We start from the raw sequence: 144,179 nt of genomic DNA, 5'->3' as shown, positions 1-144,179 counted from the left end.
TTCCCAGAACACTACCAGAAGAAGGGTCTGGTAAACCAGTACTCCTTGTCCTGGTTTACCAGACCCTGGGAAATTGACCCTGGGAAAGTGACCATCATGGTCATTATTTAAAGGATGGAAAAATGCATTCAGCCATATAACAAAATAATTTTAGTGCTTTAAAAAAACAAAAACAAAACCGTAACCACGATCCTGCAAAGTGGTAGAGAGAGATCTGGTCTTCACAGCTGATACTAGACTGCTGCAACTGTCACTGGAAAAGATATACAGTATGAGAAATAATATGTTGGGCAGAGCTGTAGAATCTGCTGAGATACAAGTCAACATTCTTGTAGTATATGCAGCTGAAGCTTACCTTTGTTATGCAGAGGGCTATTTGACTCCTTTGTCTGGCCAAGGAGCTCAGTTCTATCATGTGAAGGAGCCTTAAGAGTCATATGGCTTTGCCATGATGCCTGCCTGTGGCATCGAATTCAGCATGTGCATAGCCCAAGTCATTGGCAAAGGACCTACACATCATAACTGAAAACAATGGCTGCCATAGACTGAATGCTATGAATACAGCCTTGGCCTGGGCTTCTTGCTCTAGGACAAGGAGGTCTCTACCTGATCCTTCCAGTTCCTACAAGCCCAGTTCCTCATTGTTCTCATACATGATTTTTTTTAAAGCCCCAGTTTTCCATGGGCTTGCTCTGTTTTCTCAGTATTAAGATGTGCATACTCAGATTAGCTGAGCTGACCAGGTGAAGTGGAGGGAGCGCAAAGCAAACTTTATGACTTGTTTATTTAACTTTCTATCACATGCCATATAGTTCTGCCTTCCTTCAACCTTTTCACCCTCCCAACGTTAGACATATTCCTGATCTGTGGGGGAAATGTTTGCTTTAAGAAGCTATTTATGAACCCAGAATACTCGCGGTTATAAAGTACATTGCAAAGATGTCTTTCTTGGAAAGATGTTCATGCAGGAGGTAGCACTTCTGCTCTAAGCACTTTTGGATAAAACATCTTGAGCTTTTTCAGTCTAGTGTCAGGCCTGATTTTAGCACTGAAATTATGTTCATTCCCTTGCTGGAAGATCTCTGTCAAGACTGTGCAACTCTGTTGGTTTGCCTTGATTTTGTGCTTGCTTTTGAGACCACTAAGAAGATCCTTGAGGGAAAACTCTGCAGGATAGTGGTACGATTCACACTGATACAAGAGTTACACTTCCATGAGCAGTTTAGGTTTGCAAAGAAAGCATTAGGATAGTATGCTGGAACACATGTTGATGATGGGGAGGAGGAGAAAGTTTGCAGCATTCAATCCTTCATCCCACCTTGCTCCCAAATCAAAAATTTCAAGAGTCCATCCTGATGCTTTTATTTTATATTTTTACTTTGCTTTCTATCTTGAGCAAAGTTGGTCCAGAAATGCAGGTCATAAAAAGATAAATAAATCATTCCTTTATGGTTTTACATGTATACAAAAATGTAAATATATCTTAGGCCATAAATGGTCCAAAATGCAAGCTATTCCTCTTTCTGATCCCACATGCAATCATGAAATGCATCTACATTGCAACCATTTTAACAGTAGGCAAACACATTCATATTGATGCAAAATGTTAATTTGCTGCAAATGTTTTTCATTGTCAATGGCTAAATTTCAATGTTGTTTGAACTGATGTCTGCATACACAATGGATCCTTCCCCTCTCCTTTTCCCTGCAGCAATTCTCATATTCTCCATTCTTTGGGGAGAAGGTCTACAAGGGACAGAAAGACTTAGCCCCTCCCCATTCCACTGACAGAGGTGCAAGGTGGTCTAGCTGGACATAGTCAACTGATTTCATTTTTTTCCTATAGTTTCACAATTATAATACAATTGACTGTACACTGCTCTGAAAGCCTGATAAGATAAAAGGTGGTATTTAAACAAGTCAGATAAATAAATGAGGAGATCTTTATATTTGGCTGTTGTGAAAGTAACATCGGAAGAAGAGTCAAACATACCTATTTGCTTTTATTGAAAAAAAATCATGTTATAAATGCAATAAATGGGGGAGGAGCCTCAAATCCCAAGGCAGAATCAGGTCCTCTGGAATTCTCCAGTGATCACACCCTCTTCTACTCAACACCACCCTTTAGTGGATTTTCAGATTTTCCCTATTCTAAAAATTTAAATTCCTTTCCTAAGAATGAGTTATATGACAGTAGAAGCTAAAATGTGTTAGTAGTATTTAAAGTCCCACACATTTCCCATTAGCCCTGCCCATTGCTGGAATATCATCCTTGTGAGTATGTCTGAAAGAATTCAACTCACCGGCTGAAAAAAAGTTCACCCTTTACATAAACAACTACATAAACACAACACTATATGCATTTAGCTGTAACCCTCCTCCCAAGTTGTCTTCCTTTTCTGTCTAAGGGCAGAAATGATGGGAATGTCCTTAATTAGTCTTGTCTGGAGTACTTTCTCGGGTTATCCCACAGTTCATCATATTTCACAGATCTTTATGGTTTAGAAAGTGGGAGTGAAAAGAAGAAAAGATGGGTACAGTTGTGATGCTTCCCAGTATCACGTTGGGAAGATTTCCTCAACATCTAAATGCCACAACAAACGTGTAGTATGTAGCTTTTCATTCTGTTCCTAAATGTCATTGTCAGGACATATATGCTACTAGCTTTAGCCAGCATTTTCCTCCAACTGTGAATGGGAGGTCCAATGCCACTTAGTTTAGATCATACCTGGAGTAAAAGGTTAAATCCCTCTGCACCTCCCCATGTCCTGGTCCCAATCTGGCTGCCTTTCCCCGTACACTAACCACAAAACACAGAGAAAGGTAGAGCCTGTTACATACAGCACTGATGTTACCTGTCTGTCATGGGTTTGGAGGGAAAGTTCCATCCTATGGGGAGTGGAAGGCGGGACATCAGGAGGAGGGGCTGTACTGTATATATATGTGGAGTTTGTGTGGAGAGTTTAGAAGAAGCTGGAGAAGGAGAGCTGAGAGAAGAAGCTGGTGTGGGAGTCTGTGTGTCAGACAGGGTACTACTGTGTGTCAGTCAGTACCTACCTGATAGGTTCAGGTGTCTGTATGGGTAGCCAGAACTGATAGGTTCAGGGTCTGTGCTTTATTTAAAGGTGTTCTGTGTGAACCAAACTGGTGTATGTATGATTGAGACTAAGCCACGTTACTGTATTTTATTCACTTGATCATTTTATTTTCCCTGTGTGTTATTTAAATAAACCTTATTCCTTTATTTGTTAAAAATCCATCCCTGGTCTGTGTGACTTCTTATAGGGAATGGTTGGTGGCAGCTTTGTGAAACTGTGGCATATCCCGGTAGGTCTGGGGTTGTCACATTGATTGGTGTCCAGCGTCCAGTTGTCCAGTGGTCCAGCAAAGCCTTGGCAAGTGTGCCCAGAGCAAGGGGGGTCTAGTCAGGGACAATCTGAGAGCGCGTAGGTAATCTTCTAGGCTTACCTCACGGGGAGGTAGGCTAGTGGAAGAACGTGTAACCTCAGATTGGTGGGACTAGATTAGGGTGCTCTGAGGCAACCTGTTTTGGCGGGAAAAAGGCTGAGGCAAAGCTGAGTGAAGTAGCAGTGATCTAGCCTGTCTGCTGAGAGGCCTAGCAGAGGGGGGTAGACTCTGGCTGGCAACAGTTGCAAGTTAGTGCTGAAAGAACAGCAGCAATCTATAGAAGGCTGTTCCTGAGGCAAAGGAAAAAAGTGGTCGCTTTATTTTGAGGCTTGACTTTTGAAAGCAGCCTGTTCTGGGGGGGGGATTATGCCCTTGACTCGAAGCCAAATGGCGGAAATGGGTGAAGTGAAAGACCCACAGGTGGACCAAGGTTCTGAGGATGAATTTGGCTCAGTGCAGGATGACAGCACGGGAGAACAGAACCCAGAACTCAAAAGAATGCTCATAGCCCAACAGCATGAACTGAGGGTGAGGGAAATGGAGCAAAAGGAAAGAGAGAAACAAAGGCAATTTGAAATAGAGAGAATGGAAAAAGAAGAAAGAATGGAGAGGGAGAGAGAGAAAATTGCTCTGGAAAAAGAAAGGATGGCGTTTGAGTTAAGAAAATTGGAACTGATGAATCAGAACAATAATAACAATAGAGATTCTGAGGGGGGCCAATTGTCTAAAACTGACCTGAAGAAATTCCCTGTGTACCACAAGGGGGATTGCCCTGAGGTGTTCTTTTCCCTCGTGGAAAGAGCGTTTGTGGACTTCTCAGTAAGGGAAACTGAGAAGATGACCATTATGCGATCTTTAATCAGTGGCAGCCTGGCAGAAGTATATGCAGAGATGCCAGAGGAACTGCTAAAAGACTTCTCTGAGTTTAAAAAACTGGTGTTTGCCAGACATGGGATAAATGCGGAACAGCTGAGGCAAAGATTCAGGTCACTCACCAAGAAACCAGAGCAGACTTTTACCCAAGTGGGGGCCCAACTGGTGAGGCTGCTAGAGAAATGGCTATCTCAGGAGGGGACAGAGACCTTCCAGCAGCTCAAAGACCTGATAGCGCTGGAACAGTTTTATTCAGTCCTGCATGGGGAACTGAAGTTCCAGGTGAGGGAAAGGAAACCTAGATCTGTGGCAGAAGCGGCCAAGATCGCAGATTTTATTTCCCAAATAAGAAAGCCCTTAGGTGAGGGGAAATCTGTAGGTAAACCTAAAGAAACCTACAGCAAGTACTCTCAGGGACCAGGGAGAAACCAGCAAGGGGGAGGGACCCATGGTGAAGGGAAGCCCTCAGACATGAAACAAAGACCTCAGATTTTGGAGGGAAAACCAAAACCAGATGAGAAAGACTCCAAATACAGCAGAAAATGTTATTTCTGTCAAGGAAAGGGCCATCTAATCTCAGAGTGTGAGAAATTAAAGCAGCTAAAAGGAAATGTGCCTCATGATTCGAGTGGAACCAAGCCAAAAGCTGTGTTCTGTGTCCAGAAAGAGCAAAGCTCCTTGTCGCTGAGGGAGCCTGTTGCCATGGCTACTCAATCTGGAACAGTTACATCTGCTGATCAGGCTGAGGAAAATGGTCCTCTTGTGGAGGTCAAGCGCTGCTTACTAGTGAGAACAGATTCTCAGTTGTTTGAAACTGCGGGGGTGGACGTAGGAATACTTGACCATCAGTATAGGGGGCTGAGGGATACTTGTTCCCAGGTGACCCTGTGCCATCCACATATTATTCCTAGGGAGTATATAATCCCGAATGAGAGCATGAAGGTGGCAGGGATTGAGGGACGGGTGATCTCGCTGCCAGTAGCTGAGGTACCTGTGAACTTTCAAGGCTGGAGGGGAGTTTGGCGGCTAGCGATTTCATCGACTCTGCCAGCAGCCGTGCTCGTGGGAAATGACCTGGCTGAACATGTGAAACGGGTGCTAGTGATTACACGTTCACAAGCCACCACGGGGACAGTTCAGGGGGGTACTGATGAGCCCGAGACGGAAGCAGAGGGGAGTTCCGAAGCTGTGGTGGAAACCTTGACCACGGACAGCCGATTTGGCCAAGAGCAAAAGGCAGACGCCACTCTCCAAAAGTGTTTTGAACAGGTGACAGACGCGCAGCTAACACCTGAAACCCCAGTGAGATTTCGAGAGAAAATGGGAATTTTATATAGAGAGACCCTGAGGAATATCTCAAAAGGGGGAGATGGGATCAGAAGTCAGCTAGTGGTACCTGAAAAGTATCACCCCATGATCTTACAAAGGGGGCACTCTGACATGTTTGCTGCGCACTTAGGGGTGAACAAAACACAGCAGAGAATCACACAGAATTTTTACTGGCCTGAAATAGGGAAGCAGATCAAGGAGTTCTGTAAACAATGTGATGTGTGTCAGAGGCAGGGGAATAACCGTGACAGGACCAAAGCAAAGTTGTGCCCTTTGCCTGTGATTGACACTCCGTTCAAATGTATAGGGGTGGATATTGTGGGACCTTTGCCCAAGGCCACAAAGAGGGGGAACAGGTTCATTCTCACCATTGTGGACCATGCCACGAGGTACCCTGAAGCCATTCCCTTGACTAACATTGAAACTAACACAGTGGCAGATGCCTTGGTGGGGTATATGTCCAGGATGGGATTTGCCTCAGAAATAATCACAGATTTGGGCGCATCGTTTACATCGAAGCTCATGAAACGGTTATGGCAAATCTGTGGAATTAAACACAAGGAAACCACTGCCTATCACCCCGAAAGTAATGGGTTAACGGAGAAGTTCAATGGGACTCTGATGCGCATGATTAGGGCTTACTTGGCAGAGAATCCAAACAATTGGGACCAGAAGCTGCAATCCCTTTTGTTTGCTTATCGATCAGTGCCACAAGCCAGTACCGGGTTCAGTCCGTTTGAACTCTTGTTTGGGAGAAGGGTGAAAGGGCCCCTTGATTTAATCAAACAAAATTGGGAGCAGATCACCCAGGATGACCCACAAGACGTTGTGACATATATAGACACCTTGATGAATGACCTAAAGAGAAACCTAGAGCTAGCAGCAGAAAACCTGCAAGCTCAGAAGGTCAGACAGAAAACATGGTATGACCACAAAGCCAGGGAGAGGCACTTTGACCCAGGGGAGGAAGTGCTTTGGCTTAGGCCCTGCAGAGAGAACAAACTGCAGCTCAAATGGGCAGGACCATATAGGGTCATTTCCAAGATGTCAGACCTGAACTACCTTATAGAGCAGGAGGAGAACCAAGCAAGGAGGGTGGTACATGTGAATGCCCTAAAACCCTACTACAGAGGGGAACAGAGGGTTTTATTTGCAATAAAAGCAGCTGAGAGTGAGGAAGCTGAATTACCCTTCTGGGAGGGTAGAGGGGAAGTAAAATACAACCCAGAGGAGGTAAAGATCAGTCCTGCACTCACCCAAGACCAGCAGCAAGAACTAAAAATGCTGCTCATCAAATATCAAAAGGTGTTTTCCAATAAGCCGGGGATAGTGAAGGGAGTGATGCATCGGATCCACACAGGGGATGCACCCCCGCAAGCAGTATCCCCATACCGAGTGACGGGACCCTATAGGGACAAGGTGCGGAAGGAGCTGGACGAGATGCTTAGGGAGAATATAATCGTCCCTTCTTCTAGTCCTTGGTCCTCTCCGATAGTCCTAGTAGACAAGCCTGATGGGAGCATTAGGTTTTGTGTAGATTACAGGAAATTAAACCGCGCAACCACTCCTGATGCCTACCCAATGCCCAGGCTAGACAACCTGATTGAAACCATAGGGGGTTGTCGGTTCATTTCCTCATTGGACCTAGTAAAGGGATATTGGCAATTAAGAATTGATCCCAGGGATCAAGAAAAGACCGCCTTTTGCAGCCCTTTTGGTCTCTATGAGTTTAGAGTCCTGAGCTTTGGTCTCAGAAATGCACCAGCCACATTCCAAAGGCTGATGGACCAGACCTTAGCAGGGCTCAGTGACTTTACTGTGGCCTACATTGACGACATAGGGATCTTCAGCAATACCTGGGAAGATCACCTGAAACACCTGGAGTTAGTGCTGCAGAGGTTAAGTGCAGCAGGGCTAACAGTAAAGGCGAGCAAGTGTCAGCTGGGTAGCCCAGAAATAAAATATTTGGGTCACATGGTAGGGGGAGGAGTGATCAAACCCCTAGAGGCCAAGATAGAAGCAGTTCGTGATTGGCCTAGACCCAACACCAAGAAAAAAGTCAAATCATTTCTTGGGTTGGTGGGCTACTACAGAAAGTTCATCCCGAGGTTTAGCGAGATTGTGGCTCCGCTGACCGATCTGACGAGGAAGAAGACTGATGACCGCATCCCGTGGACCAGCGACTGTGAGGAGGCGTTTCAGAGGTTGAAGGAGGCCCTCATCAACTATCCAGTGCTGCGTGCTCCAGACTTCGACCGGGAGTTCATCATCTACACCGATGCGTCTAACAGCGGGGTAGGAGCAGTTCTTTGCCAGGAGGATGAAAATGGTGACCAGCATCCAGTGTCCTACCTGAGTAGGAAACTCCAGAAAGGTGAGAGACATTTGGCAACCGTGGAGAAGGAGTGCCTGGCCATAGTCTACGCGATCCAGAAGGCCAAGCCTTACATCTGGGGAAGACATTTTATTCTGTGCACTGACCATTCACCACTGCAATGGTTAAAGACAATGAAATCCCACAATAGTAAACTTATGAGGTGGGCTTTAAACCTGCAAGACTATGACTTTGAAGTGAAGGTGGTCAGAGGGTCAGTGAACTGTGTTGCTGACGCCTTGTCAAGAAGACCCGAAGAATGAAGACGGTGGAAGGAACCTGGACTATGTATATATTTTGATGACCAAAGGTTAAATGTACTTGTTTATTACACATGTTTGGTTTGTATGAATAAAGGTAACTTGATGTATTGTAAATGGTAAATGTTTAAATGCTTAATTGATATGTTTATCCTAAAGTAAGTATGGTATTATACGTTATTGTATAACTGTTTTTGTATGTTTTGGATCCAGGTTGTTTTTTGGAGAAAAGCACTTTAGCTTTCCCCCTACAAAACAACTTATAAAGAGGGGAGGTGTTACATACAGCACTGATGTTACCTGTCTGTCATGGGTTTGGAGGGAAAGTTCCATCCTATGGGGAGTGGAAGGCGGGACATCAGGAGGAGGGGCTGTACTGTATATATATGTGGAGTTTGTGTGGAGAGTTTAGAAGAAGCTGGAGAAGGAGAGCTGAGAGAAGAAGCTGGTGTGGGAGTCTGTGTGTCAGACAGGGTACTACTGTGTGTCAGTCAGTACCTACCTGATAGGTTCAGGTGTCTGTATGGGTAGCCAGAACTGATAGGTTCAGGGTCTGTGCTTTATTTAAAGGTGTTCTGTGTGAACCAAACTGGTGTATGTATGATTGAGACTAAGCCACGTTACTGTATTTTATTCACTTGATCATTTTATTTTCCCTGTGTGTTATTTAAATAAACCTTATTCCTTTATTTGTTAAAAATCCATCCCTGGTCTGTGTGACTTCTTATAGGGAATGGTTGGTGGCAGCTTTGTGAAACTGTGGCATATCCCGGTAGGTCTGGGGTTGTCACAGAGCCAAACAACGTAAATAACATTGCACCTACTTTGGCCTTCATGGACCCTGTTTTGACTCGGTTTTCTATTGGCAGACTTAAATTGATATAAACATTTACATTCTGTCCTTGTAATGTTTATGCATTATTCAGGGCACTACAACAAGCACAGCCACGATTTTGTAGTAAAATAACAATACATAAAACAAGCAATGAAATTAAACCTAGAAGCAGGCTCAGCAGGTAAAACAAGGTCACCAGAGAACAGTCGTTTACCTGGAAAGCAAAAGCCTGCAATAATTAAAAAAAAAAGCTTCACAAGCTGAAGAAGCAAGAGAAAGAGGCATCTGAATTTTAAATGGAAAAGAACTATATCCTATTATGGAATACTTCTCATCTCTCACCTCCATCATGAACAGAACAGAGAGAAAAACATCTCTACTAGAATTCACTATTTGAGAGAATGATTTCTATTTTAAAGCTGTTCTTGTATAATACCAAGATCAGTTCTTCAGTAATAACAACTGAGGAAGTTCTTTACGGTGTAATGTCAATGATCATTGGTTGTACGAGTGGCATGTATTTCAGCTCTCCAAAGAGAAAGAGAACAATCATTCCTAATAGTAAATAGTCCTCATCTTGTGCTTAAGGAAGAAGCAGCGGCAAAGGACAAAGCTGCAAGAGAAAGATGCTCTTCAGTTTCTGTAAAATGGTGGGAATGAAAGATAGTTTAATTACAGGCTTGGAACCTAACCTGAGCTGAAAAATGTATACCATCAAACAGTATTTTCACATGTAAGTACATTAACTTTCTTGTGCAATATTTCTTTAGAACGTAAGCCTAGAAGTTAACAGCAGCAAGTGGGGTCTGCCTTGTCTTCTCAGAGGCCCCAAAAATCCAAGGCCAGTTTAATTAAAGTCTGTGCTGCTTTCGCTGAAATCCAGTAGTAATCACAACTAGAATAGGCCCATTGAATCAATGGGAATTATATGCATGTTGATTCATCAAATCCCCACTGATTCAGTGCATCTACTCTAATTGCAAATTAATAACTAGATTTCAGCTTTTTAAGTCTAAAGCTCCTTGCTCCAAAATAATGCTATAAATAATGTCAGTTTAAAATATCAGTATTTAGTACTGTTTTCCATAGAGACTGTTTTTCCCTCTTTCGTAGGCTAATATTTTTATGTACAAATTAAAAATATTTTATGTAAAGCCCAGCTTGTATTCTTTTCCCCCAGACCAAACTCTGATTAATAGGTTTCTTTTCTCTTTCTACACGAGATACACTGTAACCAGAGAAGGCCAGTTCTTCGAAACAAACTACATGCAGTGAATAAATAAACCATTCACCTGCTCCTCTGTTCTTTAACAATCACGGTGGGACACCTAAACAACATAATTCTGTCTACATAATTCAGGGCAGGAACCCTGCTGTCAGGGAAGGCCCCTTTTGACTAAGAAGCTATATTCAAATGGAGTGCAGTGCTTCTCCCTCATGACGCAACACACCTGGCAACATTTCCTTTTGGCCTGCCAACCAGCATAGACTACTTGGAAAGGAGCACAAGTTCATCATTGCCTTTGACAAAGAATGTAAGTGTTTAGTTGCTGAAAGGACAGGCAACCAAACCTTAACAAGAGATAGCAACATACTTGGGAACCCCAAGTTACACAGAAGAGGGGGGAAATGAAAAGGGATTCTAAAAAACAATGAGTTAATAGTTAGGGATGGCAAAACAGCAAACAGAATAATTCGAAACCAGCCACACAGTAATTTTAAGTGAGTTCTAAACTCGAGGGATGTGGTGGCACAGTGGGCTAAACCGCAGAAGCCTGTGCTGCAGGGTCAGAAGACCAGCAGTCGTAAGATCGAATCCACACAATGGAGTGAGTGCCCGTCGCTTGTCCCAGCTCCTGCCAACCTAGCGGTTCAAAAGCATGTAAATGTGAATCGATAAATAGGGACCACCTCAGTGGGAAGGTAACAGTGTTCCGTGTCTAAGTCGCACTGGCCACATGACCATGGAAACTGTCTATGGACAAATGCTGGCTCTACGGCTTGGAAACAGGGATGAGCACTGCCCCCTAGAGTCAAACATGACTGGACAAAAATTGTCAAGGGGAACCTTTCGTCGTCGTTTAGTCGTGTCCGACTCTTCGTGACCCCATGGACCAGAGCACGCCAGGCCCTCCTATCTTCTACTGCCTCCCGGAGTTGTGTCAAATTCATGTTGGTTGCTTCGCAGACACTGTCCAGCCATCTCATCATCGGTCGTCCCCTTCTCCTCTTGCCATCACACTTTCCCAACATCAGGGTCTTTTCCAGGGAGTCTTTTCTTCTCATTAGATGGCCAAAGTACTGGAGCCTCAGCTTCAGGATCTGTCCTTCCAGTGAGCACTCAGGGTTGATTTCCTTTAGAATTGATAGGTTTGTTCTCCTTGCAGTCCAGGGGATTTTCAAGAGTCTCCTCCAGCACCACAATTCAAAGGCATCAATTCTTCGGCGGTCTGCTTTCTTTATGGTCCAGCTCTCACTTCCATACATCACGACAGGAAAAACCATAGCTTTGACTATTCGGACTTTTGTTGGCAAGGGGATGTCTCTGCTTTTTAAGATGCTGTCAAGATTTGTCATCGCTTTCCTCCCAAGAATCAGGCGTCTTTTAATTTCGTGGCTGCTGTCTCCATCTGCAGTGATCATGGAGCCCAGGAAAATAAAATCTGTCACTGCCTCCATATCTTCCCCTTCTATTTCCCAGGAGGTGATGGGACCAGTGGCCATGATCTTAGTTTTTCTGATGTTGAGTTTCAGACCGTTTTTTGCACTCTCCTCTTTCACTCTCATTACAAGGTTCTTTAATTCCTCCTCACTTTCTGCCATCAGAGTGGTGTCATCTGCATATCGGAGGTTGTTGATATTTCTTCCGGCAATCTTAATTCCGGCTTGGGATTCCTCCAGTCCAGCCTTCCGCATGATGTATTCTGCATATAAGTTGAATAAGCTGGGGGACAATATACAGCCTTGTCGTACTCCTTTCCCAATTTTCAACCAATCAGTTGTTCCATATCCAGTTCTAACTGTTGCTTCCTGTCCCACATATAGGTTTCTCAGTAGATAGATAAGGTGGTCAGGCACTCCCATTTCTTTAAGAACTTGCCATAGTTTGTTGTGGTCCACACAGTCAAAGGCTTTTGCATAGTCAATGAAGCAGAAGTAGATATTTTTCTGGAACTCTCTGGCTTTCTCCATAATCCAGCGCAAGTTAGAAATTTGGTCTCGAGTGCCTCTGCCTCTTCGGAATCCAGCTTGTACTTCTGGGAGTTCTCGGTCCACATACTGCTGAAGCCTATCTTGGAGGATTTTGAGCATAACCTTGCTAGCGTGTGAAATGAGTGCAATTGTGCGGTAGTTGGAGCATTCTTTGGCACTGCCTTTCTTTGGGATTGGGATGTAGACTGATCTTTTCCAATCCTCTGGCCACTGTTGGGTTTTCCAAGCTTGCTGGCATATTGAATGTAGCACCTTAACAGCATCATCTTTCAAGATTTTAAATAGTTCAACTGGAATGCCATCACCTCCACTGGCCTTGTTGTTAGCCAGGCTTTCTAAGGCCCACTTGACTTCACTCTCCAGGATGTCTGGCTCAAGGTCAGCAACTACATTGTCTGGGTTGTCCGGGATATCCAAATCTTTCTGATATAATTCCTCTGTGTATTCTTGCCACCTCTTCTTGATGTCTTCTGCTTCTGTTAGGTCCCTCCCATTTTTGTCCTTCATCATGTCCATCTTTGCGCGAAATGTTCCTCTAATATCTCCAATTTTCCTGAACAGATCTCTGGTTTTTCCTTTTCTGTTATTTTCCTCTATTTCTTTGCATTGTTCATTTAAGAAGGCCCTCTTGTCTCTGCTTGCTATTCTTTGGAAGTCTGCATTCAACTTTCTGTAACTTTCCCTATCTCCCTTGTATTTTGCTTCCCTTCTCCTCTCTGCTATTTCCAAGGCCTCGTTGGACAGCCATTTTGCTTTCTTGCATTTCCTTTTCTTTGGGATGGTTTTTGTTGCTGCCTCCTGGACAATGTTACGAGCCTCTGTCCAAAATTCTTCAGGCACTCTGTCCACCAAATCTAGTTCCTTAAATCTGTTCTTTACTTCCACTGTGTACTCATAGGGGATTTGGTTTAGATTATACCTGAGTGGCCCAGTGGTTTTTCCTACTCTCTTCAGTCTAAGCTTGAATTTTGCTATGAGAAGCTGATGATCCAAGCCGCAGTCAGCTCCAGGTCTTGTTTTTGCTGACTGTATAGAGCTTCTCCATCTTTGGCTGCAGAGAATATAATCGATCTGATTTCGATAGTGCCCATCTGGTGATTTCCATGTGTAGAGTCGCCTCTTGTGTTGTTGGAAAAGAGTGTTTGTGATGACCAACTTATTGTCTTGACAAAACTCTATTAGCCTTTGCCCTGCTTCGTTTTGAACTCCAAGGCCAAACTTCCCTGTTGTTCCTTTTATCTCTTGGCTCCCTACTTTAGCATTCCAGTCCCCTAGGATGAGAAGAACATCTTTCTTTGGAGTCAGTTCTAGAAGGTGTTGTAAATCTTCATAAAACTGTTCAATTTCAGTCTCCTCAGCAGTGGTGGTTGGTGCATAAACTTGGATTATTGTGATGTTGAAAGGTCTGCCTTGGATTCGTATTGACATCATTCTATCATTTTTGAGATTGTATCCCATTAGAGCTTTTCCCACTCTTTTGTTGACTATGAGGGCCACTCCATTCCTTCTACGGGATTATTGCCCACAATAGTAGATATGATAATCATCTGAGCTGAATTCGCCCATTCCTGTCCATTTTAGGACAGGAATGGGCCTTTACCTTTACCTAAACTACTGGAATGAAAACTTCCTCAGAGATCCTTAAGCTGCTTGTCTATATTCCATCATCCTATCTCTCCGGGTATCATTTAATGCACTAGTTCCCAAACTGAGAGGCAGTGAAGAGGGACAGGGTCACGGATGCCCTCTAGGCATTGAGCTCTGACCAGGAACCTAAGGTTCCCACTCAGTGGCTACCCAGACAACCCCACCTGTACCAGTCAGTGGTGAATGGGCAAACAATGGCCTCAGTGTTTGGCCCATGCTGAGACACCAGAACTGAGGCCACAGTGGTTCTATTAGTCCACTGTTGATGGGGGGTTCCTAGGTAATTGGTAGGAACTGGTCTATCTCTGGTGGAAGAGAGATATAAAGGGGGCTTTGCCACCAGGGAAGGCAGAAACACAGAAGGAATAAAAAGGGAGACGTAGAAGAAAAGCAGACTCCCAGGGAAGGGCAGTCATCTGTCCCAGAAGTCAGAGGTGTCCCCAGGGAAAAGAAGGAAACAGAAGTCCTAATCGCAGATGGAAAAATAGCTATCCTGGTGTCAGAAAGGGTGATAGGCAACACAGAGCAGTGGGGGGGGGAGGAAGAAACTCTTCTGATGGAGAGAGAGGTGTCAGAGGGGCAACTGACTTTCTTACCCAGGAAGTTGAGATCTAACCTGGGAAGACTCAGACAATGGAAAGGCTGTGAGGAGATACTGGACTCTCAGGAGACTAGGACTGAGGAGAAGTTCAAGTATAGTGGTCTGGCAACTATTGAGCCAAGAAGTCTGTAGAGTAGGAGGTCCCAGGTGACTGGGTCTACATCTACAAGGAGGAACCCCTGGCAGGGGATCTGGGTCCAGTTTGGGTCCCCAAAGGAGAGGCCTCCAAAACAAACGCAGGCCGCCGCCACCTCATCATCTTCCTATTAAGGAGAGAGGGAGCGAAAAGAAAAGAGGAAACAGGAAGAAGGGTGGGTCCAATCTGCCCTCAGACAGATGCTGGCAGAGAAGAAGACTTCACAACCGTTAACCTTAAGAAGTGAGGAGATCCAACATATGCTGGAGGGAGAATACCACCCCTCACTCCAGGAAACAACCTTGGGATAAAAGGGCCTTGGGAGATGAAATGAACCAACCAATCAAGGTGGGAGCTCAGTGAAGAGAACTGAGCCCCCCCCCCCCCAGCACCCTGAGAGATTGGTGCCCTCCAAGTGAATAAAACTAGGGAATTGCAGACTATCGGAGAGAGAACAAGACTAAGGTTGGAACTGGGAATAGTAATGCTGCATATAGTTATTTGTTACCTTTTTCCCAGATTACCTTTCAGCAATCAGTCCTGTTGTATGGATTCAGAGACAGAAGGCAGAAACCCAACCAAAGCCACTGGGGCCATAAAGGTGAGCAACTAAGCAGCGCTAAGTCAGAAAGCATACCAAACACACACACTCTGGGGCATCTTCTAGAAGTTTGCCCTCAAACTGGGCCAGAAACTGTCAATGAATCTATGAATCTGACCTCATGATCTTTTAGATCAGTTCTTGTTATATTCAGCCAGACGCAGCACATTCAAACATGATTTACCACTACTATGTATCTTTCCCAGGAATGGGCAGGATCCTGTAGGGTCTTACACTCTCCCCCCCCCCCCCGATACACACACCCCAAAGCATCCTAACATTTCTAAGAGGTTTGCTTTCAAGTTCCTCTGAGGCTGCTGTATATTGATTTCTGATCTGCCGATGGAAACCCAAGCTTGTAATTCAATCTGCAAGTACAACTGACTATGCCACTGTGTGATCCTGCACAGCCTCCTGTTCCAAGTCATCAGTAAACTGTTCAGAGCTCTAGTGGTTTCCACAATTGCTTCATGCGATTAACATTTGCTTGTAATTGTATAACACAGGAGACAACAGCTGTTCCTCCATTCTGACTGGATCAGTTTTGAGTTCCAAATCTTGGCAGTTGGTGTCTCAGTCATGCAGATGTGATATAGTGTCTTCCACAACTAATTTAGCTCAAATTCCTTCAACCACAAACAGTGACAACCTTTATAGGGCCACTCCAAAATTATACACTCTTTCCAACTGTTTGAGACATGTTATGTTAAATGTTATGTTCAATCTATCCCTCTGCAAAATCATCAGAGCTACAAAAAAAAAATGGCAATTTTTAAGGAATCTATTGTGCTAATATTTAACAGATACTTAGGGCTTTGGTTTAAGTTTGTATCTCTTATATAATACCAATCAGTGCTTTTAGAATTTTGATTGACTGTGCCTGGCGATTTTTGAATAACCACCACCACCACCACCTAGAACTGCAGACCTGGAACGGATCCTGTGCATCCTCAAGTCTAGCCCCTGACAAGGAGGCACAGAAGGGAATCAAACTCCAGATACCTAAACCACAGAGCTATTCAGCAATTTAAGAAGACAGCCAATTCACAAGATTGGGAAGTTAAACACTTCCTCTGCTCCAAGGAGGGGAGTTTTTTTTTTTTTTAAGAAAACCTACTATGACAGTGCTGATGCACTGCATCACTAAAAGAAAAAAGAAAAATTGAGATCCTCTAAGTAGGAAGAGATAGGAGGGTTTTGTTTTTCTTTTCTTTGACTTTTCACCACATCAAGGCTTACAGTGAAAAGTTAATCCTTTCACCAGAGCAACTTAATGAAGACTTTGTGGATTAGAAAACAAACTACTACACAGAGAACACACCATCCTGTTTACTTTCACAGCTATAAACAGTGAAGGTGAGAGTTAACCATCTTGTAGAGATGCTATGCACGTCCTTGCCCCAAGAACCTGCTTGAACCCACCACTGAGTACCAGCCACTCCATGGAACAGAGAGAGGATGGGGGAAAAAATAAAAAAATGAATCAGCTTAGAAAAAATATAAGAACATTGAAATCTTCCTCCCAGAAGTAGAAGACAAGAGGGAGCAAGAAAAAAGTCCCCCCTTCTTATAACCTTTTAACAGGAGCCACACCAAATAGGGGTGCTCGAGATGCATATACCATTTGGATGCAAAGATTCCACAAATAGCATTCTGGGCCTCTGTCTGATCCCCAAATGCCCTGTTTGGCCTTTCACAGCCTGGTTCAAACGAGACAGTGTACCCAAGCCCATATACAGCATTCAAGGTGCCAGGATATTGGGACCGGCAGCCCTTTTTCTAACATGACTGTGAGTGAAATCTGAAACCTACCTCTTGTGAGCTGTTTCTGCAGCTCACATTTGGGGACTTAAAGCAACATGGTCCACACATCCAGCCATGATTTTTGAAATTTTTGTGTTTCTTCTGCATCAGCCCTCATTTGGTAATGGCCAGGCTGATGAAGACTCCAGCAGAGTTGAAAGCTAGCTTATGTCTGTCATTTTTCAGTGATCTGATAAAAGTACCACTCACACTTGTTTTTGGATTGTGTGCAAAGACCACACAGTTTGTCTTTTCTCTTGTTCTTGGATTATGGAAGATGTTCTTTCCATTTGGCTTCCTTTTCTCTTTTAACAACATGGCTTAAGATGTTAAGCATGCCACCCAGAATAGACCTTTGGTTTAGATGGAAATTTAATAAAAAATAAATGTTTTAAAAATGTCCCCCTTTGAGTATTCTACCTGTTAAAATAATCTCAGATTTGTTTCACTGTGTTATCACTTTGTACTAGAAGTTTGCAGATTTGTGATTTTGCTGCCTAGGAAATTCTGGGAGATATACTTGAAAAATCTGCAGTTGTCTTTTGTTTCTATGTCACCATTGGCAGGAGTTGTAGACCCGAATATGTGAAAATGCTAGTGGTCCACACCTCACATACATGTGCATGTCATCTTGCTGCCGGGTCTATCTAAAATGTTTTGTTGCATGGATGCCCCATTCCCATAACCAGCCACCTGAGGCAGGAAATCTCACAAATGCCTCTCTAGCTCCCTGACAGTAAACATGCAATAATAATAATCTCATGTTTTAAAAAATCTGTAACAATATTATCCTTTCATTGTATTCAAAATCAGTTGCCTGAGGAGGTAGCCTCTGTTGGTCTAATGGTAGGCTGCTAAGAACTCCTCTTCAAGCGTGGCAACTGCACATTTATCGTAGTTGTCCACAATCTGATCCCTTGTGCTGATAGACACTTTTAAGTCCACCTTGTCCTCTCTGAGCTTGAGTCTGAACCCACAACTGGAGCCAGAAAATAACATCTGACAGACTGCTCACTCCCATCCCCAGGTGTGCCTGGGGGTGTATGTGTGAAGACAGTTCCCCATGTTTTAATGCAAAGTTAAACCATGCCTGCAGCACTCTGAAAATAAACTGAAAAATCAATTTATTTCTCACAATACAGTATAGCAATTTGGGAGAGAGGATAGGCTAGGGGAGAGGGAAAATGTTCTCATTAAAAAGCTGGATGTTTTGCTAAATGATTGCCACCCCGGTGAGCTGTGTGACCCGTAGATCTTGAACGATAGTCTTATACTGCCCTCTATTGAGAGAATATCTTTGCCAAGCAGTAAAAATGTATCCATTGTAGTACAGGGCAAGAAAGAAACAGAGCATACAACTCTGCATGTTCATATTCCAAGATTTCTAGGCACTAGGTGTGGCATTTCAGCATGTTCAGTTTCTAAAAACTAAAAAAAAAAAAAACGGGCATGTTTAGCCCCGAGAAATAAATAAACAAACAAACAAACAAACAAACAAACAAACAGATTCATAGTGGAACAAGTTGTCATTCTTTTCTATAATTTCCTGGAAATATTTATGAATTCTCAAGCATACCTTATTCTGCAACTGAGCAAAGCTAACCCTCTTATGCCCCTCTCCTCTTATGTAGATCATATGGTATGCTTTCAAATAAATGTCTGACCAAGGCTAATTGCACTCTTTCTCTCTCAAATACACAGAGTCCAGTACTACTGAACTCTTTGCAAAAATGGGGGGGGGGGTAGTTTTTTTGGATGGCAGACCAACAATGGAGAAAAGTAGTTCAAATTTTTCTGCAATTGTTCTGGCTCACACTCAGAAAGGCTGAGAATGTGAACTGATAAACAGCCAATGAGGCTTACCTGGTGACTCCTTCATCGTTCTTTCAGTACAGCACAATATATAAAGATAACCATCCATCTATTCCCCAGTTTTGAATTCTACCACTGTATGTATGTATGTATGTATGTATGTATGTATGTATGTATGTATGTATGTATGTATGTATGTATGTATGTATGTATGTATGTATGTATGTATGTATGTATGTATGTATGTATGTATGTATGTATGTATGTGAAACATTTTTACTACACCTTTCTCCTTGAAAAGGATCCAAGGCGGCTTACAATATTGAAATACAGTATTTAAAGTTGAAAACAATTAGTATACAATTGTGGTTAAGATCATTAAAAAGAATACTTAAGAAAACTAAGAACAATGAGCGTAAAGAGTCATCTTACATAATTATGTAAGGCAATATTAAATATATATTTTAAATGCCACTTCAAGAAGTGGAAAATGCAAACATGGAAAACAGAAATAGTACTAAAAATCCAATTAAAGCAGTAATGCATAACAATCCATCTAAAACAATCACACAACACGTAGCTAGTTACTGGGGGAAGGCTTGCCTAAAGAGAAAGGTCTTTGCCTGCTTCCTGTCTTCATCTCTTTGTAATTTATTTATTCATTTGGACTGTTTATCATTGTAATCCTTGGTACTGCCTTTTATTATTTTTGGCTGCCCTGGAAGTATTTAAATGTATTAAATGGTGGCAGAGGAATAAATAGGAAAAACAAAAACCGATACAGTGGTTCTGCAGTGGCTGTGATGTTCTGGAACAGTATGTTTAATGAAATACTAGCTGGCTAAGCATCCATGCATGCTCATGCTGGAAGCACGGTGGGTGCTTGCCAGAATGGAGCTCTTCGTACAGATCCCGCCTCAACTACTTCTTGAGCATCAACGAATCAAGTCAGACATGATGCCCTTGCCCAATTAATTATGTCAGCCCACCTTCTGTTTGCTGAACAACAATCAGGCCTGTACAGTATATGAGCAGGAAAATGTGCAGAATTTTCTTTGAGCGTCTATATTAGTCGTAGCTGGCATATAGTAGTTTGCTTCAGGAACAACCAATATTCTTCTAACAACCAGTGCTCACCCTAATGCTTAGAAACAAGTCCTATTAAAGTTTTCTTCCATCCAGGCCTAGGTTGTTTGTACATAAAACTGTGCTTCATATTCTAGCTCTAAAATTTTTTTAAAGAACTGGCTACACTTGATGATTTTTAAAAAGCCAGACATTTAAAATCATGGATCAACCTTCATTTTCAACAAAAATATTCAGCAAAAACAACAAAGATTTTTATCATCATCATCATTTTCACATCATCTTTCCACTACAGGCAGTGCTCACAGACAACATACAACATAATAAAAAAAGAGAGGGGGGAAATAAATTCAATTATAGAATCAATAAACTCTAAAACCAAATACAGTAACAAAGAGAGAGAGAGAGAGAGAGAGAGAGAGAGAGAGAGAGAGAGAGAGAGAGAGATTAAGTCTGCAGGTAAAATCATCACAATAAACAATCTCATAAAATAATTTTAAAAGATGCCTCTTCACACCCTTCCTAAAAGCAGCATGAGTGGAATCTCATTGTAGATCTGAGAGTGCATTCCACAGTCTGGGGGCTATGCAAGAAGCTTGAGTCCCCCAGTTTCTCTTACCTGGTGCCCTGTTTGCCGGGTGGTTCTGGTAGCCTATATGTCTGCCTCTTATGGCAGTTTCATTGTTAATAGCAGATCCTCAGTGGGGGAGACTGGTGTTTGGTCCTATTAGAGGCTTGGGATCCTCTCCACTTGGAGATCAAGGACTTACAAGACTCTGCTTGGCTCAGGAGGGTGTCAGAATGCCCACCACGTGTACTGTTGGGTCCTCCTAGTGATCATGTGCCCTGGGGGCATACCAGCTTGGGTTGCTGATACTTGATTACCCATCAAGTGAATGGTATTGGGGGCATCCATTGGCAGGCAGGTCACTTGATGCAGGAGTCCACTCTTCATGCTGTGCCAATACTACAGTATTCTGCTGTAACTAAGCAAAGTTGTGACCTTTTCACTGGTCCATAATTTATGTTTAATAAATGTTTAAATGACCACAATGGTGTGTTTTAATGATCAGGACACACAGGCCAAGGATCCTCTCTCATGGGTCCACAAAAAGTCTTCTCCTATATGCCTGTCGAGATGGCATCTACATCTGTTGGTATCCTTAAGACACCCTCTCCTCAAGACCTTCGCATCCAGACCGAGAGACAGGTGAGCCCTTTTTGGCATCAGATTTTACAGAGTGAAGCTCACTTCTTCAGATGCATCTAAGAACTCTGGATACTTTCTGTGCAAGTTTATATCAAATAAAATTTGTTTATTAGTGATTAGTGTTTCCCAACACTTGTTTTTGCTGCAAGACTAACAAACTGCAACCCTATACAGCCTTAACCTAGGAATAAATCTCACTGAGCTCAGAGTTATTTCTGAATTGGATTGTGTAAGATTAACTAAACTCCCCAAACAATATTTGCAGTATCTCTTTGAACCACTGCTATCCTAGGAAGCCATGTACTCTGCTAAGAACAGAAGACCTGCGCTGGATCTGACCAACTGCCCATCTAGTCCAGCATTCTGTTACAAATTGGGCACCTACATGCTCAGGGAAAGCCCCCTTTCTCTCCTGCCGTTCACATAGATAATGGGGTTGTGTCAGACCTTTGGAGTTGCTGTTGAAGATGCTGAGAACTATGTGCTACCAAGTCAATTCTGATTTATGGTGACTCTTGCCAGGACTTCCTAAGTACAAAGTACTCAGAAATGGTTTACCAGTCCCTTCATCTCCTTGCATTATTTGACTGTGCAGCTTTCCAAGGTCACACAGGCTGGCGCCTCTCTCCAGAAGCACAAAGAGGAATCAAGCTTCCAATCCCTGTACTCCAACTCACTGAGCTATCCACCTAGGTGTTGTTGCATATAGGCAAGGGATAATGATCAGTTCCTTCTGGCCCAGTGATCCCCAACCTTGGATCCCCAGATGTCCCAGAAATCTTGGCCAGCACCGTTAGTGAAAGCTTCGGGAAGTTTTAGTCCAAGAACATCTGGATACCCAAGTTTGCAAACCACTGTTCTAAAGCAATGTACATAGGCATCTACTGTACTTACCTCTTTCATCATTGTTGCTGTTATGTGCTGACAAGATGCTTTCAACTATGAATTCATTCCCTCCAAAAGGTCCTGCCATTTATTGCCCTGCTCAGCGTTTGCAAACTCAAAAGCTTCTTTTATTGAGTCAATCCATCTCATATTTGGTCTTCCTCTTTTTCTGCCACCTTCAATTTTTCCCAGCATTATCATATTTTCTCATGATCCTTTATTTACTTACACTACCAGTCATCACAATCTCACATTTCTTCCAAAAAACATCCCTATGTAGTTAGCGATAATGTGTACAGATAGGTTTTTAAACTTCCCAGAAACGTCCTAAGTGCATTTAGGTTCAGTATTTTACTATTTTTCAAATCATGTTTTATTTGTCTTACTGTAGTAAATAGTTCAGTGGTTCAGTTATTGGAGTTTGATTCCCCACTGTGCCTTCTTGATAGTGGCTAGAGTTGTCTCCTTCCTTGTATTTCTCCCCTCTTTCTGTAGCATAACATCACACAACCACATATTCACACCAGATATTGCCTGGTGTTTTACTCTATAGGCCACAACCACATTCCTTGTGTTATCTGTGTCCCCCCCCCCCCCCGTGTTTGTGTTGCAATAGCACATATATGCCAGCCACTTCCATCTTTGATAAAAACTTCTTTAGACTTGACCTGCTTACAGAGGTAAAGAGATTCATATTACTGGCTCACTATCAGTCCAAATCAAGGTGAAAGAAGGAATATTTTGCCAGTGGTGGGATGGCACCATGTCAGCATTGTGACAAGGCAGCACAGTTGAGCAGAAGCAACACAACATTACCTCTACTTGCAGCAAAACAAATCTAAGTCTGCTGTTAAAAAAGTGGTGTTCTAGACTTATAGATCTACCCTTCCCCACAAGATATTTTCAAGGAAGGAGAAAGAAGAAGATCAGGTTTTTTCAGATAAAGTACTGGGCACTCAGAAGGACACTCACTATGCCATGTTGATACATTGACAAACTACCACCTTCATCCTCTGTAACACCGATGTGCGACTGAAACACCATGTTCTCACTTCAGCAGAAGGACAACATGGTATGGAGGTGTGGAGGGAGGAAAGACTGAATAAACAAGGGCAAGACTCACTCCACTTTTCTATATTTATGATCAATTGGAATCAGTAGCAATAACAAGAATGGAGATCCACCACCCTGGCAGTCAGGAGTTCATGGGAGGCTGGCAGATTGAACAAGAACGACCACCAGAAATAGAAATAAGGACACTAGAGCAGCCATTCTCAGCTTTTTTTTGTCCATGACCATAAACACATCATGAAAGAAATATAGATAGAATCAGGATTTATATACTGCGAAGTCACATAATGAACCTTTATAAGGTGGTTTGTGAAGAATTATTTCCAGTCTGCAGTCCCCTTCAAATTTGCCAGGGCCTCCCATTGCCATCTAGATCTGAGGAAGCTGTTTCGGCTCTAAATTGATGTCTGATGTCAGTAATGGACTGTATGAGGGTGAATAAACTGAAACTTAATCCAGACAAGACAGAAGTGCTCTTGGTAATTCAAAGGCAGATCAAGGAATAGAAATGCAGCCTGTGCTAAATGGGGTTACGCTCCCTCTGAAAACAGATGTGCAGCTTGGGAGTGATCTGCCTATGGTAACAGATGCCCTAGTTACATTCTGGCTGACTAAATGTAAATGCACTCTATGTGGGGCTACCTTTGGAAACTGCTTGGACAGGTCAGCAGGTCCAAAACGTGGTTGCCAGATTGCTAACTGGGGCTGGTCACAGGGATCACATAACCTTGTTACAGCACCTCCACTAGCTGCCGATCCATTTACAGGCACAATCCAAAGTGTTTGTTGTAACCTATAAAGCCCGAAATGGCTTGGGTCCAAGGTATCTCAAAGACTGCATCTCCTTTATGAGCTGGCTTGAGTGCTAAGATAATCAGGAGAAGCATTTTTCTCAGACCTGCCATCTTCACAGATGCATTTGGTGGGGACACAGAAGAGGGCCTTTTCTGTCACTGCTCCCAGACATTGGAACTCTCTTCCACAGGAGGCCAGCCTGACCCCATCTTTGCTGTCCTTCTGCAAGCAGGCAAAGACCTTTCTCTTTAGGCAAGCTTTCCTTCAATGACTGGCTGCCCGAGTGGAGTTTTTAAATGGATGGTTGTATGTTACTACTTTGAATGTGTTTTGGTGTCGCTGTTTGCAATTTTTTAGTGTTGTATTTGTTTAATCCTCTTTAGTATTGCATACTTACTGGTTTCAGCTTCTAATATTGTCTTTTAATGATATATAAACCACCAGGGGTCTTTTTAAGAAAAAAGGTGGAGTAAAACTATTTTAAATAAATAAATAATAAATATGCCCCCATTGAGAATGGCTGTACTAAAGAATCAGGATGGTCTTGCAATGAAGCAAGGTGCTCACATAAGTTCCATCACTGCTCACCTTAGAAAACATCCACCATGAAAACTTAATTTGAGAGAGGGGATGGAGCCCAACAATGGAGGGGGGTAGAGCCAAACAGTGAGACATTCTGCCACAGCTTTACTTTGTACTTTTATATCAATATGAAAAACCACCACTTACTCACAAGATCATTCCAAAGAGTACACTATAATAAGATATGTGTCATTTAGACAGCCCTACCTCAAGAGATATTTTCCTTTGAAAAAATCAACATGCCAGACCATGGTACAGCCTGTTTTGATTCTCCTATTAATAAACAAGGCACCACAGAGCAAAAAATTGAAAATTGGATAGGAGAAAACATAAATACTTTGAATTCACAGAATTTAATGTAATATTCAGTTCTCTGTAAGTTTGTGCAATCCTTTCCTGCATTCTCCCACTTTCACAAAATTACGGCTCAATCGTAAACATATTTATTTAGAATTTACTCCTATGTATTTAAATAAGCCTTGATTTCATATAAATATTCTTAGGACTGAAGTTTCAGTCATGTCTGTCACAGCCACTATATTCTAAAACTCATCTTCCTGTATTAGGAATTGGATAAAACATATTTCCAATTTCCTCAGCAGATAATTTAACAGTAGAAATTTAACACTCAGAAATGAATACCGCATTGGATTCTCATATTTCTCTTTCAAATAATCTGGGAGAACAATTTCAGAGGTTATTGCAATAGCCATCAATACCTTTAACAACATCAGTGTTTGTAATGCAGCATTTATTGGCAGATAAGCAATACCCTGAAATCTTGACAAAATCTATTCTCGCATTTCCAACTGCTATAATCTTCTGACTTGTGGACCATTTTCAATGTATGAAGGAGCTAGAAAACCATTCAAACATTGCCACCATTTTGGAAGTGTGTTTTGAGCTTTTCATGCCAGCTACCGTCAGCTTGCAGGTTTAAAAATAATTCATCCCTCAAACACAGCGGGATGCAAACAGAATAATTTAGCAGACAGTGCTCGTGGCATATACAGTTTTGTGACATCAACCAGACACTGGGGGAGCATGAAGATGTGAGTTTAAATGTTCTGAGACACAAAAACACCCTCTTTGCCATGATCAACAGTAAAATCCTTAAAGTATTTTTCAGTAAAAAGACAATTAGGCTCCAAAGGGGAAATAAAAGGAAATACCAGGAGGTATTTAAAGCTTGAGCCATCCAGAATCTGAATTGTGAGGTTTTAGAATACTCCATCCTGTCTTTTCAACTGCCTCACAGTATTTAATGAGGTGCCTATCCTTTATCACCTTTCCAGTGTGTGAGTTTTGAATACAAACTAGTATATCAGCTTACTTGCCAACTGTGTGCTTGTACATCTCCTGACTGATGCAGGCCTATCTGATTTGATCCGAAGTAGAATCTTATAAGTGAAAGGGAAGTCCGATGCTGCAAAGAAAAATACTGCATAGGAACCTGGAATGTAAGATCTATGAACCTTGGGAAGCTGGTTGTGGTCAAACAGGAGATGGCAAGAATAAACATTGACATCCTGGGTGTCAGTGAACTAAAATGGATGGGAACAGACAAATTCAATTCAGACGATTATCATATCTACTATTGAGGACAGGAATCCCATAGAAGGAATGGAGTAGCCCTCATAGTCAACAAAAGAGTGGGGAAAGCTATACTGGGATATAATCTCAAAAAATGATAGAATGATTTTAATATAAATCCAAAGCAGACCTTTGAACATCACAGTAATCCAGGTTTATGGACCAACCCCCGATGCTGAAGAGGCTGAAACTGACCAATTCTATGAAGACCTACAACACCTTATAGAACTGACACCAAAGAAAGATGTTCATTTCATTCTAGGGGAGTGGAATGCTAAAGTAGGGAGTCAAGAGATAAAAGGAACAACAGGAAAGTTTGGCCTTGGAGTTCAAAACAAAGCAGGCTAATAGAGTTTTGTCAAGAGAACAAGCTGGTCATCACAAACACTCTTTTCCAACAACACAAGAGGCAACTCTACACATGGATATCACCAGATGGGCAATACCAAAATCAGATTGATTATATTCTCTGCAGCCAAAAATGAAGAAGTTATACACAGTCAGCAGAAACAAGACCTGGAGCTGTTTGTAGCTCTGATCATCAGCTTCTCATAGCAAAACTCAAGCTTAAACTGAAGAAAGTAGGAAAAACCACTGGGCTAATCAGGTATAATCTAAACCAAATCCCTTATGAATACACAGTGGAAGTAAAGAACATATTTAAGGAACCAGATTTGGTAGACAGAGTGCCTGAAGAACTATGGATAGAGGTCATAACATTGTACAGGAGGCAGCAACAAAAACCATCCCAAAGAAAAGGAAATGCAAGAAAGCAAAGTGACTGCCCAGTGAGGCCTTATAAATAGCAGAGAAGACAAGGGAAACAAAATGCAAGGGAGATAGGGAAAGTTACAGAAAATTGAATGCAGACTTCCAAAGAATAGCAAGGAGAGACAAGAGGGCCTTCTTAAACGAACAGTGCAAAGAGACAGAGGAAAATAATAGAAAGCGAAAAACCAGAGATCTGTTCTAGAAAATTAGAGATATTAAAATAACATCTTGTGCATAGACATGATAAAGGACAAAAATGGTAGGGACCTCACAGAAGCAGTAACATTTGCTCCCTTCACACACACAGTCTGGTTCGGATACGTGGATGACACCTTCGCAATTTGGAAGCACGGTGAAGAAAAACTGGAACAATTTCTAAACCATCTTAACAGCATCCACCCAAATATACAATTCACCATGGAAAAAGAAAGAGGGCCTACTCCCTTTCTTAGATGTCATGGTCATATGCAAAACTGACCTCCTGTTGGGACACAAGGTCTACAGTAAACCCACCCACACAGACCGGTACCTACACAAAAACTCTAACCACCACCCACAACAAAAAAGAGGCATAATCAAAACACTGGTAGACTGTGCAAATCGGAACTGTGAAGCTCAGTTTCTCAGCACTGAACTCAACCATCTTATTTGGGCCCTACAGGCAAATGGCTACTACAAAAATGAAATCACAAGAGCCATCAAACCAAGAAAAGAACACCAAACTGAAGAAGAAAAACAGCCACTCACAAATAAATATTTCTGCCATACATCAAAGGGGTCATGGACCGCATGGGGAAACTTTTGAAAAAACACAACCTACAAACAGTATTCAGACCCACCACAGAAATACAACAAATGTTACAGTCAGCAAAGGACAAAAGGCACCCCCTCACCATTGCAGGAGTATACCAGATACCTTGCAGTTGTGGCCAGGTATATATTGGAACCACAAAATGCAGCATTCACAGCAGAATCAAAGAACATGAGATACACTGCAGACTAAAACACCCGGAAAAATCAGCAGTAGCTGAACATGCCCTAAAACAATCTTGACATGAAATTCTATTTCAAAATACTGAAGTACTTGACAACACCAGCAAGCATTATGTTAGACTACACAGGGAAGCCACTGAAATCCATAAACACCAGCAGAGCTTCAACAAAAAGAGGAAAAGCTAAAACTTAACAAGGCCTGGCTCCCAGCACTGAAAAATACAGCCTGTAAAGGGTCAACGAACTCTACCCAGCCACAAGGACCAGGGATCATTGCACACAAAAGACCAGCAAAAGATACTCATCAATCACAGTGACAGATAATCTCTCCCCCTTATCACAACAATACATCCACAACAAAAACACGCTGATCACTATTATCACCCTATCTCCTGAAAAGGACAAAAGCTGTTCCCACAGCTATAAATACTCAACTATCCAACAAACAGCAACAGAGCATGGACAGAGTTCCTACTCCTGTTCCTCTGAAAATGCCGGCCACAGGGACTGGCGAAACATCAGGAAGAACAACCTTCAGAACACAGCCAAAGAGCCTGAAAAACCCAAAACAACCATCAGATCTCGGCCGTGAAAGCCTTTGAGAATAAATTGAACAACAAGAATCTTATAGGCTTGTTCCTGCATTTGATGGCTGAGAATATTTCAGTACTCTAGCCTGCAAAGATTTATGCTGGATAAAGGTGAAGATCAATGGGTCCAAAACCATTTTTGTCAGAAGAGAAGAAATTTAACAACCAGTACATACAACTCAAACTGCTCTTTTCTCATGCCTTATCTATTATTTCTACAGTGGCCTCTGTGACACCACATTTTGACCTGAGACTGAGTCTAGCCAGACCACTCTGGGAGCCAAAGTGAGGATGAAATCTGAAAACGGATGATCTGATCATTCTACATTTTGACAAATTATTGATAGCCACCAGCTTCCATGGAGGTGATTTGCACATTTGCTAAACTGACATTCTATAAACCTCCTTCTCCAATGAATGAGTGCAACATCACTAAACATGTGATCTGCACCTGGCACTTACAAAATCGTCACTTTGCTATATTATTTCCAAACATGATTGAATTATCTTACCTCCATCCCACATTCTCTGCAGACAAAAAGCCAGGCTCTTTCTCCAGCATGACATTCTGGCACTCACAAGATGCAAGAGGGGGCAAGCTGCCTGTTCTTCTCCTACAGGGCTTTGTAGAAGTACAGATGAAACTGTAATCCACTTTGGACGATAAGAGTAGACTGCTCTATCTAGAAACTTCAGGTAGCTCCATAAACGCTTGCCAAGACTGCAAAATCCTGTACTCTTGTTTTCGTGAAATCCTCATTGCAAAGCAGCAGTCAGGACCTAATTTTGCTGTCAGGATGGAGCAATTTCACATGTCCACAGCAAAGAGAAACAGATGGCTGTGAGTAGAAGGGAGGGAAGGAAGAGCTGGAAGGGCAAATTGCAAGACTGCGGTGCTTTAAAGAACTGGCTCACCTTTTGTTCATTCCTATTTCACTGAAGTACACAGCCATGAGTCAGGAACAGGCAGGACGTAAGCACACAATGCCTAATGCCTAATAACACATACTGTTTGGTGCAGTTCAGTGGTTCTGGAGCAGGCTGGTAGGGCCCACTGGCCATCCAGCTGTCATGGGCAGCAGTATAAGATGGTGGGAACTGCAGTCCAAAACACTGGGGGATCAAATCTTTCCAACTCCTTCTTTAGAAAGTGGCTTTCCTTGGAAAAATCCCACAGCTTCCACAGGAACGTTTCAAGAAACTCTGGGTATTTTGGCTTTCCTTTTATCATTTAATATGGAAGTGCTCAATTAACAACAAAAAAAACCCTGATACATAAGTAAAGAAAGAAGTTAATCAGTTTTTGATATATTTAGCAGATAGATCATAGGCAATCTGCATAAGTGAGAGGTCCACTCACTGACTACGCCCTGCTCCTTAGCTAGGTCCTGAGTCTCCCACTTCCATTAGAAAGAACTTTTTAAAAAATCAATACATTTCCTAAGGTTTAAGGTGGATTGGAGGAAGATACAATAGAATGGTGGCTGCCGAGCTTGGATCCCCAGATGCTTGCAGGATTACAACTCCCAGAAGCCCTAACATGTTCAAAATACCTCTGGAGAAACTGGGTGTATAGCAGGGTTACCCAAGGCATAGCTATCAAAGCTTAGACACCTAATGAAAATGCATCCACCCTCTTCAGGAATAGCAGCTGTATCAACAGAAGAAAAGTGAAAGCTTGATGGTTCAGAGAGTAGAGGAACTCCTGGAAGACAGCTAATGGGCATCATCAGTAGTAGCAAGTGATACTGGAGAAAGATCTATCACAGACCATGGTAGTGACATTCAAGCTAACTCTTGTTAGTACTGTACAGAAGAGGGCAATGTTAAACCGCGTCTGAATATTTCGTATCTCGAAAACTCTGTGATGAGACAATCTGAAATTAAATAAAGGATGGTACTGGAAGAGTCCCAGGTCAGAAAGCACTCAATCAGCTACTGGAGCAGAGCAAAGGAAAATTATGAAGGACACAATTATTAATGAAGTAATTAGATTAAAGGCAAAAGGGTGTCTAGTGGCTGATGTACAAAGAGGTAAAAGGAAAGTCCAGCATTGCACGGCACATATAATTGGAGCAAGTAATGTGAGAAATATGAATCAAGGGTAACGTGAAACCATAAAGCAAGAAATGGAACATTTGAATATTGCAGTACTTTGTGTGAATGAACTAAAGTGGATTGGAATAGGATGTGTTCACTCAAACAATTCCAAAGTATTTTACTCCTGAAATGACAAACTCAGAAGAAATTGTGTAGTCCTGATACTAAGGCAAGATGCAGAACATGCAGTAAGGGGTTATAATGAGACATCTAATCCAGTGGTCCTCAATCTTTTTTGGTCCACGGACCGTTTGGGGGGGTGAGGGCTCCATGCGAGGACCGGTTGGGGGTGGGGCACCCCCACGCTCATGGGTTGGTGTGTCACACTTGTGGAGGGGCATGCCGTGCTGGTGCTAAACCTTTCCCCCAGCACCCCTCACAGGAGAACAGTGCCCCTTCCTTGCGCGGAAGCCGCCGTGGGGCAGCCTACCCGGGAAGCACCGAGCAAGCAAGACAAGGCAGGATTGCTTCTTCATTTGCTTGCTTGCTTACCCTGCCTTGTCTTGCTTGCTCGCTTTTTGCGCTGGGCGCAACCATCCCGTCCCACACGCAATCCCTCTCAATACCAAAGGGGGGTGTCCACCATAGGTAAGGCTGGTAGACAAGGGCTCTGCTCTCCCCCCCCCCACCGCCCTTGTCTGCCTGTCTCCTCCTTCATCTGCAAGAAGCCAGGACTTGGTGCTACTTGTGGGCGGGGGGCAGCGGCGGTGGCGGGAGAGATGGCAATAGCAGAAGGGGGGGAGAGAGCTGGAGCAACTTTGAAGCTCTTGCCTCCCAGAGGCAGCGCTTCCTCCGCGCGCCCAGCCGGCCTATCTCTGCACCTTCTCTGTTGGACCGGCGGGCAGCTTTTTCCAGGAAACCAAGCTGGGCAGGGCTGTATGTCTTTGTTGAGGCAACGAAAGGAAGGAGAAAGAGGAGGGATCCTTTCCCTGCCCTTCAGGAGCTTCCCTCACACCTGACCTTCCCTACCCCGGGCTCCTTCCGTGCAACTCTGTAAGTCTGCGTGAACAAAAAGGGGGGGATGGTTGATCCATCCATCCTCCTCCTCCACCCCCTCCCTGACTCAACCAGCCCTCCCTTTTTGAGCAGGGCAGGGAGAAGATCTTTTAAGGCGGCTTTTTCTAGGAGAAAAGAGAAAGGGGGCGGAAGACGCTCCGTGGTGGATGATCCTTGGGCTTCTTTCTCCCCTTCCACCGCGCCTTCCTGGGAGGCCCTGGAAGGCGAGCTGCACTCGGGGCAGCAGTGGCAGGGAGGATGCCCTCCCATAACCTCGGACGTTCTGCGGACAAGCCCGGCCTAGCCCACCTTTCCCACCCAGGAAGAGCTGGCCAGGCAGGAAGCAGCAGGATCGCGCATACACTCCCACCCGGCCGCTCACCCTGAGTGGGGTGGTGCTGAGCCCGGTGGCCAGCCATCGGTGCTTCCCGGGTAGCCTGCCCCAGGGTGGCTTCTGTGCAAGGAAGGGGCACTGCTCTCCTGTGAGGGGTGCTGGGGTAAGGTTTAGCACCAGCACGGCATGCCCCTCCACAAGTGCGACACACACCCCGGGTGGGGCGGGGGGCGGATACCCATGTCCACGGCCCAGTTCCAGCAAGCCCACGGACCGGCACCGGGCCACGGACCGGGGTTTGATGACCCCTGATCTAATCAACAACATCTGTCAGACATCCTGTTAAACTTATCAACATAACCATCACTCAAGTCTGAGCTCCAGCTCCAGATGTTGAAGTAGAAAAAACTGAAAAATTTAATGCAAATATCCAGGAGGAAATTAATGACACACTGTGATTGGGTTCTTTTGAAAGTTGTGGCAGTTCCTCTGTTTCAGTGGGAAGAAAGGACGGAGACCTTTTTAAATTTTTCTCAGTTTCAACTTTATTGACTGGTGGTGTTTCAACTGTGACACTTGCCTCCTGCTTTCCTTCACACACACCATAACAGGTTGTGATGATAATCATGGGTGACTAGAATGCAAAAGCAGAAAACCAAAGCAGAAGCAAATACAGTTGGGGGATATGGCCTTTTCAGAATAGAAACAGAAGAATGACTCATAGAATTCTATGAAGCAATCAACCCATTTATTGGAACTACATGCTTTAGTGCAAAATCAAACAGGCAACAGTAAATATATATGACATTTGCCGTGGCCAATATGAAAATGCTCAGACTACATAACTGAAAGTAGCAGATGAAGAACCTGTGTTTTCTATAGCAAAACAAGACCATGAGCAGACTGTGGTACTGCCGTGTTAATGCCAGAAATTACAGCAAGATATTTCTGAAGATGAAAACTAAAAACATACAGTAATTGTGCCAAAATATAATTTAAATAACATTGATGAATTTAAAGTCCATTTAAAGAATAGATTTTCATTTCTAAACTCAGTTGACCATGAGCCAGAAGAATTACTAGAGAAGAAGCCAAAAATTCCTTCAGTCAAAAGAAAGCAAAAGCCTAGATGGACAAAACTCTTAAAATTGTAAAGGATAAATGAGAAGCAAAAGTAAAAGGTATCAAAAAATAAGGTCAGAAGACTTCAGAAACTTGCAAAGAGAGTTTTTCAGAGGTAACAGTAATTTGCCCCATCACCCTCCCAAGCAGCAAGTTCCAATGCCACAAAAATCGCTTTTCTCAGCCGCCTTTTATTCCTGGCAGAAAGTATGTGTGTAAGGGTAAGGGAGTAGCACTAAATCTCAGAGCAACAGATTGTGTGTAGAAGTAGTCTTACTACCCAGAATTGGATAATAAACATCTATTTTCTTCCTGCCCACACTGATACTTGACTACTCTGTACATCCATGATTTCTCCAATTTGGTTCCCCTTCCAGTTTGCAACCCCATTTATTGTGAAACAGCAACCACTTATTCTTCTGTGAGCCTCCTGTAAAGGGCAAAGTCTAATTGATTTATTCAAAAAGCTTCTTCGCAAGCTACATTCACCAAATAAAATGTAAAGCAGTACATTCTGGCTCTCAGTAATCAAAGAAAGATGATAAAAAATGTTTATGGACCATGAACTACACAAATCACTTACAAATCAAATTCTTCGTTCTTGCTTTCTTTTTTTTTTTTTCATACTCCTTTGCTCTAAAGCCCCAAAATTACTTAAACACAAATGCACACAGAAGCAATTTTCTAATAGTGCCTCTATTAACCTCAGGAAAATGATACCCTCTGATTTTAATAGAACTGCTGTTTTTGACTTTTATAGAATAACCTAAGACCAAGTAACTTGATGGATGGATGCTGGGCATATGAACCCATCCAAACTAACACTGGCTTTGAAAGCCCTACTTCACAGAGCTTATGGTAGGTACATGGGAGACATGAGGTATCTTTTCAGTGGTAGTTCTCCATGCATAGAACTACTACTTATCACTAAAGTGGTAAGTTAGGCAGGTCTGGAAGACATTTTGTCTCATCAGCTTAAAGTTGTATAATTATTACTCTTCTTTAATTTAAAGATTTCTAAAATGATGTTTGAGTTAATGTTTTTTCATTATGTTGAACTCCTGTTTCATCTTGTTGAACTCCAGCCAATTAACTATGATTGCAAATCATAGTAAATTGGCTGCTTTTTAAAATATTGGATGCTTTACAATACAATTGTTTTTAGAGATGGGGATATTACCTGGAAGGTAAATGTTCACTCAGCAGTCGTGTGGGGAGACTCATCCTCCTGCCACCTGCCTGGAGTGGCTAGCCCAGCCAGAAGACAGTGGAGCTTTGGGTGCCATTGGCAGGATGAGCAGGACCTTCATCACACCAGGACATGTGAGTGGATGGTCTGGTCCTGGAGACCAGACCCTCATTAAGTCCAGCTTGGATGGGGATATTCGTATTCATAACATTTCTAGTTGTTTTATCTGTTTGATCATACATTGCTTTGAGAGAACTACAATTCTGAAGACCAGTAAACAGAACTTTGAAATAAGCCAAGATTCAAATGTTGTTTCTGTTTTGGAATAAAACTGAAAATGCAGGCAGCAAACATGACCTTGCAGTACAAGATAACTAATTGAAAGGGAAGAAAAACTGAAACTCAAGCATCTGTCAGGCCAGAGAGTCTGATGCCTGAATATCTCTCCAAGAGCCCTATAGAACATTATAGATCTCTATGGAAAAATCAGGTGCCTGTGTTTGTCGCAGCTGGGAGTTATCCCAGGGTTTAATTCCAGAATGAGACCAGATAACTATTTCCAGTCATAGCAAAATGCATCTAAGTGTCAAGGTCTAAGTCTTTTCATTGTTACAGCAATTCCAGGCAACATCAGCTTGCCTATTTCTACAAGCTTTAGTCATCTACATTGCTTCTATGTTCCATAGGCACAAAAATTCATCAATGTTGTTGAAAACATCCAGAAGCCTTATAGCTATGGAAAAATGGTGGGCAGAAATGCTAAAAAACAAAACAAAACTAAAACCTAAACTTAAGTTCCAGGCAAATACTTCAGCCAGATTTCAATCCAAAATACTAGAAATACAAAAAAAAATTTAATTATATTCTAAAAATGTAGGAGCTTATAGTTTTAAAAGGCACAATGAAAAAGAAGAGAATACATCACATAAAATATCATGCTTCTTAAAACGAAGAATATACAAAGTAAAATACTTAGGCTTTAAGCACAGAACATTTTAAAATAACATTCTCAGCCAACCAAGCCCACCACGTGCTGGCATGTGTCAATGAAAGAACGCATGATGTTAATTTTGCCAGATTTGGAAACAAAGCCCACTGCTGCACTGCTATACGCCTGCTGCTCTTTGTCGTCTGGTGCCCAGTATCACTGTTATTGGTATCTGGTGTGTATAGCAAGGCATCTTTTTGTTTATATCTTTGCTTCTCTGTATTTATATTTCTCTCAATTGTTTATATTTCCCTTCATCTGTAAACAACTGAATTTTCCTGGTGTAGTAGGTTACTGATACCTAGAAAAGGTTAAATTGTTTTGTATTTCTTATCGGTTGTTTACATGTTCAATGGCCAGCCGTGAAATAAATTCTTGTGCAAGGCAATGTCATTGTACATTGACCTTGTTTCCAGATTTGCATGGAGAGCTGGCTGATTATTTCACAATGAGTTTTATTAAACTGCTGTTCAAACCTCATTTTAAGGGATAATGCATGTTTTCAGGATTGCATTTTTCTATACATACTCTTAATTTTTTCTTTACATACCATAAAGACACATTTTTACATCTTGACAATTAAGAGTTTTAGAGCACATTTCTGATTAATTCAGATGCTAAAGGCCAACTGAAGCTCGGCTGAATTCAAGCTCCACTCCAGCCTAGGAACACTGGAAATTAGTTAGGAATACACATACCTTGGTAATGATACAAGGTCATCAATTTATAGGGTCACCATAATTCAGAAGCAACTTGAGGACGCATAATAACAATAGCCTTCACCTTGGTTTCTTCATGCTATCCAAATGGTTGTGTGACTTGGCCGGTATGAGGTTTGGAACTGGCAAAATATAACTCCTCCCTCTCTCGAACCTTTCTATGCTCTACTTTAGTATCTTCCACCAGCAGATCTTCAGAGGTCAGCCTACACAGGTGTAAGGGAGTTCTGCAGAAGATGGGTAATTCAACCAATATGGCAGAAGCTTCTGCCTATTCTAAACTCCCCTCCACACCTCGAGCACCTCTGAGCTAGGACTACACTGTTTATATATTATGGGTTCATCTCTGGAACACTTAATGTAAAACAGCCCTAGAAGGGACTCACTAATTGTTGAGTTTGCTTGTGTAAGTCATATCACATATAAAAAAAATGTTACAAAGGTACCCCATTCTAGTATTGAGAAGTTACTAGGGTGTGGCACTTCACCTTTTGCTTGATTTCTGCTGGAAAAAAATTACTGAAAGTTTACTGGCATTTTCCAATATTTAGTTTATTTACAAATATGGACCTTAGTCACAGGGGGAGCTTAAATTGTCCAAAAGATAGGCAGAGATCGCTATATCAACTGCTGGAATTACATCTTTACCATATTCTTAAGAAAATACATGTATTGCTGGTTAGCTGCAAACAGGTGTGGGACTGCTTGCAACACTTTTTAATTTTGTTTTAATCCAATGTTACTGGGCGTGCACACTGTCACCATGGATATACTGGGGGCTAAGCATTACAGTATGCCAATTAATGTGAACATCATGCCTTGCTCCTATTCCCCTTTCAAAATTTGATTTCTCAAATTAAAAGGTGGGAAGAAACGGGCAGGCGATTGGCAGGGGAAAAGGAGTAGTTCTGTACAGCCCGAAACTGTTTTTATCTCTAAAATCCAGAGCAGAAAAGAACTGGATGGGGTGTCATTTGGCATTGCAGTAGGACTCAATGTCATGTGATATGCCAGGAGTCACTATGGAATTGATAGTTTTTCTGAAGTGTGTAGTCTTGGCCAGTCTCAGACCATCACAAAAGCCATCACAAACCCAAACTGCCAATACAGTATCTTGCAAGATCAGCTCTTGGACTCAGAAATGCAACCTGCTTTCATTTCCTTTATACACAATTACACCTTACCCCCCCCCCCGTGCCAGGATGGAGGGGCCACATCTGGATGAATGATTTCCTCTGGCCACAGTTTAATATTTTTAGTGGGGACAGGGGGAAACCTGCTCATGTCTCTGAAAAGTAATTAACCAACTCTTTCATTTCCATGGTAATGTGTCACCTAGCTATTAACCTCCATTCAAGAGTTGTGCAAAATTCAAATGGTTCAATTTGCTGCATTCATATTGCACTTCGTTCACCTGAACAATTTTATAGTTCTGACACCTCCATTCTTTGCATTGCCGAAAAAGTTATTTCCAGAAGAGGAGAGAGAATGTTGTGACCATAAACACTTGAGCAATTGCTACTAGCAAATATTTCTTCTTGGGGTGATCTTCAAGAAAAAAGTTTAAAGGAAGATTAATTTTAATGTATTCGCAAAGGTGAATTAATTTTGGAAAGGAATTCCTTCCTTCCTTCCTTCCTTCCTTCCTTCCTTCCTTCCTTCCTTCCTTCCTTCCTTCCTTCCTTCCTTCCTTCCTTCCTTCCTTCCTTCCTTCCTTCCTTCCTTCCTTCCTTCCTTCCTTCCTTCCTTCCTTCCTTCCTTCCTTCCTTCCTTCCTTCCTTCCTTCCTTCCTTCCTTCCTTCCTTCCTTCCTTCCTTCCTTCCTTCCTTCCTTTCTTTCTTTCTTTCTTTCTTTCTTTCTTTCTTTCTTTCTTTCTTTCTTTCTTTCTTTCTTTCTTTCTTTCTTTCTTTCTTTCTTTCTTTCTTCCTTCCTTCCTTCCTTTCTTTCTTTGGAAGTAGCATATTGCTCATTTCACAAGTTCATACATAAGGTTTAAGCATGTGCTTTTCTTTTCCTTTCTCTCTCTGTCTATCTGGCAATAGAAAATTAAGAGGCTCTATTTTTAGGCTTTTCCCTTAGACATGATATGACAAGCATTGTTCTCAAAATAGCATGCCCTTGGTTTATCAAATTTTAGTTCATTAAAATTGTTTTTTACAGTGCCACTTTGGAATTAGCGGTGTTCCTCCTTTTCCACTAAGAAGCAAAGGGATATGATGTGTATGTAGCATTCTCTACCTATCTCACCTTGAGAAATAAAATATCTCATTGTACAAAATCCAGACACTAATACATTTCTGATGGTTTATCTCCCATGTCTTCCAAACCTAGGTTTTTACATCTTGCCAACAAAATCTTTAATTACATTTCTTTTTGCACATTTCAGGAAATGGTTAAAAAAAAGCTTCAGTATGTTTGTTTTTCAGATTGAATACATCTCAGTGCTTTGGTGCTAAATCAGAGTGTACTCATGTGAACTAATGAATCAGTTATTCCAGAGTGGTTCAAGGGTATCAGGGACATTAAATTAGAAGCATTGGTTTGCTAAATATTCACAAATCTCTCATAATATTATACGCAGCTAAAGTCAGCTATATTGAATTTGTAAAGTTATTAGCACTGTTGTTCTTTCACTTTTTATAATTATACTGGTCCACCTGATGAGTTATAGTTTTACACACTGTATGATCCCACACACTTTTGCTCTGAATTAAGCTATTCTGAATTCCATGGGACTGAGGGTGTGACCACATCAGCAAAGACACAGCAAATGCAATTGGACTGGGATGACCGGTTTTGCATTTTTTTCCCCCCATTGACCACATGGCACAAAGGAAATGTGGCTCAGCCCATAGTCCACCCACCCCACCATCCATTGCTTTTCCCGCCACTGCTCAGGCTTTGATTTTTTATTTTATTTGATCCATTTGCACCTGTTCAGGCACTGTGATTACTTGAACCAAGACAGAAAAATGTGTGCTTTTAGTGGTTGGCACAATGGCATGATGCCTGGGAGAAGAAATAATTATGTTTTCTTTTTAAAAGAAACTTTATGTCAGTGCTGTTATACTAGAGCACTGGATCTTAACCTTGGGTTACTCAGGAGTTTTGGACTGCAACTCCCAGAAGCCTTCACCACCAACTGTGCTGGCTGGGGCTTCTGGGAGTTGCAGTTCAAAAACATCCGAGTAACAAAGGTTAAGAACCACTGTACTAGAGCAGTGGTTCTTAACGTGGGCGATAATGCCCCCCAGGGGGCGATTTCATTTTTTAGGGGGGCGGTAGAACGAAAAGGGGCGGCATGGGGGCGCTGGAGCAGAAGGGGGCAGTAGGGGGGCGCTGGAGCAAGCCCAACCTGTGAAGATGGCTGCAGCCTTTTTACAGTGTGCATGAATATATATTTTCCTACAATTTTAATTTAGTTTCAGACTTTTTGTCTTGAAATTTTTAGTTCCTGCATTTGTTTTTATGCCCTTTTTATATTTCATCTTGCGTCTTAAAATTCACTTGCAACTAAATCATTAAATGTTACTTTTTGGGGGGCATTTCATTTTCTTGGAATTTAATTTTGTTTTCAGGGGTCATTGGATTTAAGTGTCTTAAATAAATAAATAAATAAATAAATAAATAAATAAATAAATAAATAAATAAATAAAAGATATCATCACTGCGGGGAGGGGGGCGATGATAACTTCCTCAATGGCTGAAGGGGGCGTTTCTTTCAAAAAGGTTAAGAACCACTGTACTAGAGCATCTAGACACACACACAATATGGTTATGAGAGAAGGAAACAAGACAAGGAAATTACCCCATGACCATTGTTTACAGCTTATTAGGTAGTTCCCATTACCACGCCTCCTGCGGAGCTACAAAAGATCTATGTTAACAAGCTGCAAACAGGGCTGTCAGTCTACTTCCTCCATTCTCCCTGTGTGGCCAGTTAATGTGAACAGACCTAGGGAAACTCAAATTCCCCAATGCAAATGCACAGGAAGTGAAACTTCAGGCAGGGTAAAAAATCTCGGTCAGGCAGATGCCCAGATAGCAAATCCAGAATGTTAATAAAAACTTGCTCACTGAGGACCACTTCATAAATACTAACCCCCTTTGATTTCTTCCTCATAGAGCTGAATGTATGAAAAGGTTTCAGTGACAAGCACAAAATTTGAGATAATATGAAAGTCTTATCTTCAGGCTTTGATCTCTGATGGCCCATTCATTCACACATGCAGGCATCAAGTGACAGATACATAGATATGAAGTAGTCAAAATTCCCAGAAAGAAAGTAATGGGATATTTTAGGCTGCATGCAAAACTGGTTGTACTAACAATGTAATGCTACAGAAGCAGCAGATTTTAGCAGATGGGGATTCAATATCTAGTGATGGCAGTGCAATGGCATGGTGCTTGCAGGTTCAGAACACCAGGACATTGATTATCAGGGATGAAGATAATGTCTGGCTCCATCCTCATTCCCTCTGGGTTTGGCTGCAAGCCTAGTTCCCCAGCAGCAATATACACCTGGGAGCTACTTTTGTTTGGGTGAGTTAGTCTTGAGTGTCTCTTAGCTTTTACTAAAGACACAGCTGTATCTGATAGAGATGGGAATTGTTATAAAATTAAGCCACCCTGTATCCAGGATGTGCAGCTTCCAAAGGTCTGTGGACCACATATGCCCCACCTCCCATCTTTGAAGGATACGACCACACTCTAGTCTCCAAACCCCAATCGCACATACATTTTTAAGATTTGTGTGTGTGCATGTGGGTGTTTAAATTTAGCTCCCCTTATGGCCAACAGCACCTTATAGGGTTCATGATTGCCAGTCCTCCAACCTTATTTAAGCTTATAACTGGTTTGTTGCTGTTTCAAACACAGGACATGATCAGATAATAGTTATGCACCACAGAGAGTGCATTTGGCCATTTTGGATATTTCTTTTTTAAAAATTGGGAGTTGGAGGGCTGGAGTTCGGCATATCCTTTGCCCATGTCGGTGACAGACTGAGTCAGCTGCCTGCAGTTTTGCACTCTTCCCGGAATGGCTACAGAGACTGTTAGCAGGAGTGCCTGTACTTCCAGACATACCAGACTAACACCCTGTGGGAGTGAGTCTCCTTTACGGTCAGGACAACTGTTTCAGGCAGAGTAGTGGAGAAGATCATACCACAGATAGTTAAAAGGCTTTGATCAATTCCCTGGAGCTTTGACAAAAGCTCATGGAAGGCTTCTGTACTTGTGTTAGGATCAGCCCTCCTAGATGAAATTGTAGGGAAAAGCTTGTCACTTCTTTAAGACAGTAAGGATGAGAACCCTGAACTGCCATTCACGGAAAGCCTTTGAAACTATCTGTCTCAGCACACTCATCCCAGCCGTGAATCACAGGCAAAAAGCAGCACGAGGGGGCCCGAGACTCATTTCCATAGTCCCTGCCAGCTCATCAGTGGCACAGGTATTCATTACCGCCTGTTGGTCCTTCTCCCACTAATTGGGGAAGGGAATGCCAGCAAAAGGTTATCCTCATGGAGTGAGCCCATAAATTATGCAATCTCGCTGTCTGAAATTGACTGACTGGTTGCACACCATATTTCAAAAGTGTCAAACCAAGGCTGCTTTCCCCTTTATTAGAATTACTCATACATTTTTATTTGAAAGAATGGATGCGTAAACCTAGACCAGAGTGGGTTCCCAGCCAAATTAGCGCTTAAGTAACAAGTTATATTGTGCCATCAAATTCAGTCTCACAAGATCATCTTCAGAACTTTCATCTCAAAATGGCTAGCAGTCGAATTAAATACCCCACAATAAGGAGAGGGGTAGGGTGGGAAAAATCTGAAACTGAGATATATTGGCTTGCCTATAAGCATTAAAATGGCAGAGGGAACATTTGAATAAAGTCATAACTTCATTTATAAACCACTATGTTACCCTCCCTCCCTCATGGGCTATCTCAGTTTAGCAACTCCTGCAAGGTTATTATCTAAGCTCTATTTACCCATTTCTAAAAATGCATGCACAAACTAATGGCAACCGAGAGTAACCAGAATTCTGTACCAATAAACCATTTCTAAAATATATTGATACATAATAATATGTCATCAAGTCAATTCAAATTTATGGTGACCCTCTTAGGGCTTTCTAGGTATAAAATGCTCACAAGTGGTTTATTCATCTTACCTTTTGGTAGCATTCTGGGACTTTGCAACTTGCCCAACGCTGTACTGGTAACAGGGTACTTAACCCCGTATGATCTAGGTGAGCTGGCCCCTCTTCTGAGAGGCACTGAGAGGATCTGAAGTCCTGGCCAGGCACTACTACACACCGATCTGCACCAGTTCTACAACCTTTAGGACTCTCCCCCATCTAATTTATTTTTCTGACAGTCTGATTTTGTTGTTCCATTATGATGTTATTGCCACCAACATCTCAGGTCTTGGGTTTTATGTTTGTAATGTGTATGAGCTTTGGGTTTAGGGCTGGATTGTTCTTTTCTCTTCTCATGTTTTATATTATGTATACCATCTGCTATAAGACGTCCAGAGTATTGGCCTGCCACTTGATGGGTGTGGTAGAGGATAAATAAATGAACGAACGAACGAATAAATAAATAAATGATACTTTCCTTATATTACCAAGGAACTCACCCCTACTTTCTCAAAATAGTGCCCTAGCATCTCCATTTTTCCCCCTGTCAGGGCATTGAAGCGGCAGTATATACTTACTGATTGCTCATTCAGTTAGTCAGTAGGTGGGCCTACCTTTCATAATGCATAGCATTGTGCAATAATATTCTCGTGGAACCTTTAAGAACTACCATGAGCCAACTTTCTCAGATGCTTGCATTTCAATTAGAATCATCCAAACTACAAGTTTCAGAGTAAGCCTGAGATGCAACCTTCTGGTCAGATGCAACCATATTCTGGGTTCTATCCTCCTTGACTCATGCTGATACCTAATTAACATAATATTAAGTCACGTGGGAGGACTGAATAGAAAGATTTGTCCTGCAATGTGTGGAAAATGCAGGTTTCAACACCTACACTTGCTGCTGAGTCCGTTCTGATTTATGGCAAACTTTTCCAGGGCTTTCTAGGTATACTCAGAATGCTTTGCCATTCCCTTCTTGTGGAAGTATCCTGGGACTCTGCAGTTTGCCCAAGGCTACATAGGCCAGTTCTTCTTCCAGGAGGCACTTTGGGGAATCAAACTCCCAACCTCTGTCTCTGCAGTCAGATAACTAAGTGGTTTGTTCTGAAGGCTTCTGGGAGCTGCAGACCAAGAACGCCTGAGTTACCCAAAGTTGGGAACCATTGCACTAGATCAGTGACAGCAAACCTTTTTCGGCCCGAGTGCCCAAATTGATGAGAGGACAGAAAAAAAACACCAGCGGGTGGCGGCAGCAGAATCAGAAGTGGTGGCGGAAGGGGGAGTCCTGGGCACAGAAGTGCCTCGAGAACCCACTCCAGATCCACTGCCAGTGCCAGCTGCTGTGGATCCTGGCCCACTGCCTGTCGGGGTGCCAGCACCGTAGCTGCAGGAGCAGCCTTCTCAGGTTTGGCTACAGGGGAGGAGTAGCGATCCAGCGACTTATGGCTCAGGTGCCCACACAGAGGGCTCTGCGTGCCAGCTGTGACACACGTGCCATAGGTTCACCATCGCTGCACTAGACAGATAAAATCCACTTGATTCCCTCTGTGACAGAATCCATTTGAAAACAGTGGCAAAATTCTAACTTCAGAATGAAACTGAGCATGCATGAAATAGCTTTGTAGCAGTTGCTGCAAAGGCTTTAATGAGGCAAGAAATCCTTAATTGCTTTCAAATTGCTGTTCAGAATTTCATCACACCAATAAAGGACTGCCTTCCTTGACAAACACCAGCAATTTCCATCAAAATACCACAGAAATATATATGCATTTATGTCTTAAAGTTGGAATAGAGGAATAATGCGACAACATTCAGAACTTTTTAACTTACTGTATGCTGGGTTTTTTAAAAAAATTAGATCAATTTGAAATGAAGGACAATCATATCCCAATTCAAACAATTAAATTTTGGCTTTTTTTTTTTTTTTTAGAAACCATCATGCCTTCCTTTGATGGACAGGTAAATGGAAAAAAACTCCTGAAAGAATTTCACACAATCCCATCATGATAAAAGCAATTAGCAGCTGGATAAAAGAGGGAGATTTAGAATGCAGGGATGGAAGTTTAACTGCCAAACAAAGTTTAGATAGAAATTAGGCAGGGCTAGGAAGGGAGCCAGCAGGAACTTGGGTAACAAAGAAATGAGTTAGGTGCATATTAAAGAAGTTGGGCAGGGTTTGGCTAGGAAAGTGATTGCAGGTTTGGTCAGACAGGGATAACCCCTGTAGTCTTTCTTCCCAAGCTAAAGTAATGTCTTAGAAAGGACTAGTAATGCCTCCCTAGAGTAGTTCTAGGGAAGATTGGCTTTGTAGTAAGCAATTTGTTGTTTCAAATTCTATGCGGTGTTCATGCTGATATGCTGAAGCTAAATATATGTTCTCAAATTAGTACTTTGTCTTTAAGTAAGCATCAGCGCTCATCATCATCATAGGCATCCTTCAGTCTCGAGAAACTATGTTAACGTGCTCTGTATGGAGGACTTGGAACAGCGCCTAGTGTTTCAATGCTGTATGCGAAGCTGGAGTGTCCTCTCCAGGGCACGAAGCCTGGGTAAAATAATATGAAGGATAGGCTGTTACCCAAGCAAGCAGCAAATCCCCCCTTTCCATGTCACAGAAATAGTCCAATGGAAAGGCAAGCACCAATACAACTGGTTTCAGCAACGTCACAGGAGTTGGTAGAACGACACGAACTGCCTCCGGGACTCCAGCTCCGGATTTTACCTCAGGGTTGACTCCTGAAGCCTTTTGATTGCCACCAAAAAGAGAGGAGAGAGCATCAGCCTAGTCTTGCAGAGGGCATTCCATAGCATGGAAGCAGGATATCTCAAGGACCCCTGGCAATTTATCGGAACCTGCCTTAGCCTTAAGATTTGTCCCAGTTACCTGGTCCAGGGCCTTTTCAGAAATTGTCCCACACTTCTGGAATTCCTCCCCAGGACATCTCTTCCCCATTCCCATTGTTGCTTTTGACTAATCCCTAAAAATATCTTTTTAACTGCTCTTGTCCCCATACACACTGCTCAAGAGTTTTAAAAATATGTTTTTATTTCAGTTATGGAAACTACCTCAGTTTATATTTAATGTAAAAAAAGGTATAAGTAATATTAAACACTTACCTTTTACTCAAAGGACTTGAAGCAGCCTCATTATCTCAAAATACATTTAATGGTGGAAACAGCTACTAATACATTACAATGTATAGCTTATAGTAATAAAATTTTAATATAAATTTATAATTAACACAAATATGATTTAAATTACTTAGTATAATAACATTCAGTTACTGATTTCTAAGGAAAATGCAATCTTCAGCAAATAGTACATTGCAGAATTTGGAACAATTTGATGCAAGACCCTTCCCTCCCAATGATATTAAGCTACTCTACCATAACTGCCTAACACTAAACTTTGTTCCAATATCAAGATCCAAGGAATGAGCACTGCACACTGGTGAGCAAGGATGGTAGAAACATTATAAGTTTTTAAGGTGCCACAAGATTTTTTGTCTTTTTAATTTTTATTCCTTTTTTCTTTTGATTTTGCCTGACATTCTGCAAAGTGCAAGTGCTGTAGCTATCAGATATCTGACTGTTGCCTGTGACCATGTATTCACACTACACCTTTATGGGCATATGCCAGGTTTATCCTCACCCTCCCTTTCCAGTTTGTGCATGCTGTAAGGCTTACCAGCTATCTATTTATATTTGTACATTTAAATTATTTATACTAAATTATATAAATATTAAATAATTTATGTCACCTTTCTCTTTCACTCAAGCAGCAGCATTAAGTGAGGGTAAGATATCATGTCAAGCTTGGAAACACAGCTTTTCTTCCATCCAGGCTAGATTCTGGGAATTTTAATCCCACTAATTAGTTTCTCCATGCGTTGATATAACGTCAATCTCGGACTGATCTCCTAAGGGCAGAAATGGCGACTACGGCAACCCTGCAACAGAATCACACTAAATTTCTACCCAGAGGGATCATGAAGTCCAGCTGTGAGCAGAATTGCAGTTTTACAGGACAATCCTGGGCATTTTTTTCCCCCAGGAAGTCCTGAAGAAAACAATAAGCTGCCTGCAGCCTTGCAAAAGTCCCACTCAATTCTACAAGCCTTACAGCCAAGCGAATATAAGATTATGGCTTTAGTACGTTTAGACACCAGAAACACGCTCCTGAATCCACACGTTTGTCTCCAAAACCGAATCGTTCTAAAAAGCCTCGCCTCCCTCGACTTCCTCCATCTTGCTTTACGGCACAGTTGCGAACCAGCTGTCGTAATCGGAACGCGACCGGAAGCCTGCTGCTGTTCCGTGCTTTACGCCCGAGCCCGGAAGTGGTTGGGAAGGTTTCGTTTAATTCGGGAGTAAATGACGTCTGATCGTTGTTTGTCTTGGGAGCTCGACTAACGAGGAGCTCCCCCGCCACGATCATGGACCGGAAAAAGAAGCCGCTGGACGTGACCGTCGCCTCGGTGAGCAACGAAGGGGAGGCGGGAGGGGAGAAGTGGCCCCCTGGCTCCCGGCCCTGCGCTTTCCATCCCCAAAGGAGTGGGTGGTGGGGAGAGCCTGGAAGTCTCCGGCCTTGGCCCGGCGTGTCGGGGAACTCTGCACTCTGCCTATGCTCAGGGGCAGCTCTAAAATCTGTTATTAACGAACACGGTTTCTAAAGTCTCTTATCGCGTTCGGCCCTACTTTCCCTGTCGCTTTAATCTTGCCAATCGTGAGGGGGAGTTACGAATTTTTAATTGTGAACTTATTGGTCTCAAGGTGTTGGAAGAAGATTTTGAGGTGATGAGAATTTCAGATAACGAGAATTCCTTTTCATTCACGATAGCCCTGCTGACCTTGTGGTTTAGAAACAACAAGGAGTCTTGTGTCACCTTAAAGACTAACATTATTTGATACATCTTTTCCTGGAAGGCAGTCCACTTCATCATGTGGATGCGCACAGAAGTTTATGCTCGATAAAACGTTGTGGTCCTTAAGGTGCCTCTGGACTTTTTGTTTCTTCTGCGTTGCCCTTAGCAATGAGTCGGACAACGAATTGTCTTGGAGCAACATTCTCAGTATTAAACACAATTGTTTTGTAGTTTACAGAAAAGAGGTAACCAGAGACTCTTAAGGTGGGCTAAGATGGCATAGGCAGTTCTTTTAGGGATGTTGTTATTAAATATTCTGTTATGGGGCCTGGCTGCTGGACTCCTCTGACTTCTTTCTCTCTTTTCCTTTGCTGTTCCTGATTTAGCTGGTAGATTTGAAAGCTGAACTTTTCCGGAAACAGGAAGAATTCAAAAAAGAAAAACTTCTGAAAGATGCTGGAGTTCCTATAAAGCCTAAAGTAACAAACAAGGTAGATAACTTGTTATGGTGACTTTTTCCCTATTTCAGTGCTTGTGTCATGGGATTGCAGCCAGTACATTTAGTAGGTTTCTAATATATTAACAGTTATTTACTTGAACAGCTGTTAATAGTGCTGGATAACTGTATCGAGAAATATAACTGGATCAAGATAAGAGAGATAAAAATTGAATGCAACAGAAAATTGGTTAATCTGATGTCAATATACCAAATGTTGTCTCCTGTTTAAATAACAGTTGTGCATTTGCCTGGAGTTGTTTTAATTTTCCCTAGAGTTGGGAGTTACACAGCATGGTCTTAAGTACTTAAAAAGAAGGTCTTATTAGTTCAGTGGGAAATACTCCCTGAGAAATATGATTAATATTGTAGGTAGGCTCAAAAATGTGGTGGTCATAGTGGAATTGGAATGGGCGGAAGCCTCTTTTGCTGTCACAACTGGCCTTTGTTAGCCAACACACACACACACACACACACACACACACACACACACACACACACACACACACACACACACACACACACACACACACACACACACACACACACACACACACACACACACACACACACACACACACACACACACACACACACACACACACACTTTTGACATCACTAGGTTGGGATAGGTTTCTATGGCTAGATAGCATTGTGTTTTTCTTGCTTTAAGAGTAGCTTAAAGGAAATTTACATTCTTAATTCAACAGACCCTTATTCATTGCACATTAGAAAAAACTCATGATCATAACCATTATGTAGGGATAATACATAGTCAAATTACATTTCTGATGGTGTTGTTAAACATCTTTCTGAAAAGAAGGAATAAAAACCAGAGACCACCATAGCTTTTTACTGAGGCTGTTAAACAACATACTTAGGCATTTGTTCCAATTGCCATAAGCTTTGCTGGGATAAGAATTTTGATAAATTGAATGCATCCAGAGGGTTTTATGTTGCCTACTTACATTCAGAAATATCTGGAATGGGAGTTCCTGGAATCAAGATGATGCTTAAGTACTATGAACTGCCCAGAGAAATGCTGCAGTACTAATGGGAGCAATATATTAAATTAAAGTAATAAATAAGTAGTTCTGACAAACAGTTTTGAAGCTGAAATACAGGTTTGCATCTTTTTTTCAAAATATTCAGAAGCCCAGTATTTGGACTAAGCAAAACAAAGGTGTTTCCAATCGAGCTGAGAAAGATGCTGAGCAGAAGATAGAAGAGCAACAAACATTGGATAAATCAAGGTAAGTCTTCAGTTTGAGAAGGAAAAGCCTGAATTTAAATTTTGTTACAGAGTGTATAGGTAAACAAATGCAAAACAGAATCATATAGACTTGATGCAACTTAGGCTTTATTTCAGTCCCCTTGGTCTCTATTTCTGGAATGAGTTATTTTGAATTTTTATAGTATTAGGCTTAAGACAGCACGTGACTATGGATGGTGAGTGCCCTGCTAAAGAGTGGATAATAATTTGTATAATGGGGCAACAATAATTGGCCATTTATGACTTATATCTAATACCTGTTTCTTAGAATTTGATCAGAATGTTGGCACTTCTGTAGTTCAAACTCGGATATATATTTTCTTGTTGAATGACATTCAAACTTTCACTGGTTTGTTCTGCTATCTGCATAAGCAAACTGTGGCTTAATTTATTTAATTCAGATGAAGTGCATTTACAGTGCTTTGCACTTCAGTCATAGTTCTTTCATCTAATTATTCAGTGGCTATTCTTAATAGTTTCTGATTCTCTTGGACAGTGTAAGGCTTTTAAAAAATATATAAATAAAGCTACCTTCGTGTGATTCACCTCACAAATCTTAAAGTAGCCATATGCCAATGACTAAATGGAATGGTGTTTGTGGTCTGATGTGTCCAGAGAGATAGTTGCAATAGAAACTCCAGACCCACAGGGAGACCTACTACCCTTGTGATATGGAAAACAATACTAGTGCCCCCATAGGTTTGTAGAAATGTATTTCATTGAAGAAAGCTTAGACTGTCTTGAAACAGCAATATTGACTGCATGTGTTAGTCCTATGAGATCTTCAATTTTGGGTTGGTGAAAAATTGCCAGAGTCCATTGAGTAACTGATTTTTTTTCTTTTTTAGACAAAAACTGGAAGAGAAAGCACAACTGTATGAGAAGATGACCAAAGGAGACTTTCCAGGTAAACAAAACTGTACTTTGGGGAATGTGTTATTAGATTTTCCTCAAACTAAAGCATTAGCATTATGCAGTCCTATTTTAGACAAAACCCACTGACTCTGAACTTGGTGGGTCTTCTCAGTAACCATCCTTGGGCAATTTTTTAACTCTGTGATGTAGTTGCTGGTACTCCGTTGAGGTGTTTGAATGTTGTTTTATTTTTAGAAGGATACATGTTTTGGGGTTGTTTCACATTGCAAAAATGACATTGAAATATATTTTTATTTTGTTTTTGATAATGCCTTTGAAAAATAGTTGTCTTGGCTTTGCTCTGACTTTGAATTTGAGCTTCCAGGTTTGGATCAATAAGAAAATGTATTGATTGAAGTGAGATTGGCTTACTGAAGTAGGAGCTTAATACAGTGGTGTCTCCGTTTACGGACTTAATCCGTTCCAGAAGAATGGTTGTAACTTGAAATGGTCATAAAACGAAGCACCATTTCCCATTGAAATGCACTGAAACCCCATTAATCCATTCCGGCCCGGCAGGGGGGGGGGGACACCACAAAAAAACCCCCACCACACGGAACGCGATGGGGCTGAAAAAAAATCAACCCCACCCCCCACATAGCAAATCCCATTGGAATGCAGTGGTGCTGAAAGAAAAGGAAAAGCACACACCAACACAGCCAGCCCCATCGGAACACAATGGAGCTGAACCCCTCCCCCAAGAAAACACACACCAGCCCCATCGCGTTCCGATGGGGCTGAAAAAAAATCAACCCCCCCCCCTCCACACACACAGCCAGCCCCGTTGGAACACGATGGGTCTGGAAAAAAAATACCCCTTCATACACATGGAAAACCCTTTGCCCAAACATCCCCAAATTTGCAACAGAATAAGAGTAGACTTTCTGCTACATCCTTGTCAACTTGGTGCTGATCCTGGGTCCAATTTCATAGTTATAATTTTTTGTTTGGGGCATCTCTATGTTTGATTTTACTTGAAGAATTTTTTTTGCTCTTCAGAGCATAATATATGGCTGCACACACCATAATACCTTTCAATATGTGGTTGCTGTTGAAAACTGCTCCATGTCTCTTTGTTTCCTGCCTTCTCATGTCTAGTATACAAAATAGATGACAAAATGTATGTGGTCAGGTTGTAACTTTGCCAGCCCCCACAGGCTTCGTAGGAAGGGAAATCCACCGCCTTATCTTGATTTATTGCTGGAGAAAGGGGCACAGTCTGTTCTGTATCACAGTCTTGCATTCCATCTCCTACTTAAGACATACCTGATTGATTGTTGAATTGGAGGACCAGGACTGCAAGCTGCAGAGCAAAGGACTGAAGAAGTTTGTGACTTTTCACAACTTTTTCTTTCATACAAAACCAACTTGACAGCTGTGCCTGAAGCTGAAGGGAGTGCCTAGTAATTGCTACTGTGCCTATATTGTCTGTACATTGTCGTGTCAAGGACGCTGTTGGCAGCAGTAGCATTGATTGCTGCAATTTTCCATGGACTGCTACCTCAGCTGGGTGCTCTTGATGGCTGTTATTTAAGCATTGATTTTTCTCTCTTAGATGAAGAAACTGAAGATTTGTACCTTGTGGATTTCACCCAGAAGATCATAGACAAACAGAAAGAGATACAGGAACTGGGTGCAAATGAAGCTGCTAGAAAGGCCACAACAGAGAATGGGAAAGAAGAGCAGCTTTCAGAAACAGATATTCCACCGCCTCAGGATCCCAGTGAAGAATGGTTTGTGATGTTAATTGTATTGCTACTGTCCTGTTTGTTGAATAGTCTAAATTATTGGGGCCACACACAAATGCATGTGCATGTGTAAAATATCCCTAATTGATTATTACTGTTCTTTTACACTCTCCCTCTCACTTTCTCTGGCCTATCACAAAATAGTCTTCCAGATGGGTCTGTTTTCTCCAGTAGAGTTTACTGTCTCATGTTAAGGATAATTTACTTGGATAGTTTATCTGCATACAATGTTGCATGAATTACAACTCTGTGTGTGTATTGTTTTTTCAAATACCTTCCAGCTTGTATGTGCAAAAGCAGCTTATCAACCTGCTGAAATCCTGTTCACTCACCTCCCTTTTATTAGGTGCATAAGGACCTGAAGAAATGAATAGTTACCACTTCTCATAGCACGATTCTTGTAAAATGGTATATGTGAGCCCTGTGAGCCCTACTGGCTTCAGTGCCTTCCTCTATTCCCATACTCCGGTGGTTCCTGAACATTTTGGACTCATGGTTCCCTTGATTTACTGACCACTGGCTGAGGCTCCCCTTTCTCAGAGGGCCTATCAGGGGTCTCTCTCCCACCAGGAACAGGATCTTCCCCATAGCCATCCATCCCATCTCCTCCCCCTGTATATCCTTGAGGGCCCACCTCCATCCAGGTCTGAATGCAGGAAACTCATCAAGCCACCAGGCAAGCACTTCCACCAGGGAACCATAGAGATGAGGCAAGGAGAGGCAGACACATCAGTTCCAGTTTCTGTTTGACATAGAGTTATGAACAGCTTCTCTACAGCCTTCATAGCTCTTTTCTGTCCCCTTTTTCCATGGCACCCCATGGAGTTAGAGCACGCAGTTTGTGAACCCCTGCTCTGTGGATGACACTAAAGGTGATTCAACAACAGGGATGGGGAAAACAAATAGAGTTTTCCCCCTCCTGGGGTCCTTTGGGATAGTCCCCTTCACATCCCACAGGTAATTTTTAGAGTCCAAGAGACCTCCAGTTACTGCCATCAGTTCAGTCTCTGCCACAGCTCCCTTCAGTAGGTTGGAGTGTGGTGTCCATCCCCTTGTTGACTGCAACAGGGAGGATTTGTATACCTGCACTGAGAACAGTGATGGATTCCTAAGTGTCAGGTTCTTTTGTTCCATTCCTCAGACACCCATTCTGCCCAGAGACCATCATTCTGGTCTACCAGGGAGCTGGCTATAAAAAATTTCCCAGGCTCAGGGGAAAGGGGAGATAGCCCACCCACTGAGTTGCAGGTGCTGGTGTCTTCCTCTTCCCAGTGCTCACTTCTGTTCCATGTCTTAAAGGTGTTCTGCTAGTGTGCCTGGGACAGTTGTGAGCATGCAAGTTTGTATACTGCAAATGTTTTTCAGGGTGGTCAAAGCATGTCTAATAACCTAGTCATTAAACAACTACTGATGTGTGTGTGTGTTTTTTTTTTTTTTGCATGATAAGTAATTTTACAAGGATTGGAATTTGAGAAAAAGCTAGATATCTCTGAATTGTGTCTTCAACAGCAATAGCCTGTTTCAGGCCATTCGTGTTTTTTCTTTATAAAAACAACAACTTAATGGAAGATAAATTGTTGGCTAATGATTGGGTTTGCATGGTGGGCCCATCAGCTCTGAGATGGCTGTGTCTCCAACATGAATGATTGGGATACTTCACTACCTAAGAATAGTTTGTCAGTCTTTATGGGCTGTGTGTACTCCTAGTTGTCTGGATTTGGAACAGTTTTTATAAAAGAAACTGAAAACATTCTTTTATCAAAGAGATCTTTCATAGCAATTGTGCTCTCCCATTGTCTTCAGCTGTCATTAGAAAAGTGGAATAATTGTGGAAGCAGTGATTAATGTGTCTTGCATTGATTATTGAAACTTATTATGGCAATTTAGTATTTGTTTGAGAAGCCAAAACTACTGATTTTTGCCACTGGGAGCAGACGTTGTGTGCTGCTTTAGTACTGTCCTATTGGATATATTTAATGATTCTCCTTATGCATTATTATGAAAGAAAAGAGCTGCATCAAAATGTTTTAAAATTGACAGACATGATAAATGTTGGCTATTATTCCTTGTTACCTTTTAAAATTTATCCCTGCTAAATCTGTCATTATTCATATTTAGAGTGGGGTTACTAATCAATGGCTGACTGGATAGCTCCGTGAGTTAGGTATCTGGGTGCAGAGCCAGAGTTTGAAAGTTCAGTATCCCACTGTGTCTCTGCAGATAGAGCCAGCCTGTGTGACCTTAGGTAAGCTACACCAGTGGTTCTTAACCTTTGTTACTCAGATGCTTTTGAACTGCAGCTCCCAGAAACCCCAGTCAGGACAGCTGGTGGTGAAGGCTTCTGGGAGTTGCAGTCAAAACCTCCTGAGTAAGCCAAGGTTAAGAACCAGTGAGCTACAGAGTGCCAGGGCACCCCCAGAGGAAGGGAATGGGAAACCACTTTGGAGTATTCTCTACCTGGGAAACCCTAAAAAAGATTGCTATTAAGCCAGAATTGATTTGACAGCACATGTTTGACAGCACATGATGATGATATATATATATCATGAATGATGTCATTCATGATGATATACACACATTTTATTTGTTTGCTTGACCAAGGGGAGAATTTGATATCTCCCTCCGAATGTTTCCTTGGAATGCAATCTGGGTGAAGTCAGGGCGATGTCTGGTAAATATGTAGTTCACTTAAGGCAGGAAAAATGGCTATAACACAAAATTGGTTCATGAGCCCTCTAGCAACAGACGCAACTCTTTTCAGGTTGTCTGTAGCCTTCCAAATGCTGAACAGATGTAAACTCTTTTACCTAAGTACAGAGAATTGAAACCGACTGGCAACCTATTTGAGATCAAAGATTGAGTGCATTCATCAGGACCTTGACTTCTCATTTAACCCAGTAGATTGGATTGAGATGTCCAAGGCACCATCTAGTCAAGATTTATTGGATCAGTTTTAGTTAGTAAGGCCTGAGAAGGTAACAAGGCACTTGTAAAGCTACCATCTCTTTTTAGGTCTTTGCCAGTCTTGGCTACTAAAATCTGCCAAGAATGCAGCAGTAGAATGTGCCAATGTATTCGCGAAGACTTTCACGGCCGGGATCTAATGGTTGTTATGGGTTTTTCGGGCTCTTTGGCCGCGTTCTGAAGGTTGTTCTTCCTAACGTTTCGCCAGTCTCTGGCCGGCATCATCATCAGAGGACACCACAGAGAGCACAGAGTGCTGTCCTCTGAAGGTGCTGGCCACAGAACACCTTCAGAACATAGCCAAAGAGCCCGAAAAACCCACAACAACCAGAATGTGCCAACTATATTATCAGTGCATCTCTTCAAGAAGGCCACATGCCCTCCTGTTTAAATGAAACCTTAAGACCAATTCTTAAGAAAACTAATCTAGCAATAGATGGTCTATACAACTACAGACCCATTGCTAATAATCTGGTTTGGGCCAAGTTAATTGAAAGGGTGGTGGCTGATCAGCTGCAGGTGTTCTTGGAAGAAACTGATAGTTGGATCCATTTCAGTCAAGGTTAGGCTCTGACATGGAACCGAAACAGCATTGTTCGCCCTGCAAGACAATGCCCTAAGGGAGACTGACAGGAGAAGTGTAACCCTGTTGGTCCTCCAGGATCTTTTTGCAACCTTTAATACCATCAACCACAGTATCCTTCAAGGAAGGCTGTTGAATTTAGGAATTTAGGAATCTTCCTGATTCTAGGCCTTCCTTGGTGGTACAGCTTGAGGATGCTGTCACCCTTTGCTGAGGTTCTACAGGGTCCAGCCATCTCTCAAATGCTCATTAACATCTACATGAAGCTGCTGGGAGAAGTCATTTAGAGATTTGGGGTTCACTGTTACCAGTATGTTGATGGTATGCAGGCCTGTTTTTCCTTCACAATATCTGCAAGGGATGCTGTACACTGCCTTGCATTGATAATGGTCTGAACAAGGGCCAATAAAGTGAAACGGAATCCAAATAAGATGGAGATCCTACTGTTAGGAGGATCATTGGACTGGTTAAAGGGAAATTTACCTGGCCACCTAGCCTTGATGGGGTTATACTCCCTCTGAAGAATTCGGTCTGCAGCCTGGAAGTACTTCTGGACTCAGCATTCCCTATGGAGACTCAAATATTAGTTGTGTCCAAGAGTGCCTTCTAATCAACTCCACTTGATTACCCAGTTGTGCCTGGATAAGAAATGCCTAGTAACAGTGGTTCATTCATTGATACTCTCAGAAATAGACTGCTGTACTGCTCTCTGCATGAGGCAGCCCTTGAAAAAAGTGCAGGAACTTCAACAGGTCCAAAATGTGGTGGCCATATTGATTTCTGGGACTAGTAAATTTGAATAATGTATATATCCCCAGTTTTGGCCCACCTGCGTTGGTTCCCTGCCTGTTTCCATGCTCAATTCAAGGTGCTGGTTATGACCTGAGGTTTAGGACCTCAATACATGTCACAATGTGTGTCCCAGAAACAGCTAGCTATTTCACCCACTCCTCTTAATCCTTGCTGCTTAAAGCGGCCTACACCAAGAGAGGCCAAAAATGTGACAACAAGGAATTGGGTCTTCACGGTGGTGGCCCGCAATCTTCAGAACAAACTTCCAATTGAGGTATGCTGGGCTTCTCTCCTGATATTTAGGACATTAGTAAAGTTAGAACTATGTAAAGCTGCCTTCAGTAACTTATCCCTCAGATGCTGTTAATATATATTTTTCTCACATGCTTTTTTCTTGAATCAATTTTAGATCTGAATCGGTGAGCACTGATGTCAGTTACATTGTTTTATGGGGCGTGTGGGATTCTGAGTTTTGTTTGTAAACTGCCCAGAGTAGTGTGTTCACTGAAGAGGCTGTATAGAAATCAAATACTGTATACAACTTTAGTTTTAGTCTGTATAAAATAACTTTTGTTTTGTATTTTAGGGTTGATTATGTGGATTCCTTAGGACGCTCTAGACGTTGCATGAAGAAAGATTTGCCACATTTGCTTCAAATGGATAAAGAGCTTCGGGGGAAGAGGTAATGCTCATTCTAAAGAAAATCATTACTTCTGGACATGTCTATTTTGTTAGAGCAGTGGTGGGGAGTGGGCACCAGATCTATTACTTTTTTTGTGTGATTTTTAATAGCACTAGTCTCAGTAAAGATTGTTTTTTTTTCCAGTAAACGTGTGTGCCTCTTATGTCAGTACATTTGGAGCAACAAGAACTCTTTATGCTACTGTAGACAATGAATTCTACTCAAATCAATGATCTCTGAGCGGCTTAAATTTTATTGGCTGAAATGTCTTTTGTCTTGTTTTCATAACAGAAATGGTAATTCTAGAGTCTTCACAGCACATTATGTCCCTTGGCCCATATCTGACATTTTAGATATGAGTTCAAGAATTAATGTTCATAGAAACAAGGAGAATGTTTTTTGGGGAAGGTGCACAGTGGCTGCCTACATTATGTTTGGAAAATTGCTATAGTTCTTAAAACACATTTGTGCAAGGAAAGAATGGTTATGCTGGCAAAACTTAAAATGTTCAATGTAGGGAAACACTTTTAATGTATTATTTGAAGACCAATTAACTTAGCAATCTTGTGAAAGCTTAATAGTGTGCTAAAGAAATGGCCCTGCACTTACAGAATTGAATTTTAATGTGTCCTAATGAAACTAGCCGAGTTAGATTTTTTCTATTCTTCAATGAAAAGATTTTAAAGCGTTTTGATAAAAGTTATGGACAGAATGTTCTAATAAATAGCACTTGACTTCTTTGCCAAGTCATGAAGCCTTTGATAATTGAACATTGTATGGGAAAAAGCCACAGAAAGTCTCATTGTTGAGTAATTGACACATTGTTTAAACATTTGTAACTTTATAGGAGAAGTGAAGAATTCTAGAATTGTCACTCTCAAGCAAGAAGAAAACACATCTCTCACTTTTCCACTTTTCCCTCTTGTAAACTATTTTCTCCTGGAGTAATGAGTAAAAAATACTTTAGAAAACAAAGTTTTATACTGCTGGTTTGGATGCCGAGATAGCTTGAATTTTATAGGAGAGTTTCCCACTTTTCTCAGGAGCTTTTCAGCCACCATTCTCATTTTGTTCTAGAGGTTCTAGGGACTCCATAGTGACTTTTTCTGACAGGAACAGTTTTAGCGGATAGGAGAGCAAATGAAATAATAAGCTTATTATTCAAGCTTCTGTGTTAGCTGAACTCTGCTTCATCTGTTATAGTGTACAGTAATAGAGTAGGACCTGCATACCCATGGGAGAAATATCCACAGCTTTACTTATCCACAATATAAAAATACTAAAAATATGAAATGAAAAATCGAGAAATATTTATTCCATGATACAATTGCCAGGACTGGCCACTAGAGGGAACCAGAGACTATGCTGTGTAGGCAACTCACTGCCATTTCGCCTAGTCTCCTGCCAGCCAGAGCATTGTGGTTGCCAGCCATCCTTGTCATATCTCAGATAGGCTCCATTGGGATAAAAATTACAGGTCTCCTGCATTTCTTCTGTCCTGATGTTACCATTTTAAAAGAAACTTGAAAGGAGAAGGATTATTGTTTGCATGTTATACACTCACCTTGCGGTAGCCTCTAGATTTTGGGAGCGGGAGGGTGTTTTAATTCATACTTGGATGCTGCTTTAGAAAAGTGACTTTTGCAAGCCCCCAAGTAATGAAGACTTCCTATTCTTTATTGCTGTGTTGACATTTTTTTCTTACTTTTCCCTATTTTTATCCAACTGACAAAAATAAAGGTATGCTTCATAGTTAAATAGCCGGACAATATGTCCTGGGATATGTTTGTAATTACTTATGCAAAACAAAGGCTTTTAGTTACAAAAAATGAATAAACAGAACAAGCCAGACAATTTGTATGTCGTATATGATATCAAAGTAGAACAGCAAATTTGAAACCAATAGGAAAATATCACTTATTAATTTATTTATTCAACTTACATACCCATAGTGCAATGTGCATTCTGGGTGATTTACAGCAAAGCATCCAAAGGAAAAAAAATAAATATAAAGCAATATACAAATATATATTGACAAAGAATAAAATCCATTAATAAATAAAACCACTGAACAAGCTAAACAAATATATAATTCAGCCTGCACATCATTTCCATTTGTTTTCAAAACTTGGGTTTTTTATGACTTCAAAATGTACCAACATTTCATTACTGATATAACTCATTCCTGTTGTCTTATCTAAATATCTAGAAAAACTATATCTAGAAAGTTATAATTGAAGGCTGCTCTACATTTAAGTTGATGACTCAACATAATATCTACCAGAAGTGCTCTAATGTTCTTATATTAGAATTACATTTTTAGATGGGACATACTGTAGTAAATTTGAGTATGTGGGGATTCTTTTAACCACTTGTCATCCTTTGGCTGAAATCCCATTGGTGTAAGTACACCTGTGGAAAGGAGATGATGACATAACATAAAATATGTGTATATAAACTGGGGCCTTTAAATGTTGTCCTGCATTTAATTATGGCTCTTTTTAAGGAAAAAGGCAGAGTAAAAATATCATACATACATACATGCATGCATACATCATTATTGCCATTCCACAAGGATAGCTCTACCAACAGGATTTCAGCCATTGGCTCTTAAGAGGTGCTCTTTCTTTTTCTAATCACACTTTCGTTTGTAATTAGGCAGATGACTGAAGAGAAGACTCTGTTGTCTGATGACATGAAAAGGGAGCTTAAACGTCAGGAGTGGGAAAGAGAGGAAGAAGAAGCCCTAAAGAAACCTATGGGCCCTATACATTATGAGGACATTCGAGAACATGGTGTGCATATTTCCTTTTATACCTATTTATCTTGAGAAATACAGAGTAGAAATGGATTCTGCATACCTTGTTAAATATCATATTGTATATTTCTAGAAGGATGATCATAGTTAAAGAATTACCAATTTGTAATAAAGCATTTAGTAATGAGCAAACAAACTTGACAAGCCCTTTAAACATGTCATATATACTATAATCCCTCTGTAACAGTTTGGTGAAGTTGGGGGGGTGTAGTTAAAATGTTGTGGAGTAAGGGATTATTACATAGACTTAATAGTTGTGAAGGAGAGGTTTCTGCTCTGTTTTACTAGAAACTGACATGAGCCATCACTCCTTTCATAATGATTGAGCGGGGGGGGGGGAGAGACTGAGGAGAACTGCCTTTTCTTGCCTTCGGAGAATGTGTAGGGCGCTTGTTCAATCCTAACCGACTCTGCCCAGCTCTGGGACAGGTTTGTGTCCAAAACCTGGAATGCTGCTGGTAGTCAGGGTAGAGAGCGGTGAGCTAGGGGGAACAGTGGTGTGACTCTATGAGGCAGCTGCCTGTGATTGTGGGGTTGTAATATGTGGTTTCTTACATATTGTAATTCTTTTTCTGCAGAGGCCAGACAACTTGGTGTTGGTTACTTTGCCTTCTCCCGTGATCAAGCTTTGAGAAAAAAACAGATGGAAACTTTAGAAATGCTAAGAGAGCAGGTAGGAAGGTCAGGAGTATGCTTCAGGGTGGATTTTCTCTATTGGGTGTTGTGTAGACTAAAACTGAGGTCGGGAAATAGTCTGGCTGGAACTCAACCGTTCACTTCTCAGTAACAACTCTGACTTTGTGAAAGTTCTCGTGAAAAGAGCATCTGAAGACCCTGAGCTGCAGGTCAACAGCCCATTAAATCAGAAGTAAATAGGATGTTGAGTGAAAAATATAAAATGAGCAGTGACCCTGGGCTTGTGTTATGATTTTATAGCCTTCATCAATATAGATATTAGTTGCTTCAGAAATAAAGTGTCACAGGTGGGACTCGAGTCCATGTAGAAAATTTCCACAAAATTCATAATCCCAATCTAGAAAAAGCCTTATAATGAATAGATTATAAGTTGCAAAAGTTACAAAAGTGAAAAACACTGTATACTTATTAACCAGATGTAATAACAGAACTAAATAATAACATGGAGAATATACCATGTGGCTGTTGTTAGAGCCTACATAGGGAAAACTAATGAACAGCCAAATGCAACTTGGATGTGAGTAAATTTAAGGAAGCAGTGTCTAAATAATGTGAAAGAAGGAGCGCCTAGAGTTCAAAAAGAAGAAAATGAGTAACAGTGAAAAAGAGTGGATTGCCCTTACGTTAACATCCAAAGAAGGATAACTTGTGATATTCTAGCAGAGATTATTAAAAAGAAAAGGGAAAATCTATAAATTAAATGTGTAAGTATCATGGATTTATGTTTATGTGTCTGAAATTGCTCCTTTTTCACAGTAACATGTTTAAGTGAGCTGGCTCTTATACACTGTAGAGCATTAAAAAATATCAGTTTTTCTTCATGATCTCCATCGCTTTACACAACTGGAAATATAAGGAGGATAAGAAAAAGGGTGTAGGTTGGAAACTGTAGAGAAGAGTTATGATAAAATAAAGTAGGTGTTAAAATAAGAAAAATTAATACAGAAGGAAAATGATGTCAGTTCAATGCAGTTCTTTGAGTCAACAGTCGACCAATAGTTTCATGTTATGTGTCTAAAAATCTTAGCCCTTTCAAGAGTACAATGACTAAAATCATTGGAACATATGTTAATTGTAACCAATGTGTCTTATTCATATCATTCTGTTTGCTCAGGATAGAACTAACACTGGAATTTTGCCAAAGCTCTAATACTCGAAGGCTCTAATATCAACTTTGTAGCTCTTTCTAGAGTATGTCTTTATATGGTAAGTTTTTGATGGCTTAAATCCTGTTGTGCTGTTACGCAAAAGGCAACACTTCCTGGAGGTGAATTGTTTCAGGTTAAGAAATTTCTGTAGGCCTTATCAATTCCATGCTGAGTCGTGCAACTCAGTATGTATGCAACAGATAATATCCACTAAGATTTCTTAACCTGAGACAATTCACCGCCAAAAGTTTTGCATAGTTGCAAAACTGGATTTCAGCTGATGTCTCAGAGGAAGATCTCAAACATATGGGAAGGAATGGCAGACAGACTACATAAACACTAAATAGTTGGAGTAGCCATGGGGAGCCCCCCTCAACCCTCTTATAGCAAACTTCTACATGGAGCATTTGGAAAAACTGGCCCTGGCTTCGGCACCCTTCAACCCACAGTCTGGTTCCGATATGTGGATGACACCTTCGCAATTTGGAAGCACGGTGAAGAAAAACTGGAAGAATTTCTAAACCATCTTAACAGCATCCACACAAGTATACAATTCACCATGGAAAAAGAAATAGAGGGCCTACTCCCATTCTTAGATGTCATGGTCATACGCAAAACTGACCTCCGATTGGGAAACAAGGTCTACAGTAAACCCACCCACACAGACCGGTACCTACACAAAAACTCCAACCACCACCCACAGCATAAAATACCGGTAGACTGTGCAAATCGGAACTGTGAAGCTCAGTTCCTCAGCACTGAACTCAACCATCTGAATTGGGCCCTACAGGCGAATGGCTATTCCAAAAATGAAATCACAAGAGCCATCAAACCAAGAAAACAAGACCAAACTGAAGAAGAAAAACAGCCGCCCACAAATAAAGTATTTCTGCCATACATCAAAGTGGTCACGGACCGCATGGGGAAACTTTTGAAGAAACACAACGTACAAACAGTATTCACGCCCACCAGAAAAATACAACAAATGTTACAGTCAGCAAAGGACAGAAGGGACCCCCTCACCACTCCAGGAGTATACTGGATACCTTGCAGTTGTGGCCAGATATATATTGGAACCACAAAATGCAGCATTCACACCAGAATCAAAGAATATGAGAGACAGTGCAGAATAAAACAACCAGAAACATGGGCAGTAGATGAATATGCCCTAAAACAAGCTGGACATTAAATTCTATTTCAGAATGCTGAAATAATGAACAACACCAGCAATCATTACGTTAGACTGCACAGGGAAGCCATTGAAATCCACAAACATCAGCAGAACTTCAACAAAAAGGAAGAAAGTTTGAAGCTCAATAAAACTTGGCTCCCAGCACTGAAAAATACGGCATGCAAAAGGTCAGCGAACTCTACCCAGCCACAAGGATCGGTGATCACTACACACATAAGATCAGCTAAGGACACCCATCAATCACAGTGACAGATAATCTCTCCTCCTTATCACAACAATACACCCACAATAAAAACACACTGATCACCATAATCACCCATCTCCTGAAAAGGACAAAAGTTGATCTCACAGCCATAAATACTCAACTCCCAAACAAACTGCACCAGAGCACAGGGTGCTGTCCTCTGAAGATGCCGGCCACAGAGACTGGCGAAACGTTAGGAAGAAAAACCTCAAGAACATGGCCAAAGAGCTCGAAAAACCCACAACAACCAATAAATAGTTGGCTTAAGCTTGTTGTGAACAGATTTATTCTTGTACAGTGTGAATTTGCCTTCCACACACATCCCTACTCAAATCTGTTTTGGTGCATCCCTAGTCTAGATGCATATGTGGAGTTTTTGAAGAAAAAATCTTAGGTTTTATATGTCAGTGTTGTCTCTTCAGCTGATGGAAAGACACAACTGAATATGTATTCAGCATCTCTGTTTGATATAGCCACGTAATGTTAGAATAGCAACAGAAATGAATTGTATCTCTTTTCTCAGACCACAGATCAGAGAACAAAACGTGAGCATTTAAAGGAGAAGCGTAAAGCCATTCTGGAGGCGAGGCTGTCAAAGCTTAGAGCAAAGATGCGATTAAAAAATGGTGATACCAATGAAAATGGAGGTAATGTCTCTTTAAATATACAGAACAGAATATCTGTAACTATATTTATAAAACTCAAATGGGGAGATGGCTCCAACTATCGGGCTTCGTTTTCTTTATTCAGGCATATAAAGAATGCTGCATGACATCATTTGTTAATCTCAAAACATGCTTAATTTGTCTAGATATTCAGAAGCCTTTGTTACTTCTGTTGTAGTCTGAACACTTCCATCTGTTCCAGACCACTCCCTGTGTTGCTTTCTAAAGCTGGTACATAATTGGATTTGAAAGGGTGGTAACTTCAAAATACGTAGTCAAGTAATACATTTTGTGTAGTCCTCTCACAACCATTGTTACAAAGATGGTGTGTATATTAATGTTCCTTCCTTTTTTGTTTTAGTTTCTGTCTTAACCTACAGCTGTTTTCCTCCAGGGGTGGGGTTTTAACTTCCCAGTGAAAAGGGTTGAACTTTGATTAGATCATCCTTAGCTGTTGATTTTGCCTTCCTATCATGTAATACCTTTATCTCACTGCTTGTGTACAACTTGTTTGCCCATCAAAGCAGAGGAAGAAGCTGTTGAGCCAGTACCCAGTGAGCCCAAACCTGCCAAAGAGCCAAGAGTTTCGACAGAAAGTCGAAAGGTGGAAGTTGTCATTCAGGAAAGAAAAGATACAAAGCCTGGAGTACCTTATGTTCGAGAGTGGGATAAAGGGAAAGGTAAGAATCCAGAATGTGCTTCTGCTCAGCTCAGTTTTTAAGACCACGTCTGAGTTCATCAGACAGAAGTTCTTATTTGTTGGACAGATCACTTCAAATACAGAAATCCTACGTTTCTGGGACCCAAGATTTCTGTAGACATATTGAAGGGGCAGCGAGTTGACCTGACTTAGCAGCAGTCACTAATACTTCATTTGCACCACATCTTTATTATCACAATATGCTTGATGTGGGTCTACCCTTGAAGAAAGTCCAAGGTCTTCAATTGGTACAGTGTGCGGTCACTAGGTTGCTAACTGGTGCACAGTATTGTACGACCTAATACTAAAAGGCCTGTACTGGTTGCCATTTGCTTACTGGGTCCAGCTCAAGGTGTTGGTTTTAACCTTGAAAGCCCTAAACAGCTTGGGGCCTGGGTATCTGAGGAATCACTTGTCCCCTTATGGGCTTGTCTGTATGTTTATTAGAGGTCCTCTTAAAAATACCAGCAGTTTTAGAGGCTTAACTAACAAACATGCGGCTGAGGGTCTTTTTCTGTATGGCTGCTAGACTATAGAATGCACCGTGTGCTGGGTTATGATCTGTTTCTACTCTAACTGATTTTAAGAAGGGAGTAGAAACATATTTTTAAACCAGTCCTATGTTGTTTTATTTATTTATCTATCTATCTATCTATCTATCTATCTATCTATCTATCTATCTATCTATCTATCTATCTATCTATCTATCTATCTATCTATCTATCTATCTATCTATCTATCTATCTATCTATCTATCTATCTATCTATCTATCTATCTACCTACCTACCTACCTACCTACCTACCTACCTACCTACCTATCTACCTATCTACCTATCTATCTATCTATTTTATACCCTGCCTATCTGGTTTAATTTGTATCCTTGCTTATTGTAATGTATTTACATTTTTTATTATTAATTTTATGTTTTTACAGTCAGGCTGGTTTATATTATTATTATTTTTTGCTAAATATGGTTTTATCTCTTTTTTCATTTAAAAAGTTTGTTGAGCCATCTTGAGTACTAACTGCAAATAGAAAGGTGGGGTGTAATTGTAACAGATAAACTATGAAATGAAAATACATTTATCCATTCACCCTGGTACACAGGGGGAAAGTTATTCCGTGTTGTTCCAGCTATTTCTAAATTTCTTATAAGAAGAAATGGGTGATTTAAATAAGAATTTTCTTCTACTTGTTCCACTTTCTGTGGGCCACTAGAGGGCAACACAGATGTGATTACATGTGTTAAGATATATGAAGTTGGGTACTTCAGTGCTGGCTCTGCAGTTTTTGTGGCTTGAGTATCAGGGTGACCAAGTGAAAGCTTCTTCCTAACTTCAGAGATGGCCAGTGGGGAAAGGTTTATTGTTAAAATAAGCTTGAATTCCACAAGTAATGTACTGTGTGAGTTGAATCAAAGAAGAAAAATCTAATTGAGCTTGCTGTCTTCTCCTCCTTGCTCCTAGAATTCACGTTTGGAATGTGGTCAAAGAAGCAGTCCGAACTCAGAAATGAAAGAGATCCAGAATTTGCACCACCTCCCGCTTACTTTGTGGGTCAAAAGAGAGTTTTTAAGAGCAAAGGCCAGAATTGGAACAAGCTTGGATACTCCTGTGAAAGAACAGAACAGAATCCAATAGGGAACGAGCCATCATCCTCAACAGAGACTCTCAGCAGCAGCTCACAAAGCGATCAGTTCCAAACCAGTCAGACCTATGACAGTGGCACCCAAAACCAACCACCGGCTTACCAGAGTTTAGATGATATGCTGTCATACTATAAACAAGTAACATGATCTTTATTGTATTTGCTGTAACAAAGGTCAGTAGTTTACCAATGAATTCAGGGACTCTGTTTTGGGTTCTAACCCTTGGTTTTGGTTACAGCTCAAGAGAAGACATCTTCATGAGAGAGAGATCCCGTGTTTTATAGTATCAGTCTTACTGCAACAACCATTCTATTTCTGTCACTTCTAATATTAAAGGTTTCTGTTTCAAAAGTGACATTATATTTATGCCATTTTTTGTGAATATAATAATAAAAATGCATTGCCCTCACTGTTTGTCTCATCACAGATACTTCAGCTGGGATTCGAGACTCTGGGTGGGTTCCAAGAAATTATTTCCATGATACTCAAGGCCTTGGACATGACTCGTGTTAATTTTTTCTTTCTTATTTATGAAAGAGAGAGCTCCATATACTGTAGGGTGTGTGTTATCAACATGAACAATTAATGAAAAATTTAATTTATTGAAATTTGTGATTAGGTGTGTGCTGAGTCATTTTTTGGGCTGCAAATTCCAGAATTCTCTAAGAATTCCCCAGGCAGAAATCTGGGGGTTGCAGTCAGAAAACAAACATTTACGCACCTCTAGTCTTCATGTGCTCCTCCACCCTGGCTGCCACCAGCAGTGCCTCACCCTCTCTCCAAGAGTCTTTTCAAATGCAGTGTCTGCCAGTCCTGCAGCCTGGCCCCAGTTGTCATTGGCTGCTCCAAAGTGAGGATGGTGGAGAGCTCAGCCCACCCTTTCTGCTTGAGAGTGGCCCATCAGTGGAATGTTTGGTGGTCTTTTCATCCTGTACCCTGCCACAGCTGGCATCTCTCCGTAACTAGCATATAGTAGGTAGATCTCTCTCAGGCAGCTTCCACTTCAACTACAAGAGCATTTGAGGTAAGAATCAAATGGTTTGGGATCTGCCTTTCATGGCATGTATGCCCTCTCAGGTCTAAACAGCACCCCAGGGTGGTGGCAGTAGTAGTCGTCGAAGTGACGGTGGCAATAGTAGCAGCAACACCCAAAAGCTATAAATGTGTAGATTTAGTTTTCTGTGACTGCAGCTCCCGGATTCTGCATGGGGAATTATTGGGAAATTCAAATCTGGGAGTTCCAATCCATTTCTATGAGGTGTTGCCTGGAGATTTTTAGATATTTCAGTCCACAAGTTTGCACAGGTCTGAACATAATTAAGGGTGAAAATTGATTATTTTTTAGTTGTTTAAATGTTTTAGATTAATTTTGTCCAAATTGTCCTTGAGAATACAAAATTAGTTTTCCAGTTTCTTGGATCATATTTTTATGTTTTTGTCTATTGGACAAGCTTATCTCTTCGGTCGAAAAGAAATTTAGAAGTAGTGTCTTGTTGTGTGAGTTATAATACTTAAAAGGTTGCCATGCAGAGGATAGGATCTGTTCTCAATCATACCAGAGTGCAGGACAAGGAAATAATGTGCTCAAGTTACAGGAACCTAGATTTCAGTTTAACATCAGGAAAAATTCCTGTTAGAGCAGTACGACAGGAATTCGACTAGATAGGAGGGGTATAAATACCACAAACAAACTAATACCGCAAGAAGTGAGTGCTCAAACGCTGGAGGCATTCAAGTGAAAATTGGACAACTGTCTGCAGATCTGCTTTTAGTTTCTGCAGGGAGGTGGACTCTTCTAATTCCATGAATCTATGATTCTGTTACCTTTGAAACTAAACTGTTCAATTTCTTTAGTCAGCATTGGTTATTCATAAGGCATTTCAGTACTATAAACTGAATTATGTTAAATGATACTTTCCACTTTGCGTTGATTATCAATTTCTGCCAGTAATGAAGTAAATTATTCATGTGGAGTAGCAGTAACAAACAGTGATTTTAATCTGAATAGAATAATTTGGAATGTTCTCAACTATCTAATCTTGCGTTGTTTAATGCTTGTGTACTTACATTGAGTTATTTTAGTTAAACAAAACAGGTGGGACGCTACAAATATCTTTCCTTTGGGATTTTGTTGTTCGAGCTAACGTAATTCATCAGGAGTATATAAACACATTGTTCTGCTGATACACCATGATCATTGCAGATGACTTACTAGAAAATAAAATTGTGTTTTCTAGCTATAGAACATTACTGTTAAAAAATATTCTTTTTAGGGCCTCTGCTGGTAAAGTCAATACATTTTCTCAAGTGTGTCTCTGAGGCAAATAATGAAAGAGTATGGGAATTCATAAGCTTGCAAATGACTTTGATAGGGTAGCATTAAAAACAAGTATTTCTTCCTTGATTGATTACTACAGCAAATTGGAACCTAAAGCAAATCGGAAACTACAACTACAATTATTCAATACTTCAAGAAGTATTGAGTAAAACATTTTGACAGGACCAACTTTCAGTGTGCTGGATTTTGGGAAAATGAGGGAAGGACAATTCTGTTGATGAACTAAAGCCAGCCAAAGGTAACCTTTACACCTGATCCCTTCTAGTTTCGAAATGTACCAAGGTTACTGTCCAGTAGATGGCAGCAGATGATTTAAATTAGTACGCAGTAAGTGGGGCAGCTTTTCCTAGCCCCTCATTTCCACAGCTGAATTTCTTTCAGAGCAACTGGTTGATGGAACATTTAAATGGAATTGGCTTGTCTATTGTTTTAAAATGTTTGGGCTGAGAGAGAACACATCCGCTAACACTGTGTATATACTCTGATTTGTATCATCTCGGAGTAGTTCATTTTTAATAGAATCTTATGGAGCAGAAGTAGGGAAGCTCTTAACTCACAGGAAAATCATTGGGTGTGTGTGTGTGTCACAGCTGGCCACACTTTTCCCTCTCCCCCAAAAAGGCACTTCGTAGTATATCTGCATGGGATTATATGGTACGTACTGTCCTTGCACCTGCCCATCACTTGCCTATTAATAGTGGTGGCGGAAAGCAACACAGGGAGAATTGCTGAACTCCTGGCGTTGCTGGCTTAATTTTCTGCTATCTTTATATCATTCAGCCTAGATCTCCAGGCTTACGGCTTTAAAAATTAAACTAGGCATAATGTAAGTAGGCAAGGATCCAGCATTATTAAATTGACACTGCCAAGGAATTCAGTTGCATGTCCAGTGCTATTGTCAGAACACACTTTCCTTCTTGCAGGGCTGTGGTGAGCTTTAGCTGGTAGTGGCAGACGCTTGGCAGAAGGGAGCGCCCCTGTTGGGCTAGACCATTCGGCAGCAGTGTTTCTCCAATGTTTGAAACCTCAGTCTTCCACAACCTTTCTAGAAATGCTGAATAAGGGCCTTCTACAAGCAAAGGATATGGTCTATGGCTGAACTCTGCAGCACTTTTCACTTACCATTTGGAACAAATTACGGTAAACCACACCAGACCTGTACTCTGCCTAGCTCAATATTGTCTATGTTAACCCACAGCAGTTCTTGAGGACCTCAGGAAACAGCCTTGTGTTTGCAAAATACGTGCATTACTAACCAGTGATGGTCCCTCTGCATCCCATGATGTTGCTGTACATGTTAACGGTGGTCTCTGTTTCCCACTGTCACTTGATAGCACTTGGGGAACTGCTATGTGTTCCAGAAGGAGCGGAGGGAGCTTCTCAAGCTTATTTTTCCAAATTTCAACAGTAAAATGCACTTAAGAAGCCAAAAGGAGCCTCCAGGTCAATACAGTCCTTCACTATGGGGATTACATTAGAAGGTTCTCTCCTATTGTGACACAGGAACAGTCAGTGTTGTATAGAATGTGCTGCATTGCCCCATCTTCCACTTGCCGATGCTGTAGCTTCAGAGACATCATCCACAGGAAAGTAAGTAATCCAAAGGCTTTTCCAAAGAATGGTACCATTTAGTCTGGATTCTTGATGACATAATTATATATTATCAATTAGAACAACAAAAACAAAACCCACTCTCACTCCAACGCAGACTAAGTGTATAAAACTTGCATGTAGAGTGTACACTGTATGTCTGTATCTAAATAGGCGGCATCTGTGCTGCTTTCTAGCTAGAGGAACAACTCAAAACAATTATTTTCTACAGTGTAGGTAGACTGCTTTTCAGCACGCGGGATTTCTGCTTACTGGGTATGGAGGGGAGTAGTCCTTATGTAGAAGTGGTTCTGATTCTTATCTTGGCAACTTCCATCACTTTTGCTTGTCAGTGGAGGTGATCTCAAGGAGATAACTCATCCAAAGATGTTCTCGTACCCTGGGGTAAATCTGCAAGGTAAGTTAAGCAGTCTGATAGTGACAAGCCCCAAGATCTGATCTTAAGAGCAGAGTGGAACTTGGAACCTGAGTCTCCCTGGCCCTCATGCAGGTCTCTGTGCACTATACCCAGCCACGCTATTTAAGTATTGAATTGACTGGGTATGTATAAGGTTGAAGAACAATAAGCAATAATGTTTGGACAATAACAACAGAAAATGAAATTGAACTGTATTCTTACATGGTTGTTCATTGTGCTTGAATGCAGTAAATTATACTAGGGACATAGAAAACTTTGCTTATCAAACCATTGGTACACCTAAGTCAAGGTGGTCCACATAACACAGACTGGCAGAAGCTCTCCCGGGGATTAGGCAAGTTTCTGCAGTTCTACCTGGAGATACCATGGACTCAACCGAAGATCTTTGGCATATGACGTACTGCTTCTTCATTTTTATTAGGTAGCCATTAATGAAGCAAAGCAATACTTCCCCTCTATTCAGCACTGGTTAGGCCTCAGATTGAGTATTGTATCCAGTTCTGGACACCACACTTCAAGAAGGATGCGGACAAATTAGAACAAGTTTAGAGGACGGCAACAAGAATTATCAGGGGAACTGGAAACCAAACTCTATGAAGAAAGACTTGAAAGAACTGGGCATGTTTAGCCTTGAAAAAAAGACTGAGGGGAGATATAACACTTTTCAAATACTTGAAAAGCTGTCATACAGAGGAGGGTCAGGATCTTAATCTTCCCAGAGTGCCGGATATGCATCAGTGGGCTCAAGTAACGGGAAGCTAGATTTCTATTGAATATTGAGGGGAAATTCCTAACTGATAGAGCAGTATGACAGTAGAACCAATTCGAGAGGAGGTGAGTGCTCAAACACAAGGCACTCCAGAGAAATTTAGACGGCCACCTGGCAGATATCCTTTGATTTGCATTCTTGCATCAGTCGGGGAGTGGACTTGATGGTCATATACACCCCTTCCAACTTCACTATTCTATGATTCTATGAAAGCAAAAGCAAAGTGTGACGCTTATGATCCATAGTGCTTAAAGCCGTCTCAATTCAATCATATAGGCTACATATTGCCTACATATTTCCTTCATATTGGCTACATCTGCACCCCGAAGCTGGGTACTTAATTTACTGACCTCAGAAGGATGGAAGACTGAGTCAATCTTGAGCTGGCTACCTGAATCCGTTGGGATCAAACGCAGGTTGTGAGCAAATATTTTTACTGCAGTTTAACCATTGTGCTATGAGGCTTTCTAATAAAGGAGAGGATGCAGTCTTCTGTAGTGATGGGCATCCCTTCCAGAACCAGGCAGTGTTGTTATTCTCAAGACAGAGAATAAGAGTTAAATTCTACCCCATAGGACTAGGGTGGGAAACGGTGACACTCCAGATGTGTTGAACTACAGCTCCCAGAAGCTCCAGCCTGTATTGCCAATGATAAAGGACTGTGGCAGTTGTAGTCCAAAACATCTGGAGTGCCAAAGGTTCACCACCACTCCTGTAGAATATCTTCTTGAAACACGGATTGAAAAGGAAGGGAGGAATTACTATTGACAGCATCTTGAAAGAGGGAGGAAAGAATAAGATTTCCGGTTTATGAACTTCTGTGTTTTCTGAAAAGATGCACAAGCATGATTTTCTTTGTAGGCTCCATTCATAATATTAAAAGGTCACTTCATGCATCAGTTAAAGTTTGCCAAAATCTTTATCTGTATCAAGTCACCCAATAATAAGCATCAGTTCCCAGTTATGGCAATCTTTTCCAAGGTTTTCCAGGCAGAGACCATTCAGAAGTGGTTTACCTTTCCCTTCTTCTGGGGGCATCCTGGGATTGGGCAAGTTGCCCAAGGCCACGCAGGCTGGCTCTACTCTCAGGAGGCAGAATCAAACTCCCAACCTCCTGTCCTGCAGCCAGATACCTAAACCAATAAGCTATCTAGCCAGGTCAAGTCACTCCATAGGTGCATATTATTGTTCCTGATGTTTGTACAGTGCTGCCCATTGAGTAGAAGATGGGGGGGGGGGGGTTAGTAGGAACCAGTGGCCTTCCAAGACCTGCAGACGTCAGCTCCCAACAACTTCAACAAACATGACCAGTGCTCAGGGGGGATGTGGACTGCAGTCCAGCAACATCTGGAGGATGACAGGTTTCCTACCCGTTGACTAGAAGATGAGCTGGTTGCCTTTGACTTCAGCCTCTTTTCATAAGTTGCTCAAACTTTTATTCCAGCCCCCCCCCCTTTGCTGGTTGTTGTTGCCATCTCCTAGCAGCTGTTAACAATGCAGGGTGTGTTTTTTTTAACAAATCATGACCCAAGGTAGCCCCATAAATTTTGTGCAGCTGTTTGTCTGCTATCCTTTATTCTCAAATTATATGAAAATAACCGATAATGAGTTTTCTTCCAAAGGGGAATATATAAAATAATGTTAGAACACCTGCGAAACATGCACATGAAATGGTGGAAATGGCTGGTTTGTACCGCACCTGAATAAAAGATGAAATAAGTGGATGTTATGATAGAAGAGATGTAAATGTAAGATAGGAGTTTGGGACTGAAAGAGTTGGCATATTGCAAAAGATTTGAGAGAACTTGGGTTCAAATCTCCACTCTGGCATTAAGCTTACTGGACCCTTTCTTTGACCCTTTTGGTTTGCTGTGAGGAGAAAATGCAGTTCAGAGCAATTCCTGACATCCTGATCTTTGTGGAGAAGGGGTGAGAGTGAAAAAAATAATAATTAAAATGTTCATATCTTTAACCTTTGGAGATTGAAAGGGGATTAAAGGAGATTTCTGCTTCCTCACAGAGGCTAATTCCATATTTATTCTGTTTCATCTAACATATGTGCACATAAAAGCATATGATAACCTTTCCTCTGTTTCATTCTTGTATAATATTTTCAAGTTGGGTATAGAAACCAGGACTTTTTCCTCATAGAGCTATGAGGAAATATTCCATTTCCATTACCAAAATATACAAGACAAGTCATGTTACATCAGACCAAAGGCCTGTCTAGTCCAGCATCCTGCTTCATGGCACTCAATCAGATGCCTGGGGGAAGCCTACCAAGAGGACATGTGTAGAGTTAGCACCCTTTTACTCTTATTCTCCAGGAAGGGCCCTTCAAGATGGAAAACGTGTTCCCCTTTAAGTATTGGGTTTTGAACTATCATAACAGAATTTCCCTGATATCAAGGAAACTTCACTTTATCTTGCTTTGTACATTTTTAAAATAGGTTTCCAGACTTCCTGCACCACCTTATATCATGGAAGGAGTTTAGTGGTATGACACTTCATACCTTTATGCCAAGGATAACCCCCCCCCAACCTAGGACGTCTTATGCACAAGAAGGGCTTGGCTTGCCCCCTCCTCAGTGTGGAACACATCTCTTGCTTCTACTACCAGGAGGTATAGATAAAGTTTTGTTTGAATGTATTTTGGCTCTTCTTAATATTGTAATCATGTGTTCTGCTCGGAGCACATGGTGCTACGTGGAAGAGCTATAGTTAAAAGGAAGCTAGAGCTGAGAAGCAGTAAATCATGGACTTGGCTGAAGGCGAAGCTAGTGTTTAGCAGAAGAGTTTGAAGAGGATTCAAACAGGAATCCTGTGCAAAAAAAAAAAAAAACTGCATGGGAGAAAAGACATAAACATTGAAGGAGCAGTTGCAATGACCTGCAAGCTTTGTGACACGTTTACATTTCTGCCTCAAGATGTGAAGCCATTTCCGAAGGGCAGTGTTGTCTAGACTAGGACATTCCTGTTTCTAGCCTCCAGCATTTCTGTATCTAAGTGTGTTATTTAAATAATTCTTCTGTTCAGAATGGTGAGGGACACTTGAATTCCTTGCACGTGGCATTGTGCAAAGCAGGTTATTTCATTTTGATGCTTTAGAAAGTTAACGCAAGCTAAGCGATTCTCAAGATTCTGAACTCTGCCACAGTTTGGGTGTCTGGCTTCAGTTACTCTAGAGAAACTTTCAAACTTATTGAAACAAGGATGTTTTTAAAAAACAAAACACAAACAGACAGCCTTACTTGAATCAAAAAAAAATCCTCTACAAAGCTGCCTTGGGTGAGTAACCACTCCTTAATTAGCCATTCCTCTGTAGGGGGGGGGGGGTACCAGCCTCTAGCCTGCCATAGAACGCTGAACTTACATAAAACTTAGACTGACAGTTTATTAGTTCCAGTTGGAAGTTTACTTTGTAATTAAGAAATTGCTTCAGTTGCTTTTTCTAATTAAATCAAAAGTAATTTATCTGTCACACTTGAAATGCCTATGACTCTTTCTGGACTTCTCATTCATTGGTGACTGCAGGGACAATAAAAAACAAGTAAGGATGTTTGTGCTGGGAAGGTTTAATGCTCTCTAAATGTGTGTTTTCATTTTCATGGTCTTTTCAATTATATATGATCATTCAATTCACATCTTATGCTTAAAGCCTATGAAGTTTGTTTCTCTCTCTAGGCCAGGGGGGCAATCAATTTCTTCTAAAATGAACTTCAAAGGACCTCAGAAGCTGCACTAAATAGGCTTGAAACTCATGAGTCCTGGCTCCGTGTTAGTGGTCTCACAATCTATAAGTATCTCTTCACGAAACTTTAAGGAAGTAGATAATGAGCTTCAGCGTTGGCGATTAAGAGCCTACAGGTTAAACTGTAGCACTGCAGCCAAAACTGCTCATGAGCAGGTTCAATCCCACATAGATGGTTTGAGGTTCACTCAGCTTTCCATCCTTCCAAGGTCAGTAAACTGAGTACCCTGCTCACTGAGGGGCAATGCGTAGCCTGCATAATTAAACTGTAAACTGTCTAGAGAGTGCTTTAAGCATTATAGGGCAGTATATAAGCAGCATGCTTTCTTGTTTTTTTTTTTCCTGCATGCACTTCTTGCTTTTCCTCAATTCTTTCTTCTTCTCAGATGGTCCATTTCATGTTGCAGTCTTCAAAACACAATTTGGAGCTGTGCACTTATATACCTGCTGCCTTAGTGCAGACCCAGAGCTTTCAGGTGTTAGTTGGTCCAGTAAAGTTGTCTTCATTTCTATATAAGCTAGGCTTCAGCAGGACCGAGTACTCCCAGAAGTACAAGCTGGATTTTGAAGGGATAGAGGAACTAGAGACAAAATTGCTAACATGTGCAGGATTAGGGAGAAAGCCAAAGAGTTCCAGAAAAACATCTACTTCTGCTTCATTGACTACACAAAAGCCCTTGACTGTGTGGACCACAGCAAACTATGGCAAGTCCTTAAAGAAATGGGAGTGCCTGACCACCTTATCTGTCTTCTGAAAAACCTATATGTGGGACAGGAAGCAACAGTTACAACTGGATATGGAACAAATGATTGGTTCAAAATTGGGAAAGGAGTACGACAAGGCTGTATATTGTCCCTCTGCTTATTCAACTTAGATGCAGAATACATCATGCAAAAGGCTGGATTGGATGAATCCCAAATGGGATTAAGATTGTCGGAAGAAATATCAACAACCTCCGATATGCAGATGATACCACTCTGATGGCAGAAAGTGATGAGGAACTAAAGAACCTTGTAAGGAGGGTGAAAGAGGAGAGAGCAAAAACTGGTCTGAAGCTTAACATAAAAAAAAACTAAGATCATGGCCACTGGTCCCATCACCTCCTGGCAAATTGAAGGGGAAGATATGGAGGCAGTGACAGATGTTACCTTCTTGGGCTCCATGATCACTGCAGATGGTGACAGCAGCCACAAAATTAAAAGAAGCCTGCTTCTTGGGAAGAAAGTGATGACAAACCTCGACAGCATCTTAGAAAGCAGAGACATCACCTTGCCAACAAAGGTCCGCATAGTCAAAGCTATGGTTTTTCCAGTAGCAATGTACGGAAGTGAGAGCTGGACCATAAAGAAAGCTGATCACCGAAGAATTGATGCTTTAGAATTGTGCTGCTGGAGGAGACTCTTGAGAGTCCCCTGGACTGCAAGGAGAACAAACCTATCCATTTTGAAGGAAATCAACCCTGAGTGCTCACTGAAAGGACAGATCTTCAAGCTGAGGCTCCAATACTTTGGCCATCTCATGAGAAGAGAAGACTCCCTGGAAAAGTCCCTGATCTTATTTGCTGCCCACACTACCCAAAGGCTTACAACAATTTAAATACAATAAAAGATATAAAGATAAAACAATTACATTACCATTAAAATACAGTCATCAGGACCCACAGTTGATATTTTTTTCAATAAAAAAACTGGAACAGGAAGGTTTTGACCTGGTACTGAAATGTCATCAACGTCGGCACCAGACGAATCTCCCTCAGGATGGCGGTCCATAGTTTGGGGGCAGCTGCCACAAAGGACCTCAATACATGACGGAACGCCTTCTCCCACCAAGATCTACCCGAGTTTTAGCCAGGAAAGATGGCTGAGGGGCCTAACACTGAGAGAGGCCCAGAAAGAAAGAACAAGAAACCAGGCCTTCTCGGCAATGGCCCCTTGACTATGGAACATCTTGCCGCCAGTAATTACCCTGGCACCCTCGCTGGGTGTTTTAAAGAGTCATTTAAAGACTCGGCTCTTTAGGCCTTCCTTCCAGTCAACACCTGATTCTCTTTTCTCTTTAGTTCCCCTTTTCCTCCATCTTGAACCTTTAAATTTATTGATTGAATCATGTGATATATTTGATGCTTATAATGATGATTTTATATGGTTATATTTATGATGTTTTATAACTGTAAGTCACCCCAAGTAGACTCTGTCTAGAGGGACGGGGTAGAAGCCAAACAAACAAACAAACAAACAAACAAACAAACAAACAAACAAACAAACAAACAAACAAATGTTGGGAAAGTGTGAGGGCAAGAGGACAACAGGACATCACAGGACAAGATGGTTGTACAATGTCATCGAAGCTATGAATGTGAATCTGACCAAACTCTGGGAGGCAGTGGAAGACAGGAGAGCCTGGTGTGCTCTGGTCCATGGGGTCATGAAGAGTCAGACACGACTTAATGACTCAACAACAACAATTTCCATTGATGCCAATTATAGCTATCACTTTCTCTCCTGTCCCTTGGTTGTTTCACCAATCCAAGGGCACAAGCTACGTGTCTTGTCACTGCAACCAGTTGACCACATCAACATTATGTATCATTAATAATAGAGGTCCAGGCCATGGGTCATTTTAAATAGAATCAAATAGAAGTTGTTTATTATTACAAGTGATGAAGGTACAATCAGGGTCTTTAACTCTTAACCAAACATCCTACCTCACTACTCTCAACTACCCACCCCATCTCTACTCCAAATTCCCAATTCCAAAACCTCCCTGCTCAACTCCCCCTCCTGCAGAGACTCTTATATCTGGTGTCTCCACCTCTCCAGCACTCTCACTGGTACATTGAAACAGTATTAATATTCATGACCTGGGCGGACACCACACTGGCTATCAATAAAGATGACTCTCAGTGTTCCCAAGCGACAAAAAACTAAGCAACATGATGTGAACAAGTTACATGCTGATGCCTTAGCCCTTGCACATTTCCTTTTTCATGAGCAGGTAAACAAATTTGGAAAAGACAGCACTAATATTCCAACTGAACCCAGGATCCTGATTAAGTGGACCTAGCCAAGCCAAGATCATAAATTGTCTTTAAACTGGGGCTGTTCACTTACAAAGTTTCACTTATTTAGATGTGTTTACACAAAATGCTGAACCCAGAAGTTGAACAAGAGCATTTCTTTCTTGTTCTACTGGTTTGCAGTAATGGAGGAGTAAAGTGTTTTTGGTGCTTAAATGGAAGCTACTAGAATTCATAACCAAGTACAGGCTTCTGCATCTATGGGGACCAGGTAACACAGAACTGCTCCTTTGGCATGCCTGTTAAAGATGGGGGATTAATTATATCTTTGAGCCTAGAGTTAGGAAAATTTTGACCAGATATTTTGGATTAGAGCCGCCATCCTGTGCTCAGAAGGGCTGGTAGAAGTTGTAGCACAATACTTTTTGATGGTCAAAATTGTCCATCCCTTCTTACGGTTTTATTGATTCTGGATCAAAGAAATTTGGGCTATAAAGCCTATAGTCTGTGATTTCTCTTGGGAGTATTTTGGTTTATCTCAGGCAACATAAAAGCCAAGAGCTTTTATGAGAAAAGATGTGCTGGGTGTGTTGAAGAGAAAGATGACTGTAAAATGGGGCAGAACCCATCCTAGCACAGTGATATGTCCATGGCTTTAAAAAGGATCAGTACACATGCTCAGGGGTTTAATACACACTTCACTTCTTCAGGCAAGAAAGTAATATAAAGTGGGTTTCTCTTGTTGAAGGAAAGCATCTGGGTCTGGTCAGTACCGAGAAGGAAGTCCTGGGAACCCCTTAAGTGCATCCTTGAGCTACATTGGAGGAAACGCCTGATAGAACTGAAATAAATAAATGAATATGTGTATTAACTCTTACACTTGAATACATACATTAATCACTTGTCAAATGACACAGTCATTGCTAAAAATAGTGACACTGATCCTTCTCTGTCTTTCTTTTCAATATTTTTCTCATTTAGATCTCCACTCATCAATGATAGCCCATTTGATGGGTGCATTGCTGATATGAGTGACCAAAAGGTTGAGCCAAAGGGTGATCAAAAGGCTGAGCAGAAGAGCAGCCCAAAAGGGGACCCAAAGGATAACCAGAAGGGTGAACAGAAGCCTGAGCAAAAGGCTGACCACAAGGCTGAAAAAAGGAAAAACCTTGATTATGAACAAATGAAAGCCCAGGCACCACAGATTTTGGCTGATATGGTACACATGCTTCTCGTGTGGCGGAAAATGGGCTTCAATGTGCCACGAGGTGTCAAGAACATCTTTGAATTCACATGGGACGAACTCATGGTGTTACCACCAAGGAAATCTTTCAGTGGCATATATTGTCCTGTTGTCAAGTTCCTTTCTCCTGACGAGGCTGAAATCTCCTCAGCTGCGACTTCTAGAACTCAAAAAGTGGCCACTACAGTCTCTGCAGCAAAGCCTAATTATGTGTCGCCTTCATTTGAAAATCAACAGATGCTCCTCAGATTCCAAAAACGGTCTGTCCAGCTTTTGTCTGAACTGCTAAAGATGAAGATGAAGATAATGATTGATGCTGTTGCAGGTGAGCTTGCTTGTACGTATGGAGTGAAGGCATCTCCGGAAATAGTTCAAGCAAAACAGCTCATCTTCCTTGGCCAAAGTGAAGTTGTGTAAAACACAAGGCAGCATACGCTTGCAGTGTTCATGCAAGTCTATACAGTGCTTCATACAATCTGGAACTATGGAGAAACAGAGTTTCTGGTGATATGGAGTTTTCTGTATGTTTACTGTGGCATACTTGTGTGAGTGTTGGTATATCACCGCCATTGACAGTAACTGAATCCAGTAGTAAGTTGCAGCTGGAGTAGCAGATTTGGTGAGTCAACTTGAGTCAACTCTAGTTATGACTTACTACTGGATTTCAACCATTGTGTGTGGAATTTGACCCTAGTCACTGTCTGTGCATGAAGGAACAACCTGTGTTATTTCAATAGTTTCTCCTTTGAAGGATTTAGGTTACCTTCAGTTAGAATATGTGTTCAGGTGTATGTGCTTTCCTTTCCTTATGTGCAGTTTCAGTGGGAGAGTTCAAAAGATGGGAAAAGTGATCCTTTTATGGAGCAACAGTTGCAACAACCAGCTATGAATGACAGGCAAAGGGGCGGAGTAACAATACGATATAAAATGTAGAAACAGACACCCATTTCAACAATATAAAGTAAAGGTGCAGTCAATATAGCCATCACTCTGAATTGGCTTTGTGGTCCTTTTTAGTAATGTCAATATCTAGCTAAAATCCAATCCACTACTTGGCATCTTGACATAATCACACTTACTATGTGACTCCTTATTGGCCAAGATTATTTAGGGAAGGCAAAGAAGGTTTATGAACGAACAGCAAAAACAAAACAACTCTAAAACCATTATAGTTGTACAGATGCAGCAACAGGAGCACTAAACATTGGCAGAGAATTTATTTTCAGGGAACACATAGTGTCGTCTGTCTAAAAGAAAAATGGGGAAAGGGGGAAAACAACAGAGAAATTCTTATGGTACTTTAAAAAAATGAATAGATTTGTTTCAATGGAGAAAATCTTGTTTGTGTAACTTTGTGTGGCATATAGCCTGGATCACGGACCAGAAGTGTTATTTAAAGCAGGGGTCCCCAACCCCGGGTCTATGGCCTGGTACCGGTCTGTGGCCTTGGAAGGACTGGGCCGGAGAGACAGATCTCCCACCCCCGCGCATGCATCCACCACACCTGCATTCACGGCCCACCCACCTGCACGGAGGGGTGCTCCACCCATCTGTCCATGCGCGTGAGTGCACCCCACCCATCCATGAGCATGCGCTGCCCATCTGCGTGTGTGCGCAAGTGCACCCCACCCACACGTGAGCACAGCCTGCCCATCTATGCATGCGCACAAGAGTGACCCAAGCATGACCACCAAAAAGCACACACTCCACACATAAACCCCACCCCCATCTGGTCAGCTATTTGGAAAATGTTGGGGACCAGTGGTTTAAAGCAATTACAAGCTACAGGTCCTGCTCTTTTGGGGTTCTGCGGCTCCCTAGAGCTCCCTGTTGCCCTGGGGAAGCCTTTGTAAGGCTCCAGATGATGGGAGAGAGTTTATAATAGTAAAAAAAAATTGCTGCCAGATCTCTGCCAGCCATCCCAATCATAATAATGGTGATCCAGTGGTGATTTTTTTAAACTATGAAATACTCTTCCCCATCCCAAGGTTTCCTTTCCCAGGGCAAAAGAGAGTCCTAGGGAGCCTCAGCACCCAAAAAGAGGGGCATAGGAAGCTTTTAATTAGTTTAAATTAAATGTTACAGCACCCAATCTAGGTTACACCACACAAAATTACACACCAGGATTTTGCCAGTGTGAGCTTTTGTGAATGAAAATTCACTTTCTTAGACACACAACAAAGTGGATTTTGATCCACAAAAACTTGCTCTGAAATCCATTAGTATTTAAGGCATCATAACACTTTGTATTTTTACGTCTGAATATTTGACATAGTTCTACTTTTGAATAATCATTCCATAAAATCTATGTTTCTGATTTCATATTGTTGTTGGTCCATACTGTCAAGTTGGAACTGATTTATAGCAACCTAACAGGGCTTTCCAGGTAAGTGAGATATTTAAGGAGTAGTTTTACCGATTCCACAGCCCCAGTGAGTTTCCATGGCTAAAAGTGGAGATTCAAACCCTGGTCTCCAGAATCCTAGTCTATAACTCTATCCACTACTTACCTTGTGGGACAGTGGTTAAACTGCAGTACTGTAGCCAAAATTGTGCCCACAACTTGGGGTTTAATCCCAGGTAGTCATCTCAAGGTTCACTCAGCCTTCCATCCTTCTGAGTTGGTACCCAGCTTGCTGGGGAAGGGGGGCAATGTGTAACCTGAATAATTAACTTGTAAACTGCCCAGAAAGGGCTTTAAGCACCATGGGGTGGAATATAAGCAGCACACTTTGCTTTTTGTTTCTTTGCACCACACCGAGTATTCAAATTTAGTTTCCCATAATTCCTGACCACAATACTGTCTAGACTTGATGGAAGTTCATGATATCTGGAAGCCACCAGCTTCTCTGTCCTTCTTCTGTCCTAGCCACTAATTCACACAGGGTTGTTGTTTATAAACTGCACCTTAATTGTTTCTAGAAGATGCTGCAATTTGGTTCTAGGGCAAGAGTGGGGACACAGTCACCAGCCTGCTTCTGCTATGTCACGTCTCCCACAGAACTCTATTGGCTTTTCTGTGTTGAAGGGATAAGGTCACCATGTGAACTCTCCATGTATGATCTAGAGCTTTGTAGGTTGGGGGTTCTAAGCTGGACAGAGACCCTACACAAGTCTGACAGCAGGTGCGCTGGTTAGAAGTCTGGACTTGGAAGGTGGAGATCTAGTCCCTGGTGATTCACGAGAGTCAGTGAGTGACCTGAGGCAGGCACCTATTTTACCTCCCAGAGCTTTCATGAGGATAAAGTGAGGGAGAGGCAAGCCAGGAGCTTTGTTACCACCTCATACACACCCATCTTGCCTTGTTTTGGAAGCTAAGCAGGGCTGCAGATGCCGACTGGCCGCAGCCCTCCCGCATTTTAGGAAGGAATTTTCCTGTCCTTTTCTGGTGATACCAACAGAGCACCCTGAAGTCCTCTAGCCTTTTGTGATCTCAGAAACTGAGCAGGATCTTAATACTTGGCTGGGAGGCACTCAGGCAAACTAGAGATCTCTAGCGAGCACTGAGGAGTAACACCTGCCTGAAACCTTGGGGAGCCCCTGTCAATTGGAATCGACTATGTTAGAATCGACGGAACAGTGATCTAACTTTGTTTAAAGTGGCTTTTTAAACATCCTGTCTGTTTCCCAGGCCCAAACGCTGAAGAGACTGCAAGGCGATTCCTGGAAGGCGGTCGACAGCTAAGCCCTCGGACCCGTGAAGAAGCAAAGGAACTCATGAGCAAAGGACCAAGGAGGAAAGGTCAGGGGGGTGGGAGGAAAAACAGTGGTCCTAGATGTCAGGATCTTCTCATGGGAACCTTCTTCTACTGTTTACACTAGTCTTGTCTCCTCTGTATTTCAGGTGGCAGATGTTTCGCAGGGGGCAGGGAGAAGTTCCATCTTTTCTCTGGGGAAATTACCTCCCTGTATACAGAAAAGCAGCATAGCAAGGGGCAAGCAGACATACCTCCTCCCCTGTTGTGCTAATTCTGTTTGTTTGCTTACATCAAGGGTGGCTAACATGACATCAGTGGGGATCTAGTAAGAACTCCATGGTAAATTCCATTGAGTCAATGGGACTACTCTCATTGCAACTTTAGTGAAGGAAGTGACAACTACCACAGGCCCAGTCAACTTGTCAAATCTCAACTGATTCAGTGGACATACTGCAGTGCAACGTACAGTATTGCACTAAGCAATTGCATTTTTGCTACTGTATATTAATGGCAGAATTCCTTTGAAGGCGAATCTTCATCCCAATACTTCACGGGAAAAATTAGGGATGTGCATTTTCTTCAGAGCAAAGTGCAGAAATGGGTAAAATCGGGAATATTTGTGTGGTTCTGAAGTGAGTACAGGCTGGAGAAAGGATCTGGTCATCCACAGGGCAAAGGAACACCACAATGGATCATTGGTGCCCCAGTTAGCATTCTTGGGCTTGAAATGAAGGTCAGTAACTCAAATTGAGGAAAATGGCACTTGAAAGTAATCCAGTAGACTGAACTGCTGGCGCCAAAGGAGAAGGCGAATGACAGCTAAATACCCCAATAGGGTTCACAATGTCCCCCCCCCCCAACCTGGACTTTACAACTCCTGAGGCATTGAGGACAGTTCTGAATGAGCTCATTGTGCAGGATACAGATTCCCTTGCAGCTGCTCCGTCAGCCATTTTGTGGAGCTGGAGGGAGAAGACAAGGAAGAAGAGGTGTCACAGCCCCTTCCTTCCCCCCCCCCCACATGCAGACATATTCTTTTTCATCATTCTCTCGCTCAGTTTGGTTTATTAAACTTTACTGAACTATTATTACACTATTAAGATGTGTGTGTGTGTGTGTGTGTGAGAGAGAGAGAGAGAGAAAGAGAGAGAGAGAGAGATGGTGGAAGATTTGCTGTTCCATGGGCTTTGAGTAAAAATGTCAAACAGTAATCATGTGTGTAGCCTTTGACCCCACCCTAAGCCATGGCCATTTTCTTCCTCATTTGCAGGAATCTTCTTTTAAAAGAGAAAGAGAGAGAGAGAAATCCAGAAACCAAAATAATGTCTTGAACTGGGGATGGTGTGGGTGGGAATGTTTCCTAAAGGCGGGCCAGCTGCATCTTTATGCCCTGTATTTGGATGAAGAGCAGGCTTCCCCACACCCCTAGTAATAACAATATGTGGTTAATATTTGTGAATATATTTTTGTGTCACTTTTCTGGTAATTCATTTCTTAGTCCCCATAGATTTTTTCAATTTGAGTTTCCAGGTAATGTCTTCTACCCTTCCTCCATTTCTCCTTTGTTGCAACAGGGCGTGGTGCAGCCCCAGCTGTTCCAGCAATTCAGATTTCTTCCACCACCCAGCTTGTGCAGCAAATGTCGTTTTCTTGTCTTTGCTTTTCATTAGCATTCAAAGACAGCAAGGCGTCAAAGAGCTCAGGTAACCACAGATTCCAACACAACCAGAATCAAAGGGTGGGGGAATCCCCAACACAGTCACTTTTCACTTAGAACTGATGAGGGACCCCATTTCAAGGTCTGGGTCAGATGATGAGCATAAGGGTGAGGATGAGGGTGAGGAGGGGGACTGCTAGCTGAAGTTTCAAGAAATTGTTATGCTTCCTCACAGGGAGCAAGATAGAGCAGGGAGACAAATATCAGAATAAGCAGGGATGGAAAAGTAAAAAGTGTAGTTTTATTGTGTGTTGTGGCCTGAGCACACATTTCTTCCTCACTCCTAAGTGGTGCCAGGGCTCAGCACAAAGCTGTTTGTATGTGTATTGCATACATAACAATAGTTTAAGAGAAGGCGCATGAAGCATTTCATGCAAACAGGCGTATCCACAATTGCTACATCACAGAATCCACCTCATATGACATCACAGGGGGCATGTCTCTGTGATATCACATAGGCATACCTCGTGTGACATTACAAAGGCATACGTACCTTCTGATCTCAGGTTTTGACTCTGAAATCTTAGATACGAGGTGACTTGGAATTCCCAGTGAGGAGAGACTCCCAGGAACTGCTGATAGCCTCATTTTGGCTGTATTAAACACCAAAACCATGAAGACTTTCAGATGTAGCACACAAGGATCACTAGCCATGATGGTTGGGGAAATTCTAGGAATCATAATCCCAAAAGAATTTACCCAAGCTAAATCTATAAGTATATTGAATCGATTATATTGGAAAAATGAGAAGTATCAATTAATTTTTCTTGAGGTTAGAATAGATTCCAGCAGATTAGGGAGTAAGAAACTCATCTCTTGTGGTGTATTGGATAGAGTCACAATCTAGAATCCAGGAGACTTGGGTTTGAATTTCCCACTCAGCCATATTAACTCACCGGTAGAATACAACTGGACAAACCACTCAGTATTTCTCTTACCTTGAAAAACCCTATTAGGACTGCTATAAATTAGTTCCAAGTTAATGACACATAACATAAGAACAACTCATCTCCAAAAGTTCCCTGTGCAACCTTAAAATAAGCTCCTGAGGGTTAAGGGAGCAACCAGCACTGCAGAGTTTTAAATTTCTGGAAAAGGGCTTTTTGCTATGCAGTAGAAGTACAGAGACCCACAGAGGAGAAGAGCAAAAAGTTTCCCAGATAATCTATCCCTTTTGCATTAACTGACACTAAAAGTCTCAATAACTCACTCTGAAACATTTGTAGGAAAAATAATACAAAAAAAAATCTTTGCTTACAATTCCTTGAAGTTACAGACTTCTGTATGCTGCTTTCTTTACTGCACACATACTTGACAACTAATTTAACAGATCAACAGCAAACAAACAACAGCCACCAACAGATGAAAGAGAGGGAAAACAACACTCAGCAGAGAGGCATAGTTCTCTTTGAAATCAAAGACTGGAAGGAACGATTGGTTAGTGCTTAATAGACAATCAGCCCATCCCAAAGAAGTCCCTCTCAGTCAAATAAACTACAGGCAGCATGCAAGGTTGCAAATAAAACATCAACACCCAGAATAGATTTGGAGGTACAGGAAGATTGGAGGAGCAGGAGGTGAAATCCCCACTGCATCAAAAGATGTCAGACAACGTTGTTTAATGCCCAGTTTAATACGTGTGGACTGAACTAAGCAAAATGTCAAGACAGTTATTTTGTGTGCTTCATCAGGATATCTTTTATATCTCTTATTATCTTGTTAGAACTGGGGCAATTAATAGAAATGTCAGGTGGCATTTGCAATTGGTTGTTGTGTGATTCTGGAGTGGTGTGCATGTCAAATTGTAGTCTTTCTAGAGGAAAAAGTGATGGAACCAAGACTATCATACTTTGGGCACATTGTGTGAGGACAAGCCTCACTAGAAAAAACAATGATGCTAGGAAAAGCTGAAGACAGCAGGAAGAGAAGATCAAATATAAAATGGATTGATGTAGTAAAGAGAGCCACAGCCTTGAGTTTGTCATGGCTACTAGAGTTGTTAATGATAGGATATTTTGGATGTTGTTCCTTTATAGAGTCACAAAAAGTCAAAGATGACTTGATGGGATATAACAACAAGAAGAAAATGTATGCAGAGTGACTTCAGAAAAGCTACTTTTCTTAAAATTTATTTCCAAATATTCTTTTCCATCTCTGTTTAAAGGTAAAGGTGGCAGTCGTACTTTTCATGAAAAGGAAAGTTACGATGAGAGACTTGATCCGTGCCCCGAAGCTAGGGAGAAGCTCAGAGAAATTTGCCGACACATGTGAGTGCCATCAAAAACTTAAAAGAGCCTCACAACAGGTTGGCTCCATTAAACTGCACAAGATTCTGGAAGTAGTACTGTATAGATGCGGAGAAGGAAATTGCTTCAACCATTATCAAGCATGAATTGAAATTTAGACTTATTTTCTCCATCATCATAACTGGGTTGCAGAAAGGTTAGCTTTCCCTGGATCTGCAAAGTCTGCTACCCCCCCCCCCCAAATCTTTGGTCATGGATAGTACCTTTCCAAGGTCTCAGGCACAGGCCTTTTCTTCCCTTACATTTTGAGTGCCTTAACTGAAGAAGACAAGGGTGGAATATCAGTTCTTAGTCTTTACTCTTTGAAACCCTGCTTCTGCTTCTGCTTTGTTTTAACCATATGGTTGTGTGATGGTAAGGTTGCTGTTGCAACCTATTCTAATATATGTGGACAATATGAGAATGTTCGTAATTTTCTTAATAGAGAAACAGCCTTTGTTTCTTTGTGGCTGCTCCTCTTTTGATTATGGTGGGGATACAACACCATTAGACCAGAGAATATATACTTCCTGCTTGGTCACATTGTGCGGGCAGTTTAACGGCATGGAAAGAGTGCACTGAGTTAAGAGTGGAATGGGTGCGTGGTGTATTGAGTGGACAGAGAGACTCTTTTCTCCCTTTCCATTAATACCAGAACTCAGAATTTTCTACAGTTATGAAACTGGCTTGAAATATATAGAATTTTGATATTTTGTAATATAGCGATATCTGCTAGTTTTCAATGGCTTGGTAGTGTGATTGAAAAAAATTCAGGAAAGGCCTATCAATAGATATTTGCTGTTTAGTTGTTAAGTCATGGCCGACTCTTCGTGACTCCATGGACCAGAGCACGCCAGGGCCTCCTGTCTTCGTATATGGATACAAATACCCCTACCTTTATTATGGATGCAAGTTGTCACCTGGTTCATTTTCAGGTGCTGAACCCAAAATCCACCCCCACCACACCTTGCAATGGGACAGGGTTTTTTTTTACTGGTGTCAAATAGAATTTGCTCACTCGAAGGAGTTTTTTTAGGCATTTTTAAGGCAATTTTTAGGCATTTTGTAAATGTATGAAATATAAAATGATAGTAATTGCTGCTTTGTTGCATGAGATATTTAAAAAGAGAAGTATGAGGTGGATTGTTCCTCTCTTGCAACCTGCACTTGCCCTCTTGTGCTTATGATGTATCTGTGCTTAGATTCAGAAAGGAAAAAGACACAAGAGACCTGATGGTTGTTGTGGGTTTTTCGGGCTCTTTGGCCGTGTTCTGAAGGTTGTTCTTCCTGACGTTTTGCCAGTCTCTGTGGCCGGCATCTTCAGAGGACTGGAGTAGGAACTCTGTCCATGATCTGTTCAGAGTTCCTACTCCAGTCCTCTGAAGATGCCAGCTTTACCTAGAACTTTACCTAGAACAACCTTCAGAACACGGCCAAAGAGCCCGAAAAACCCACAACAACCATCAGATCCCGGCCGTGAAAGCCTTCGACAATACACACAAGAGACCTCTTGTGCAAATTGTGCAAACCACTATAGTGCTTATTGTCCAACATTAAACTAGTTGCACCTGTTTAACTAAGCCAATGCAAATTGGCCAGAATTTCAGTTCAGTTCAGAATTGTACTTGACTTCCTGTTCAGAACAGGAGGAACTTGTCATTAAAACAACCTTAATGTGGGTGAAAGCAAAAAAGGCCAGTTTCTCCAGCCCAGGTCCTGAATATCAGTTGCTGGCGTGAGTGAGATGTTGCCCTTATCTCTCTGTATAGTTTTCTAAAATTCTGGTGGCTGCCCACTGTAGAAAAGAGAATGCAGAACTAAATGGTCAGGCCCTTGGTCTAGCAGTGGAATGAATGTGGGGACCCAATTTGTATATGTTATCCACTGATAGACGTGCCCAAAGGATCAGCAGCAAATGTTAGCAGTAAAGCAATGGTTAGTAGGTTCTTGGAAAGACAGGTGCTCTCAGCTTAACACTCCCCTTTTATGCACTTGGTGATTCATTCCATCTTTAAAGACTGGTGTCTTACATTGAAACATTTCAACAGGATTTGTTTTTTTTTTTACCTAGCAAATGTTAGGCATGTTTGCTAGTTTTATCACCGAAGATTGGAGAGACCACCTGCTTTGCTTCAGCACCGTATTAATTCATTAGCAATAAGCAGCAAATAAGGCAAAGAGTCAGTCCTTTGGAGAGGTAACAAGTGGATGGTTGGTCATGTTATTCAGTGGCCTGTTTGCCTTTCTTTCATTCATGCAGTAAGAATTCCTGGCCAAAAACCCCAGAGTTTGTTTCAAAACCTGAAATTTTTATGGCCTGGAAATATATATTTCCAGTGTTAAGGAGAGCCCATGATAATCAGAAGTTCCTCCCTGGGGCCAGGAAAGAGGGGGGTAGTCTTTGGGATGGAGGGGGATGTTCCCAGCTCTGCTGCAGTCCCAATTTTGGTGGTACCCCTTGGAAAAGAACCATAGCTGAGTGGCAGAGGTAGTGCCTGGGCATGCAGATTTCCCGTGGGCCAATCCTTCACATCTCCAGTTGAACTGGGAAGCATTAGTGTCATAAAAACTGGAAAGCCACTGGCGTTTAGTGCCAATGTACTGATCTAGGTGGATCACTGATCTCACTTGACTTGACAAGGCTCTGAATGTAGTTCCAGCTCATAGATTGAGACTTTAGAAACTAAGCATGTTCAGTACATTTATGCAATGATACAATATTCTTTGCTAGATGTGGTCTCTCGGGTGGCAACCATACATGAGTAAATTAACATGCCATTTCCTTTCCTTTTCTATGCCTGTAAGAATCCATCAGCTGCTGTGTGATGTTTTTCTAGATGCCAGAAACAGCATACACATCTATGTGTATATCTATACAGCTGCTCAAAAAACCAGGTTCCTGAGAATGGTTTGCATCCAGCCGGTAGTCGCAATTAGAGTAGACCCATCAAATCAAGGGAATTTAAACAAGTGTTAACTTACCATTCAGCAGTTGATTCACTGGGTTGTGACAAGCAATAGGATTTAGATCCAGTTTGGTGCTGTGATTAGGTCTACAACTCAGAAGACCTGAGTTCAAATTCCCACTTGGCCCTGAAACTCACAGGGAGATCTGCAGCCAGTTGCTGTGTCTCATCCTGATATACCTCGCAGGGTTGTTGTAAGGATAATGTTTTGCTTAATGGAGGAAAAGCAGGCTATACATGCATCCAATAATAAATACATAGTCACTGTAGGTTTTTTGGGCTGTTTGGCCGTGTTCTGGAGTTTTTTTTCTTCCTAACATTTCGCCAGTCTCTGTGACCAGCATCTTCAGAGGACAGGAGTTAGAACTCTTGTCTGTGCTCTGGTGTACTGTGAAAGCCTTCAAGAATACAATAAATACATAGTTTAGGCCAGTAAAAACAGTTGTACTGGTCCATTCAAATGATGACTCCTCTGCAAATAAGTATATCTGACCCAAGACAATCCAATGTTTTTTCATCCCTTTAGAGAGGAAGAGAAGACTGCAGCCTTGGCCAAAGGCCACAACAGGCCCCTAATACTGAGAAACTACATCACCATCCACAGGTCCCCATCTCAGGCCCTGAAAAGAGACTCCTTCTCTCAAGCTGGTCATGAGCTCCGACGTTTCAAAGGGAAGAAGATGTTCTTTGCCCTTCCTGATGGAACAGTGACAATGTAGTATCCTTAAGTTGTTCTGGAAAACAAGGTGGGGGCTACATCAGCAAAGTCTGGAAAAATGACTTCTCGGGGATTCCAATCCCCCTAGAATTCCTCTTGAACTCATATTTCCAAGGTCTCCACAGAAACTGGAGGCTTCTTGAAATGTGGAAGTCTGAAAACGGGACAGACTACTGTTCTGTTGGATCTCTCCTAGAGGGCCCTTCTTAGCCCAGCTATTAAATTCAAATACAACCTGATTTGACTTGAAAGTAGCAAGCCACTAAAAAAGAAACAAATCCATATGAAATAGTGCTTTGGTTTACTCTGGAATTAATGTCGAATTCTTTGAACTAAGCTGAAATGCACGAGGCACAGAATATAGAGCAAATGGACAATGCCCCCTTCCCCACCCCACCCACAATAAATGAGAAACAAATAAAGAACATGTCTAGGGTTCATTTGCTTTGTAAAAAGTATAGCTTTACGGTAGACAGATGATGAACAAGAGAAAAGATTTTCAGGGCCTTGGCTGAAATTTGCAAACTGTACAGCCTGACTCCCAATACCATTACTCTACCATACTTCTGAAATCTGTAACTAAGATTTCATTAGATGCAAAGTTAGAATCATCATAGAATCACAGAATAATGGAGTTGGAAGGGGCCTCTAAGGCCCTCAAGTCCAACCCCCTGCTCAATGCAGGAATCCAAATCAAAGGATATCTGTCAGGTGGTTGTCTAAATTTCTCTTGAATCCCTTCAGTGTTGGAGCACTCTCCACCTCCCACGGTCATTGGTTCCATTGTCATACTGTGCTAACAGTTAAAAAGTTTTTCCTGATTTTCAGCCTAAATCTGTCTTCCTGTAGCTTGAACCCTTTATTATGTGTCCTGCAGTCTGGGATGATCGGGAACAGATCCTGCCCCTCTTCTGTGACTATCAAGTATTTAATGCTGTGATGAGTAGCCATCACATCATAGTTTTTGTTGGTTTTTAAAGTGGCAGGTGCAGAATACACAAAGGTGCAGAATACAAAAAGGGAGAGTTATGCTTTCCCTCCCCAGCCATGACCATGAGGAAACATACATGCGTACACATCACTTAGCATTACCTTTTCCTACTAATGCTAATTGCAGCACTGCCCATAGGCAGGACAGGATGCAGAAGGTTTAACCAGGAGTTTGGCTGGAAAAGGAAAGCTGTATTTCCTGGGCATTGTGGCTCTGCTTCCCCAAACCTCCAATCTACCCCTTCCATGGGAATAGCCATTAATTTTTAGCCATAAATCCACATTGTGAAGCACATCATAAGTTTGACATATACTGGGGTGTCTCCAAAATTGAGGGGTATGTATGAGCACTTCCATAATTCAAGCCATGGTGGTTTAGCCATGCCAGCCCTGGTCCTTGCTTACACAACAAGAGTGCAGAATCAAGCCCTTTGGAAATCCTTTGCTGTGTTCCTCTCTGCCTTGATGGCTGTTTGGCTCTGTTTAATTGGGGATTGTCCCACAGAAACACACCCACTGTTTGATCTTTTCACTGCACTGGGGAATGAAGAAGGAAGGACCCTTAGTGCCAGATTTTATATTGCTTCTGCAGTTAAAACAATTCAATTTGCCAGTTTGTCTGCTGTCCAACACATTGTATTAAATACAACATGGCTTATTCCAATACATGTCTTTTAGCTCATCACTCTGGCTAATAGATTCATTTGCTGCCACTGAGCTTATGAAAATGTCAGGGAAATAATCCTTCAGAGGCCAGCTGCTTAACAGGCAGGGTCATCCTATGTGTGATCAGAGAGACTTCTCTGAAGCTGCAGATAAAGCTTCTCCACCAGCAAGTTTGCACAGATCTCTGCATACATAAAGATACAACAGACAAGAGGGCTGGGCTGATGACTAGAGACATTAAAAACAGGTCTGGCATCACATGTTATGCAAGGAATTTCTGCCTATGCAACAAGTCATCCCCTTCCTCTTCTTCCACTGGCCAGTCCTTGCCCCCCAACCCCAGTCTACTCGGGGGGGGGGACCTTCCAAAGCAGATTTGAACGCTATATGTGGGAAGATGAGGAATAGTGCTAACAGAAATCCTTCCCATCCTGGTGGACTCTGTTGGATACATCCCTGTGATTATTATACTGTTTGTTAACACCTAGCACATTGGGCCAAAGGCCAGGATTATGAGTTTCAGTCTGTTCTCAAAGAAGTTGTTTCTGCCCTCCCTTTGCATTCTGTGGTGGTTTAGGCCTTGTGACAGGACTGCACCACTATGTTTAAATAAGTTCTCAGGAGATATCTCTCAGAGCCCACCCAAAGGCTAGTGACGCTACACTCATTTGTCATGGAGTTTTCCCAAGTTGGGGGTCCACCAGCAAGTCACCCAGATGTGCAAATATAGACAGCTGGAGTAGTCTTGTAGTACTTACTTAATGAAATCCCTTCTAACAAGAAAATCCTAACATTGCACTCCTGGTAGCAGCAAAACGTTCTTCCCTCTCTCCTCTTCAGCTTTCCATGCTGCCTGAAAACTTATTTTGGAAGGTTTTTCCAGAGGTCCAAGGTTTCTTTGTGGGCATGAAGCTGTATCAGGAAGATGATCAGCTCTGCTAGAAACCTACAGTTGGATTTTGCCCTGGTGTTATGCTGTCAGATGGTGATTGATGAGACCAGAATTAGTGTATTATCTGGAAATCATAACATAACAAAATGAAGAGTCAGATACATGCCTTTCTGTGTATCATATTACTTAACTTATGTCATAGCTACCCGTCAGGAAGTCTTGCGGTATGTCAGTTTCCATTATGCTGCATAGGGAGAACAATCACCCTGCTGTTTCAAGATGCTCCGAGTCATGTATTACTAGCTTCGTTTACATCACATGGTCATTCTTGCGTGCGTTACTGCTTTAGATCCAGGTGAGTGGCACCAACTGACCCTGAATTTGGGGGGTTTGGACAGGACACAATGGGTACTTGCTGAGTTCTGCTGGTAAGGCCGCACCTGGAGTACTGCATACACTTCTGGTTGTCGCACCTCAGAAAAGACATAGTGGAACTGGAAAAGGTGCAGAAGAGAGCAATTAAAATAATGACTGGGCTGAGGTACCTCCCATATGAGGAACAGCTGCAGTATTTGGGGCTCTTTAGTCTAGAGAAAAGGAACCTGAGGGGGCGACATAATTGAGACCTATACAATGATGCAGGGAATGGATAAAGTGGATAGCAATAAGCTCTTTTCCCTTTCAGACAATACCAGAACCAGGGGACATCCACTCCAATTGAGTGTTGGGAGAGTGAGAACAGAGAAAAGAAAATGTTTCTTTACCCAGAGATCTGTTAGTCTTGGAACTCCTTGCCACAGGATGTGGTGACGGCATCTGGCCTAGATGTCTTTAAAAGGGAATTGGACAGATTCCTGGAGGAAAAGTGCATTGCAGGTTACAAGCCATAATGGGGATGTATAGTCTCCAGGCTTAGAAGGAAGGTACCTCCAAATGCCAGATGCAGGGGAGGGATATCAGGAGACAGCTATATAGTTGTCTCATGTGCTCCCAAAGGCATCTGGTGGGGCCATTGTGAGATACAGGAAGCTGGACTAGATGGGCCCTTGGCCTGATCCAGCAGGACTCTTCTTATGTTTATTTTATTTATTTATTTATTTAATGAATTTATATCCCACCTATCTAGTCAGTTACGACCACTCTTATGTTCTTATGTTCTATTAGCTAGGCTACACAACAAGACATGAAAGGTGCAATGAGAAAATACAGTAGTGCTAGCAAAACAGTACTTATAACAAATGTTCATTTTGGGGGGGGGTATTTTCAGTGAATTATGGAAATCCTGATCTTAATCAGGTTGCATTTGAGAGCACTGTATGATCATTTTGGTGTATACGGGGATTCTTAAGATGTCTGCTTGGGTTCCGCATAATTCCTCAAAAGCTCAGAATTGTTAATGCAAGGATTCATTAAATGGTAACAATCTCAAGATTTTAAAAGTATTAATTAATGCTTGTAGAAATTTGTTTCACTTCCTAGCTATCTCAGGGATCATGTGAGAAAAGCAATATGTGCATTTTACAGATAAATAATTAGTAACCATACAAAAAAAAGCTAAGGGGTTCCTCCAAGGTCACAATAACTAGTCAGTAGTATAGGTAAGAAAGTCAGGGGCTCCCAAATGTTCCTTATCATTTATGATTCAGTTTTAAAATCAAGTTGTCTAGATACCTTTAGTTTGCTGTTACCAAAAGTTTTACTGTTATGACTCTCATCCATCATTTTTAAATTATGTGACATAATTAATTACCCCACATCCCGGTCTTTAAAGTGTGATACAGGAGCTTAGTGGTGGATGTTAAGAGCTTAATCCCACTGCGTCCAATTATGGTTACATCACCTCAGAGAGAAAATAGGCCCTGGAGTGATAAATATTTGGAAAGGAAACAGTCTGAAATGGTATTTCTTCCTAGGTGTTTTTTTTTCCCTCCTTCCATTTCATATGATATTGGAAGCTGGGGTCAACCAGTAAGGCTGAGCATGAATGGTTCAGGACAAAGTGCTTCTTCACCCAGCACGTAGTTAAATGAAGCTATACAAATGAAGCTGCCAAGTTGGATATTTTTCAAAGATCAGGAAAATTCATGCAGGGTATAAGGATATCAGTGGTTGTCTTTGGCCTCCTGTATCAAAGGCAGCATGCCTTTGAATAACTGTTGCAAGTGAAACATGTGATGCCACTGTATTGGCGCTTGGCAGTGGCTGATACTGACCAGGGCTGGTGGGACAGGGTGCCAAGTGGAAGAGAAGCCAAAGCCAACAGTAAGTTGGGCCAACTAAGTGCCCATCTGCACTGGCAAAAAACGCTCACTATTTGGATCGCTTTTGGTGCTGTTTGATTTACAGCATCCACATGTGTTTTGATTTAGCTCCTTTTTAGAGCTGTCTCACTCCTCTTTGACACAGCGGTAGGGCTACAGTTTTTTTTAAAATGTGATTTGGAGTGCTCCTATATACGTAGCTCGTTTTGTAGCCTGTGCTACACCAAATCCACACCAAAATAGAGCTGTGGGCGGCGTTATCTGAGGTGACAACCCTGTGAATCAATCTCTTACCTGATAAGATGGAGGAGACACGATATAGCAAAATTCACTACCCCCAGGGTACAAATGTAACCATTCAGTCATATTGGTCCTTAAAAACAGAACCACTCAATTCCTCACCATTGTGGTTGAATCTTATAATATCATTGCAATCAGTAGAGGCAGAAATTTATTTATTTAGAAATTTGTTAAGCTTATATACCACCCATCTAGAACGTGTCTACTCTGGGTGATTGTTTAACAATTTCTACCCTCACCTAGCTGTTCAATGGCGCTTCTGATGAATCCTGAAGGAGGAAGCGTTAGAGACAAGGATGGCTATTTAACCCACCACTGGAGCTGGCATTCCAAAACCCAGATTCTACAGTCGATAGACTTTCAGGTATGAAACCGCACTCTTACTACTGTTCTCAGTACCAGGAAAGTAAAAAAAAATATTTTAACTTTTTGGAAAAGCCAGTTGTTGGCTGTGGCTCAGTTCTACAAATGTTTCCACAGGAGTATTCTTAGGGGTGTGATAGGCAGAGAGCTTGTTCCTTCTACTTTCCATTTTATCAGGACTTGGGCAGATAAGTTTTTAAAATTAAGGTAGGACAAGATGGCCTGATTGGAGCAGGCTAAATAAGGTCAGATAGAGGCATAGTATGCCACTGGTGCTATATTTGCATTCACAATTAAGGATTGAGTTGTTTTAGGCCAGGAAACTACCCAGCAACTCAAGAGACCTTATGTGGGGCTTCCTTCTTTCAAAGAGATAGGGGGGGGGGGGGAAGAACAGGGGGAAAGAGCTTTCTCTTCAGGCAGGCTTTTCCTTACTGACTGGCCATCTGAGGGTTTTTTAAAATGGATTGTTATGCTCTGTTGCTTTAAATGTATATTTAGTATTGATGTTACCATTTTACCTATAATCCTTGTTTAATTCTTTTTAAATGTTTGTATATTTACTGTTTTTAGCTTTTAAATGTTGACTTTTGCATGATATAAGCCACCTTGGGTCTTTTTAAGGAGAAAGGCAGGGTAAAAATACAATACAACAACAACAAAAAAAACCCTTTCCTTGCTCCTCCTTTTCTTCCTTCTTGAGGGAGGAAGCTTTCAATTAAAAAAAAAATCCAAAAGTCATAGCATTGTCTTGCAAGGCTTTTGAAAAAAAACCCACTACCTTTGCTTTCTCCAATGCTAGAGGTTCATTTTGTGCTTCTCTACCTCATACCACTGCATGTCACACAGCAGAGATTTGCATTTTCTGATGCTACCAACAAATTACTCTTTTAGCTACCACTTTTAACTAAATACCAGCTAATTATTTTGAGATTCTAGCAATTTTAAGAGTAATTTCTTTTTAAAAACCATTTGCCAGAGATATCCTACTCCCTATGTTTTGTGTTCTCTTCTGAACAGAATTTAGAGCACATGTAGTCCTTCAGATGCTGGACAAAACCCATCATCCATTACTATTTCCCAACAATATGTGGAAGGCCTCAACTTGTGAGCTTCCTTTGAAATACAGTATCTTCATATATTATATTTCATATAATATCCTACAGTATCTTCAATGATGCATATTTGGCGATTGTTGTGAGAAAAATGGCAGAAATTTCATTTCTTAATACATTACATTACACTAGAACAGGCCCATTTGAATAAGTGGGACCATGAGCTGACTCATGAAATTCCCACACTCCATCCCAACTTGCTACGATAAGTAACAGGATTTCAGCGAATGAGTTAAACCTCCTCTCCTTACCTCAGTAGAGAGGCTGTCAGGCTTACAATAGCAATGACTTCTGCTTACAATAGCAATGATAAGCTAGTGTGTGTTTATTGTATTCACAAGCACAGTTTGGATCTCAAATGCTTCATTTGTGCAAGACTAGAGTTTTCAGGAAACCCAAAGTCATGAACTGGCCTGCCTCCCCAAAACACACATCTCCTAACTTTTATAGCAGTTATTTCTTCTCCTAAATGTGGGTGAGACTGAACATGATTTTAACCTATCTGTCACAGTGCGACTATAACCAAGAGACCCTTCGGACATGAAAAAGAAAGTTTTCACTATGCGGGCATTGGGAAATGAGAATTATGTAAATCAGCCATGCAGCCTTTCATTGTCCTGTTTTATTCCTCAGATAAATGAACAAATAAAACTGAAAGTTCTTAATCAGAACTCCATGACACTCATTTTTACTGCCCTCAATGAAAGCATCGCCATATCTTTGGTAAGACCTGAATGTGTTCATGGGTCCAAGATGGAGAAGCAGGTAAAAAGCCATAGAATGGAAGTTATTTTGACACCAGCAACATCACATGAGTAATTATGTGATCTTTAGTAACTGCTTGTTTTCTGATTCCTAGCCAAATTGCCTTAAGTACAAGATGATACTCTGTGTAAAAAGAAGAAACCTCTTCTTCATAATCTAATTTCTGTATGGCAACCTACAGAAATAGCACAAAAATATTACCTTAGGCCTACCCACAAAGCATCCATTCTTCTTCAGTTAGTCTTGCTTTTAAGGAATCCTTTTGGGCACTGTTTCTATATCCTAGAGCACCAGATAGAATTTCATATATTTTTCACTGATTACACTCATTTATAATATAAGTTACCAAGTCAGCTAACAAACAAGTCACATTATACAAAACGCATTTTCCTAATATATTAAAAATAGAAATCACCATTTAAACAAACTCCACTGAACGGTTTAAAACAAAGAATGGATCATAGTATTGTTGATCTTCCATGAAAATGGACAGGATTTTTTGAGATTTTTCAAGGGAGCAAAATTTCTAAAAATGTAAGGAACACTTACAATCAATATGAGATTGTGGGAGAGATGCAGGCCTTCTTTCTCTCCATTTTAGCCACGAAGGAAGGAAGGAAGGAAGGAAGGAAGGAAGGAAGGAAGGAAGGAAGGAAGGAAGGAAGGAAGGAAGGAAGGAAGGACAATAGCCACTGTTTCCAGAGGAAGCAGAGCTGCTGTAAGAAGATTTTTTTCTGGAAATGAATCAATGGGACAATCCAGTACAATGTCAGCCTTGAGGCATCTGGAGAAGGAGAGGACTTTTAACCAGAGCACTTTTTCTTAAGCTGATATTATCCCTAGGGCTTGGGGAGTCCTTGGGATCTCAGCGGGGAAAGATAAGTTCAACACATCTCTTGTGGCATTCTGCAGTCCCAGTTGTGTAGGAGGTAGGCTTTTAGTAATGACTTAAAAAAACAACCACTTCTTTTTTTAATGACACATTTAGGGTCACCCAACCTCTGGCCCTGCCTCTTTATTGTTGTGTACGGTCAATTCAGAATCTGACTGTAGTGACCCCAATAGGGCTTTCCTGGCAAGGGCTCAGTTTTACTGACGATAAAGCCCGCTGTTGTACTGGGTTCTTCTTCTTCTTTTTTTTTTAAAAAAAAATATTTAAATTTTAGCACACCCACGAGATACATGCACACACAGAGCATTGTGCCAGAGGAGCAAGTTTTTTCTGCTCTCCTGCCAGAGCTCTTTTTATGTTGAGGTGGCTGTGCAACTGATTTGTTCAAATCGATTCCACACATGCACCCCAGCCGCTTTAAAAAAAATTCTTGCTACCAGAGAGCAGGATTTAAAAATAAATAAATAAAAGCACCAAGCTTGATAGAAAAGGGGCACTGACCTCAACCCCTCCCTCATTTCACCATAACCCACCTCCCCAATTGCTCTTCCACCCCATCACTCACCCCCTGTCACCTGCCCAATCGCCCCCTCGCTTGCTCGCCCTCCAACCGCCCTCCTGCCTGATTGCCCCTTCACCTGCCCAGTTGCCTCTCCTCACTTGGTCAGCCCCTGACTGCCCAATCACCCCTTTGACCACTCAGTCACCCCCTCACTTGCTTGCCCCCTGACCAACCACACAATCACCCCTTTGTCCAACTGGTCACTCCTCCTTGCTCAATGCCCACCTCCTCACTTGCCCACCCCTCTGGCATCTGTCTCTGTGCCCTCCCGCCCTCATGTCTTGACCCTTTCCCTCTCATCATCCCCCTCCCCTTGTTTTCATCTTACTGACCCCCCCCCCCTTCCTGGCAAATGCACCTGATAGGAAATGGAGATTGCGATGGTGGTAGTGGTGAAAACACACATACCGCCTCAAAAGTTTTAGATTTCAACTAAAGTCCATATGACTTTAGCCTGAATTTTTAAAAAATGATCCCTCAGCCAGTTTATTCTGGCAGTAGGAACAGACCCCAAGTGAAATACAGTGGTGCCTCGCAAGACGAAAGCCTCACGGGATGAAAAAAACACATGATGAATGTTTTTTTCGATCGCTATGGTGCCTTGCAAGATGGCTTCTTCTATGGCCATGCTTCACAAGACTTTTTTTCAAGACCGATGCCTTGCAAGATGAAAAAATTTCATTCGTCTTCCGAGGTTCCCATAGGAATGCATTGTAATGCATTCCTATGGGACGCCAAGACAGCGCTTCTCGCGGAACGAATTACATTTGTCTTGCGAGGCACCACTGTATTTAAGGAGCAGTTCTACCAGTGCCACCCCTCCGGTGAGTTTCTATGGCTAAGCAGGACTTTAAACCCAAGTCTCCTCTTGAATCTAGTCTGTCACTCCATTCACTGGATGTTGTGTATATACTGGATACTGAGCCTTGAAAAAAGCCATTGCCTTAAGCCTCAGACATTACCATACTGTGCCCTTTAGGTAACACATTCCCTTAGCCAGATTTTATGTTGATCAGCAGCAAATGCAAAGTCTGCTATAAAGGCCAGTAGTCAAACTACGCCTCCCTCCCTCTTAAGGAATGAAAATATATGTGTACTGCACTTGCCACTTTTTAAATTGCTTCCCTAGAGTTCTATTAACCTTCGAAGAGCAGCTCCCAAGAATGACACAAAAACCTCCACTACAGGCAACTTTCTTTGCTTAGGAGCCAATTTCCAAGTCCTTTTATTTTTCTAAATATTTACATGGTGGGATGCACTTTTGTGGAAATTCAGCCTTTCCATTAAAATGCTTTATTACCTCCCACAAGCTACCTTCATAGTCTACCTGGATGACATATTTCTCACCCACTTAGTGGTAACTGGGGTATTTTTTATATTTAGAATTCAATGTTGTCCTGGCTGCTGGCTAGTCCTTGCGTCTTCCTCACTCCACACACCCCTTTTCCTCTGTCTTAAAGACTCTCTGTTTGTTGGGTGTAAAATCCTGTGTGATGTAAAAATGTTTTTACATGCTGTTGTTGCAGAGGAAGAAATGTGTCAGTGTATTTATTATGAGGATTAAAATGAATGGAAAATTAAACCCTTGCATGTATGATGTAGTTAGTAGAGCAGTGGTAGAAATCTGAAGCTCTCAGTGGCATCTCCCAGCACTTTAGAAGCACCTTCAAGCCACTTGAAAATGAAAAGCGAGTTTAAAGCATGGAACTGGTTGGGTGGATTGGGATAGCTCCCTCTTTTTTGGGAAAAAAAGCCTTGGGGTATTTTTGTGTGTGAGAGAGGGAAGAGCATAATGTGGGGGTATATTTGTGTGTGTGGATGAATAGAGACTGGTGTGTGTGTTTAGATATGGTGGCTAATATTTATGTGAGAGGGAAAGCCTCTGATTCAAAAAAAGAGAGAGCTACGTCTCTCTGCTAAGATCTTTTCACTTGTCTGTTGGAAGCTGTGATTCTGTTGAGGCTTGTTGCTTAAAGCAGCCAGCTATGTGGTTAGCTTGCTGTTATCTGTCCACTGTAAGTAAATTAAACATTTTTAATCTTTCTCTTAATAATATCTCAGTGAGCTATTGAGACTGTAAGAGCCAGTTGATGAGTATTACTGAATATATTGCCTTTAGTGACATTTGTATAGCACAGCAGAAGTACTATACTTCCAGAAGCCCAAACAGTATCTGCTAATCATCTGATTTCATTTCTTCTTTTGTGTTCTAAAGCCGTCTTTAAGAAACGTTGAAAGTGAAGACAGGGATGGACACTGGGCACGAAGTTTAGCAGAGCTTAGGAGGAGGTTTGAGAAGAGAGTGAGACAATTTATAAATGGTGTTCTGCTGGTTTCAGGTACAGTCAGTTTTGCTAGTCCAGCATCTATATTGTATTTAATTATAGCTACACAGTATAGTCTTTCTTCCCTCTTTCCCCTTCCTCCATCTGTCTTGCAGAGATGAAGATTTAGTGAGGGAGATACTTGTCATAGCATCAAAGAATTGCAGAGCTGTAAGGGTCCCCAAGGTGTTATCAAGTCTAACTCCCTGCCAAAGCAAAATATCCACAGCCAAATCATTCTTAAGAGATGGTTATCCAGATTCTGTTAAACCCCCCCCCCCAAAGAAGGAGAGTTCATCCCCTTCTGAGATTGTCCATTTACTGACAAGAATTTCTTCTTCCTAATGTTTAATGGAAATCTCTTTTTTACAACTGGAGTCCATTAATTCTGGCCCTTCCTCTGGCACCACAGATTAAAGTGAAAATGAATCGTTACAGAAATTTGACATATTTAATGTTTTGAAATCACTAAACTCACTGATAGTCTCTCATGAAATCAAAACTGAATTGTGTGTCAGTACTCACAGTATCCAAAACTGAAATTAGAAATGATTTTTTTTTGAAATGTCATACTCAAAACCAACTTTTCCTATTGAAAATTGTTTAAAAGAGAAACTTTAGAACATAGTATATTTTTTCCTTTTGGGTTTTGTTGTGTCCATTGTTCATACCTGAAGTTCTGAATTTATGCATTCGGTTCAGTTCACCAGTTCCTACTTAGAATTTAATGAGGATCATTACAGAGGCCATAAACTATCAATGGAAGATGTTTCCAAAGAATATTTTGCTAAGGGGTCTGTTTGTGGAAAGATCAATAAATAGCCCCTTTAGATCTGTCTAGATAATAGAATAATCTTCTAAATAACATATCTAAGGTAAAAAGTAAAGGTTACCCTTGACAAATGTCCAGTCATGTCTGACTCTTGGGGGCGGTGCTCATCCCCGTTTCAAAGTTGTCGAGCCAGTGTTTGTCCGAAGACAGTTTCCATGGTCATGTGGCCAGTGTGACTAGACACAGAACGCCGTTACCTTCCCACCATGGTGGTACCTATTTATCTACTTGCATTTTTACATGCTGTCGAACTGCTAGGTTGGCAGGAGCTGGGACAAGCGACAGGAGCTCACTCCATCGCGTGGATTTGAACTTACGACGGCTGGTCTTCTGACCTTGCAGCACAGAGGCTTCTGCAGTTTAACCCACTGCACCACCACGTCCCTAATTTTCCCCAAAGTAGGAAACAGTGACATGGTCTTTCTTAAACGTGTACAGATCCTGGGTCAAGATAGGTGTCTGTTTTGCTATTTGGCACAAATTGGGGTTATAGTAAGTACAATTAGATGTTTGGACTCCAAGGTTAGAAAGTCCTGAGATGAAGGACATTCCAAAAGGATCACACTCTTGGACCAATCAAGTCAACATTCATATTGACTATCAATAGTTTCTTTACCAGTTTGAAACAGGACAAAATGGTATACTGTTCTTCCCATTTATTTGACAGGGATATGTTGTATTGACTACCCACTTGAATTTTCCTCTGTCAAGCATGTGAAGTTTGTGGGAAGAGAGGCGCCACTTCATGCTTGGGATCGAAAACCCAGTAGCTCCCTTTCAGAAGTAAAGGCAAAATCAAGTGTCAAACCACTTCTTACGCAGAGCATTACTGGTTACTTACCTTTCAAGAAAAAACGACGGCCCGATTCACGGTTAGTAGGATTATCGTTTCAGGGAAAGGGTCTGCTTTGGCAGAGAAGCAAGACCAGCCATGTGGGAGAAGATTCAGATATGATCATTACAAAATAAACCCTGGAGTAGGTCATATAAGGCTGATCCTATCGTTAGGCAGAGTGAGGCAGCTGCATCAGGTGGCAGAGGTGAGGGAGTATCAGGAGAGAAAGGAGACTCTCCAGTCCCACTGTCTGCAACCCTGAGCACTCCCATCTTCCTAAGCTGGAACTCCAGTGGTGTCTATACTTGTCTCTTCTAATTGACATGACTAGTTTCTTCCTCTTAGTGTATCACAGAAAGTGGCATAGGGAAGGGTCCATCAAGAACATGTGAGCAGAGAGGCAGCCAGCTCAGGCTGTGTCCCTCAACAGTTTTCATACCTGTGCCTGCATAGTTTCATTCATGTAATGCATGTAGGTGCCGGTGCTGCTGCACTGTTGGATTTGAATGAACAGTGAGCAGGAGAACTTCAAAGAGCACAGAATGAGCGGCAGGGAGAAACTGGAGAACCAAGTTGTGTGTTCCATGCAGTCTGGACTTCTGGCTTCTACATATGTATACACAACTAGCATTCCCTGGGAAGTTAATAATGAAAATTTAAAATATACAAATGAAAAAGGGAAAATGTGAAGAGAGTAAAATCACACAGTATAAAACTAAAATAGAGCAGCAAAGCAAAACATAAATACAGCAGGAAAACAGCATTTAAAAATACCTGGGAAATGAAAATTCATCAGGCACTGGAAGGACCACAGTGTAGGAGCCAGCAAACCTCTCTACATGTAGAGGGTGTTCTGTAACTTGGATATCAACACTGAGGTGACTCTCTCCCATAATCGCCAGTCTTATTGCATTTGGTAGGGCCTCTGAAAATAGTCTTAGGGCCATGTTGAATATTATGTGGGAGACACAATTCTTTAAGGAGCGTGGGTTCCAGCCCTTTGGATCTTAAAAATTAATATAAACAACACTTTGAATTGATCTTGGGAAATGAATTGGAAGCCACTGCAGATGGAATGTCACTGGCATAATATGGTCCCATCTCAGAGTCCCAGTTAATAATCTTGATTTGATTTGGGATCGGCTAGGAACAGCTCCTAGACTCTGAAACAGAGCCCCATAGGAGTCTGAATGAAAAATTTCCAGAGGGTGGATAACTGGGGTAAGGCCATCTCTACTACAAAGGCTAGAAAAGTCACTGGGATTTTGAGATGGGCCCGCCCCCACAAAATTACTGTCTCCGTGCTTTCTCTCTCTACTCAGAAATCTGTGCAGTTCAAGTTGGGGCTTGCATTTATTGAATTTTTCTCCTTTCCCTTTCTCTCCAACCACCTCACGAACTTCACACAGAGCCAGAGCAAAATCCCCAGCAGGAGATGCGGTGCCTGTACCAGAGACTTGGGCTGCTTCTCCCACTGACTGCCCAGTAGTGCTGCGAAGAATTTTGGCCAAAGAGGATGATGGCATGTGTTGCAAGTGTGTGGTGAAAGTCCCCTTGATTACTGACATGGAGTTAGAGAAGTTTATCGCAGCCCCAAGAGACCCTCAGCAAGTGATTGTGATATGCGTACTGTCCACCCAAAACCATTCCTACTCTCCTTTCTTTGAGTGGTCTGTTGAGAAAATTTATGTACACATGCAGCATGGCCGCCCCTCACCTTGTATTCAGGTCAGTGAAATGTGGACATCCAGCCTATTTGTGTTCTCCATCCTGAGTGCATTTTTATTGTTGTTGTTGCCTTTTTGACAGCGTTTATTATTATATTGGGAAATAGTGCTGGTTTGGGACTTCCTAGCTATGGAACATGTTAAATTCTATAAGAGTAGTGTGGTTCTATACCTATGTTTGCATTGCATGAGTTGGAAACTGGCTATCATCTGCTGCAAAATTCATCTCCCTGCCACCTTTCTGTTCATGTTTTGAAAGCATATTTTCAAATCATGTGGCTACTGCCCATGGGGGATACAATGAAAAGAAATAAAAGTCAATAGAAGCCAGTAGCTATACCAGTTGGGGAACTCTGGAAGCTGTGGTCCAAAAATGAAACTTTTCCAAACTCTGCCTCACAAGATTCCTTCCAACAGCGAGTCGTCTTCTCTTTGCTTAGCTCATGCCTCTATTCTAGAGGAAGAGTGGGCAACTGTGGCCTTCCAGACCTTTTTTGCCCTACAACTTCCATCAGCATAGCAAGCATAGCTAATGGAGAATTATAGGTTTTTTAAAAATTTGAATAGAGGTTTTGAGTGGTAATTGTTGCCACTGGGAAACTACTTCTGTGCTGCCTACTCTGTCTTAAGGCTAGTAAAGTCCAAGGTTAGGCAATATCTCCACTGCATCACTAAAATCTAATAAAGGCATTGCCCAACCTCAGGTTTTTGTTAACATGGATGTATCACTCAGCCATTTATGTGTGTTTGTATGTCAGTATTTCTCTCTCCCGCACTGTTTTTGTTCAATCACTTATAATAGCTATTCTGGTTAATCTGGGCCTTTCTTTTGGATCTTCTCTTGCTATTCTAATCCTTCTACCCAGTTGCACATGCATTGATATTAAGTTTACTTAGGAGTAAACCCCAATGGATATAATACTCTGAATAAATACCCATATGATTGTGCTCTAAAATATTTAAGAGCTCATCCAGAAGGAACCCTTTTTTCACCTATTGTGAGAGAAGCCTCAAATATGTAACTAGCCTTGACCGCATCAGTATACAGGAAGCAATGGAACTCAACATTTCTCCTACCTGTCTTGGACATCCTTGTAGAGCAGGGAAGAGGGAGACAGAGGTTCAGTGGACTCTTTTGGAATGTTGACCATATCAGACTTCCTTCCCTTTCTGTGAACATTGTTAGTAGCTTAAGCTACTAAGAGAAGCCGCAGTTGTTGTAGCTTCTTCCATCAGTCAGATTTTTATATAGGGGGATTCACCAGCACAGAGAATGTGTGGCCCAAGAGCAAATATGGATCTGGGTGCCAATTCATGGTGCTCATGACTTACCTTGCAAAAGCAATTCATGCTGAATTGGTCTTGGTTCACCCATTTTGGGTTCTGCTGGAATACCTAACCTGACAGGTTCTTAGGGAGATAATAAGGAGTTCTGCAGAAGAGAGATTCCTCACCTCTGTGCTAAGAAAATAAACAGAAGGGAACCCTGGCTATCTAGCTTATCTCCTTGCTTGCTCACTTTTTTCTGGCAATAGAAAAATTTTCTGGCAATAGAAAATTACACATTTTTAAATCGTTTGAATAGAATACTCCATGCCTTTCCAAAATCCTGAACAAAATTATTTGCTCCCTTTCCAGTGCAAACATGATCCTTTCCGCTTCCTGAAATATGACCTAGAGAGCCCTCTGAACCAAAAGCCCCCTCTTCTGGTGCAGAAACATGGCGTTGTCCCTGGAATGGTGGTGGCAAGTATAATGTTTCTTCTTCCGATTCCAGTTGGTTTAATAGCGTAGTGAAATTGTGTCTTTATATCCTGAAGGTTTTAATTGTGTGAACGCAACTAATGGCCTGTCCAGACAGTTATATAGATTACTATTTGGATTGCTTTTGGTGCAGTTTAATTTGAAACAAATTATGTTCTCATGTGTTTTGATTTAGAGTGATGCATTTGGCTATGTTTTAGACCTGTCTGGTTCCTTTCTGGCACAGTGTTAGGACTTCTGGTTTTTTGGCATGATTCAGTGCAGTTCTAATTTTCCCACTGTGTAGCCCATGAAGATGGTTAGTTCACACTCAAAGGGAATTGCTGGAGATGTTATCTGAGATGATAACCTTGTATGTCTTAGGTAGCTTGTGACATTAAAGTTGAGAATGGCGAAATCCCCTCTTCTATTTTTGTCTTTTTAAAATATTTTCCTAACAGATGCAGGAGAATTTTAAAACATTGGAGGTATAATATGTACAATATATATATCATGCTGGGATGGTGCTGTTTCACTACGCCACTTACTTTATTTATCAAAAGAAAAGAAACTAGAAAGTCACTGTGGCCTGCTGAACGATGGCTGCAGGAAAAGGCAGGGAAGGGGGCTATGTTAACTCCATGGGCTCCATCATCACAAGGCAGCGCAGCTCCAGCAGAGCCTTGGCTGAGGAGAAGGGCATGGAAAAGATGAGGTTACCTCCCTTTCTGTCTCCCCAACCTTTTCCCTTTGTGCCATTACTTCCGCCACAAGGTTGCCATGCTGGTGCTGTCTTTGCTGCCTCCTTATTTGTGAGTAAACTGAGTAAACCTGCTTGTCTGTAAAATCCAAAGACAATCCAAAGTCCTTTGTGGACCCTCCTCACAGGAGAATAAACATCTCCAGCGTGAACCAAAGTATCACTCAAATAAGAAATAAAGTTGATCATACTGAAGATAAGAACCTTTAAAATGCAAACCAGGCTACCCCAGATTCCCTCATCTGGGCAGACATAACATAAATATCTACTAGCATAACAGAATGAGGGAGAAACCTGAGTAGTTTGGAACTGTGGCAGACGGGGGCAGTTAACTCTTTTTTCCACTGCCAAAGTACCAATCAAAAATCTCCTCTTCAAATCTACAGTTTGCATTTCAAGAGAAAGTCTCCATGTTGTCAACTGAGGCTTTTCATGGAATTCAAGTAACACCTTTGGATAGGTGGTGTTTGTTAGACTTGTGAAAGGGAGAGAGAGATTTACACGATCTTCCCAACACTCATAGCTGTGGACCTGCCCAGGCTTTTCTGCAGCTGCAGGTTACATAGCAAAAATAGTTAGTAGCTGCATACATATAACAGTAACATGTCCTGTGGCTCAGTGCTCCAAACCTTCCCCCAACAACTCCCCTTTCCACTGATCTTTCATAGATGGATCCAGGCAAGATTCATTGTTGCTGCTAGCCATATGTGTTGGCATGTCCTCCTTCTATCACTCATGTGAGAGACCTTGTGGTCGGTTCAGTGGAAGGCTGGGTGGGCTGTGCGGGTCCTGATCTGGAGATCAACAGAATGCTGACGGGCATCTGTGTTCTTGTTTTCCTCTCTGTCACGCACACACACTGCTCCCTCCCAAAAATCAAGAAAGGAAGCAAATAAAAGCAAAAAACCCCAAAAAAAACAAAACCCCAAACCACCAAAAAACAAAACAAAAAAACAAACAAAAAACTGCAGTTAAAGCTCCCCCACCAACTCAAATTCCTAGAATATGATGAGATTTGTCTTTCTGCATTTGATGTTATATCTTCTGTTCCATTAATCAATGACCAGCAGCAGGCAAAAAAAAAAAAAAAATCAGGAAAGAGTGGGAGAAGAGGTAAATTTCTAAGAAAATTTGGCGAGTGGGAGAAGGCAAAAAGAATCAACAGACCTAAAGGGAGATCATAATCAAGATGGAGGGCACCATGGAACTCAGCAGTGCACAGATCATGTGCAAAAGGAAGGACCAGAGAAAAACCTTATTCTTCATTGGGTTATAGAACCAATCCATGCCCTTCTACAACTCAAACTCTCTCCCCGCCCCTCCTGGTCATTCTGACTGGTGGCTAACAGCAGCCTTCACAACACTATTTGGTCTTAGTAGCCAGATGGGTAGTTTATAATTTCATTCATTCGTTAAGCACTTCCCCAGCAATCTAACAAACAAGAAGGGCAAATGAACAGGAAAAAAGAATCCAAAACTCTCTTTGATTTAAAATAAAGCATTTGAAATTCAGAATCTGCCTTTTGCAATTAAAAAAGGAGCACCTCTCCTTTACACCTGCCTGATCACTAAGATCTTCAAGGGAGGCCATCCTCCATGTCCCATCATTGAGAGCAGTTTGTTATGTTGAGACATTGGGAGGGCTTTCTTGGGTATAGCATCCCCACTGTGGAATATCCTCCTTTTGGAGGCTTCATTGGTGCCAACATTGGCCAAGTCAAGACATATTTACAGTATTTATTAGAGCCTTTGGAGGGTTGTAGATCATGGTCTGTGCAATGATGTTTTAACATTTTAATTTTGTGATTTAAAATGTTACATATTTACATTTTTTTCAACATTGTATGTTTTTAAATTGTTTCATATTGCCCTGTAACCTGCCTTGAGATCCTGTGGTATAGGGCAGGCTAAAAATGTTTTAAATAAATAAACAATGAAAGTGAAAGTTAGAGCCACTTCCTTTGTTTGCCTCCCCCCTCCTTCTGGATTAACCTGAAGGTCTCATCCATAGTATCTAAGAAGCTCCCTATTGCTGTATGCCAGTATTAATTTAGTGTTAAATTTAGCCATTGTGACTTCTATAATGTTTTCAAAGGATTACTTTCAAAACCAGCTAATTAACAAAGCTAGTTAATTAATTCAACATTGGGCAAAGTGCATTTCATGATAGCCAAGCAAACCTTTCCTCAAGAGTGTGGAATCTCAGTTTCCAAGCAAACAGAAATCTCTTCAGTTTTTTAAAATGCCATGTCCCAGGTAGCTTGTTATAATCGCGTTTTAAATGTTATTTTGTGGTTTGTGACTATATGTGCCAAAAATACAGCTGAAATATCATCTCTTGCATCTGTAATGACATGACTCATGGCTGGTGTTTCTTCGTTACTACCATCTTTTAATGGTTTAGTGCAGAGGAAGGCTACCTTTCTGAGGATTCTGTAAAGGAAAAGTGATACATCAGTTAATGATATGGCAACGCTATATTAATGATATGTCAGTTACTCTGTGTTAATGTACTGCTTATTCGGAAACTATTTTAAATGGCCTGTACAGAAAAGTTAGGTAGACATTTATCAAAACAGGTAAATAAACCAGGGAGGAATTCCGTATAGTGGAATCCTATGCATGTTTACTCAGAAATAAATCTCGCTGAATTCAATGAGATTCCTTAACAGGTTCAGGAGCATCACCATAGTGATGTAAAGACTGTAAACAGTGTGTATCCCTGGCCTGTACTAATATGCTGTAGAATACCTGCCTCTAAAGAATGTCTGAAAAACACCCATTCTTCTCAATGTATTGTAACACCCACATCATGGCTTCAGATTTAAATGTCAAGAAAGCAGAAATATCAAGAGAATAAAATGTTGCCTATAAATATCAAAACAGAAGAAGTGAGCAATAGAGCTCGGAATTCTGTTCACTCCCTGAAATATAATGTGTTCTGCAGAAAATGTGCTGCTACCTTCTGAAAGAAGGTGGGAAGTAAATGCTACAACTAGGATTCCACTGTAGTTATGCCTGAAATGTACTGTTCCCTTCTTGGGAGCCTTTGCATATAAAGAGAGATGTTTTTATTCAGGCTCATTGACAGAGGCGCCAACTCACATAAAGCAGAGAGTTCTAATGAAAGCCCTTCTGTGTCCCAATATAGCTGATTTAAATGCTTGTAAACGTCTGACTGTGGAAGTGTAACATGTTGGGTAGACATACGAGGATCTTCTAAGGATCCTGATGCTGTTATTCATTCCCTTTGGCACAACAGAATATTTTGGCTAATCTCTCTTCCAGCACAGTACATTTTCTTCTGAAGATACAGCCTTGAGGTATGGAGAAAAAAAACACTTTTTTTAATGCTCCGGGGGAACAGAAAAACTGAACTTCACAAAAATGGAGTGCGAGGGTGATCTGCCTGAAAAATCTTTGATTCATCTTACTGTAATGTGGTGTCCAGTTACTTTTGACTTAACGAACTCCTACCATTAACATCCCTGTTCAGGTCTTACAGATTAAAAGGCTTTGGCTTCCTTTAATTAACCTATCTCATGTTAGGTCTTCCTTTTCTCCTACTACATTCCACTTTTCCTAGCATTATTGTCTTTTCCAGTGAGTCCTGTAAAATGAGGTTATCATACTTTATTGCATCCAAAGTACAATAGACTCCATTCTTTTTAGCTTATAATGACAGTTCAGGCTTTATTTGATTTTAAACCCATTTCTGTTCTTTCTCATTTTTGGTCTCTAGAGTTGAAAGGAATTTATAAGGCCATCAAGTCCAACCCCCTGCTCAGTGCAGGAATCCAAAGCAATATCCATCAAACAGATAGTTGTCCAATTTTTCCTTGAATATCTTCAGTGACAGAGTGTTCACCACCTCCTGAGGTAATTGTCATGCTGACCTCCACTGTCATACTGATCTAACAATTAGGAGGTTTTTCCTGATACTCAACTGTTTTCTTCTAACTTGAGCCCATTAATATGTGCTCTGTGTTCAGGACAGGTTCTGGACAGCTCCTGCCCTCCTCTGTATGATGGTTTTTCAAGTATTTGCAGAATACCATCATATGTCCCCTCACTCTCCCCCCCCCTTCAAGGCTAAATCCATTCCAGCCACTTCCAAAGCAGCTCAGAATGAGTTGGTCCTGAACTGCACTACTTGTATTTGGATACAGACTGGGCAAGGAGGTACTTTCACCCTAGTGTGATTTTTATAGTGATCACCTGGAATCATCATCTATGTGTACAATTACAAATACAGGAACAGATGATAACTTTAATCGACTATTAAAAGGCAGAGAAGGGGGAATTGGGGGGGAGCAGATTGCCTGACTGTTCTCTGTTTTAAGAGATTGCCAATAAATTCCAATCTGCTAGCTGAGGAGGAGCTTTGAAAATACCTTGCATACTGCACTGTCTTTATCTAAGAAGCAAACTTGGCTTCAACATCATCAGCCATGTGAATCTGGGAAATTAACAAGAGCATATAAGTTGGAAGTACCTGCAAGAACTTGATGCACTGCCTTGAAGAAGACAATTTATCATAGAATGCTTGCTGCTTGGTTTTTTGTTTTGTTTTGTTTTCTGTTTCATATTCTTAATGGTCGACTAAACGTGTTACCTATTTAATGTATTTGTGTTGTTTCCACAGCCATGCATCCTTTTTTCTGAAAGGATGTATCCAAGTGTTTGTTAGAACACACTTTTCCAATAACCAGATTGTTGGTTTCACTCAGTTTAATGAGACATGTTCATGCTTCATTTCTGAATCACAGGCCAAATTCTCCAACAACTTTGGATTCTTCTTTTCTCCACTCTTTTACATTCCGATTCTCCTTTGATTTTTAGCACATGCTGTTTTGGTGTTTGATGAGTTTCCTCCTGGACACTTGCATGAAAGCTTCCAGTTCATTCTTGTTCAGCATCTGCTGTTGAATCATAGTTTTGAATTACATGTTGATATTATTTGGTCAGATTTTGCATTATAGCCCTAAGTGCCTATGATATGTCTTTCCTCACTATTTGAGCCTCACTGTTTCTTCTGAATTTGTCATTGCTTTGCTTATAATTAATACAGTATTATTTTACACTTTCAAGCTTATTTTGGTTCATATGTTCACATTCTAAATTCCATGTATATATGTTGTAAAGCATCAAACTTTCCTTTTCGCTCTGTGCACACCAGCAACTACACGTTGTTTCAGCTGCGATCCAGTTGCTTCATTCATGAAACGACTATTTATACTCACCCTTTGTTCTTCCTTGGTAGCTGACTGAGTACAATCTGAAACTGAATGCCTCCAGTTCTTGGATGACATTGATTCATCTTCACAAGAGGCTAATGCCTAAGCTTTTGCACATGGGAAGATATAATTTGTTATTGCCTTCAATACTACTCTCATCACTGTTGCAGCACAAACCAGGAAGAGTCCTATGTATCACCTTAAAGATTAGCTCATGTATTATTACAGTGTGAATTTTCATGGAGCATATAGCCCAGTTCATCAATACATGAATGATTTCCGCTCCATACAACGAAGTCTAGAGCTTTCTTTTTTCATATTTTCACAAGGGTTTGCCTCTTGTTGTTGTTACATGCCATCAAGTAAGAACTGACTTATAGCCACCCTAATACGGTTTTCAAGGTAAGTGGGATATTTACCAATTCCACTCCCAGTGAGTCTCCATGGCACAGCTAGGGAAATTGCGCCCAGGTCTACTGAGTCCTAGTCCTAGATGAATACAGATATAGTATATCCTGTTTTCAGAAAAGCAGTTGTAGTTGTCATCAGAGGTAACCACCACCACATATTGTATTGCTATATTGGGTGGTGGTTGCCTTTGGTGGCATCTAGGACTGTTTCCTGAAAACAGGACTTCTTTATATCGAGATAGTTGCCAAAGTAGCTGCCTGCTCAAGAGTGCATGAATAAAGACAGCTTTTCTACTCTTGCAAGTATGGAATGTTTATGCAGCCATTGGGGTATTCCTACTAGGGGGAAGAAAAAGGGAGTACAATATGGCCAGGAGAATTGGTCACATGAAGAGCTTCTGTTTTAAAAACCATCTTATGACTACCCTTAACATTAACTGGAGAATGTTTACTTGAAATTCCTCTTTGACATACCATGAAGTTACATCTTCCCTTCCAGCTTGAAGGAACAGCAGAAACATTTATCAAGAGCATGGCCCAAGGTCATGCTGTACGTACATATATAGCACATGAGTTTTCACTGCCATATCACATATAGAAAAATTAATAAATGCACAAATAGTGTTTCTCTTCTCTACAAAGAAAGGGTATGAAAGGCATGTGTATATAAGGCAGCCTATATATAGATATAGCAAGATTTAGACATCCAGGGGGCTAATAAATCATTCCACTGAAAACTGCTTACGTACACTATAAGGTGGTCAAAATGGCAAGAGAGTGGCTGCTTTAAGAGCAATATTGCAACACAAAGGGATTTTCAGAGAATGAAAATAAAACCAATCTTCATTAACTTTACTAGCTGTGAACACAGGGCTCGTCAGGGCTAATTATGCACAATCACAAGCACCTGCCCCTTGTTCTGTACCTAATGACTGCTTGTTCAGCTCTAGAAATACACAGTCCATCTGTCCTCTGCTGATGGAGTAGCCACTAGCACAGCAAATGCTGTTATTCAGGATTAGAACATCTCAGTTGTCAACAGGGAGAGAAGTTAATTTACGGCACAGTCCAACCCTTGTATGCTTGGAGATAAGTCCCATGGTGTGCAGTGGGACTTGTATACAAGATTGCAGCTTGAGGCAGAATTTGCATTAATTAAAAAGATTAAGTCTAGATTGTCTACTTAGCTTTTTCCGCCTCCGTAAAAGTGCCGAAACATATAGTATTTTAAGAAAAAAATTATAAAGGAAAATGATAAAAGTGACTCATTCGTAGAAAATGAGAAAACAGCTAAGAAAAGAGCCTCTGTCCTAGGGTGCTATTTCAGTGGTAAAGCGTAACAAGAAGCAGGGTCGGCCCTAACATTTGACAGAATTGTTTGGATTGTCATGAAAGGTAGCAAATGATCAAATATTAAAATTACTGTCACATTACTTTTATTGCTGGGGATCAGGGAATGTGACTGGCCCTTGGTACTCTGTACCTTGGCTTGGGGAAGGGGGCATGATTACCTGCTCCACCTCTGGCATCGAAATGACGTTGGCTAGTCCTGATGGAAAAGCATGATTCGGCGAAGCCCAAAGACTTTGGTTCAGAGTAGGACCACTTGTTTGCTGTGCTCATTTGACTTTTCTGATAGCTCACATCCTGCAAACTACCTCCCAGTACATTTGAAAAACAAAGAAAAGGTTCATGACTGTTTTTACAAGAATGACTTTAAAACCGTAAGAACATCTTGCCCCAGCTATGAGATATTGTGTCAGGACTGGTGTCACAATACTTGCACCTAGTTGCCTGTTGCACTTGAAGTTGTAATCCACCAGAGGGAACTGCTGATCCTCCAAACCTGCAGAGTTGTTGTGGGAGAGACTAAGTTCCGAGGCAGAACACAGAAGTTTGGCTTCATAATGTACTCTTTGTTCCTTGAACGGAAGCAACACTAAATCATACAAGGCCAGCATGTGGTTGCCAGCTACTCATTTCCGAGGATTGCTCCTGCCGTTTCTGAGTCCCTCTTCCCACCTCCCTGATCTCATATCCTTGCGTTCCCCACCCTCCACCCACACATCTCATTCTTTATGTGCTCCACCTCATTTTCCTGAACATTGCCACCAATTTCTCCTGGCTCCCATGGGTCCTTCTATGCCCCTCCACCCTTTGTCCCACCTGATTTCCTCTACAGTCCCCACCGCACCCCCCTCAGAGGATAGACAACCATGTCCCATCCTTCCCTGCCCAGTTAACTCTTCTGGTTTCTTCTCTGTTTTGAATGTCACATCCGTCCATTCCCCTGAGCAGGCCACCCAAGTACGCTGCCTTATCGATGTCCCCAGGAACTAAAAGGAATGGATATGGCAGCACGGCATGAGGCTTCATCACTACCTATGTTCATTCATTTTAAGGTATATAGAGAATCCCCAGGTATATGTTTGTAGGCATGAAGGGCACTCTGTATGCATCTAGGAGCTTGGAGAGAATTGCATGCATCAGTGCAGTTCTCCAAATCCCATTCTCATTTTGGCCCATGCTGTCTTGTCCTCCTTCCAGTTGGCTCCATTTTTCCTCAGAGATCCTCCTTCCATTGTTCTCTTGGCTCATTCTCTCCCTATAATTTTTCCTCTAGAGCTTACTCTGGAAAACACATGTTATAGCAATAGCTTTCAGGCTGAAGGGACCCTGCTTATGCAAAGTAACCAGTAAGGGGCACTTCCCTGTCCACCCCTACCCTTTCAGCAGCCGACAGGACCAATCTCAGTAGCGTTATGGGCAGTGTCTACGTTGGCTTGGGCATGTTGTGAGAATAGCTGATGGTCGGATTCCAAAAGATCTCCTGTATGGAGAATTAGTGCTCTTGGAATGCAAGAAGTTCCCCCCAACATTGCTCTACAGTTTTAGTCACTGCCTTTTATATGTATATGTCCATTTACACATTACTATATATGATATGTGCCTGCCTTGTGTAGCGTAGCGGACAGAGCAACACACTAGGACTCCGGAGACCTGAATTCAAATCCATGGATGGCCACTGAAAGGGCTGAACCGATAAAACCACAGCTTATGTATCTCACATACCTTGAAACTCCACTAGGGTCAGCAGAAGTCAACTCCAACTTGATGACCCAGAACAAATGCTATATGTAGGTAAACATTTGACAATGTAACATTAGTGTGTGGAATATGATTTGTTCTACACACACAAAAATTTACCATGGATTAATGAAAAGTGTTTGGGATTGCAAGGGCCAGGTAAAAATGGCATGAATGAATTACACCCACAGGTTGTCACACAAACATTTTAGGTAAGTATTTTCCTAGTTGCCACAAAAATCTGATGGTACAACTTGTCACTCAAATTCATACCGTGTTTCCCCGAAAATAAGACAGGGTCTTTTATTAATTTTTGCTCCAAAAAACCACAAAAACAAAATACCGCATTAGGGGTTATTTTCATGGGATGTTTAATTTTTTTTGTGTACTGTACTACAATATGCATTTATCCAAATACAGTCATGTCATCATCTTCTGGTTGTTGCACAGTGGTGGAGGGTGGGGTTTCACAGGACTGGGGCTTATTTTTGGGGTAGGGCTTATATTACAAGCATCCGGAAAAAACATACTAGGGCTTATTTTCGGGTTAGGTCTTATTTTGGGGGAAACAGGGTAGTACAGTTCTCAGGGAATGCCTCTGAAAAGGCCAGGGGAGACAGCATGATTGGTGTCCTCAAATGTATATAAATGCAGCAGGTAGATTATCCCTAGAGTAGGACCCCTTTGAAATGAGAATGCGTTCAAAGGACAGCTTATTTTACCTAGTCAAGGCTATGCCAAAACAGGTGCAGTTCAGGCATGTGAGAGGGTTTTGCCACATCAGCACATTACAACTGATCTTGTATCTTAATTGTAGGTCATTGCTTACAGTTATACTGCATATTTGTTCAAAAGTAGTCTCTTAGCTTAACCATTTTTACAAGCTTTGCTTCTCACCTGTTGTTGCCCAAATGTTTCTACTGAAATTGACAGCAGTGGGGAACCTGTGGCCCCAGAACCACAAAGAAATCTGTAGAACTCCAAGTTATCTTTCAGTAAAACTGCCACTTGAATTTTCATTTCTTTCATCTTAATGGTATACTGGAGTATGTCATCTTTGCTCTTACTGTAAAGAGCCACTGTACATGCCCTGTTACTGCCATGATGGCCATAAAATCAGCAGCAATTTTAATGGGTTCTGGATGTCCACAGTGGCACTTCCAGGTTACCTACTGTTGCCTTGACACCTTACTGAACGCATAGGTTTACGTTTTCAGAAGAAGTCTCATTGACTTCAGTGGTGCTTACTTCTGAGTAGACATGCAGAGGCATTCACTGATAGAAGCAAAAATGTATATGTTAGTGATTCTTGTTCACAATGTTCTTGAACAATTCAACATTGCTGTAGTTCTTGTAGGGAACATAATCTCATGTACGTAACTCCAATAGACCAGATGCAGGGGAAGGGGTCTCAGCAGACAGGTCTCTAGTTGTCTGGTGCACTCACAGAGCAATCTGGTGGGGAAGCTGGACTAGATGGGCCCTTGGTCTGATCCAGCAGGGCTCTTCTTCTGTTCTTAATAATTGCTTTTAAAAATAGAAGCAACAACATAGACTTTTTGGACTATTTCGTTTTCAATATATTCAAGAGTAAACATTGGAATTTTGCTGCACTTTCACTACCAGAGACAGAGCAGCCCCAAAGAGTCCGTGTACAGCTTCCAGTAGTCAAGCCGCAATAGGACATGCACCCTTTCTGTTTTCCTTGAGTCAGTCCTGTTTCATTTGGCATCCGAAGTGTTAAGAGATGTGCAGGAAGCATGTGTGAGAGTAGTTGTCAAAGCCCCTTGTGTCTGAGTGAAAACATTTAAGACTCCTGTGCAAAACAGGAAAAGGAAACCATTTGGTCCAGGCCTTGGAGTTTGGTCTTATTTTGTTTTATTATTTTTTTATATTGCAAAGCATTTTTTTGTCCCCCTCCTTCCTGCCTGTTTGTCAACAGATGTATGCTGGAGGGAAGCTGGTCTTTGGGAGCACAGTTTTCAACGGATACAGCTACAGCAAGAGGGACCTGCTGAAGCAGATCAACCAAGTTCGCCTTGACTGCAAGATGGGCCACTTCCTGCCACAGAGTTTCAAATTTAGGTAAAACAGGAAGTGCAGGGGAAGGAAAAAGAGGAGAATGGGGAGAAGGGAAGGGATGTCATGCAGAGGTCTGTGTTTGCAGTATAAACTCTGCAGACCAGGACAAGGCGCAAGGATGACCCGTTAGGAGAAAAATGGTGCATCTATAAATTCACTGTTCGCTCCTATAATTACCAAATATATAACTAGAACTATTGCTCAAAAAACCAACCAACCAAAACTAGGATTAAGAGCATACTCATTCTTCTTTGCTATGCCTCCGGTTCCGAAAAACAAGTTCTACAAACTGAGTGGATTTTCTTTTTCTCTCTTTCTTTCAAGTGTGCTTTCTTTGCTTGTTTGCTTTTAAACAGTTTATTACAGTTCAGCAAATCTGAGTATGATTGAAACTTCAGCATTGGTCCTCTCTTGAGGCTATTGAAGCTGCTCCTAAGAAGACAGAAAGCAAGATTTGATACCATAAACTCAATATTAAAAGGAAAGATAATCATCAATATATATTTAGTAGCACAAATACACAAATAAGCAAAAGAATGGCTTTTAAACCTAAACCAGCAAATCTCTCAGTATTTTTGGAAGAAAGATATTTAAAAGATGTATTCACAACTGCAGTCAGCATTGATCACTTTTAATACTAGGCGCAGTGGTTAAAACGCTGTACTGCAGCTAAAACTGTGCTCACGACCTGGGGTTCAAATCCCAGGTAGCCGTCTCAAGGTTGACTCAGCCTTCCATCCTTCCGAGGTCGGTAAAATGAGTACCCAGCTTGCTGGGGGGGGCAATGTGTAGCCTGAATAATTAAAATTGTAAACCGCCCGGAGAGTGCTTGTAGCGCTATGGGGCGGTATATAAGTCCAATAAATAAATAAATAAATAAATGAATAAATAAATACTCTTAGGGAAAAAATGTAGTCTTTTCAACATGAAAGCCTAAGGATCTGCTGCTTTCAAATCCATCATATGTTATAGAGGGAAGAAGATGCCAATATGTCTATGGTGACTTTGCAGTAATTCAAGCTGCTAATCAGTTAGGTGTCTCAGATTGCTATACCAGATTGCACCAGTTTTGATATGCAGTTAGGCACTGAGATACTTTATAAAATTAAATGATGATTGAAATGCATCTTGGTCCCTCTGACGCCAAGAGGGCGAAGTGATTTGTTGTAGGTGGTGCCATGCAGTGACTCTGTTCTTTTTACATGCTGTACTTAATGGACTTATTGTAGGAGGCTCCTCTTTGGACCGGTGATTTTCATCTAGTGATATATGTATTACTGGTGGTGTGCAGAAATAGTCCAGATGGGGGTACCATGTTCTCATAATGAAATTATAATGTTTGATGGTTTGTGTTTATCCTGAACACAACTACTGTAATTTTTAAGTCCTTAAACATGGGCTATAAGTGTGGATAGAAAAAGTGAGTGGTTTCCAAAGACGCGTCTATCACATTATTTTGACACCCGTGTCACATTTTTGTGGTCATTTCTCTTTGAGTATGAAAGGTGGATGAGCCAGGTCTGTTTTATTTCTATTTTCCACTGGAAACTAAGGGTCCATAGAACAAAAAGTCTTCTTGCCCACCTTATGTAATTGAATATAACCAATAATTATACTGATTACAATAGCAACAACAGTTTTCAGAGAGATTGACTATGGGCTTGGTTACATGAAGAAAAAAAAAACAGTGCTAAACCCGGTTTTTAAACTGGGCTTAGCATGTTTGAAATAGATTTTTAAAAATCCAACTACAGGGAAGCACAGGGTTTTTTTGTGGGTTTTTTTTTTTGTTTTTTTGTTTTTGCCTGGTAAGAAGGTACAGTATTTTACTTGGCCATGAGAGGGTCATTTGTTTTAAATTGCTTGTGAAATCAATTTATTTTGAATCATTTTGGCACATGTGAATGTCTCTGTCAGTGTAAATTGTATCTGTGGGATGTGTCAAGAAAGGATGCCAGGATCACGGGTTTTGGGTTGTAGGAAAACCCTGCAGTTCGATGTCAAAAAAGAGCCAGCAGAGAAAGCAAGGTTGGGTGAGAGGGAAACACTCCCTCCTTTCCAAACGTAGAAGCTGCTGATGTCAGTGTCTCTGGTCAGTCTCTCTTTGCCAGTCAATGATGTGCCTTCCCTCTAGCCAGCCTTTTCGGTAGTTGCCTCTCCATCTCTACCCTGTGTGTGTGTGTGTGTGTGTGTGTGTGTGTGTGCGTGCGCGCGCGCGCGTGTGCGTGCCTGCCTGCCTGTCTCCATGCACATGCGTTGGACAGCAGGGAAACCTCTGCTTTATTTTTTTTTCTAGCTATCATACTAATGCTATACCAGATTGCAAGAAATAAAAACATTTAAAGTGTTGAAAATGACTCCACAGCAGCAGTGATAAATGGCTGTGAGAGGCAGCCAGAGCAAGGGCAAGCAGGGGCAGGACAAAACTTCAAATGCAACGATTCCAAAAACCTGTGTAACCCTCTTCGACCAATATATGTACAACACAATTTTAAAATGGATTAAAAGTTTTCCCAAGATGATGCACACACCGACTCATAGACCACATGAATACCATGTGACTTTAAACCAACTTCAAAAACCCCAAGCCATCTCCTGTTACATTTACATAGTGTATCCGTGCCCCATGTTAAAGTATTTGCTCTGTTGTTTTTGCCATGTGTGGACACTTGAAATGCACCCTTCTTGCGACAGTTAAACATTGTTTTTGTGTGAACAATGACAGAAATTTAAATGCCAAGGCACTGTATAGAGAAATTTTCATCAATTTATGACAAATATATGTGTGGTCACAGCCTTATTTTGTGTCAACCTGTGTAACAAAAACAGAGGAGCCATGGCACGTTAGCCAAAATATTTATTTCCATGTGAGCTTTCATGGATTGCAATCTGGTTCATCAGCCACATTAAGTGGTGTCTGAGGAAGTGGATTGCAATCCAGGAAAACCCATGCTAAGTCAGGTAATCTTTAATGTACCATAGTTCTCTGTTTTAAATTTTGTTATAGATGATGGTAGCATCATTCTTCAAGACAGATGGAAAGAAGGCTCACTGAATTCCTTGTTCTCATTGATTTAGGCTGTCTTGATGCTGCAAGGAATTTTAAAGCCCCACCAGTTTCCTTGCCTCCAGCCAAGTGCATAGCAAAGAGTTCTTCTCCCTCCTTCACTGTTCCTGTAATTTGTGCAAAATGTCTCTTTTCCTCTTGAAAATAAAAGCACACACATAGCCCACAGAGCAAACATTTGAAGGCTGGTAGATTGTTTAGAAAGATGCAAACAATTCATTTGTTGCTTCAGATTTGAAAAGAAAACAGCAGTTGTCTTTGGGGAAATTTGTGCAATTGCACACTTTTGCTCAAATGTCTCAGCAATTTTGTGCAAACTTTCTCTCTCTTTTTGCTAATATGAGAACTCTACAGGGAACACCAGGAAATTCCCCACAATTCACAGTGGCATCAACAATGCTGGCAGTCCTTGTTCTCTCATCCGCAGGCAGGAAAACATTAGCATCCCTGTTCTTTGGATAAAGAGGTAATGATTTGGGGACCTGTTGTGATACCAGTAAAAGGGAACATTATTACTCTTTTGATGCAGCAGAGCAGCATATACTGATAACGCCATTACTTTTTAAAATGTTCCCTTCAAGCTCTGATGATGGGCTGTCACTGCTGAGGACAGACTCCACTATCACCACAGGAGGGCAGTGGCAGAAGCATTTTAAAACAAAAATGAAAGGACATGAGGTCAAAAGGATGACACCTTGAACCACTACTGTCTTCTTGCTCTGTAAAAAACCTTGGGATTTTTTTCCACACGTCTTTCATCCACTCCCCATTGCTCTGCCTCTTCCCATCCTTATGAACGTGCCGATAAACTCTCTAGAGAAAGTTTTCGGCTGTCTTAATATTTCCCTGTTCCACTCCCCTACTCTGTATTCCAACTCCATACATTATAGACAGCTGAAGATGTGGAAACAGAATAATATATACAGATGGATCAAACGGATGTGTGCTTCCCAAATGGGCTTAATTTATACTGAAGTAAGTAACGATGTCCTCCACCCCTAAAATCTGTTCTACATATTCTCATACAAACTCAATTATCCATCAGCAACTAGAGATTTTCCCCACCTGCCAACCCTCTGCTTAGCAGTGCATTATTTTATGTTATGTAGACTCCATGTACAAGTGTAGCACTGGATAAGATTTACAGTAGAGTTTTAGGAGCATAATAGATTAGGGGAGAAGGCCCTTTCAAAGGATTTATTCAGAGGATGGATAGGGTATCGCCTCTAGTACGGTCTAGCAAAACGTTTGTCAGGGGAGCTAATGATTGGTGGTTCCTGTGATTTTTTTTTTATTTTTTTGCAGCCTTCTTAAAGATACAGCCTTTGAAATCAATTGGGTCTATGCTACATCATACAGGGAGAAATGCAGGGTAGAAATTAAACAAACAAATGATTACATGAATCCCACACTAGTGCTTTTAGCGGGATTTAATCATCATCATCACGTGCCATCAAGTAAATTCTGACTTATGGCAACCTTTTTCAGGGTTTTCCAGATAGAGAACAATTTATTTTTCTAGGGATGCCCTAGGACTGTGCAGCTTGCCCAAGGCTACACAGGTAACCTGTACTTTGCAGAAGGCACAGTGGGGAATCAAGCATCCAACCTCTAGCTCTGCAGCCAGATACTTAAGCTACTGAGCCAGCCAACCAATTTAGTGGGATTTAGCCACAACTAATTTTGGTTAGATTATGTTTATGGACTATACCCTGCTGATAAGAAGATGGCTTCATGTGAACTGCAGAGAACAGGAATCACTTCATGCATTACTGGAGCTTCTCTGGCTGTCTTACTATCATTTACTGAAGAGCAAAGTAGAGATAAGAGGAGAAGCTTTTACATGCCCTTTTTGTAAGCATTCGACTAAAAAAAAAACTGGTTCCTTCCTTATTTACTTATTTGAGTGGGACAAAGTAATCTGAACACAAACGAAAGGGCTGTGGCATTTGATATTGGGATGGCAGCCTTTTACCAAGGCAGCCATGGTGGCCTTTTCCCGTGGGAATTTGTGGGACTGAGCTTTGGTTTAGTTAACTGACATTTTACACAACACACAAGAACTAGCACAATCATACAGTATGTATGCTAAATATACCCAGAAATCCTATCCACATTCCACAATCAAGACTTGGGTACTATATTTTATATTTCTATAAAATACGATACTAGACAAGGTTTCTGTTTTTGGACTGCAACTTCCCAAATCCCATGCCTGCTGGCCTTGGTGCCTCCCTGGACGAATTGGCCTACAATTTCCAAAATTCTTCAGTCTGGAACGGAACGGATATTCTGGTAGCTGTAGTCCAAAGTAAAAAAAAATCTTCACTCTCTTCCTCTTACCTGGTATTCTGACATTTTGTTTCACATTACTGACTGAAGGAAAGCTGGGTGAAGCTTGGTGAGGGCCTTGGGTCAATGGCATAGAACGTATTCTTCTCCCATCTTTGAATGGCAGGCATACATACAACACATCAGTCTCAGTCTGTGCTTTATGAAGAGTATCTGCCATTAAACCTCACTTACTTCATATGTATGTTAAAACACCTGATTTTGTTCACAACAAAGTGGCATCTCTCTTTCGTGATTTTTCATCTTCTCATCTCTTGACTTGAAATGATGGTTTTCTATAGCTAGATAATAATAATTGCATGCTGTCAAATCAATTCTGACTTTCAGAGAATCTTCTCTGGGTAGGTAGAGAGTACTCAGAAGTGGCTTACCATTCTCTTCTTCTGGGGGGGGGGAGCATCCTGGGACTGAGTGGCTTGTCCAAGGCCATAGAGGCTGGCTTAGCTCTCAGGAGACACAGTGGGGAAGTTATATGTTGCAAATGGTTCCCCTTGATCAGTGCCACTGAGCCCAGCTCACACAACTCTCGGGAGACCGGTGTGAATTGAGAGGTACGTTGAAAGAATAGTGGAGGGAATCAATCAATTTAGATGAGAAAGAAACACAAACCTTAATAGGTGGGAAGGAAGGACAATACATAAAAGTAGATTTGGCAGCCATCTTGGAAAGCACATGGAAATACAGTACGTTATGGCTAATTGCACTTCCCTCATTTGTATAAGCACTAATGAGGATGAACTAACAGTGGGAGAAGAACTACACATGATAAACCAGTCTTAATTTTCATTCATGCCGAACATATTTCTGGAGATACACAATCAGTCAAGGAGATAAGGAGCTTTTTAAAAATGATTGATGTCAAATGATTATGTCCAAAAAACAAGGGAAGTGAAAATAAGGTCATTGAATTAGTATCTTGTGAATCCCATGCCATTCAAAGCTATCTGTGATGGTACAACTTGTGCTACCAAAGCAATGGTTCGTCATCTAATTAGTGACTCACGGGCATATGAAAATACAGCAGCCGTATTTCTCTTTGTGCTTGCCACTGTAATCTGCCTCTGGCTGGGGACAGGAAACCTGGGTGACAGTCTGTGAAATAGGATGCATTCGACATGGCAAAGGAATGCTAGAAAGCAGCAGAAAGGAAAGTCTGTCCTTTCAAAGGTCAGCAAGACAAATCCCTGGCGTTGGCTTTCAGGAAAAGTTGAAGGTAGTAGGATTTGTCACGAGGAGGGTATGTTTGGAAAACAACAACACGCAAACACATTCCAACCCCATCCTCTCCTTAGATTGCCAAGTGTTCACTGTGAATAATCCATATACAACTTTTGAAAACAAAGTAGGTTGTAGGAGTGAGAGAAAGGTATGCACACAAGACAACAGTCAGAACAAGTGGGACTAGCAACAAAATGTTGCAGTGTGGTGTGCTGCAAACTGAGTATTCTGGAAGGTCTAATCTTTAAAAATAATGTTTCCAGTTGCTAGGTCAATTCCATTCTTTGGCCCTCAACTGTCAGTCAACATTCTATGCCCATTCCAGCTACTCAGTTCCCACAGGGTTCTCCTTCTTGATTTTTTGTTTTCTGCAAACAATTGCTTTTTCTACTTTTGCAAATCTTGGAGTTAAGGCCCACAGGGCTGAAGCCTAGGGACTTTCTGAGTAGCACGGATTATGACATGATCTGGTACCCTCCATCAGGATTCTGTATTCCCTCTGACCTTAGCTGTAATCCTTGCGGTACCTAGCAGTAAAATTGGATTTCCCCAGGAACAGTATATGGTTGCAAACTATTCCTTTTGTAATGCAAATTCCTTGAGGGCTGTTTAATCTTGAATGGACAATAAGAGCCATTCACTAAAAGATCTGTTCCACAGAACCAATCCAGCAGCTTGCATATTTGGAATCTCCTTATGGTCATTGGGCTCGTCATGATGAGCATCTCTACTTCCAAATTTACCATCACGTAATTGATCGGATGTCTTATATACAGTTCCATCAATTATGAAGAGATTAAAATCAATTAGAATAAGAAGATATCCTGAAATTTAAGGGAATATCTAGGAAACAGAACATATATATATATGAAACGAAATGAAAATACTTTTCCCCCCTTTTAAAGAAAACTTTACTTGTTGGGTGTATTTTATTCCTTCTGGAATGCTATGCTTTGCCATTCACAGGAATACATGCAGACTAATATTTAAATATCCTGGGTCAGTAAATGTATGGATGCATTTAACATTATTAGGAGGTAGCGACTCATGTGCAGTGGGCATTGTCTGGCTTGTTCCCTCCTCCATCTGCTGGGGGTTCTGCTTCCACAGTTTGGCAATGGCTGTCAACACATTTGGCTTCTAGAGGATCTTCCTATATTGTATAGCCAGGCATGGTGCAGTGTCTCCTAATCTTCTGGAAGAACAATGATATTTGTTCTCCCCAGCTTCTTTAGTTTCTTCTATAGGACTACTGTCATTATTCATTATCCACTTTGTCATTGGCAACAGCAACCAGGGAGGCATCAGGGCCACAACAATGGCTAAGGGGGCAGGTTGCCCATCCCTGCCTTTAGGTCAAACAGGCTCCTCTCCATTCTCTTCTTTTGGACTGGAAAAAACCCCCACAGCAGACCTCTTGTGGTCAAGGTACCAGTGGATTGGGTGGGACACCCCTACGCGCAAGGACAAAAAAATTGTCAGCTACCCCATCATGCTGCCTGGTCTGGCATGTACTGTAGTCAATGCAACATCCCTTCAACACTCTGGTCTTGACAATAACTTTTAGATATGGCAGTATACTGCATGTTGGAGCTATATATCATGCTCTTTGGCTTTCTGTTCATATTTTCATGTACATGTTTCCCTAAAAGCAAGGCAAGAAGCTTGCTTAAAATGAATTTCTACGGCTGTGCACTATGAGCAAAAGCCCATGTCAAATTGTAATGGGACTAGCAAGCTGCTCCTGGGTCTGTTTAATGCCCGTTTCTGTGGCATGTCTTTATCATCCCATAGGATGGGCTGTCTTAACTGTCCTGTCCTGCAGAAAGTAACATGAACAAAATCGCCTTGCTAATAAAGCCTTAAATTCAAATGAGGCTAGGGAGCCGGGGACATCCGGTGTATGTTTCAGTTTGTGATGGATTATGGATTGTACATTTAGAAATAAGTTCCTGACTTTGTTCTGGTCTGCATAATTGTCCGTAATAAATTATTGGGGAGCCAGTAGTCCCCGTTTCTAAACTGCATTAATGCTTGTGCAGTCGGTCAATGTCTCTATCCATTGTTGTGAATAATTGAGTATGGTGACACACACTGGAACTTTGCTAATGCATAAAATGCTGTCTGAATTGAACCAAGTCAGGGAAGAAATAAAGGAACTGCCTGTAAATCATGCCCACATCTCAAGACATTTGGGGCTTTGTTGCCACCTGTTTTGAAGTCTTTATCATAGCTTTTGATATATATATTGCTCTCACATATATATCATATTCTGCATGACCCATTCATCTTTTCAAAACAGAGAACAGCACTTTCCACCTGCCTAGAGGCAGGTATGCTGACCAACTGAGGATCAGACATATAGTCTTGGGAGCACTGTAAAGGCACCGTTCCTTCTCCCACTGCACCCCAAACTTAGAGAAACCTCAGAGGTTGTTGCACTGATGTTTCCATATTCATCCCTGTTGGTCCAGTCAGAAGGCTGTTCTAGCACAGGTGGAAAGAAGGACCGGGGCCTTCCTGCTCTTGACTACAGCAACCAGTAGATGATATAAAGCTTGGAAAGTTACTTTTATGAAGTAATACATTCCATTAGTATATATCATCACTGCTTGTGGAGGTGTTTAAAAGTTTTTGTGTTACTTGTGTTACTTATTGCATTATAATACTAATCTTAGAACTGCAGACCTGGAAGGGACCTAATGTATCATCCAGTCCAGCCCCTTCCAGTAGGGCAGAGTGGGGGAATTAAACTCCCAGTCTCTGGCTCCACAGCCAGATGCCAAAACCACAGAACTATCCAGAAATTCACTTTCCTTTGTATGGAGGTTGTGAGAGAAGAAGACTTTTAGGATTGGTAAGCAAATGGCATAAAATATATTTAAAAAAAATTCTTGTCTAACTGCATCTACAGTTACCTCTAAGTGTAACTTTGAAAAGGAACGGCAAAACAATATTTATTATGGCTAGGCACAGCTTTTAGTCTAAAGGTGAAGTCTGATGTTGACAAAGGATTATTCTGATTTGCACTGGAAAGGGTCAATCTTGCTGGGAGCTATCCCCCTTAAAGCAACTCTTCCATCCGTGCAGGGATCACTCCAGCCCAGCCCTGAAAAAGAGGAGGCCTACCACTGGGCCAAAAAAGGTCCAGCTTGGTCATGGCTTGGATTCAAGCTAGATCGCTATATTGCTCATACATCCTGTGGATGCTGGGAAACAGCTCACACTGGAGCGCCCCACAGGTGCTGGGAGCCATTTCCTCATCTGATCTTACCCTAAGTTGGGGGAAGAGCAATTTACCTCAGACTTTCAGAGGACAGCCTCCCTGTTCTGGTCACAAGGGGCTTATGGTTATACGAATGAAGTTCCCCCATTTGTTACTTTAATTTTCAAATGTGACTTTGCCACACCTTCTTTACCACAGAATAGTAGCCTGTAGCTCACTATTTTCATGCTCTGAGTTGACAGGTGTGTGTATGCATCTGTGTGCATGTGTGTATGCGCACACATGGAGCTAGGGATGGTTTCTGATCACAGGTGAAGCAGCCCCCATCACTATTTTTGCCACCAGAAAATAAGCAAATTGATAGGAGTACCACTCAGATTTTTCCAATGTATATTAAATAAACAAGAGGGAGGTGATTGAAATGTTTCCCTCTTCTCTACAAGGCATTCTATTTCTTATCCACCCAGTATGATTGAGGGAAAAGCCTTTTTAAAGGAAACATATTTTGCTGAACTGGATTTCTAGTTCACCTTACCCCAAGGGCTTCCAAAGACACTAAAATCACATTTCACTGTTAATCCTCTCCCCAAAGAACCGCTAAACTACAGTTTCAGAGTGCAACCTGAGGATGGAAAAACATGTTATTTGGATGTACTTGTTCAGAAGCCCAATGGCTGCTTTGCAAGGATAGCTTTAGGAAGAGGGTTTCAAGTAGAAGCAAGTATGTATCCAAAATTTTCATTGATTTATTTCGAAGCCTATTAATACTGCTCTGCAGCCCAAAAGGATTTCCAGAATGGCTTTCAAAGGTAGCCTCTGCACACAGGATCCCTGCCTAATAGACAAGGCTGAAAAGCAAGCTCAGGTGTGAGTTCTTGGCTATACATTTCGTGTATGAGTTGTTAGCTATGTGCTCTCTTATACATGTCTTTTCTTGGAGGAGTGGTTGAAGCCAGCTCCCTGGCATTGTTCCTTTTCCAGCCAACAGGTGGGACTCCCAGTTGCCTCCCAGTAATCCTTGGTCCTTAGCCAATGGTTGGGCCCAAAGGGCACAGCCCTTCTGCTCTGCAGTCTCCAGGCTTGTCACAGATGAAGTCCAGTGCTCTTTCTAGCTGGAAGGAGCAATACAAGCAGGGGGCAGCCTCTCAGGAGTCCCTTGCTCTTCCAACCGATGGATAAAGCCAAATTAGCAGTCCCGAGGCAGCTTTCCCTGAGGCTCAGAGCATGGAAATAGCAAGTTATCTTTCCAGGCCCCAGCAAACTCGAAAAATGACTTTCCCTTCTAAATCCCACTCTACCGATTGGAGTAGATGACTTTGTTGCAGATGAAACTAGAACAATCTGTTTGTTAAAGTGTTTTAAGTGTAAAAACTAATATTTTCTAGCACTTTTATAACTACAACCTGCTGGGCTTTGAAATGCAGTCTGGTTTATGGTTTAATTTACCTCTACCCTGTGATGCTGGGAACGAAAGAGAATTGACTAATATAAGAGAACTGCAAGCCAGCACTGGGCCTTAACAAGTCTTCATAATGAGCTCTGCTGATCACTTCATTAGGTAAAGTCATCATTGCACTTTGCAGTAATGGAATTCCCCCTATTCATGTCACTCTTACAAAGTTAGTTTTCATGTAAAGCCCTATTTCTTTACCTTAAAGCAAGGAATAATGTAAAGACTGATTGCCACAAAAGAAAAGGAAACTATTTACGTTTACACTCATGGGGCCTGATTGTTATATATTTTCATTCATTTCACCGTGGGGCTTCAGGGGAAGTTGTGCTGGATTCTGGTTTGATTACATTCAGTCCTTCAAATGCCAAAATTTTAGTTGCCCTCCTGTTGGCATCTCATTTTAAGTTGAAATTATGACAAATAATGAGAGTTTCTGTTGTTTTAATTTTTGGAATTTTTATGCATCATGGCAGACATAAATATCACGAAACACATTGCCAGGCCTATATCCAAACAAATGCCATTCCATACTCTCTCGGATTTGCCAAATTTGAATGTATGTGTTTGAACAGATGTTGGTTCCTTCTGTGTTGTGCATTCAGAGAGGTTTTGCCCATTGCTTTTGATTTAGCTCATAATAATAGTTGCATTTGTGATCAGATTTCTCCATCCTTAGAATGTGTGACACAAAGGTCATGATGTATATTGGTATATTTTTTTTAAAAAAGAGGGGGGAGCACTGACAAGTATTGGACCATACAGTATTGTATTTCTTGTACTGTAGACTCAGCTCACAGTAATGCAAAAATATGGGAAATCTGGAATGCTCACTTCTTTGTTTTGTTACTTGGAAAAAGGACTTTTTTTTGCATGTCAACTTTTTAAGACCATAGCTTCCCTTGCTTGTGGTATTCTGGGATTTATAGTCCAAAAAAGTTAATGCTCATAAATTTCTCTGTGAGTCACCTTTTTATCTTCAAGTGAACTTTGTGGTTAAACGTGATAGCCGGAACACAGTTCTGAAAAGATGCAAAGGCAAATGCAAGTATATTCCTGTGTCAGGGTTTTCAAAAGCAAAATACTTGCATACAAGGAGACATTCGTTTGTGATCAGACTGCCTCCAGAGCAAAGCCTGGGAACGCAACTTTCTGCTGTTCTGCTCTATACCCATATAGGCTGACTGAACAGAGCAGCCAATGAACTGGTCTTTGAAAAAAAAAGTGCATTTCTTTCGCACAGTAAGGCCTCGGGCTTTGAAAAAAGGATGGGTCACAGGAGTGAATTACTTTGCTGACCCTCTGGGATTTCTTTGACTTCTTATCTAACCCAATTGTAAACTAAATCTTCCCGAGACTTTGTGCAGGGATAAGAAAAAAGAAATTAATGTTGTCTCTTTAGATCAGGATGCAATCCCTCTCCCTTCCTTCGGTAGATAGCTTGCAACCGTGGGAGCACTGTTTTGAAAGAAAGCAAGAGTCATGGCTGTAATCTTTCTCTTTCTAAAAGGGATGACGTGGATAGAGTTGTGAACACAGATCTTGTAGTAGAGGGGAATTGCTTTAATGAAGTCTTAAGGAGACTTTCTGGGCAGGGGCAGGTGGCTGCAGGGTGAGATATCAAAGTCTTCCATTAACCAGCCTTGCCGAATGAGATACAGGCAAGAACTTCTTCTGTACGATTCATTTTGGCTCAGAAGGAAAAATGTTAACTAGTGAGCTTTCTGCCATTGGTGTGGCACCATGGCATAAGTAATTGCTGCCAAATAAAAATTGACCCACAGTGTGATCTTTGCAGGTACTGAAGATGTGTTCTGTATTGACACTGACAGCCCCTGTTCATGGCTACTTCTAATTTAGTTTTGGTACAAAGAGTCCCCTTAGATCAGCCCAAAGATCCAGTTGTGGGGGGGGGGCAATAACACAGTGGCTGTTTACTTTGCAATTTATGTCAGATTTAATAAGAATACAGAATCACCTGAGAACTACATTGCTGAAAGGTACCCTGCAGATCCTCGAGTCCAGTGCTTGGAAAGAAGGCACAGTGGAGAATCAAACTCCCAGCCTCTGGGTCTAAAACCAGAGACCTAAACCACTGAACTATCCAGCAATTCTTGAGCACTGATGAATTCAAATTAGAGACCAGAGTGACTATAGGACGTAAAACTGAATGCAAGGAAGCCCGTGGTGGAATTGTTTTTTTAAAGTGGGGAATTGTCTTTTTTAATTAGTCTCCAAAATGGTTTATATTTGTTGCAATCTATTTGACTAGGAATCTGGAAACCAGGGTTCAAATCCCCACTGGACCGTGGAAACTCATTGGGAGAGTGGAACTGGTAAAACCAGTCCTTAAATATCTCACGTATCTTGAAAGTCCTATTAAGTCAGTTCTGACCTGACAGCACATAACAACAACATATATTGTATATTTTATTTATTCTGTTATGATGTTGTAATTTGATTGGAATTATTTAAGTCAGGGGTTTGCAGTGGGTCGCCTTTTGTTGTTGCTAATGTTGATTGTTTAGGAATATCACTGATCATTCTTAATTTTGGTTTTATGGTTGGTTTTACGTCATGTAAGCATCCCCGAGTAGTGATCTCATGAAGTCAGGTGGTCTATAAGCTAGCTAGCTAGACAGACAGACAGGCAGGCAGGCAGGCAGGCCTGTTTTGGCTTGATAATTTTCAAAGCCTGAAGGAGGCCAGCTTCGGACAGGCGGATATTTTAAGTGGGGAGGTGCAGATTTCTGTGTCTTCCTATCCCGATGGAGGTGTTACCTGACTGGCTCAGTGGGAGGTGAAGGGACAATCTGTCCTCATTCATCACCAGCTAATCAGTACAGCATCTGCATCTGTGGTGACTGTCTGTTTCCTGCTTATTACAATGATTGACGTCTCAAATGAAAAAAATAATCAAGTAAACAAGCCATGGCTTCTATACTAGTAAGCTCTTTTGTTTCAGTAGAGGCCTCAGCAAGTAATAACCAATGTGTGAGGAAAACTACCTAACTCACTGCAGATTCTTCTTCTGCAACTAGCATTTAAGAGATGTTGCTTCCTAATTTTGGTAGAAAAAGTTGAAGACAGCAGGAAAAGAAGAAGATGAAATAAGAGATGGATTGACTCCATCAAGGAAGATACAGGATTGAACTTACAAAAGCTGAGCAGCATCGTTGAAAACAGGACATTGCTCATTACTTGCTGAGATCACAATTTAAGCATCCATTCAGTGCATCAATCTAAATGCTATTATTGCTGTTATGTCCATCAAGACACCTCTGACTTATGGTGACTATGAATCCCAATGAAATTGACTAGACCAGTGGTTCTTAACCTTGGGCAATCCAGGTGTTCTTGGACTGCAATTCCCAGAAGCCTTCACCACCAGCTATGCTGGTTGGGGCTTCTGGGACTTGCAGTCCAAAAACACCTGGGTTACCCAAGGTTAAGAACCAATGGACTAGACTTACGTTTACAGAGCCACAGGATATTTTCCATTATGAAAGCCGTCCTCATAAGACAATTCTTCAACTCCAGCTTGCAAGCTGTATGTGACTCTTCAACCTTTTTTTTGGGGGGGGGGAGGGACAGGAAGTTTCATTTTATAAAGCTGCTCTGGAGCAGATTGGCTGGGACCAAGCATTTTCATTCTTGTTCTAGTATCCCTGACAATGATCTCATTCATCAACTGCAGTAAGCCCTGAGCTAGGCCTGTGAATCCTGAGGCTGACCTAGATAAACATGACACATTGGCCTTCTTTTTTGTGCCCTTAACATCTGCTCTTAACAACAACAACAAAAAGAAAGCATAATGGAGTACTTAAAACTATTGGACTAGTATCGAGAAGAACTGAGTTCAAATTTACATGATGCTGACCAGATACACTTGAGTGAGTTGTACACACAGCCTAACTGCCTCACAGGATTAGTGTAAGGGTAAAGGAAGAGAGGGTATGTGTGCCACTTTGATATCCTTGAAGGAAGCTTGAAATAAAATCTAATAAATGATGTCTATATTATGTGCCATCCAGTTGCATCCAACTCATGCGACACTAAAAGGGTTTTCAAGGTACATTAGATATATAAGGAGTGATTTTACCATTGCCAGCTCCCTCCCCTCCTTGAGTCTCCATGGCTAAGGGTTTGGACTCATGTCTCCTGAGGCCAAATCTGTCACTCTTTCCACTATACCACATTGACTCTTGAAATAATTATTATGGAAATGGAACCTGCAAGGAAGAAGTACTGCTAAATACTCTCTCTCTCTCTCTCTCTCTCTCTCTCTCTCTCTCTCTCTCTCTCTCTCTCTCTCTCTCTCAAATACCTTAATACGTAGCAGGTTTATTAAAAATAAATATTATTGTGACCAGACCTGAAAAACATTATCCCCCTTGTCCTGATGTGTGTATAAATGTGTCTTAAAGCAATCAGGTGAGTAAATTCCTCCAGAGGCTCTTTCTGCATATGCTAGGTATCCAAGCCATTGGCTTAAGATGAAATAGCCAAATGTTCCATTAAAATGTAGATAAATAGGCATCAGAAAATAACTAGAGATGCTCTTTAATATACCGTAATATTTTATTTGTTTTCCTACCAGCCCCACTGCTGAACCTCCAAAAGCTCCTTGCAAAGTTGTAGAAAGGTTAGTATTCTTAAACAGTGGTGTTCAGAGGTTATGGTGATAAGAATAAATAATAAAGGAATATCGAATTCCTATGAAAATACAGAAGCTATGTTACACCACATCAGTTTGTCTATTCACAGTCTGGCATTCTCTCCATGGTCTAAGCTGGTGACTTAGAGTTCTAGGCAAGAAAGAACACATGCATGCATGCGTGCACACACACACACACATACCATTGTCTGTCACACAGAAAGTAGATAGTGCTACAATTCCATAGAATATGGCTGATGTGAGAGTATACCATTAACACCCCAAACACACATACAAATGTGTTGCTCTCTAAAAGCACCTGGGAAGAACATCTAACAAGGATGCTAACTGAATTCTGTTGTAGTTAAAACAGTATCCAGCTTTCAGGTGAGTTACAGTGAATTCTCACTCATGAAACCCTATAGCCAAGGTTGTTGTTCATTGAGTGACTGGCTGACAATGGAAATCCATTATGATTCCCCTAATGAACACTAACAGAAAATCTAATATGAACACAGCAAACTGTCTGGTTAGTTATACAGTGTTCATGGCAGTCACCATGTTAAAGCATAACTTATTTTATCTACATACTAACAGAGGAATTCTTTAGCTTGTAATTTCCCAAGGTTGCGTATTCTATATTATAGTTATTAGTTAGCATTGGTTCTAAACTATACCAATTCAGGATACAGTTATAAACAATCTGCCAAGATACCAAGTTAATGGGCTTATTTCATCTACTAACCTGCATGTGGCTACTTTATTAATGTTCATTAAAAGCCACTTATCAGCTTAAGCTGTCAGCTTGAGCATGTTAATTTTGCTTAGGCTGTGCTAATTTTACTCTCTCTAGCCATTCCATTTGAACAGTCTGCACCTGATCATGGGAGAAGTTGGTGGTAGGCTTCAGAAAATATAGTTTCATTTTCAGAACAGAAATGAAAGTTAGACATCCTTGTGCTCTCTAATCATACCCTGAAGTCATTTTAAACTGGGGCATCCTGTAGAACTTTGCAGACAGTAAATCCACTGTGTGAATATGCAAAAGGGCTAAACGAGATTCTATCTGACAATAAACGTAAGTGTTATACTCATACTAGGAAGGGTGCAGCACTAGTTGATATCCTGGCTTAGTCTGGATGATTCCAGACCTGTCATTACGCCTTAGCCTGAAATGAAGGCAGACCTCAGACATTAAAAAAATGTTGCATACACCGCATGTGTGTACCAATCACCAGGCAAGCCCAGGGCCAATTAATCTATTGTTGGTTTTGTTGTTACCTATTATTGCATGCTACTAAGTCATCTCCAACTTACAGCAGCCTGTGACCTCTACGATGTCCTTTCATTAGCTGCTCTTGTAAACTCAAAGCTGTGGCTGCTTTTAAAGAGTTAATCATAGTTGATCTTCTTATTCTCCTGATGCATCCAACTTTTCATAGCATTATTATCTTTCCCAGCAAGTCTTGTCTTTTTATGAAGTGCCCAAATAACAACAGCTTCAGATTCATCATTTTTGCTTCTGGAGAGAGTTCAGGCTTGATTTGATCTAGGACCCACTTATTTGTGTTTCTGATGGTCCAAGATATCTTCAAAGCTCTCCTCAACCAATACACGAGGTTAAAAGACAGGCAAACAGTCATGCTCCTGGAGTAGGAGATGTCGTCAATATCTCTGCTGAATGTGCCATCTCATCCCATAGTTAGCAAGTGAAGTGGCCCTAGTGCCCTTTGATTCCAGTACTTCCTCTGTGCAAGAATGACCCCTGGTATACCCACAGAAAGCAGATGCTGAGGACAAACAAGAAAAGAACGTTATCCCGATGTATGCTCTGCTTGTGAATCTTTGGAGGAATCTTACACCCGTTATTGAACACAGAACACTGGATTTGGCCTGAAGTGACAAAAATCATTCTTTTGTTTTAAACCTACTCCTTCGGTTCATAAGATAAGATCACAGCATTGCAGAGTCACATCCTCTGCATAGATAATGTCCTGCATACAGTCCATGGCTTCTCCAGTTAAATGATCACAGGGCAAGGCGCTACTTCCTGAGTTCTTCAACTCCTGCAACCAGAACAGCCTGCTTTGGGCTAAATAGCCTGGTTCAGCATAAGGCAATGTCTCATGCTCATTTCTCATGCTCTCTTGCATGAAAGCCATGCGTTTAGAGTCAGAGTCCCAATTAAAGTAGGCCCACTGAATCAATGGGTTCTATATAAGTATTGATTTAGCATTTAGCATTGATGCAATAGGTCTACTCTAGTTTGAGCTAGCAATTGGATTCAGGCCAGCATGAGAGTCCAGAAAAAGGGCATAGATGTCAAATGTTTGGAGAAAGTTATGCATGTCTACTAGAAGATTAAATATCTCTGAGTTCCGTGGAGTCTCCTCCTAAGTAAATGAGTAGAACTGCAGCCAAAATCATCTGAATCTCTTCTAAGATTCCTTATTACAATTGTTTCAGGGGACCGGTACTCAGTGTAGAAAACCTCCACACTGAACAAATTGAATTTGCATATATTTATTTTGCATAATGCATTTTGCTTGCAAGGCTGATTTTTAGCATTTTTCCCTTACAAAATGACTGTCAAAGGAAATAGGGTAAAGAATAATATGAAAACAATGAATTCACTGGAGGCTACCAAATATGTATTCCTTCTTGCTAACAGAACTCCAGCTTCCATTAAAACCTCTTCTCTGTTGCAGCTAAAACATTTCAGTGATGTTCTCTGCCAGATGTATTTGGGGTTCATATGCAGAGTTCTGGATCATCACTTTTGGTCTTGTTGTGATCAGGGTTCAGCTATAATACCCTTTGGTCTAGTGCAGTCTTCTTCCCTGAGGTTGACTTTGTGTTCTAAAGCCTTCCCTTTCCCCTGTTTGCTGTCACTGACATGCAGTGTCCATCTGAGCAAAACCTTTGCACAATTATGGGATGATCACCAAGATAGTCACGTGAACAGAACAAGTTTGCTTACAAAAACCACAGTCTGTTCTTTTAAAACAGAAACTGGAACTCATAAGTTTATTATGAATGTGGCAAAGCGACATTTATTTCCACATGATCCCCTTTCTGGCCATATGTTAGTAAGGTGTTTAATATACGTAAAGAGCTTTTCTTGACCTTACCACGTGACCTCCATTTCAATCTTTCCCCTTATTTTTTATTCTATATCTAGTTTGTATGACCTCAAGATGAAGGAGCCTTCGCCTGAAGAGAAGCCTGCTGTTGAGAAAAAAAAGAAAGAGGTGGCAGAGAAGCCAAAGCGTGTCGGTAGCGGAAGGAAAAAAACAAAGAAATAGGATATGGGACAGAAAGGGTATTTTGTTTCTTCTCTTTACATGTATACACATATTTAATGTACCCACAAATGTAGATAGTACTTGCAGCTAGTAGGATTTTTTTTTTTTATCATTATAAAGCAAAATCCCAGTGGGAATCTGTCTGGTTATGGATGGCCTTAGTTTCTCTCCATACAGAAGCTTGTCTGTCTAAAATATCAGATGATTGGTTCCTCACATGGTCGGTGGAAGTCCTGGGGAAAGTCACTCACCTCAGATGCCTAACTCAACAGTATACAAAGTTCAAAAGGGAAGCTAGGGCTGGGTGAAATAGATGTCAAAACGAATGGGAATATATACGTAAGAAGAAGAAGAAGAAGAAGAAGAAGAAGAAGAAGAAGAAGAAGAAGAAGAAGAAGAAGAAGAAGAAGAAGAAGAAGAAGAAGAAGAAGAAGAAGAAGAAGAGGAGAGCAAGCAAGGTCTACAAAAGGAGGCAGATCAGGAAGAGAGCTGAGAATGAAAGGACGGGCCAAAAATAGAGAAGGGGAAGTGCCTACATGTTACACTGCAAGGGGGTTTGCTTTTTTTGCTCCCTCATGAAAAGGATAGGCAGAATGAGGTACAGGCCAAGAGGAGATAGACCAGCTGAAGTCCAAGAATCAGTTATTTATTTCATAAGAGGATACATGATGAGAAGTCAGAATATGAACTTAATGACAGAGCAAAATCATGGTAAAGGTAGTCCTATGCTTCAGATTGCCTGGGGCTAGGGAACACATCTCAAAACATCCCCAAAAGCTGTTACCCCTGAATGGGATTCATTGTATAGTTCTTCTGAATATACACATTGGTCCACATATCAATGCAAGATGCTGTTCAAGTGAGTTCGTTCTTCTTCTTTTCAGTAGTCAGATGTTCATTCAGTCTCCCTGCTTCCATACCCACAATATGTTCAACACTATGGCCGTAACTACACTCCTGGGGGGGGGGGGGAGGAACAGAGGAAATCTGCAGCGACTCCTGCTGTACCAAATGACACTGGTCTTATTGAGGTTCTTTTCTGCTCCAGTTTTTATACACCACATTTTGGGTGGCACACCCTGCTTTTACCCTCCTAATCAATCAGGCAATTGAGCCGGCAGACTGTTTCCTTAAAAACTGAATTTTTCTTAAAGGAGCCACAATCTATGCTGCAACGAAGAAGGAGTGGCTGAGAAGAGCTGCAAGAAGAGGCTCCCGCATTAACAAAACACACACACATGCATACCCTCATGCATTCTCACTGACTGGGGAAAAGAAGCAAGACAGCTGCTTGTTGTTGCTGTTGTTGTTGTTAGTCTTCCTCCTCTAGGCTTCTCCAGTTGCAGAAAGGGAAGAAATGAAATCTGAATGCCCTTTTTAAAATAATGCTTTTCTGATAATGCCAAAACTTCTGAAAGTTGTGGATCAGCCTGAGTTGTGGATCTTTCAGCCTGGGGCTTAACTCATGCAGCTAGTGCCCATTCTTTCTTTGCACGAATGTGGCTTCCCAGTGAGCCTAAAACGAAGGGCAATTAGCTCTATCCACACCATTCCAATATACTAGAGACCACTTTTCAACTTTCAGTTTATCTTCTAGAGAGCAAAGTATTTTTAGAAACTGCTACACTCCATCAGTTGACAAGAGCTATAAAGAACACAGGGTTTCAGGGAGCCATCTACAAAAGAACAGTCAGATGCGTTTAGGAAAAATAGAAGAGAAATGCATGTGACAAACCCAGACCTACTGGGATCTGCCACACGTTAACTAAGCTGCCACCAACCATTCCCTATAAGAAGTCACACAGACCAGGGATGGATTTTCAACAAATAAAAGAATAAGGTTTATTTAAAACACACACAGGGAAAATAAAATGATCAGGTGAATAAGATTTAGTAACGTGGCTTAGTTTCACTCATACATACACACAGTTTGGTTCACACAGAACACTTAACTTGAAGCACAGACCCTGAACCTATCAGTTCTGGCTAACCATTCAGACACCTGAACCTATCAGGTTGGTACTGACACACAGTAGTACCCTGTCTGACACACAGACTCCCACACCAGCTTCTTCTTCCCAGCTGCTGCTTCTTCACATCCCAGCGTCTAAACTTCTCCACACACGCATCACATATATATACAGTACAGCCCCTCCTCCTGATGTCCCGCCTTCCACTCCCCATAGGATGGAACTTTCCCTCCAAACCCATGACAGACAGGTAACATCAGTGCTGTATGTAACACCTCCCCTCTTTATAAGTTGTTTTGTAGGGGGAAAGCTAAGGTGCTTTTTCCCAAAAAACAACCTGGATAAAACACACAACAACAGTTATACATACCATATCATACTTACTTATACTTACATTCTAAGTTAACCATAGCAATTAGGCATTTAAACATTTACCATATACATTACATCAATTTACCTTTATTCATACAAACCAAGTTCAAAAAACAGGTACATTTAACTTTTTGTCATCAATATATATACATAGTCCATGTTTCTTTCGCCGTCTTCATTCTTCAGGTCTTCTTGACAAGGCGTCAGCAACACAGTTCACTGACCCTCTGACCACCTTCACTTCAAAGTCATAGTCCTGTAGGTTTAAAGCCCACCTCATAAGTTTGCTATTGTGGGTTTTCATTGTCTTTAACCATTGCAGTGGTGAATGGTCAGTGCACAGAACAAAATGTCTTCCCCAGATGTAAGGCTTGGCCTTCTGGATCGCGTAGACTATGGCCAAACACTCCTTCTCCACGGTTGCCAAATGTCTCTCACCTTTTTGAAGTTTCCTACTCAGGTAGGACACTGGATGCTGGTCACCATTCTCATCCTCCTGGCACAGAACTGCTCCTACCCCGCTGTTAGACGCATCGGTGTAGATGATGAACTCCCGGTCGAAGTCTGGAGCACGCAGCACTGGATAGTTGATTAGCGCCTGCTTCAACCTCTGGAACGCCTCCTCACAGTCGCTGGTCCACGGGATGCGGTCATCAGTCTTCTTCCTCGTCAGATCGGTCAGCGGAGCCGCAATCTCGCTAAACCTCGGGATGAACTTTCTGTAGTAGCCCACCAACCCAAGAAATGATTTGACTTTTTTCTTGGTGTTGGGTCTGGGCCAATCACGAACAGCTTCTATTTTGGCCTCCAGGGGTTTTATCACTCCTCCCCCTACCATGTGACCCAAGTATTTTATTTCTGGGCTACCCAGCTGACACTTGCTGGCCTTTACTGTTAGCCCTGCTGCACTTAACCTCTGCAGCACTAATTCCAGGTGTATCAGGTGATCTTCCCAGGTATTACTGAAGATCCCTATGTCGTCAATGTAGGCCACTGTAAAGTCACTGAGCCCTGCCAAGGTCTGGTCCATCAGCCTTTGGAATGTGGCTGGTGCATTTCTTAGACCAAAGCTCAGGACTCGAAACTCATAGAGACCAAAAGGGCTGCAAAAGGCAGTCTTTTCTTGATCCCTGGGATCAATTCTTAATTGCCAATATCCCTTTACCAGGTCCAATGATGAGATGAACCGACAACCCCCTATGGTTTCAATCAGGTTGTCTAGCCTGGGCATTGGGTAGGCATCAGGAGTGGTTACACGGTTTAATTTCCTGTAATCGACACAAAACCTAATGCTCCCATCAGGCTTGTCCACAAGGACTATCGGAGAGGACCAAGGACTAGAAGAGGGGACGATTATGTTCTCTCTAAGCATCTCGTCCAGCTCCTTCCGCACCTTGTCCCTATAGGGTCCCGTTACTCGGTATGGGGATACTGCCTGCGGGGGTGCATCCCCTGTGTGGATCCGATGCATCACTCCCTTCACTATCCCCGGCTTGTTGGAAAACACCTGTTGATATTTACTAAGCAGCATTTTTAGTTCTTGCTGCTGGTCTTGGGTGAGTGCAGGACTGATCTTTACCTCCTCTGGGTTGTATTTTACTTCCCCTCTACCCTCCCAGAAGGGTAATTCAGCTTCCTCACTCTCAGCTGCTTTTATCGCAAATAAAACCCTCTGTTCCCCTCTGTAGTAGGGTTTTAGGGCATTCACATGAACCACCCTCCTTGCTTGGTTCTCCTCCTGCTCTATTAGGTAGTTCAGGTCTGACATCTTGGAAATGACCCTATATGGTCCTGCCCATTTGAGCTGCAGTTTGTTCTCTCTGCAGGGCCTAAGCCAAAGCACTTCCTCCCCTGGGTCAAAGTGCCTCTCTCTAGCTTTGTGGTCATACCATGTTTTCTGTCTGACCTTCTGAGCTTGCAAGTTTTCTGCTGCCAGCTCTAGATTTCTCTTTAGGTCATTCATCAAGGTGTCTATGTATGTCACAACGTCTTGTGGGTCATCCTGGGTGATCTGCTCCCAATTTTGTTTGATCAAATCAAGGGGCCCTTTCACCCTTCTCCCAAATAAAAGTTCAAATGGACTGAACCCGGTACTGGCTTGTGGCACTGATCGATAAGCAAACAAAAGGGATTGCAGCTTCTGGTCCCAATTGTTTGGATTCTCTGCCAAGTAAGCCCTAATCATGCGCATTAGAGTCCCATTGAACTTCTCAGTTAACCCATTACTTTCAGGATGATAGGCAGTGGTTTCCTTGTGCTTAATTCCACAGATTTGCCATAAGCGTTTCATGAGCTTTGATGTGAATGATGCTCCCAAATCTGTGATTATTTCTGAGGCAAATCCCATCCTGGACATATACCCCACCAAGGCATCTGCCACTGTGTTAGTTTCAATGTTAGTCAAGGGTATGGCTTCAGGGTACCTCGTGGCATGGTCCACAATGGTGAGAATGAACCGGTTCCCCCTCTTTGTGGCCTTGGGCAAAGGTCCCACAATATCCACCCCTATGCATTTGAACGGAGTGTCAATCACAGGCAAAGGGCACAACTTTGCTTTGGTCCTGTCGCGGCTATTCCCCTGCCTTTGACACACATCACATTGTTTACAGAATTCTTTGATCTGCTTCCCTATGTCAGGCCAGTAAAAATTCTGTGTGATTCTCTGCTGTGTTTTGTTCACCCCTAAGTGTGCAGCAAACATGTCAGAGTGCCCCCTTTGTAAGATCATGGGGCGATACTTTTCAGGTACCACCAGCTGACTTCTGATCCCATCTCCCCCTTTTGAGATATTCCTCAGGGTCTCTCTATATAAAATCCCCTTTTTCTCCAGAAATCTCACTGGGGTTTCAGGTGTTAGCTGGGCGTCAGTCACCTGTTCAAAACACTTTTGGAGAGTGGCGTCTGCCTTTTGCTCTTGTCCAAATCTGCTGTCTGTGGTTAAGGTTTCCACCACAGCTTCTGAACTCCCCTCTGCCTCCGTCTCTGGCTCATCATTACCCCCCTGAACTGTCCCCGTGGTGGCTTGTGAACGTGTAATCACTAGCACCCTTTTCACATGTTCAGCCAGGTCATTTCCCACGAGCACGGCTGCTGGCAGAGTCGATGAAATTGCTAGCCGCCAAACTCCCCTCCAGCCTTGAAAGTTCACAGGGACCTCCGCTACTGGCAGAGAGATCACCTGCCCCTCAATCCCTGCCACCTTCATGCTCTCATTTGGGATTACATACTCCCTAGGAATAATATCTGGATGGCACAGGGTCACCTGGGAACAAGTGTCCCGCAGCCCCCGATACTGATGGCCAAGTATTCCTACGTCCACCCCTGCTGTTTCAAACAACTGGGAATCTGTTCTTACCAACAGGCAGCGCCTGACCTCTACAAGAGGACCATTTTCCTCAGCCTGATCAGCAGCTGTAGCTGTTCCAGATTGAGTAGCCATGGCAACAGGCTCCCTCAGTGACAATGAGCCTTGCTCCTTCTGGACACAGAACACAGCTTTTGGCTTGGTTCCACTCGAATCCTGAGGCACAATTCCTTTTAGCTGCTTTAATTTCTCACACTCTGAGATTAGATGGCCCTTTCCCTGACAGAAATAACATTTTCTGGTGTATTTTGAGTCTCTCTCATCTTGTTTTGGTTTTCCCTCCAAAATCTGAGGTCTTGGTTTCATGTCTGAGGGCTTCCCTTCACCATGGGCCCCTCCCCCTTGCTGGCTTTTCCCTGGTCCCTGAGAGTACTTGCTGTAGGTTTCTTTGGGTTTACCTACAGATTTCCCCTCACCCAAGGGCTTTCTTATTTGGGAAATAAAATCTGCGATCTCGGCGGCTTCTGCCACAGATTTCGGTTTCCTTTCCCTCACCTGGAATTTCAGTTCCCCATGCAGGACTGAATAGAACTGTTCCAGCGCTATCAAGTCTTTAAGCTGCTGGTAGGTCTCTGTCCCCTCCTGAGATAGCCATTTCTCAAGCAGCCTCACCAATTGGGCCCCCACTTGGGTAAAAGTCTGCTCTGGTTTCTTTGTGAGGGACCTGAATCTTTGCCTCAGCTGTTCCGCATTTATCCCATGTCTTGCAAACACCAGTTTTTTAAACTCTGCAAAATCTTTCATCAGTTCCTCAGGCATCTCGGCATAGACCTCAGCCAGGCTACCACTGATTAAAGATCGCATGATGGTCATCTTCTCAGTTTCCCTCACTGAGAAGTCCACAAACGCTCTTTCCACTAGGGAAAAGAACACCTCAGGACAATCTCCCTTGTGGTACACAGGGAATTTCTTCAGGTCAGCTTTAGACAATTGGCCTCCCTCAGAATCCCTATTATTATTATTGTTCTGATTCATCAGTTCCAGTTTTCTTAATTCAAACGCCATTCTCTCTCTCTCCAATCTTTCTTCCCTTTCCATTCTCTCTCTCTCTAATCTTTCTTCTTTTTCCAATTGCCTTTGTTTCTCTTCCCTTTCTATTTCCCTCATCCTCAGTTCATGCTGTTGGGCTATGAGCAATTTTCTGAGTTCTGGGTTCTGTTCTCCCGTGCTGTCACCTTGCACTGAGCCAAATTCATCCTCAGAACCTTGGTCAACCTGGGGGTCTTTCACTTCACCCATTTCTGCCATTTGGCTTCGAGTCAAGGGCATAATCCCCCCTCAGAACAAGCTGCTTTAAAAAGTCAAGCCTCAAAATAAAACGACCACTTTTT

General features: G+C 41.6%; 2 protein-coding genes across 3 annotated transcripts; both read left to right on the top strand.

Annotated features, from left to right (window-relative positions):
- Nucleotides 1-46,350: 46,350 nt before the first annotated feature.
- CCDC174 (coiled-coil domain containing 174) lies at nt 46,351-65,902 on the top strand. 2 transcript variants are annotated; one of them, XM_020802802.3, is made up of 11 exons: nt 46,351-46,540; nt 47,314-47,418; nt 48,576-48,676; nt 49,545-49,603; nt 51,167-51,344; nt 56,285-56,380; nt 59,039-59,175; nt 59,777-59,871; nt 63,002-63,125; nt 63,671-63,823; nt 65,312-65,902. In XM_020802802.3, the coding sequence occupies exons 1-11, from the start codon at nt 46,499-46,501 to the stop codon at nt 65,638-65,640; spliced, it is 1,419 nt and encodes a 472-aa protein (XP_020658461.3). In that variant the 5' UTR covers nt 46,351-46,498; the 3' UTR covers nt 65,641-65,902. The 2 variants fall into 2 exon arrangements, with proteins under 2 accessions (XP_020658461.3, XP_020658460.3); XM_020802801.3 differs by having other exon boundaries at nt 46,366-46,540; nt 63,668-63,823.
- A 7,592-nt stretch (nt 65,903-73,494) lies between these two features.
- C2H3orf20 (chromosome 2 C3orf20 homolog) lies at nt 73,495-137,500 on the top strand. The gene is made up of 15 exons (XM_072989502.2): nt 73,495-78,965; nt 82,272-82,382; nt 83,913-84,042; nt 86,209-86,322; nt 89,833-90,024; nt 92,775-92,927; nt 95,377-95,497; nt 97,245-97,376; nt 101,046-101,169; nt 102,654-102,858; nt 104,231-104,549; nt 106,187-106,294; nt 117,728-117,870; nt 133,781-133,825; nt 137,019-137,500. The coding sequence occupies exons 1-15, from the start codon at nt 78,425-78,427 to the stop codon at nt 137,140-137,142; spliced, it is 2,562 nt and encodes an 853-aa protein (XP_072845603.2). The 5' UTR covers nt 73,495-78,424; the 3' UTR covers nt 137,143-137,500.
- Nucleotides 137,501-144,179: the final 6,679 nt, after the last annotated feature.

The sequence above is a fragment of the Pogona vitticeps genome, chromosome 2 (genome assembly GCF_051106095.1).
Source record: "Pogona vitticeps strain Pit_001003342236 chromosome 2, PviZW2.1, whole genome shotgun sequence".
NCBI classification, from domain to species: domain Eukaryota; kingdom Metazoa; phylum Chordata; class Lepidosauria; order Squamata; family Agamidae; genus Pogona; species Pogona vitticeps.
This window is presented reverse-complemented; position numbering and strand designations above follow the sequence as displayed.

What these genes read in the sequence shown, in the direction of transcription:
- CCDC174 (XM_020802801.3), top strand. Translation starts at nt 46,499, where the DNA reads ATGGACCGGAAAAAGAAGCCGCTGGACGTGACCGTCGCCTCG. An exon ending in CAAACATTGGATAAATCAAG is followed by an intron (nt 48,677 to 49,544) that starts GTAAGTCTTCAG and finishes TTTCTTTTTTAG; the next exon opens with ACAAAAACTGGAAGAGAAAG. An exon ending in TGATACCAATGAAAATGGAG is followed by an intron (nt 63,126 to 63,667) that starts GTAATGTCTCTT and finishes TGCCCATCAAAG; the next exon opens with CAGAGGAAGAAGCTGTTGAG.
- C2H3orf20 (XM_072989502.2), top strand. Translation starts at nt 78,425, where the DNA reads ATGAGTGACCAAAAGGTTGAGCCAAAGGGTGATCAAAAGGCTGAGCAG. An exon ending in GGTCCAAGATGGAGAAGCAG is followed by an intron (nt 97,377 to 101,045) that starts GTAAAAAGCCAT and finishes TGTGTTCTAAAG; the next exon opens with CCGTCTTTAAGAAACGTTGA. An exon ending in AAACGACGGCCCGATTCACG is followed by an intron (nt 102,859 to 104,230) that starts GTTAGTAGGATT and finishes AACTTCACACAG; the next exon opens with AGCCAGAGCAAAATCCCCAG.